The 144,179-nt window shown below is 36.9% G+C and overlaps 2 protein-coding genes and 2 long non-coding RNA genes across 5 annotated transcripts; 2 read left to right on the plus strand and 2 right to left on the minus strand.

Annotated features, from left to right (window-relative positions):
• Positions 1-30,283: 30,283 nt before the first annotated feature.
• On the plus strand, positions 30,284-60,528 carry LOC135087398 (uncharacterized). Of its 2 annotated transcripts, XR_010260794.1 has the most exons (4): positions 30,284-30,426; positions 30,511-30,683; positions 30,765-30,863; positions 60,338-60,528. It is a non-coding gene; the product is annotated as an uncharacterized LOC135087398 (long non-coding RNA). The 2 variants fall into 2 exon arrangements; XR_010260793.1 differs by lacking the exon at positions 60,338-60,528 and having other exon boundaries at positions 30,765-31,934.
• LOC135087400 (uncharacterized) lies at positions 44,630-46,414 on the minus strand. The gene is made up of 2 exons (XM_063982165.1): positions 46,282-46,414; positions 44,630-45,998 (listed from the first exon to the last, which is right to left on the minus strand). The coding sequence occupies exons 1-2, from the start codon at positions 46,412-46,414 to the stop codon at positions 45,073-45,075; spliced, it is 1,059 nt and encodes a 352-aa protein (XP_063838235.1). The 3' UTR covers positions 44,630-45,072.
• A 12,183-nt stretch (positions 60,529-72,711) lies between the features above and the next one.
• LOC135087397 (uncharacterized) lies at positions 72,712-73,253 on the minus strand. The gene is made up of 2 exons (XR_010260792.1): positions 73,092-73,253; positions 72,712-72,830 (listed from the first exon to the last, which is right to left on the minus strand). It is a non-coding gene; the product is annotated as an uncharacterized LOC135087397 (long non-coding RNA).
• A 38,073-nt stretch (positions 73,254-111,326) lies between these two features.
• Positions 111,327-112,232, plus strand: LOC135087395 (uncharacterized). The gene has a single exon (XM_063982162.1). The coding sequence runs from the start codon at positions 111,327-111,329 to the stop codon at positions 112,230-112,232; it is 906 nt and encodes a 301-aa protein (XP_063838232.1).
• The last annotated feature ends 31,947 nt before the right edge of the window (positions 112,233-144,179 follow it).

Genomic DNA, 144,179 nt, shown 5'->3' on the forward strand with positions numbered 1-144,179 from the left:
GCTAAGGTCGCTCAGAATGCCTCTCATCCACTTTTGAAAAAACTTGAGCTTCTCTCGTCTTCCAACATTTCATCTTCTTCTCAAAAGACACCTTGCATTTTGCTAAGCTTTCAAAAATTTAGTCGTCTTCCATGTCCCATTACAAAAACCCCTGTTTTCCCTCTCTTCTCCAATAGCTTTGAATCGTTAATATTCCAACCGCCTGTTATTTTAAATTTCGGTATTTCTAAAGATTCCCCTGCCGCACCCCAAGAATTCAGAATTATTTTATCCGAACACTGGCAAGGCTGGCTCACGATGTACACAGATGCGTCCAAGCTCGCTGATGACGGCTGTGTCGGCGCCGCAGTGTGGATACCTGTGTACAAAATCGCTCTTAGTTACAAATGTCCCCCAGTGACATCGGTTTTTACCGGTGAAGCAGTGGCAATTTTAGAAGCAATTCTTTATGTCAGATCCCACTCATTAAATAATGTTTTAATTTTTTCGGACTCCCTAAGTTGTCTCCAATCGATTCTGGCCAATACTTTTAAGTCTAAAGTTAAATTTCCAACCGTCTTAAAAATAAGAGAAGCTCTCTTTGATTGCCGTTCGAAGGGTATAAATATCGTTTTAGCTTGGATCCCTAGTCACAGAGGAATTCCAGGAAACGAATCTGTTGACTCATGCGCAAAACATGCTATATCCTCTGGCTCCCTAGAGCACTACTCACTATTCTCTCATGATGCTGCATCCCTCTCCCTAGCCCATCTTTATAAATCGTGGAGAACTCATTGGGACAATTCAAAAAGGATGGTTGGCAAATATTATGCTGACATTCAAAACGATATTCCCCCTAGACCCTGGTTTTTTAAACACAAATACTTACCAAAAAGTTCCGTATCAATTATATGTCGGTTGCGAATTGGTCATGCGTGTACTCCGGTTCACCTCGCGAAGATGCACATAAAGGATAGTTCCTTATGCGAATGTGGCTTAGACGAAGGCACAACTAATCACATTTTCTTCAATTGTCCAAACGTAGGTTCCTCCTTATTTGATTTCCTTCCTGAAAGCGTCCCTCGCCCTACTAATATTAAATGTTTATTAAATTCTATGGACCCACCGCTTTTGAAACTATTGTCAAAATTTATTCAATCCCGCAAAATTCGTTTGTAGGTAACCGAAATTTTTTTTCCTCTCACTATCTCATCCCACCTACCCCCTTCCTTACATTTTAATCTCTATCGGCCGAATACTGAAACGCCATTTAAATATTTGACGGCTTCTCAAATAGTTAAGCAGCTCCTAAACTTACATTTCGCATACTCAAAACAATATCTGAGCAGTTCTCAATTTTTAAGCACCTCTCAAATTAAGTTGCACTCAAACGCCACTCAAATGAATTTTCGCATACTGAAACGCCATTCAACGCTAAGCATTACTCAAACAACTGTCAAATCGTCTTAAGTAGCTGTTAAATTTGAGAGTGCTTGCGCCGTATCTTAAATCCTATTCTTATACCTAAATCGACCTAAATAGTGGTAAATAATGTGTGTCATCGTTATCATTTCTTTCGAGGCTCGAGGAAATACCTAGATCTAATCGCAGGAACGCAATAAAGCTGAACGCTATTGAAAAATATTACTATAATGACATGCAATTCCGAGCGAGGTTCCGCATCTCTAAAGAAACGGTGTTGTTTCTGGATTCATAATTTAGAAGCTCTTTGAAACCCCTCACCAAACGCCATACAACCAGTGGACCAAATACTTATTATAACCCTACTGTTCTACGCAACGTTCTATGAACGTGTACTAGGTGATATCTTCCACATCGAACAGCCAATTGTGCATCGTACAAGTGCACAAAGTAACAACCAAAATAGCTGCTATGAAATCGCTTTACATAAACATGCCTATTTCTGAGGAATATGGGGACATCGCATAGCAGCATTTCCAAGAGTTGTTGATTTGTCAATTTGATGATTGCTCTGTCAACAATGATAAATGTCAATTGTGGTTACGTTTCGGTCCACGATCGCCAACTTAATAGATTTCAACAATAAAAAGTATCACCTTTAAAATTACTTTTTAATTAAATAAAAATGCAAACATTAATTTTTTTATATGATAAAACGAGATTTATATGTAATAGAAACTAAAAATAAACTGTTCTATGTTAAGTTGATTGAGTACATTTCCATAAAAGACAATACATAACCAAACGATGCTGCGTGTAATGGATAAAAAACGTAAAGTTATCATTTGTGTAAATGAAAACATACTTTTTTTGGTAAATGTTGCCATTATGTAAACATTTGAGAGCTGCTTAGCTGATCACGGCTTCAAATCCGTTGAGTGGCGTTTGAGAATACCATTTAAAATTGAAGGATACTTAAATTTAGGAGCCCGTCAGCTGAGTGACAGATTTGAGTAGTGTTTCAGTATTCGGCCGTGAGTTATGTATCTATTTGTGGTGTCTCAATTTGTGTTGTCTTTTTTGTTTTAGGTACACAAATAATTTTGCTTATTATTAGAAACGTTAAATATTTTTGTTTTTTGTAAACCCTGTTACTTTGTCAAAACTGTTTACGTGACATTGGCGAAATCATGGTTCTCAAAACCAAGCCGTTGCCATAATAAAAGAAGAAGAAGAAGTAAATATTTTAAACTGCCCTCATATTATTGTCATTGTTACACTATAATGGCGTTACCTCGACAGTTCGACACACAGTATTCGTATTCGTACTTGACATGTTACTCATATAAAAATGTCGCTCAATCCGTGTTTATCTATTTTAGTTGAAATAGAACGCTAAACGAAAATCTTATATTTCATCATAACTATCAGGATTATAATAGCCAAATGTATGTATCAAAAAATTTCTGGACTTTACCAAAAAAAATAACAGAGAAAGTAAAGTCAAAAATTGTATTCAAGAATCAACAATATTTCATTCAATGTTGACCAATATTTTGTATACCTGCACAGACAGACATTTACATTTAGGTAGGTACTCGTACACACAATTAAAAACTGTTTAGAAGCTCACTTAGACACACTAATATCGACAGCCTAACTTTTAAACCGCGATGTCCCTTTGAGCAAACTTTACAGGAGGAAATAATTGTTTATTTTTCATAGTTATGGTACTAATTGAAGTATAATGATGTACTAATTGGCGACCACGAGCCGGAAGACGTAGCGTGGGCAGGCCTCCCACTAAGTGGACCGACGATCTGGTGAAGGTCGCGGGAGGTGCCTGGATGCGAGCGGCGCAGGACCGGTCTTTGTGGAAATCCTTGGGGGAGGCCTTTGTCCGGCAGTGGACGTCTTTCGGCTGAAACGAACGAACGAACGAACGATGTAGGTACTAATTGAAATATAATCATTATATTTCAATAATTTAATTTTGTTTTAGTTTGAAAATTATGCTGACGAGAATTATTATTATTCTGTATAATATGATTTTTTTAAAAATTCTGTTTTGAAACACAAAATAAGCATCGCAATGTTTTTCGATCTGCATAAATTAAAATCGAGTCAACATTCCCGTAGGCAGTTATGTTAGAATTGGCAGCGCTTTGCATCTGTATTCTGAGCGCTCTTTGATATCGGGCAGAAGCGCGGGCGCCCGGCGGGAGGCACGTTGTCTCGCTCTAATGCTCAAGGTCGTACGGCCATGTAATCGCCTTAAACTAAAAAAAAAATACACAATGGTTCTCAGGTGTAATAAATGTAAAAAAGTTATACAGAGCAGAGATTATTTGAGATGCAAAATCTGCGAAAAACACTATCATTTGGATTGCACAACCTTAACTGAACGAAGATTTTATATTATGACACCGGAAAATAAAAAGAACTATAAGTGCTACTCTTGTATACCAAACTTAAAGGATAATCAACAACTGAATCAAAGCAATGTCACACAGCGAAATAAACATCGGCCAAATGTTTCTATACATAACTCATTTGAGTCGCTATCAGAAGATGACAGGGTGCCCTCTCAGACGCATAACATTTTTCATCATAATTTAGTTTGGCATAACAGTATTTGCATAAAGTTTTTTCGCATAAACTTTGATATGCATAGTTTTCTAAATGCATAATGGTTTCTTAGGCATAATAATAACTTTCTCTAATTTTCAATACCATAATTTAAATAATCATAAATGTAAAGAACATAATTTTTATATACATAAAGTTTGTTTTTAATAAAATACTATAAACATAATGTAATTATTTATAACATTTAAAGTCATAAATATTGTCTATAAGAGCAACCAACATTGAAGAGTAAATAAATATGTATTTGTGATGTTGCAAACGATCCTCCTTCCACCTTTATACTCTTTCGGCCTATAGATTTGCAAAAACTAAACTCTCTGTATCATTGTCATTTTTGTTCTTAATTTTTGACCTGTCTCTTAGAAAACTTAACGTTCGTGAAAATACATTCTGTTTGATCTCGAATCCCTCTTATCTATTATAATGCACATATTATACAGTCCACATTTCTTTTACAACATTAAGCTTGCCTGGTCTGAAATTATGTTGATCCCGACTGGCCGTGGTCTCTTCCACGTGGTACTAGTCTGCCCTATACTAGAGTGTAATTTAAAAGCCGGAGGCGCGGAGGGAGTGCGGTCCTCGCTCGCTGTAACATATATCCGGCATGGCATGCCGGGTATATGTTACGCCAGAGCGGAAGGACCGCACTTCCCGCAGCGCCGGAGATAAGGCAATCCTAATGCTTGCTTGCATCCTTGCTTGCATGCATGCTTCCTTGCTGCTTGCTTGCATGCTTGCTTGCTGCTTGCTTGCATGCTTGCGTGCTTGCTGCTTGATTGCATGCTTGCTGCTTGCTTGCAGGCTTGCTTGTTTGCATCCTTGCTTGCATGCATGCTTACATGCTACCTTGCAGCTTGCTTGCATGCTTGCATGCTTGCTGTTTGATTGCATGCTTGCTGGCATGCTTGTTTGCATACTTGCTTGTCTATTTATATTTGTTAACTTATATTTTATATGTATAACATTTTTATATTTCATATTTGTTAAAATTATGGTATTTTGTATATTATGAATGGTAATATTTATGGCATTGGTTTAGATGCCAATAAATATTATGCCTAGAAATCGTTATTAAAAAAACAAGAATACAGAAAAAATATATACTAAAATATTATTATAATAAAAGTGGTTATGGCAAAAAAATATATGCCTTATGATTTATTCTGTATGAACGTTATGCGAAATGATGAGTATGCCAAAAAACTTTATGCACTCTTAAATTATAACAATATTTTTTATGCAACCGAATATGGACCCGTTGTCTCCCAACAGGTTTATTATTTCTGCATTTGCTATTTCCAACTTTTCCTCCAAGATTTTCTTTTAGTTCTTCATTTTCATGATTGTCATTTTGATGCAATTCGATTAGACTTCTATTGAGAGTTCCCGCAGGAGTCAATGTCAGTGAAGAGCTTGTCATGTCATCTTGGCAAATGCAGAAATAATAAACCTGTTGGGAGACAACAAAGCCTTGAAAAAGAAAATTGACGAATATGAGCTCCAAATAAAAAAGCTAACACACATCTGTAAAACGACTCCATCAAAAAATCTACAAATAAAAAACCTAGAGAAAATATGGACGAGCCATCCACACAATGCGACAAACACGAGAAACCCACTTCACTGACACCCTCGCGCACAAAATCGCAAGCAGCCAGCGCAACAACCAGCGCAGCCACAGGAACAAAAATAAACCACATGAAACCGATTTCACCCATCACCACAACAGATGGCGCAAAAAGCAGCAGTCAAGAGGTTACCAAACATCTTTATATCATCGGGGACGAACAAGTAAGAGGATTGGCATCGCAAATTATTAAAGCAAGAAGAAACAAATTGGAAAACTCATACAATACTATTGCCCAAATTATGACTGAGGCAACGAGTACAGAAATATTGGAATATTGTAATTTATTAAGTAAAAAAAATACTAAAAATGATTTTGTTATTTTGAGTATTGGAACTCATGATAAAGACATTAATAGATTGCACTCGAACATTTGTATAATATTGCATACATTGAAAAATGCCCAAGTAATAATTGTACCTGTCAACTCAAATCGTTATTTAAATGAGAAAACTTTAAACTATAACTTACATATGTGGCCAAAAAATTTTAAAAACTGTACTTACATCGTTTTTAAACCAAGCCATGGTTTAAGTTTTACTAACTATTTACAGTATATTACATTTAAGATAAATATATGCATCGATTTTGCTGACTATGATAAACGATTTTTATTTTTTGAAGTTATTAAAAGGCACTTAAAAATATCTAAAAATATAGATAACAAAAAAAAGGTATGCACGCCATTAAAAAAAGGAACAATACCTTATTATTTTCCAAAAATATGAAAGGATCAATCAATTAATCTAAACACACCTACAAAAGCAAGTGATTCATTTTTTCGAGTCTAAGTACTTTACAATCATGCACCAAAATATACATGGTTTGTTGTCAAAAAAGGAACTACTGGAACTTACTCTATTAGGTATAAGACGAAAAAATAGCAATCAAAATCAAAAATCAAAATCAAAATTTTTCAAAATCAAAATCAAAATTATCTTTATTTGTTTAGACTAATTAAATTAGTTCTTGCAAATCGTCAAATGCTCTTAAGGAGCCTATACATGTCTCATTCTTTTTTTGCCCTACCAGCGCTTCGAGACAAACATTTGGCAAGTGCTGAGAAGAAGCGCCGCAACAAACTCAGTCACCACTGTCTGCCGGTTTAAAAATATAAAAAATATAAAAAAGTAGGAAGTTACATACATTCAGAAGCAAGTTACTTACCACGCGCTCCCGTTGATAGAAGGTGGCCTTTAAGACGCCCATCTAGCACGAGACCGCGTGGCAGTTTTGAATATATTTCTTTAGTGCCGTGCTAATTTCTAGGTTAATTGTTGCGTTTTGATACATATATTTTATGTCAGGTATATCTTTCCTTGACCAGTCCCCGAAGGCATCGCCTGTTCACAGACATGACGTGTGTCAACCAGCCATCGCTTCACTCGACCATATTATAGGGAATGTAACGACCCGCCTCACACGCCACTACCCCAGAGACATTTTAGTGAGCATGACAAGTCTAAGATATCCTTCTGGCTAAGTGCCAGATATAAAACTATTTAGGAGACAAGGCAAGAAAACTCTAGAGAGAAAAGCAAGGCACCATAACAAAACCGTGTGGTAGTTTTAAATAAATTGTATATACTTATATTTAGTGCCGTGCCACTGTCTAAGTTGATTGTTAATTAATTGTTATGTTAAAAAATTTAAGGTAGGTATATTGTAACGGTTAGCGTTACCGCTGACCTTTATCTTAGATCTAAATTCTAATTTATTTACTATTATCTACCTAAATAAATAAACTTAAATAATAATATATCTAAATCTACGTAAACTACCTAACTAAATAACTTAATTAAATAAATTAAATAATTCATATTGTTCTACACTAATAAAATAAATAAAATAATAAATCTACAAGCAAACCCGCGCGAAACAAGTCGTTCGAGAATTCTTTTGTTCTCTGTCGAGCGGGCGGACTGTTTTTTTATGCATGCGCAAGCGACGCGCCTACGGCCGCGATGCTCCCGCCGCGTCTCCTAGTCCGAGCCAGAGCGTTATTGAGCACGGACGTATCGCTGTCCGTCACCGCCGGACCCGCGATGTACGTAACCTTATAAAACTACAAATATGTAATCGCGTATTGGTGAACCCCGCTACCGGGTGAGTGTTGCAAAAGTATTTTTAATGCCTAGATTTTATACTTGTGCTAAATGTAAGTACCTAGCCGCCATTTTGTTCTTCAGGTGTGCAATCCATGTGCTCAGTGTATCTGGACGATGTCATTTCGTAATTTTAACTGTTGCTTCAATTGTTACTCGTAATATTTTACATCTTATTACATATTAAAATATTAAATGAATCGATTTTACGAAATGACATCGACACGTCATGACCTTACCATGACCTTGGTCGTACTGTAAAGACACTTTCTAAAATCTATTTAATTTACTAAATTGAACTAATCTAATCTTATTCTACTGTTCTAATTATTCTAAATTATTGCCTACCTATATTGTTCTAAAATTAATTGCCTACATAGATGATATGCTAAATTATTTTCTACCTACATAATTTCATATTTTTGCCTACTTCACTGCAATCACTTTCACTGCACCTATTATAATTCTGTTTGACTGCCACATCATTACATCACCATTTATTACTAAAATCATTCCATCTGCTTCGCTAGTATTTTGATGTCGCAGTCAAACGGTTGAGCTGGCAACTGCTTAAATATGCCGTTTGATTCGCAGGGTTCATCTCCACCTTCATCTTCTTCTACCTACTACACCATGCATGGTCACCGCTGCCGAAACTACCATCTGGCTCTTCAACCCGGCAGAGCTGCCTACCGTGTCGGACGGCCCGTGCGCACACTCTAAGTGGCCCTACACCACAGTGCGTACGGCCCTAACCGTCTGGCGCGTCGGCGACTCTGCGGGATTACCACCAGCGAAGAACCAACCCACATCACCATCAATGCTAGCGAGGACAGTGGTTTGAATATACTACCACCGGTGACGAATCTCGTGCAATACGATAGTTTGCTCGTAACCCACTCCCTAAGAGTTCTCACTTCTTTAAATCTAAATAAATTACTTGTTAACCTAAACTATCTTTTATTTCTCTAAACAACTAATCTAAATTCTATTATGTCACCTGGCTCAAAAGCAACCAACCGTGACAATATCTTGTCTTGACCAGTCCCCGAAGGCAGCGCCTGTTCACAGACATGACGTGTGAACCAGCCATCGCTTCACTCGACCATATTGTAGGGAATGTAGCGACCCGCCTCACACGCCACTACCCCAAAGACATTTTAGTGAGCATGACAAGTCCAAGATACCCCTCTGACTAAGTGTCAGATATAAAACTATTTAGTAGACAAGGTATGAAAAGTATTATATTATCTGTGGTATGAAAACTCCAGACAGAAAAGCAAGGCACCATAATATAATAGAAAGAGATGGCAATTAATGTATCTATACAATTAATTAGGTACATTGTGAGAGCCTGAGAGACTTATTTCCAAGGTAATTTATCATTAAGCAGCTCATGTAACCCCGATATACTATGTTTCACAGAAACATTTGTAAAAACGGGTGATGAAAAAATATACATTTAAATGCTTATGATTTAGCTACTTTTTTCTCGAGACCAAGTAAAAGGGGGGGTTTATTTGTTGAACAAAGATACCCCTTCCCAGCGGTTTCCATAGTAATCGGAATAGGTTGTGTGATTCTTTCAGGCAGTGCATTTTCGCATGTCGCGGGCGCTATGGAAACCGCTGGGAAGGGGTATCTTTGTTCAACAATTACGTCGAAACTAATAGACGTAGACTAATAAATTTACATTCGTTTTGTAGAATAGCTCAAATACTAATAATACAATGCAAATAAAACATACCTTAACGACCCGGTTTTTCTTGTGTTGGAAAATAACTTAAAAAGAAGTGAAAAAAGTCATGTTTTTTTCTAATTAAATCCATTTTTACTCCCTTAAAATGTATGAAACTTGTATCTGTTTTCTACTTCTGCTAATAGATAATTTTATGGGACAATATTATTTGATCCTCTAAAAACTAATTGATCTTTTTTGTATGTGCACTTTTAAAAATAAATGATGTATTTTATTATATTTTATCTTTATATTAATTATTGGGTCTATATTAGTTGATCTACGGATAAATTATGAATGATCTTCATTTAAGGTAACATAATATTTATGTTTAACATACTCTTTTAATATTTCGTTAACAAAAATAATATTTGATCCTCTTTTTTAGTTATTGATCTTTAATTTTGTTAATTTGATGATTTTTATATCAAGTTTGCCTTTTAATATTGATCATCTAATAAATACATTTCGATCTATGTATAACTTAACTTTAAAATATATTTCATCTAACTAAAAATATTATTGGTTAATATTTTTAATTAAAAAATATCTTTTAATTTACGCGGTACTTTGTGGTTGAGTGACAATCGTCCGTCATTGGTTACTAAGTTGGCCAAGGGCTTAGCGGCCAATAAGCAAGCAGAATGGTACATTGCCATGTTTGTTTAAATTACAAGCTTTGTTAGTTTGGGACTAGAGGCGCTATGTAAAATAATTTTTTACTTCTGAACCCGACATCATAATTTTTACCTCTTTACTTTTTTTCAAATCGCAAGGTTGATTTTCTCTTAGTATACCGATCTCGACCGTGATCAGTGACCATAAAGTCATCTGTCAACGGGTCGATTAGACAGGATAAAAGCACTAAACGATATTTGTTTACTTTTAGTGCGACATCGGGTCGTAAGGACCTGATAAGTTTGTTTTCCAAATATTTACTGTGTTTGACGAAACAATTGCAAAACAATATTTATCTTTCGTACTACTGAAAAGACCGAATATATCCATCCCGCACCAACGCATCCAGCACCTAAGGTCAATTCGACCCGATAACGCAGTGTGAACGTGTTAAGTATGCTTTTTTAAGGCATGTATTTAAATGATCTTTTTAAATTAGCAAAAACGGCAATTAAAAAAATCTAAATGGTCATCTATTTTAATGATTGATCCTCTTTCTTTGAGACATAAAATAAATGATCTCGATCGATATTTTAATCTTTTTTGTACTACGCAAAAAATTATTGAGATGTAAAAATTATATCTGATCGTAACTTGTTGGTCCTCAAAAATAAGAGAAATGAGCACCAAATATTCAATACTAGTGACATCTCGCTCGCTCAGTCCTTTGTTGCTCTATTCCGCTAGGGAGGTAATAAGCCTGGTCTGCGAGCACGTAGAATTTTGTCCAATGACCCCAAGCTACCCATCCTTATCGCTCGCGCGTAATTATGTTGCTGTCGCGCTGATGCTATCAATTAAAAGAAGATTTTTTTTCTTTTATTAATAAGCAATGGAACAATACGTAAGCATAATTGCATAAAAAAGGAAAATAATTTCGTTTAAATAAAACCGACTAAAAATTAAACTGCGAAAAAGTATACACTAAAAGTAGAAAAATAATTTTACGTTATCTCCAATATTGTCGAAGTTATCGCTGGAAAACTTAACAAAGTATCGTATACTTTTTATTTAAAATTAATCAGTAATCGGAATAAGTGAATACTTAAAGAAATATCGATTAAATTTACAGATTATTGTCTATGACTCACAAGTTACAGCACTGATGTGTCAGAGACAAGTCATAGACAATATGGAGATAACACATGATTTTAAACGTCAAGTCAATTTGAGAAGTCTCACAAATTTTCATCGTCCACGTATTTTGCTAAAATAATTTGTTTCAAAGATTGATTTCAAACTTGTATAAACGTGAAAATAAAGTTGGTTTCATGGGCTTGTTAAATAATGTGTATGATATTATGAACACGTAAGTGATTATGGTGTAATTGTGTATGAAAGTGTTTGTTTACATCTCTGCTGGATTCTAAAAAATCAAGGTATAGCTAGGTTAGTCGCGATTCAGTCGTACTAAGGAAATGTTCTCCGATATTTTGGATAATGCGTCGTTACGTGCAATAAAACAAGTGAAACGAAGAACTACAGGAACAATGGAGTCATTTACTACATGTAAGTATTGCAAATCCATTGGTATTTTGCTTATAAATAAAAAAAACTAAACATTTTTACGAACGAATTCAGTGGCGTAACAGTAACTGCGATATCGAAATCAATGGTGATAAAAATTCTAACACGCTTGTACATTGACGATTTAGTTAGCAACCACTTTATGTCATGCTCAACTACTGCGCAATGTATTTAATTTCTTCCGATATCCACTGTCGTAGGAAAATACACAGTACGGCCGCATGTGCCGGTCGTAACATAGTGCCGTGCTCGTGTTCTAATGCGGTTTCCTATTATCGATAAATAGAAGTAAATTATAATTTTCTATTTTGTAATTTTAAATAAAAAAATGATGTGTTACTTGCGATTATAAGATTTTACAAAAAAAATAATAACAGTAGAAGTAATTAGTAACTGTCAACTATGTAATTACTATAAGAGCTAGTTGAAAGCCTAATATAGGCATTATTTTTGATAAACATATGCGGTACGCAGATCGCCATAATTAAAAAATAAATGCGTGATAGTAGTTAATAATAACGTACATATTTTTTTTTTTTTTTTGTGATAATGATTCCTGCAATCAGTCGCCAGACTATAATCAGATATGTTGAGTGTCATTTTATTGTTAAAGAGCAGCTGGCCTATGCCTAAGCTGTCTTCTTAAATTACGTGGTTTCTTTTTAGCCTTTTAACCACGTTGTCATTCTCCAGTAATCCGTAGGCGAGTGGATTGGGGTGATGAGTAAGACGTTCGATGTGCAGTTTCTTGTAGCGCTCTATTTCTGTGGCCACGGTTTCAATGTTCAAGTACTCGTGTATTTCACAATTCCTCGTGAACCACGGGTCATTCGCAATATTCCTCAATATGTTGTTCTGCACCCTTTGCAGGCACGCGACATTACTCTTGCTGGCAACTCCCCACAACTGGATACCATATGTCCATATTGGCTTCAGGATGGAATTGTATATCAGAAGTTTATTGTCCAGGGAGAGAACCGAATTCCTGCCCATCATCCAATATAGATTTCTGAATTTGTGGTTAATTTGGTCTCTTTCATTTTTATGTGGTCCTTCCAAGTCAGCCGTCTATCCAAATGAAAGCCGAGGTATTTTACACAGTTGGTCTGAGGCAGAACATTCCTTCCCAGGCAGACGGGGGGACAGTCTCCTCTCCTCAGGGTGAAGGTTATGTGGTTGGATTTCTGCGCACTGGCTTGTATACGCCATTTATGAAGCCAATCCGACGTAGCATTCAGCAGTCTCTGAAGCTTTTCACTCGCTGATATAGGGTCTTTGTCTGCAGCCAAGAAGGCAATATCGTCAGCATATGTAGCAACCGTGACATCATCTGAAGTCAGCAGGTCTGATGTATAAATATTATATAAGACCGGTCCAAGCACCGACCCTTGGGGAACACCGGCGTTAATGGGATACAGGGAAGATCTGGCCTCTCCTAGCTTGACCTGGAATAGTCTGTCAGAGAGGTAAGATTCCAGGATGTGAAACACTGAGTGTGGTAATCTTTCCTTGATCTTGCAGAGCAATCCCTTGTGCCACACTCGATCAAAAGCCTGTTGTACATCTAGAAACGCAGCGGAGCAATATTTTTTACTTTCAAAGCTTTGCCTTGCAGAATTGTATACACGATGAACCTGTTCGATGGTCGAATGTGCCTTTCGGAAGCCAAACTGGTGCCCAGGGACAATATCAAACTCGCTAGAAAAATACCGAGTCTTTTCAGAAATATCCTCTCCCATAGCTTTGAGAGAACTGGGGTTAAGCTTATGGGTCGGTATGACGAGCATTCATGTGGCGGCTTGCCGTCCTTATGTATCACTAGCTTTCCGCCCGCGGCTTCGCCCGCGTGGAATTTTGTCTGTCACAGAAAAACTTTATCGCGCGCATCCCTGTTTCAAAAACCAGGATAAAAACTATCCTATGTTCTTTCCCGGGACTCAAACTATCTCTATGCCAAATTTCATCAAAATCGGTTGCGAGGTTTAAGCGGGAAAGCGTAACAGACAGACAGACAGACAGACAGACAGACAGAGTTACTTTCGCATTTATAATATTAATAGTTGGGATTGTGATACTTTTTTAAATAATTTGATTTGTATAAATTATTTTTTTGTCTATATCAAATAATCTTCAAATTATTTTGTTTATGGTACTTATTTTTATTAAATTGTAGTCAAAGGATGGAAACTATTTAAAGGCACTTGATGTTCAAAGATTTATTTTTTATTAAAAAAGCATACTTAACACGTTCACATTGCGTTATCGGGTCGAATTGACCTTAGGTGCTGGATGCGTTGGTGCGGGATGGATATATTCGGTCTTTTCAGTAGTACGAAAGATACACATTTTTTTGCAATTGTTTCGTCAAACACAGTAGGTAAATATTTGGAAAAAAAACTTATCAGGTCCTTACGACCCGATGTCGCACTAAAAGTAAACAAATATCGTTTAGTGCTTTTATCGTGTCTAATCGACCCGTTGACAGATGACTTTATGGTCACTGATCACGGTCGAGATCGGTATACTAAGAGAAAATCAACCTTGCGATTTGAAAAAAAAATAAAGAGGTAAAAATTATGATGTCGGGTTCAGGGATGACAGAAGTAAGAAATTATTTTACATAGCGCCTCTAGTCCCAAACTAAGCAAAGCTTGTAATTTAAACAAACATGGCAATGTACCATTCTGCTTGCTTATTGGCCGCTAAGCCCTTGGCCAACTCAGTAACCAATGACGGACGATTGTCACTCAACCACAAAGTACCGCGTAAATTAAAAGATATTTTTTAATTAAAAATATTAACCAATAATATTTTTAGTTAGATCAAATATATTTTAAAGTTAAGTTATACATAGATCGAAATGTATTTATTAGGTGATCAATATTAAAAGGCAAACTTGATATAAAAATCATCAAATTAACAAAATTAAAGATCAAAAACTAAAAAAGAGGATCAAATATTATTTTTGTTTACCAAATATTAAAAGAGTATGTTAAACATAAATATTATAATACCTTAAATGAAGATCATTCATAATTTATCCGTAGATCAACTAATATAGACCCAATAATTAATTTAAAGATAAAATATAATAAAATACATCATTTATTTTTAAAAGTGCACATACAAAAAAGATCAATTAGTTTTTAGAGGATCAAATAATATTGTCCCCTTTTTTAATAAAGAATAAATCTTTGAACATCAAGTGCCTTTAAATAGTTTCCATCCTTTGACTACAACTTAATAAAAATAAGTACCATAACATAATTATTTTGAAGATTATTTGATATAGACAAAAAATAATTTATACAAATCGAATTATTTAAAAAAGTATCACAATATTGAATATTTGGTGCTCATTTCTTTTATTTTTGAGGACCAACAAGTAACGATCAGATATAATTTTTACATTTCAATTTTTTTTTGCGTAGTTTAAAAGAGGTTAAAATATCGATCGATTTCATTTATTTTATGTCTCAAAGAAAGAGGATCAATCATTAAAATAGATGACCATTTAGATTTTTTTATTTGCCGTTTTTGCTAATTTAAAAAGATCATTTAAATACATGCCTAATTTTATTGGCTATCGCATGATATAAAATTTTTGCTTATTAGTGTTAAGCTACCCACGCTTTCACTTGTTTTTGAAGGAAGAGGTGAAAACTAAAAATTAAAAACTTAAATCCTCGTAATTTTGCGAGAAATGGGTCAAGCCCCAAATTTGAAGTATTTTCATCGATAAAATTGTCCATAGATTACGCCCTTAAAGTTTGATCACTACAAACCCGGACACACTGTATAAATATGTGCGAAACCAATCAAACTTCTACAAGGTTACTTGACATTCTAAAAAAAATACAATTTGAAATTACACATTACAGTACCTACCAGAGGAAATTCTTGTCTCGATCTCATAATTAGTAACATCCATCATGCGTCGGGATCGATACTGCCACTATGGCTATCAGATCATGACACTGCACAGGTGTTGAAATTCCAGGTAGATTATAAAAATGAAAGTCCAAAAATTATTTACACATACAATCGATGTTACTCAGATGAAAATATTGTGAAGTTTGGGCAACATTTAGGCAGTTTATCATTCTCAGATGTCTATAAACACAATAACTTAAATGAAGCATTTGATGAATTTTATGACATATTTTGTCTGCTCTATGAGCAATGCTTCCCAATAATTAGGATAAAACGGACGACTTCTAAAAAACTAACATGGATAACGAAAGGGTTACAAAAAAGTTGTAAAACCAAGCGCACACTTCGCTATAAATATTGTTGAAATAGTTAATCGCAAAGATCTACTACTAGCGCCCTCTATTATGTGCTCATGCAATGTATAATTATTAAAAAATAATTCTGTCACTTTTCTCTTGTCACTGCAAATTGTTGTTTCATTCTATTTTTCCTAAATCCAAATTAACTGATATTAGGGCAGTAATATCATAAAAATAAGCAAATCTCCCATTTTGATCCGTTAACCATCAACAACGAACCATTAAACCAAGTAAAATCTGAGAAATATCTGGGTCTTACGCTTGACAACCGCCTCACCTGGAAACCTCACATCGAAAAAACTCGTTCTAAATTAACATCCCTTATGTCTATTCTCCGTGGCAACGTTCGCTGCTTCCCCATGTCTGTTCGGTACACTATATACAACTCCTTAGTGAAACCCCACCTGGATTATTTGATCGAAGTTTACGGTAGCGCTCCCAAAACGAACTTGAAAAAACTACAAACATCGCAAAACAAAATTATAAAACTACTGTTCCAATTTCCCTACTTAACACCAACAACAGAAGTCTATAGGAAAACCGGCTTAATGTCAATAGCTCAAATGTATAAATTTAATACATGTTTACTTGTACACAAAATATTAAGAAAAACTATTCACACACAACTATCATTTATAACAAAATCACAATCACAAAAGCGTTCCTTAAGAAGACCTTACGATATTCAATTACCGTCACCCAGAACCAATTATGGCAAGAAAAATATAATGTACGAGGGGGCACAACTATTTAACGGGCTGCCAAATGATATAAAAAATACGCAATCTTTTTTCTCGTTTAAAAAGAAATTAAAGCACTACATTACAAAACACTTTTTAGAATTCTCGTGAAAAAAAAAAAAAAAAAAAAATCAATCTGGTTCATTGTACGAGCACATTCATTCATTCACATTCTCGCGTTTTTATTACTTGTAATGTAGGAAAAAAAAAAAAAAAAAAAACCGGTCACATAGCAACTGTGATAGCAACTGTTGAGCGTTACGTAATGGAAGCCAAGCAGGTTGCTGGTTTTGTAGTTGCAGTGTGGGTAGGTTAAGAATAAAACTACACTTGAATTTGAAAAAATATAGCATTTGAGCGGTTTGTTATTATTTTATTTTAACTTCATTATTTTCTGTACCTAGTTTCATTTAATACATAAATGAAACGAGCTTGTCTGTTGCGTGCACTTGCTGCTTATTTATTATAAAGTGTATTCTGTATTTTTCTTATAAGTGAATATAATTGTATTCTTTTAGAAAAATAAATATCTAAAACCATTAAACCATATTATAAATAATAGGAACATTCAACAGGTTATGGGCCATTATTGTTCCTCAGATAATAAAATTAGTGTCTTACCGAAACAGTTCCGTGATTCAGTTGGATAAAGTTTACCGAACGTCAACAGCGCAACCGCGCCGCGTAGGATTTCTATTTTTTCAGCTTTTTCAGCACAATCAAAAATCATGGCCTCACAAATTTCTATTGGAACTATCGAAAAGCTGGTGGGCCGAGAAAATTACCCTACGTGGAAATTTGCAATAAAAAACTACTTGGAACATGAGGACCTATGGGAAACAATAGAACCGGGTGCCGACTATAAATATGACAGTAAGAAGGATGTAAGAGCCAGGTCCAAAATAATCCTTTTGATAGACCCTATCAACTATGTCCATGTGCAGGAGGCAACTACAGCGAAGCAGGTATGGTCAAAATTAGAGAAAGTGTTTGATGACTCCGGGCTAAGTAGGAAAGTGGGTTTGTTGCGAGATTTAATATCAACAAATTTGGAGAACAGCTCTGGTATTGAGGATTACATAAATAAAATCATGTCAACTGCTCATAAGCTCAGAAATATAAATTTTGTAGTAGGAGACGAGTGGCTCGGTACATTGCTACTCGCTGGCCTCCCCGATGTCTACAAACCGATGATCATGGCTATTGAGAGTTCAGGTGTGTCAATTACTGCTGATTTCGTAAAGACAAAGCTGTTACAGGATGTAAAATTATCAGATTCTCCAGCCTACTATATTAAGTCAAATAAATCACAAAATATGTCAAAGTCCCATAAAGATTCACCAGATAACTACCAAAAGAGAGGCCCACGTTGTTATAATTGTAATAAATATGGTCATATTAGTAAAAACTGCTACTTTCAAAAGAAGAAGAATCAGACTAATAATTCAAAAAACATATATTATGCGGCTTTTTCTGTTGCAGAGTCCTTGGATAAAACTAGATGGTACATCGACTCGGGAGCATCGCAGCATATGTGTAGAGAGAGATAATGGATGTATGATGTGTCTCCTACAACAGTAAGCAGTATAAAGGTAGCAGATAACAAAACCGTGGCAGTAGAAGGGTGTGGTAGTGTGAATTTGCAGATAAGGGACTCCAAAGGCAGACCTCAAACAATTCAAGTAAGAAATGTGCTGTACGTACCTTCCTTGACAACCAATCTTCTCTCTGTAAGTCAGATGACAAAAAATGGATGTGAAGTTATATTTGAGAAAAAATATTGCAGAATTTACCAAAATAAGAGATTGATTTTGTCAGCTTTACAACAGAACAATATGTATATGTTGAAAGATATTTCAGAAACATCTGCATTATTGTCAACAGTAAATGAGAATGATATTAATTTGTGGCATCAGAGGATGGGCCATCTCAACTTCACTGACTTACAGAAAATGGGAACCTGTACTGAAGGAGTAGAATTTGATAAAAAAGATTCTCAGATTTGCACAACATGTATTGAAGGTAAAATGACTAGACTGCCTTTTAAGAATATTGGTACTAGAGCATGTGAACCTCTCCAATTAATCCACACTGACCTTTGTGGCCCGATGGAGACCAGCTCTTTAGGAGGTGCCAAGTACTATGTCTCCTTTATAGAGGACTATAGTAGAAAAGTATATGTCTATTTTATGAAAAACAAATCTGATACATTAGAAAAGTTTAAGCAATTCAAGAACTTAGTAGAAAATGAGACTGACAAAAGAATAAAAGTATTAAGATCAGACAACGGCAAAGAATATATAAACAAAGAATTTGAATTGTTTTTAGAGAAATTTGGCATTCAACATCAGACCACCAATCCGTACACTCCGGAACAGAACGGATTAGCGGAGCGAATGAATCGCACGCTTGTAGAAAGAGCTAAATGTTTGATCCTGAATTCCAGATTGGAGAAATCATTTTGGGCGGAAGCAGTGTCTACAGCTGCTTACTCAATAAAACGATCACCAACCAAGGCCCTGGACTACATGACGCCATATGAAAAGTGGTCTGGTAAGAAGCCAAACATTAGTAATTTGAGAATTTTTGGATGTGATGCCATGGTACATGTGCCTAAAGAAAAAAGGCAAAAATGGGATTCCAAGGCTATCAGAATGCTGTTTGTTGGCTATTGTGAGTACACAAAAGGATACAGATTTTATGACAATGATAAGAAACAAATATATAAAAGTAGAGATGCAATATTTCTGGAGAATAAAATTAAAAACAACAGCATAATTGTGCCACTATCTGATTTGCAGCAAAATGAATCTGATGACTTATCTGGAAAGGAGACTCACAGCGAGCCTTCAACTGATACACCTGACACTCCGATTTCAAGGACCATAATTCATAATGAGAAGACAAAAATGGGGGAGGCTTCTAATGACGATGAGAGCTATCACACTGATGATGCTGATGATGAGTACACACCAGAGAAAAGAATAAGTGATGTGATACCTTCGAAAATGACATTGAGACCTCGAAATAAACAAAATACCTACTTCTGTGAAGACTTGAACGAGCCAAAAGAAGCAACAGCTTTTTTGACTAAAGAACCTGACACTATGGAAGAAGCTCTTTCAGGCCTGAATGCAAACGAGTGGAAAGATGCCATGAATGATGAATTCGAGTCGCTCCTGCAGAACAACACATGGACATTGGTTACTCTACCAGAAGGTAAAAGAGCTATTCCCTGTAAATGGGTCTACAAAATAAAAACTGATGCTAATGGTGAAATTGTGCGCTACAAAGCAAGATTGGTCATCAAAGGATTTATCCAAAAGAAAGGAATTGATTATAATGAGATATTTGCTCCTGTGGTTCGACACACTTCGATCAGATACTTATTAGCATTGGCTGTCAAGAACAATTTATTTATAGAACAAATTGATGCAAAAACCGCCTTCCTGCAAGTTGACATTGACACGGAAATATATATGCTTCAACCACCATCTTTCGAATATGGAGAAGAAGTCTGCAGATTGAATAAATCCATTTATGGGCTGAAGCAGGCACGCAGACAATGGAATCTGAAACTTACATCTGTGTTAAAAGAACTGGGGTTGAAAAGTACATCTGTGGACCCGTGTTATATCATAAAACTCAAAATGGAAATATTCTATACAGTGTGTCCGGGCATGTAGTGATCAAACTTTAAGAGCGTAATCTATGGACAATTTTATCGATGAAAATACTTCAAAGTTGGGGGGCCTGACCCATTTCTCGAAAAATTACATCGATTAAAGTTTTTAATTTTTAGTTTACACCTCTTCTTTAAAAAACAAGTGAAAACGTGGGTAGCTTAACATTAATAGGCAAATATTTTATATCATGCGATAGCCAATGAAATTATCTATTAGTAGAAGAAGAAAGCAGACACAAGTTTCATACATTTTATGGGAGTAAGAATGGATTTAATTAGAAAAATACATTACATTTTTCACTTCTTTTTCAGTTATTTTCCAACACAAGAAAAACCAGGTCGTTAAGGTATGTTTTATTTGCATTGTATTATTAGTATTTGAGCTATTCTACAAAAAGAATGTAAATTTATTAGTCTACGTCTATTAGTTTCGCCGTAATTGTTGAATAAAGATACCCCTTCCCAGCGGTTTCCATAGCGCACGCGACATGCGAAAATGCACTGCCTAAAAGAATCACACAACCTATTCCTATTACTATGGAAACCGCTGGGAAGGAGTATCTTTGTTCAACAATTACGTCGAAACTAATAGACGTAGACTAATAAATCCGTACCGCGCGGGAATAACTTGACATCTCGACCTGCACTTTTTTTTTTTTATTAGCTTAAACGTTTCCTCTACCTTATACCCTTCTGGTATAAAAAACTCAACTCGAAATACCCAAAAATACTTGAAATACAGCTCTTGTTCATAAGTAAATATCTCTAATTTAGGCAATAAATATTTGACATAACGATATATCCAATTAATATTATTCGTACAAACATTTATATTTCGATTTATCAATGTATGTCAGAACATGTATTTGTTAATATCTCGACTTATACATTTATGGATTTTCGTTTTTAATTTGACAAAAACAGTTATCAAGTTATGATCCCCTCTGAGTACTAAACATATCCATGATATGTGGAGTTGTCTAGTTATGCACACTGTCAAGAGTTTGGATATTTGGAGTTATCCAGCTATTACATTCGTATAATCATATTTTTATATGTGTCATTAGCAGTTTTTAAAATATAACATTGTCAGGATTTCGAGTGTCTTTAAATATTTTTTACTTAGCAACCCCTGAAAATATATTTTTAATATATTTAAGCGTTAATTATTACTTTTATTACTATTTTCAATAGTTTAAAACTAAATTAACGTTTAAATAGCAAGTTGAAAGTAGAAGGATAAGTTTAGTCAATAGGTAGGTACTATCTACTAATGTTTTTTCATAACAGACTAAGATTTCGTTTGACAACCGAATATAAGTAAAAAATCTAATAATAATAAACTTTTAGGTCAACTTTAAGTTCCGGATATTTTTTATAGTCTATTGACATCAATGACATTAATTAGGAATAATGATGAGGTAAAGAAGTTTTAATATCTTTGTAATATTAATATAATATAGAAAAAATGCATTCAAAATCACTAATAATTAATAACAGCATGGAAATAAAAAAATATAGATAAAATCTTACTAATTGGTATTCAAAATATTTAGGTATCACACTTAATAATTATAAACATACATTTATATTTTAGTTTATTTCATTTTTTTTAATTTCAATAGTATGGCTCAATTTGCAATAATTATGGTCTCCTCTCTAGGCACAGTTTGCTTTTTAATATTATTTACAACGTCTGTATTTAAAAAAATGTCGTGATAATGTGGACGCAAATTGGCTATCACAAAGGGTAAGCTACATTTGGAGCGTGTATTAGCGTCCAGGAAAAGGCCTAAGTACTGAAAAAAATCTTTGTGTTCGATAAGTCATGCAAATAACGTTTTAAATAATATACAACATGCATTGTTTTGTATGTTTTAATATCTTAGACCCAGTTAGACCAGACCGCGATCACTTCTGACGCAAAGTGGAAATTTCATTGTAGTAAATTCGCATCCACCTTATTTTAAGTGTCATTTAATAAAGTACAATCACCGATATCATTATCCGTATTGTATGGTTCATGGTTAAGGCTTAGAGACTGCGGTAAATCCCAAACTAGACCTAAATATATTAAAAACTTACCTTGAAACGCGCACCTGCTCACGTGGGATTTATTTTTGGCAAAAAACGGTAGCATGCTATAAGATTTTTTAATGTGGGTTTACCTGTCATACATTCAGGGAATCATAGCAATAGCTTACGTTCTAGAGTGATCCATCATTTGGACGTGAACTGGACGGTGGACGCGAAAGGGCGTGTCGACCTTACGCAAAAATATATCCAGTTAATTTTAATTATTTTAAGCCTAATGGTAAGCCTAAAATAATTAAAATTAATTGTGCTTGTTATGAAGCATGGATTTTGTTCTTTTATTTGTCTTTTTTTTAAATTTTAAGTAAACGTACAATTATCTGATCAAAAGCAATCATAATCTGCGATTATATTTGATTTTTCTAATAAATTTGTTACTATTTCATTGCAAAAGTGATAAAAATATGTTCTATTTTATTGTTTTGTTTTTTTACTTAAACTTCATTCAAAATAATTAACTTAAATCCAATTTTTACACCTTAAATGTTTGTTTTTCTTTGGTGAATAACTTGACAAGTCGTCGGTACACAACTTGACAAGTCTTTTTTTTAATAGATTAAGAAGATAATTTAATCAAATTCTTACGCCAATCGAAAGATACGCATCAAATTAGCTTATTTCAATCATAAAAATATCAATTATCATTAATTCCGATTTACCAGAGAACTCTAAACTTTAAAATCGCTCCCCTGAAAAGTACGCAAAAATGACATGTCAAGTTATTCCCGCGCGGTACGGAAATTTACATTCGTTTTGTAGAATAGCTCAAATACTAAAAATACAATGCAAATAAAACATATCTTAACGACCTGGTTTTTCTTGTGTTGGAAAATAACTGAAAAAGAAGTGAAAAAAGTAATGTATTTTTCTAATTAAATCCATTCTTACTCCCATAAAATGTATGAAACTTGTGTCTGCTTTCTTCTTCTACTAATAGATAATTTTATTGGCTATCGCATGATATAAAATATTTGCCTATTAATGTTAAGCTACCCACGCTTTCACTTGTTTTTTAAAGAAGAGATGTAAACTAAAAATTAATAACTTAAATCGATGTAATTTTTCGAGAAATGGGTCAGGCCCCCCAACTTTGAAGTATTTTCATCGATAAAATTGTCCATAGATTACGCCCTTAAAGTTTGATCACTACATGCCCGGACACACTGTATAGAATATTTCCATTTTGAGTTTTATGATAGACAGGGTGTTTCTTGTAAGGTGTCAAGCCGAAGGCAGGTGATAGGTGAGGACTAGACCTATCGATTTCACCCCCATGTATGTTCTACGATTTTTCATAGTTTAGAAGTTATCGTTAATTTTGTGATTTTTTCAAATTGTATGACCCAGTAGGTTTTAAATTTTTTTATCTTTTTTTTGGGTCGACTTTTCTCAGATTTCTTTTTTTTTGACAGATTCCCTATTAATTGCAGATTTTTGAAAAAAATGATCAACTTCCTATCTTTGATGCAAGATACAAAATTTTTGCTAGAAACATAAAAAAATATGCTTTTAGCGGAACATCCGAAACTTAGAGAATTGCAAACATTAGTTAGTCCTAAGAAAGTCAAAAACATGTAACGGAATCTCCGACTTACCACTTTAGTGGAGCGATTACAGAAAATAATGGCCTATTAAGTACATGTTTTTTTGTGTTATTATGAAAGTTCAGAAAACTGCGCAGTTTTTAAAATTATTTTGGACCTATGGAATTTCTTTTTTTTTTCAAACCTTTAAGTTGAAAATTTTAGAATGTTCCGCTAAAAACATATTTTTTATGTTTCTAGCAAAAATTTTGTATCTTGCATCAAAGATAGGAAGTTGATTATTTTTTTAAAAAATCTGCAATTAATAGGGAATCTGTCAAAAAAAGAAATCTGAGAAAAGTCGACCCAAAAAAAAGATAAAAAAATTTAAAGCCTACTGGGTCATACAATTTGAAAAAATCACAAAATTAACGATAACTTCTAAACTATGAAAAATCGTAGAACATACATGGGGGTGAAATCGATAGGTCTAGTCCTCACCTATCACCTGCCTTCGGCTTGACACCTTACAAGAAACACCCTGTCTATCATAAAACTCAAAATGGAAATATTCTATACAGTGTGTCCGGGCATGTAGTGATCAAACTTTAAGGGCGTAATCTATGGACAATTTTATCGATGAAAATACTTCAAAGTTGGGGGGCCTGACCCATTTCTCGAAAAATTACATCGATTTAAGTTTTTAATTTTTAGTTTACATCTCTTCTTTAAAAACAAGTGAAAGCGTGGGTAGCTTAACATTAATAGGCAAATATTTTATATCATGCGATAGCCAATAAAATTATCTATTAGTAGAAGAAGAAAGCAGACACAAGTTTCATACATTTTATGGGAGTAAGAATGGATTTAATTAGAAAAATACATTACTTTTTTCACTTCTTTTTCAGTTATTTTCCAACACAAGAAAAACCAGGTCGTTAAGATATGTTTTATTTGCATTGTATTTTTAGTATTTGAGCTATTCTACAAAACGAATGTAAATTTATTAGTCTACGTCTATTAGTTTCGACGTAATTGTTGAACAAAGATACTCCTTCCCAGCGGTTTCCATAGTAATAGGAATAGGTTGTGTGATTCTTTTAGGCAGTGCATTTTCGCATGTCGCGTGCGCTATGGAAACCGCTGGGAAGGGGTATCTTTATTCAACAATTACGGCGAAACTAATAGACGTAGACTAATAAATTTACATTCTTTTTGTAGAATAGCTCAAATACTAATAATACAATGCAAATAAAACATACCTTAACGACCTGGTTTTTCTTGTGTTGGAAAATAACTGAAAAAGAAGTGAAAAATGTAATGTATTTTTCTAATTAAATCCATTCTTACTCCCATAAAATGTATGAAACTTGTGTCTGCTTTCTTCTTCTACTAATAGATAATTTCATTGGCTATCGCATGATATAAAATATTTGCCTATTAATGTTAAGCTACCCACGTTTTCACTTGTTTTTTAAAGAAGAGGTGTAAACTAAAAATTAAAAACTTTAATCGATGTAATTTTTCGAGAAATGGGTCAGGCCCCCCAACTTTGAAGTATTTTCATCGATAAAATTGTCCATAGATTACGCTCTTAAAGTTTGATCACTACATGCCCGGACACACTGTATAGAATATTTCCATTTTGAGTTTTATGATATAACACGGGTCCACAGATGTACTTTTCAACCCCAGTTCTTTTAACACAGATGTAAGTTTCAGATTCCATTGTCTGCGTGCCTGCTTCAGCCCATAAATGGATTTATTCAATCTGCAGACTTCTTCTCCATATTCGAAAGATGGTGGTTGAAGCATATATATTTCCGTGTCAATGTCAACTTGCAGGAAGGCGGTTTTTGCATCAATTTGTTCTATAAATAAATTGTTCTTGACAGCCAATGCTAATAAGTATCTGATCGAAGTGTGTCGAACCACAGGAGCAAATATCTCATTATAATCAATTCCTTTCTTTTGGATAAATCCTTTGATGACCAATCTTGCTTTGTAGCGCACAATTTCACCATTAGCATCAGTTTTTATTTTGTAGACCCATTTACAGGGAATAGCTCTTTTACCTTCTGGTAGAGTAACCAATGTCCATGTGTTGTTCTGCAGGAGCGACTCGAATTCATCATTCATGGCATCTTTCCACTCGTTTGCATTCAGGCCTGAAAGAGCTTCTTCCATAGTGTCAGGTTCTTTAGTCAAAAAAGCTGTTGCTTCTTTTGGCTCGTTCAAGTCTTCACAGAAGTAGGTATTTTGTTTATTTCGAGGTCTCAATGTCATTTTCGAAGGTATCACATCACTTATTCTTTTCTCTGGTGTGTACTCATCATCAGCATCATCAGTGTGATAGCTCTCATCGTCATTAGAAGCCTCCCCCATTTTTGTCTTCTCATTATGAATTATGGTCCTTGAAATCGGAGTGTCAGGTGTATCAGTTGAAGGCTCGCTGTGAGTCTCCTTTCCAGATAAGTCATCAGATTCATTTTGCTGCAAATCAGATAGTGGCACAATTATGCTGTTGTTTTTAATTTTATTCTCCAGAAATATTGCATCTCTACTTTTATATATTTGTTTCTTATCATTGTCATAAAATCTGTATCCTTTTGTGTACTCACAATAGCCAACAAACAGCATTCTGATAGCCTTGGAATCCCATTTTTGCCTTTTTTCTTTAGGCACATGTACCATGGCATCACATCCAAAAATTCTCAAATTACTAATGTTTGGCTTCTTACCAGACCACTTTTCATATGGCGTCATGTAGTCCAGGGCCTTGGTTGGTGATCGTTTTATTGAGTAAGCAGCTGTAGACACTGCTTCCGCCCAAAATGATTTCTCCAATCTGGAATTCAGGATCAAACATTTAGCTCTTTCTACAAGCGTGCGATTCATTCGCTCCGCTAATCCGTTCTGTTCCGGAGTGTACGGATTGGTGGTCTGATGTTGAATGCCAAATTTCTCTAAAAACAATTCAAATTCTTTGTTTATATATTCTTTGCCGTTGTCTGATCTTAATACTTTTATTCTTTTGTCAGTCTCATTTTCTACTAAGTTCTTGAATTGCTTAAACTTTTCTAATGTATCAGATTTGTTTTTCATAAAATAGACATATACTTTTCTACTATAGTCCTCTATAAAGGAGACATAGTACTTGGCACCTCCTAAAGAGCTGGTCTCCATCGGGCCACAAAGGTCAGTGTGGATTAATTGGAGAGGTTCACATGCTCTAGTACCAATATTCTTAAAAGGCAGTCTAGTCATTTTACCTTCAATACATGTTGTGCAAATCTGAGAATCTTTTTTATCAAATTCTACTCCTTCAGTACAGGTTCCCATTTTCTGTAAGTCAGTGAAGTTGAGATGGCCCATCCTCTGATGCCACAAATTAATATCATTCTCATTTACTGTTGACAATAATGCAGATGTTTCTGAAATATCTTTCAACATATACATATTGTTCTGTTGTAAAGCTGACAAAATCAATCTCTTATTTTGGTAAATTCTGCAATATTTTTTCTCAAATATAACTTCACATCCATTTTTTGTCATCTGACTTACAGAGAGAAGATTGGTTGTCAAGGAAGGTACGTACAGCACATTTCTTACTTGAATTGTTTGAGGTCTGCCTTTGGAGTCCCTTATCTGCAAATTCACACTACCACACCCTTCTACTGCCACGGTTTTGTTATCTGCTACCTTTATACTGCTTACTGTTGTAGGAGACACATCATACATCCATTATCTCTCTCTACACATATGCTGCGATGCTCCCGAGTCGATGTACCATCTAGTTTTATCCAAGGACTCTGCAACAGAAAAAGCCGCATAATATATGTTTTTTGAATTATTAGTCTGATTCTTCTTCTTTTGAAAGTAGCAGTTTTTACTAATATGACCATATTTATTACAATTATAACAACGTGGGCCTCTCTTTTGGTAGTTATCTGGTGAATCTTTATGGGACTTTGACATATTTTGTGATTTATTTGACTTAATATAGTAGGCTGGAGAATCTGATAATTTTACATCCTGTAACAGCTTTGTCTTTACGAAATCAGCAGTAATTGACACACCTGAACTCTCAATAGCCATGATCATCGGTTTGTAGACATCGGGGAGGCCAGCGAGTAGCAATGTACCGAGCCACTCGTCTCCTACTACAAAATTTATATTTCTGAGCTTATGAGCAGTTGACATGATTTTATTTATGTAATCCTCAATACCAGAGCTGTTCTCCAAATTTGTTGATATTAAATCTCGCAACAAACCCACTTTCCTACTTAGCCCGGAGTCATCAAACACTTTCTCTAATTTTGACCATACCTGCTTCGCTGTAGTTGCCTCCTGCACATGGACATAGTTGATAGGGTCTATCAAAAGGATTATTTTGGACCTGGCTCTTACATCCTTCTTACTGTCATATTTATAGTCGGCACCCGGTTCTATTGTTTCCCATAGGTCCTCATGTTCCAAGTAGTTTTTTATTGCAAATTTCCACGTAGGGTAATTTTCTCGGCCCACCAGCTTTTCGATAGTTCCAATAGAAATTTGTGAGGCCATGATTTTTGATTGTGCTGAAAAAGCTGAAAAAATAGAAATCCTACGCGGCGCGGTTGCGCTGTTGACGTTCGGTAAACTTTATCCAACTGAATCACGGAACTGTTTCGGTAAGACACTAATTTTATTATCTGAGGAACAATAATGGCCCATAACCTGTTGAATGTTCCTATTATTTATAATATTACTGCCCTAATATCAGTTAATTTGGATTTAGGAAAAATAGAATGAAACAACAATTTGCAGTGACAAGAGAAAAGTGACAGAATTATTTTTTAATAATTATACATTGCATGAGCACATAATAGAGGGCGCTAGTAGTAGATCTTTGCGATTAACTATTTCAACAGGTAGTCTACTATATAAAAATAAGTCGGGTTTTCCTCCCTGACGCTATAACTCCAGAACGCACGAACTGATTTCCACGGTTTTGCATTCGTTGGAAAGGTCTCGGGCTCCGTGAGGTTTATAGCAAAGAAAATTCGGGAAATGGGGGTAAAACAGGATCCACGCGTACGAAGTCGCGGGCGGCCGCTAGTAAGTTTATAATTATTAAAAAAATATTTTATGTCATGTAAGCAAAATTTTAATATTTTATGTAACTTCAAATTTATCATTTAGGCAATTTTTCCTTTATCTGTACTATATAACGTTGCTTCGTGCCGAATTTCAAGATTGTGAGTTCACGGGAAGTACCTTGTAGGTTTTGATTCCCTAGCGTGTGACGGAAATTCGCCTAAGGTGTCGGTATAAACTGCTGTATCTTTTGATCGCGTTAACTTAGAATTGATTTTTTCACTGCTTAAAAGGACAATAGACCTAGGTGTTTGGTATAAATTTGAAAGAAAGAAAAGAAAAATTATTTATTTGACAACTTAAAAAAAAAAAAAACAAAGGGCAATATAAAAATACAATTATGAAAAAAAAAAGTACAAAGACAATGAAGAGAAAAAAGAAATGTTGCCAAAAAGGTTACCCACTCAGTATCATCTTGACAGTTGACATTTTACTGCCAAGTGCCAAGACACTGGTTTTCAGTGGGTACCTTGTACGCAGGGGCAAAAAGATTGTAATAAATAAAATAAAAAAATATAAACTCAAATCAATTAAAATTAAAAATTCACATTAAAATAAAATTACAATAACAATTACAATAAAATTAACGAAAAACAATACAATTACTAATTTTAAAATAAACATGTCAAGAAAAAAAAAATTAAAATTCACAATAAAATAAAAATTATAATAAGAATAAAAATTAACATGTCAAAAATAAATTAAAAATTCAAGTAAACATGTCAAAAATAAATTAAAAATTCACATTAAAAAATTAATTAAATATGAACGCGGCCAAAAAGTCAGGTGACGGACCCTGAAAGAAGAAAAAAAAAAGTAACAAGAAAAAGTCACCTGTACCTCTAGTAGGAAAAACTTTCGAGTTCGTTTCGTTGCGTATTCAAAGTGTCATCGAAAAATTTTGTATGAAAAATTAAACAGCGCCCCCTATATTATAGCCGCCCTAGGGGGCGCTGTTTAATTTTTCATACAAAATTTTTCGATGACACTTTGAATACGCAACGAAACGAACTCGAAAGTTTTTCCTACTAGAGGTACTGACCTGACGTTCACGTTTTGTTCACGTTTGTTTGCCACGTAAATCAGCCAAGCACGCACAGACAGAATATTTTCACTTTCACAATGTACCTATAATAAATATGTGTTTATGTCTACTGTGTTAAAAATAAATAAATACAGACAGACGGATGGATGAACTCCAACACCCAGAAGCCGTGAACTAAAGGTAAGTGACTTGTTGGTTTAGTGTCAACAATCCCGCAAGCACAGTGGTAACAAATATTTTACCTAGATATTTGCCTATTTGCAGGGCACTCATCAGGGAAAAAGACAAAAAATCTCAATGTCATGGCAGTTCCTCGCAGCCACAAAAATCGTTCGAGCATCCCAGAGCCGAATCCAAAAGGGGAACCAAGATGAGCAGCGTTCTCAATGCCGGAACGGCACCTCAATACCCGCATATACGACGTGCATACTCTGATGGTACGTCTATCAATAAGTTTCATTTTGCCTAGACAGTAAGTATTTCTTTACCTGTATTTTGAAAGAGTGTTTTACTTTCAGAGCACGCAGCGGCGGGGGCAGGTCGTTCCAACATCGAGATGCCGCAAATCTAAACGAGCCTCGAAATGCCGCCGTGCGATGCCTCGGCGTTAGGAAGACGTGAGTAATCACTCTTCTCTCATGCTCATTTCGGCTTGGGGCCTGGACTAGCTTGTCAAAGAGATACATCGGCCGTCCTGTGTTAACAACGCCAAACAACAGTGTCGCTAAGTGCAACCTTCTACGGGCCTCCATCTTCAACAGATTGCCAGTAATTAGAAATGGTGTTACATGAGCTCGAGGTGGGATGTGGAAGCAGAAACGGGCACATGCATTCTGCACTCGTTGCAACAATTTTGCTGAACTTGCCAATAGACATGGCCCACGGTGTCGCAATAGTTCAGCTTAGACAAGACAAGTGCCTCACAAAGGTTTATCCTTAGTTTTTCACACAAATATGGTCTTATTCTGTACAGGAGCTTCAACCTATAGAAACAATTCCTTGCACACTCAGTTATATGTTTTTCGAATTTGAGATGACTGTCAAGCACCATACCCAAGTTCCTAGCATTCTCAACCCTCTCTATTGACTCCCCGTTTAAGGTGACACATAAACCGTTGATCTTAGCTATGTTTTTAGGTGTCCCTATTAGCATGAGCTTAGACTTTTTTGGATTTACGGTAAGGCAGTTGTCAGAGCACCAGGTAGATACGCTAAGTAAGTCCTTGTTTATCAAAGCCATAGCTCCGCCCTGATCACAAGCAAAAAATGAAAGGTACAACTGTAAGTCATCAGCATACAAGTGATAACGACATTGTGCAATATGTCCTATGATATCAGCACTGTACAAAATGTAGAGGATCGGCCCCAAGATCGAGCCTTGTGGGACCCCACGATTCACTGGTAGAGATTGTGAACGAAGTTTTTTACCGTTGCTCAGCCTCAGCTCCACATACTGACTCCGTCCATGCAGATAACTGTGGAACCATTTGATAGCGCTTTGTTCAAGACCATAGAATCTGAGTTTCGACAGCAGCAGCGACGTGTTAATTGAGTCGAATGCTCGTGAGAAGTCAAGGAGAAGCAACGCAGATGTAGTGTGTACGCATCCTTTCCCCATATTAGGCAAACCACTAGTATATAAGCTTAGGATAATCTTCATTCTTACGAATAAACCTACAGTGCGCACATCTAACTGTTTTATTGTGTCTCCCGATCGTCACACATTACATGGCGACCCTGCCAGTGCTGCCCACGGACAGCGCTGCGTAATCAATAATAAAAACTATGTAAATTCGTGAATTCAAAATACGTGAATTTGAATACGGACCCAAATTTAAATAAAATAAAGACAATTTCAACATAAATTATATGAAGTGAAAATTTTTGGTGAACTGTGAAGATCAAATTTTGGATGGCGTAAGGTAAAAGAAATGCAGCCGCGTTAAACCTATAAAGGAAGAAATTTTAAAACTGTGTTGGGCGTAGCTGCTGGGTGACGATGGTGCTGGAGGACATTGGCTGACGTGTGAGGATATTTAGCTGCCGGGAGATGCAGAAGGTGCGTGATGATGGATTGGCGCCGGGTTGTGAAGATGACAAGTTGGAAGTTTGGAACACGTACACGTGACCAATATGTTTAACCTTTTATTATTTTAATTAATATTCTTAACTTCGTATAAGTGGCCACTATACATAATTATTGAAAATCATTTATCTTTGCTGTGTGTTTTTGTTTATTACCAATGTGTGTTACCAGTGATAACTTATGGCTCGGAAACGTGGCCTCTCACTATAGGCCTTATACAGAAGCTCAAAGTTGCACAGCGTGCTATGGAGAGGGCTATGCTTGGTGTTTCTTTGCGAGATCGAATCAGAAATGAGGAGATCCGTAAACGAACCAAAGTCGCTGACATAGCCCGACGGATTAGCAAGCTGAAGTGGCAATGGGCAGGGCACATAGTACGCAGAACTGACGGCCGATGGGGCAGAAAGGTTCTGGAATGGAGGCCGCGTACCGGAAAACGCAGCGTGGGACGTCCACCTACAAGGTGGACCGACGACATCGTAAAGGTAGCAGGGAAGCGCTGGACGCAGACCGCTGCCAATCGATCAACATGGAAAGCATTGGGGGAGGCCTATGTTCAGCAGTGGACGTCCTATGGCTGAAATGATGATGATGATGATGATTTATCTTTGTAATTAAGGTCATATAAAAGTGTAATAACATTTTTTGACGTATACAGTGTGTCCGGGCTTGTAGTGATCAAACTTTAAGGGCAAAATCTAGGGACAATTTTATCGATAAAAATACTTCAAATTTGGGGCCTGACCCATTTCTCGAAAAATTACATCGATTTAAGTTTTTAATTTTTAATTTACACCTCTTCTTTAAAAAACAAGTGAAAGCGTGGGTAGCTTAACATTAATAGGCAAATGTTTTATATCATGCGATAGCCAATAAAATTATCTATTAGAGGAAGAAGAAAGCAGACACAAGTTTCATACATTTTATGGAAGTAAGAATGGATTTAATTAGAAAAATACATTACTTTTTTCACTTCTTTTTAAGTTATTTTCCAACACAAGAAAAACCGGGTCGTTAAGGTATGTTTTATTTGCATTGTATTATTAGTATTTGAGCTATTCTACAAAACGAATGTAAATTTATTAGTCTACGTCTATTAGTTTCGACGTAATTGTTGAACAAAGATACCCCTTCCCAGCGGTTTCCATAGCGCACGCGACATGCGAAAATGCACTGCCTGAAAGAATCACACAACCTATTCCGATTACTATGGAAACCGCTGGGAAGGGGTATCTTTGTTCAACAATTACGTAGAAACTAATAGACGTAGACTAATAAATTTACATTCGTTTTGTAGAATAGCTCAAATACTAATAATACAATGCAAATAAAACATACCTTAACGACCTGGTTTTTCTTGTGTTGGAAAATAACTGAAAAAGAAGTGAAAAAAGAAATGTATTTTTCTAATTCAATCCATTCTTACTCCTATAAAATGTATGAAATTTGTGTCTGTTTTCTTCTTCTACTAATAGATAATTTTATTGGCTATCGCATGATATAAAATATTTGCTTATTAATGTTAAGCTACCCACGCTTTCACTTGTTTTTTAAAGAAGAGGTGTAAACTAAAAATTAAAAATTTTAATTGATGTAATTTTTCGAGAAATGGGTCAAGTCCCAAATTTGAAGTATTTTCATCGATAAAATTGTTCATAGATTACGCCTTTAAAGTTTGATCACTACATGCCCGGACACACTGTATACTTATTCATAATAACGTAGACGAATCATTTTTAATTAAATTAATATTGCAGTAAATATTGTCATACATAATACGTGGAGATTTTCTATTGACATTTTAAAACATCGTTTATAATTTTATGGAAAATACCTAATGGAAATTTTGCAATTTATTTTCATAATTATGTGACATCTTTTACATACATACAAGGCTTGGTAACACAATTTTATTACATTTACCTTGATAATAATTTATGTATAAAAATATTCTGTTATTTTAAAAAGTGTACAATTTTGAATATAAAGAAAATTTCAACTTTACATTGCTGGTAATTAAAACTTTTAAAAAATTCATCGGTACTTAATCATACTTCATGCAGTCGATAAAGGTAAGTTGTATTAATAACTTTAACTAATAATTTAATTACGAAACATTTCTTAAAATGTACTACATTATCATATTAATTATTGAATCATGCCGATTTATTCTGCGAATCTAATAATTAATTTAAATTTTATTTCTTTGATCATTTTCACGTAACTGAAACATTTTAACAACAATCATAAGAATAGTTCAATAAAATTTAAATAAATAAATTATTCACTACATCGCATAATCTAATTGTTGAAAAATTTAAAAATGATATAAGTAATAACTCTTAGTAACTTCTTTGATTATTATTTTTTAAATGGTCAATATTTTTATTTCATTTGGATGTGGTTACCCATAAACATAATTATTTTTTGTCACTGAATGTAGCGCAGATAATTATAATACATGATCAAACGAACTTCCAAGTGAAGTTCGATCAGTATTATATGAGTCACTTTATTCGAAGATATAGTTCTAAATATTATATGTATTTTAGAATACATATGTCAGTATAACACGTAGTCCTTTTATTGCTTGAGCAACCATTCGCACACTTTTCAGATTTAACGGTATTCGATGTATCGATTAGAAAATAAAATCAATTTCTACACTGGTATCCCTAGCGCCCCGCTCCCTGCATCGCGCCATCTTTACTTCATTCTTCAGAGTTTCTCCGGATTTGGCAAAACTTAGATGGGCAGGGAATCGGGTGGGACCCTTTTCTATATCTTCGAATAAAGTGACTCATATAATACTGATCGAACTTCACTTGGAAGTTCGTTTGATCATGTATTATTATTTCGTCACTTTATTCGAAGATATAGTTCTAAATATTATATGTATTTTAGAATACATATGTCAGTATAACACGTAGATGTTTAGAGATAAGTTTTGCCGAGTAGCAAAATATTATTAAAGATAATAATTTTGTGTATACCTTATACCGACCCCAAAGAGTTTAAATAAAATAATGTAATATGACAATAATAATTTTATTATGATTATTGTAAATAATTTTATATGTATTAACAATTCATATTAATGCTAAATTAATATTCGTATCTTGACTAATTCGAAACAAACCAAAAAGGCAATAGTACACACCTAGTTCATTTTTATTATGAGAACGGAACAACTAAGGGGACTGATCTTGTAAACAAACCGATCTAGCAAAAATTTCATTGTTTACTAGTGGTCTATCATAGAACCTAGCAAATGTCTCCGATGTTGATGTCCAACCCGCCGTTTTCCGTATCACGTCGAGTGAGACGCCCGCGCTTTTGGCCGCAGATGTGGCGGCATGCCGCGTGCTATGCGCGTTAAATATCGCCACATCTACTCCACTCGCCGCTAGGACTTGTTTCACCCATCGCGCGATCGTCTGACTCGTCGCTGGTCGGTACGGTGGTTTGAATGTCAGCAACAAATTATCGTTAGCGTTAGTTCTTACTTGTTCCGTTCTAGATAAATAATCTTTGATAGCAGTTGCTGGACATAAATCCTCGTTTTCACGAAAAAAAGGAAGAATCAACAATGGCTGTGCTCGTCCTGCGCGAGAAGTTTTAATTATGTCAGAAATAAATATTTTAATATCATTGTTACCGATTTTTATATTTTTTATTTTGATCAAAGAAAATTGAAAGGGATCTTGCTGGAATGAGACTCCTTGTAGTTTCACACACTTTATTACACTTTTACAAAGTTCTTTACACTTTGACTTCTCGTCGCACACTGACGAACGCTCGTGCTACCCGGCCCTTTTATCATGTCCGTTAGAGTGGGGCGAGTGGAGTGGGTGTTCCCCACCAATCGCATAGTCGGAAGCAGGTGCGTTAGTCAGTATAATTACTTATAATTTAAAAACAAATTAGAAAAAATATTAAGAAATAGTAATAATTGAAATAAATTCATGTGAATTAATCATACATTTACTGATTTTCTAACAGTCGGCCTTTCCTGACATATTTCCCGTCTCGGGAAATTATACGTACATACATTGTACAGTATTAAATAATCTTCATCGTATAACTACACTTATAAATAAATTTGTTGAAACCTCTACACAATATAAACAGTATGAAATCATCTAGGTACATAATAATATTATTTTAATATTATTGATTTTATTGTTGAGGCCTCTACATATCCACAACAAAATATATACAATTTTAAATCATCTGCGTCATAATAATATTATAGATTAATTTTGTTGAGGTCTCTACATATCCACAACAAAATATAAACAATATTAAATCATCTGCATATAATAAATCTGCATCATAGTAATATTATAGCTTTTATTGTTGAGGCCTCTACATATCCACAACAATAAGATAATTACAATTTGCTATTAACTATTCTTTATTGAAGCCCCTTCATGTCTTCAATACTATTTAACTGAGACCCCTTCATGTTCTCAGTCAAACAACACATAATCATAGGTTTACTGAAACCCCTTCATGTTTTCAGTCAAACCCTCATCACTTTTATGATAAAGATAAAAATCACTTATTAGAATACTTATATAAGAATATCATCATTCGTGTATTGTATGTAGATATTCAATATGATAATATATAAAACAAAATAATGTATCTAAGCTTTAATCATTTTCATAAAGTCGTAAATAATAGATCACTATTAATAATATGCTAAAATATTTGTTACATGTTTTGCAGCAGATCAAACGGTGAGACTTATTCACTGTCATCATTATTAGACGATTCAGATTGTGAATCTGCCCTATTAAATACCATCCATGGATGAATTTTGTCAACAGAGAATATGCCACTAAATTTTCTATTTCCTTTACGGGACAATGGTGTGTCTTCTACGACATACCTGTCGTTGTCTAAAATTTTAGTGATACGATACGGCCCTCTGATTTTTGGAAGTAGCTTCCTACTTTTTCCTACCGATGGGACTTCTCTCTCTACCCTAACGAGTTCTCCTAATTTGAAAGTAACGTTTTTCCTAGACTTATCGAATCGTTCCTTTTGTTTTTCTTGATTAACTATTATTGTATCTGTTATTTCTTTTCTAGTTTCTTCTAAGGGTGGTGTAAAATTGACAGATTCATCTACGACATTAAGTTGAAGCAGTGAATCTGGAGTGCCAACCAAATTTATGCCAAAAAGAGCCTGAGCTGGACTCTTCCCTGTCCCTTTGTTTAATGTATTATTAAGACCCCATTGGATTTCAGAGACACACTCATCCCAAGTGTTATCGGGCTTACTGTGGTTCATTGCCGTTAATGCGGATAAAACGGTTCTATTATAGCGCTCCACTTGGCCATTGGCACGTGGAGTAGCCACCGCATTCATAATGTGTTTGATGCCAAGGGAGCTAACATAATTTTGAAAAGTTTTAGACGTGAAAGAGGTTCCTCTATCGGAAATCAGGCGCTTGGGTACACTAAATGTATGAAAATAGTGTTTTATGGCTTTAATGGAATGACTGGACTTGGTACTCTTAACTGGGACAAGAACAATGAATTTGGTGAATGCATCGATAATTAATAAAAGATACGAATTATTCTTTTTGCTGCGGACAAATGGCCCTAAGTGGTCTATATGTAAGGTGTGAAATGGTTGGTCGACCTTTTCAATTGGGTGTAATAATCCTGCCTTTTTACCAGCCGGAATCTTAGCATGTGCGCATTCCAAACACGATTGAACATATTTTTTTATAAAACGTCTCATTTTAGGAAACCAATAATTACTCTTTATCTTTTCATATGTCTTGTCAAACCCAAAATGCCCTATTTCATCATGATTAGATTTCATTACTTGCCACCTTACTCCTTTTGGTACAACCCAGCGATCTCCATTTTCAGTTTTTCGGTATAATAAGCCCCTTTTAACGATAAACCCATTTTTAATTTCAGTTATGTTGTCGCTTTCTTTATCATTTAAAATATGAACTATTCTTTGCAGTTCGGGATCGCTTTGTTGTACTGTAGCTACCCAATCTGTATCAATTTGTCGAACTTGGAATTCATCAATCGTGTTTGAAATTGGATTCCGGCTGAGTGCATCTACGTGGGTCATAGATGTCCCCGGCTTATAAACGATATTTATATCAAACTCCTGTATTATGTTCCACCACCTCGCGACCCTAGGCAATGTATCTCTTTTTTCAAAGGTGGACCGTAATGAGTTACAGTCAGTAACCACGGTGAAGGGAATACCTAATAAGTATACCCTAAATCTTTTCAGGGAGTCTACAACAGCTAAGGTCTCTAAATCGTAAGATGTAAATTTAGCCTCCTCGGGAGATGTTTGACGACTATAGTATGCTACCGCATTAAAAGGTGAATCTTTATCACGTCTCTGCATTAAAATTCCAGCTATACCTACTTTTGAAGCATCAGTATGTAATTGCGTCTCATAATCTGGATTGTAAAACGATAATATAGGGCGTTCAACAAGCTTACTCTTTAGAGTATTAAAAGCATTTTCCTCCACTTTCTCCCATTTCCATTTTGTGTCCTTCTTTAGAAGCTGTGTTAAGGGCCTTGCAATGATGGAAAAGTCTTTTATAAAACGACGGAAGAAACTAGCTAAGCCAATAAATTGACGGACCTTATGTTGGTCTGTAGGTCTAGGAAAATTATCTACCGCTTCTATCTTCTTTTTCCCGGGCTTTATCCCATTTTCATTAACCTCAAACCCCAGATAATCAATGGATTGTTTAAGGAAATTGCATTTGGATAAATTTAAAGTTAAACCAGAGGTTCGAAATAGGTCCAAGATGTTTTTAAGAATTTGGAGACCCTCTTCCACGGTTTTTGACGGTATGATGACGTCATCCATATACGCAAACGCATCCTTGAATCTTGCGTTTCCCAGTATATTATTGATGGTTTTTTGAAAAACAGACGGCGCATTAACGAGTCCAAACGGCATCCGATTGAACTCGTAATGACCGTCCGGAGTTATGAAAGCTGTTAAATGCTTAGATGCATTTTCCATGGGGATCTGATAATAACCAGACGCAAGATCCAAGGATGTGTAGTATCTATGACCAGATAGATTGTCTAGTTGATCGTCTATTCGTGGAAGGGGGTAATGTTCCTTAATAGTTTTTTTATTCAATGCTCTAAAATCCACGCAAAGCCGATAGTCACCAGTTTTCTTACGAATAAGAATAATTGGTGACGCATAGTTCGATGAAGATTGTTGTATAATACCGGAATCTTCCATCTCTTGGACCATATTTCGCACCACTTCGCGTTCGGTATTAGATAAACGATAGGGCCTATAGACAACGGGAGAGGTGTCGTTGAGATTGATTTCCATTTCAGCACCACTGACGCATCCTAATTCCCTAACCGAAAATGCAAAACAGTCTCTGTATTCATTAAGCATATTTATAAGTTGTTCCTTGTACTCTGGCTCAATACTATCATCAATATGCATCATAGTAGAATCAATACGCGAAATCTCAGGTTTATTTTGAATATTATGTTCGACTCTGTTTACATCTAATATCTCTAGCTCATTTAAAGGCAATGCTCGAACTATCAAAGTATCTTTAACTAATTCAAACTCTGAAGGTGCAAGGCCTTTAATTATGATTTTGCCTTGTCCTTTGTTCAGTCTTATTACACTTTGAATTGATTGATATTGCCTTTGATGATGTTGACATAAGCCAGGTTCAATAAATAAATCTCCAGTGTATTCAGGTTTAGAGTAAACATCAACTTCTGTATATTTATTAATATAAACAGGATTTGATACGTACAGTTCAATCGTTTTTAATGAATCTGACGTAATTTTAAGTTTGTTTTTAGTTTTGTAAACTACTACATGATCTTGCTCTGTAAACGTTTGTCCGAGAAGAATTGGGACGCGCAGCAACTTATCGGGTACGATAAGTGCTTCCACTGTGGCTTTAGCTGAATCGACTTCAATCTCAACCTCACATCTCCCCAAACAATTTACAACACTATCACCAAACCCTCTTAAAATGGGCAAATCAGATACTGACCAAGAATCAACTAAGGTTTTAGCAATGGACTCCTGTATCATGGTACATTGACTTCCAAAATCTATAAAAGAGTTTAGATTCTGACCATTTACCGAGGCTAATTTAAAATATTTAGAATCATTATCTTGCTCTTTAGATATGCGTAAAACCGTGTTACTTTTTTGTGTTCCACTTTTATTTGGGCAGTCGTTAGTTAAATGACCAACTCTGTGACATGTGTCACACCGCTTGATTGGCTGCTCACATCTATAGTAAGGGTGTCCTTCTACACCACAATTATAGCATTTGGTAGGCTTAGAGTTACTAACATTTTTAACAAATTTCTGACGTTTTGGTTCAGAGTTGCTTGGTTGTAAAGGTGTGATTGACTTATCTGTTCTTTTAGGTACTCTAACATTTCTAAGATAAACAAGTAATTTATCTGGTTCCGTGAATTGAGCTGCTTCAGCGCTAGTTCTCACGGATCTGTCATCTATACCGAACAGTATACAATCAGTTGCATTCTTTCCAGAGATTTTACAGCGATTTAATAGAACCATCTTTTCATAAAAATATTCTTCTAATGATTCGCCAAACCTGGCTTTACAAGCAAGCATCTCTGTCAACAATTGAGCATAATTCTCGTCACTTGGAAAGGCCAATTTTAATTTATTTTGCCATTCAGACCAGGAAAACAATAAACTAGGCAAGCCTTGATACCATTTCTGCGCTAAACCAGTTAATTTAGGTAACGCGTAATGAATGGTTTGTCTTTCTGTCCAATTATAAATTTGGGCACATTCGTTAACCTTACTGATCCACATATCAACTGTTTGGTTTCGTTTTGAAGGATCGAATTCTGGAATTACATTTAGTGATGGATATCTTTCACTACCGCTATCTGTTTTCATAGTTTGTATCAGGTCTTTGAATGCATTAACTAAAACGTTAGAATCAGAAGTACTAGGACAAGGTGCACTCACTGTGGTAGGCTGTGGAGCAGCTGCGCCTGGTTCTTGTTCGCGGTTGTCCTTCGGCTCCGGGGCGCCCGGCTGGTCCACCTCGCTGGTGCTGTCGCGGCGACTTCTCCGTGAAGAACCTTTCGAGCGATGTCTGCGTCGGTGTCGTTTTCTATGATGACGCCCTCTGGAGTCATCACGCCGATGAACGCGACGTGATTTGCGCACAGGAGACTCGAACTCGCTATCAGGCGAGTCATTGCTGCTTACTGGGCTGCGGTGACGCTGCTGTGACCGTGAATCCCGTACAGAAGATTCAGGTTCATTCGTCAAAGGGCTGCCCGATTTTCTTTTGCGTCTTCGTTTGTCCATGATTCCCTGGAAGACATAAAAATAAAAAAAAGTATGTGTTCTTGATCTAGGTATCTTAATTGCACATATTTAACGAATATACGACAAGCTATGTATTTAATTAACGTCATGTAGGTATTTAAACAACTTTGTTAAATTAAAAGAAATAAATTTATTTGTAGTAGATGCGGATGACAACACATCGAACAAAACACAGTGGCGTCTCAACTCATTGTAATATGAACTATTTTGCAATAAAAATAGTAAAGATGTGCTGTCGACTTTTCATAAATATTGTGTAATGAATGAAGAATGCATGCATAAATATTAATTAAATATTGAAGGAAGAGTTTAAAAAAAGTACGAATTATTATAATAGTACATACAACACAGTACGGAATCATTATTTTCAAGATTTATATAAAAAAATAACAGTTTTAATTTTATTGGTCAGTAAAAAAAAGTTATTATGTAGGTATAAAATTAATAATGTGTTAAATATTTATATTTCATAAAATTAGGACAATTTAGTCGTTAGAATGTCATTAAACATGCATTATTTTTCATTACAATAAGTTATAAATTATGTTTAATCGTAATAATGTATATTATAAGTAAAATAAAAAAAAAGAGAAAATAAAGACCGTAATAAAATAATTAAAACAATAAAAGTCTGCACTTACGTACCTTTTTGGGCGTTATGTTCTTACATTGAGTGTGATAATAACACGATCTCAATGTTATCCCGCTTTCTGAACTGAAAGGGATCTTGCTGGAATGAGACTCCTTGTAGTTTCACACACTTTATTACACTTTTACAAAGTTCTTTACACTTTGACTTCTCGTCGCACACTGACGAACGCTCGTGCTACCCGGCCCTTTTATCATGTCCGTTAGAGTGGGGCGAGTGGAGTGGGTGTTCCCCACCAATCGCATAGTCGGAAGCAGGTGCGTTAGTCAGTATAATTACTTATAATTTAAAAACAAATTAGAAAAAATATTAAGAAATAGTAATAATTGAAATAAATTCATGTGAATTAATCATACATTTACTGATTTTCTAACAAAATGTTTGTGCTCTATGCGCTGTACACAGTGCTAAAAGAATAGTGACTTTTTTTGTCAATTTTTCAATGGAAATCTCACTATGGGGCTTCCAATGCGCTATATGATTAAGCACAATTTGGGGGTCCCATGTGCCTACATATTTGGGATGAGTTGGCCGAAGCTTGTAAACTCCTTTAAAAAATCTCGTAATTAATTTATAATTTCCAATATCACAATTTAGTAATAAACCTAATGCAGCTCTGTGGCTGTTAAGGGAACCGTATGCCGCACCCTGATTATAAAGGTTTGTAAGGAATGACAAAATCACTGATTCGGAACAAGTGTTGTATGGATCTAAATCTAAACCTATGCAAAATGGCCACCATAATTTATATGTGCAGCTATACTGTACAACAGTATTTTGAGCTAGCGAAGATAACATTATTTCTAATGCTTCCTCCGGGGTTCCTTTTCTTAGAAAAGACTCCCGGAGAGCCTCGCGACACCCAGGGTAAGTTTGAGCTGTTGCCTTCTCCTGCAAAAGAAATTTACTATGTGGTCATTTGCCTCGAAATAAATAATTTCTGATTTACACATGTCCCTTAAGAATGGGAACCATGGTTGAGAGGGCCAAAAGGGGAAAACAAGTATGCCTTCTGCTCTGTCCGTCCTAATCTTTTGAAGGCACTTTGGTATTAGGGTAAATGGGGGGAAGGCGTAAAAAAAGTAAGGATGCCAATCTAGGGTAAATGCATCCACCTTAAATGAATCTGGGTCCCGCATCCAAGATATATACTTTTCACACTTGGCATTGGCGCGAGAAGCGAAAAGATCTATGTCAGGTTTTCCTAGATTATTAATAATTTTCTGAAACATTGCACTGGAAATTTCTAATTCTGTATCCACATTTTTGTTACGCGATTCTTGATCTGCTTCTATATTGTCTTTTGTATTAATATATGATGCATACAGCCATATTTTTCGCTTCTCGCACCACTGCCAGATATCTCTGGTAATTTCATTTAAATGGGGGAATTGAATTCCTCCCATTCGATTTATGTAACTGATAGCTGTGACATTGTCACAACGTAACAAAATAACGCATTCGCACATTTCTCGGGCAAATGTTTTCAATGCAAGGAATGCTGCCTTGAGTTCCAAATAATTTATGTGAAATTTCAGCTCGTCTACCTTCCATTTACCCCCTGTCCGAGTGTCATTACAAAAGACTCCCCAACCCTGCCTAGATGCATCAGAAAATATTTCTAATACAAATGTAGGTTTTTCCAATTGATTTTTATAAGTAAAAATATTGTTGGCCCACCAAGTAAGATCTGGCAATATTTCAGCCGTGGGTGTAAATTTTGCACCGTAGTTATTATGGTTTTTGAGTAACGCTAAATGTTTCTCCCTTTCCAGTAATTTAGTATACATCCAGCTATAGTTAACAGCTGGACATGCTGCTATCAGCACTCCAATCAACTGTGCAAATTCTTGGATGGAACATCGAGGTAGGGTCAGGAATTTTTGGACGAGAGTAAAAATATGTTTTTGCTTTTCGCTGGGTAAACTGAGGGACATTTCAATAGAGTCAAAAACAAAGCCTAAATATTTACATTTGTTAACGGGATTAAGATGACTTTTGTCATAATTAATGACAAACCCTAAGCATTCTAGAAGTTTTCGGGTCTCTGTTACGTTGTTTAGGCACTCCTGATAACCGGAACCAATGCACAAGATGTCATCTAGGTATATAACCGATTTAAAACCTCGATTTCTAAGATAACCTACAACCACTTTCATAATTTTTGTGAAAGTTCTAGGTGCGGCAGAGAGACCATAAGGCATTGCATTAAACTCGTATGTAATAGTCTGCATGTTATTATTCTCGAATTGGAATCTTAAGTACTTTTTATGCTTGGGATTAATCGGAACTAATAAATATGATTCCTTCAGGTCTATTGTGGCCATGAAACAACCATGTGAAATTAAAAGAGAAACCGTCCTATAATCTTCCATTTTAAAATGTGTTTTTTGTATGGATTTGTTCAACGATTTTAAATTCAAAATAAATCGACTATCTCCATTAGGTTTCGGAGCTAGGAAAATGTCCGATAAATATTGATTTCGAGATGGTTTACATTCAGTAATGGCCCCAAGATGGAGTAATTTTTGAATAGCTTTAGACATCTCAGTCTTTTCTTTCGGTAGCCAGTTACGATGCCTGTCCGCCACCATATTTACCTTTTTACAAAATGGTATTGGGTAACCATCTCGAATCCAATTTAAGAAAAGTCTATTGTCAGTTATATTACACCAACAACTATAGAAATATTGCAATCTACCGGCGTGTACCTCTATGTCCGAGGGCCTGCACGGGGAGGTTTGTTCCAAACTCTCGATGGGTTGAAGCTGGTCTGTTGCGTCGCAGGTTTCTGATTCGTGTAAGGTTTCCTGGAACCTCCGCGCCCCCCCCTGTTCGGCGTCGAGCGAGAGGGGCCTCTCCAGTTTCCCTGAGGCCTTGTCGTACGTAAAGCCGATGTAGCTGGATTCGTCTTGTTGTCCGGTTTCTTAATTTGGGATCCTTGCTTTTCGATGGCTTTTGAAGCTTTGATTTTTTCTGGCAAGCCAGCACCAAAAAGCAGCTCGTCACGTTCAGTATCCTGAATCAAGTTTAGGAAGGACTTTTCTAAGCCTTGTGTTAAAGACTTTGTTCGCGTTTTCGTTTCTGAAGCATGTAGATCTGATAAGACCCGACAAGCGTCTGATAAACATTTAATAGCTTGTATCTTATTGTCACTCGTGAGCAAAAGTGTCATAGCTCTATTGATCGCCGTTAGGCCTACACCCAATTGTTGTTGAGAACATTCGATCTTTTTGTCTCGTGTACGAGCGAATTCAGAAACTGCAGCAGCGATTTCTGGATTAAGAAGAGGAGCTCGAAACAGCTTGCAATTTTTTGGTATAGCATATTCCTTAACTAGCTTCTCTTTTTGTTCCTTATCAGGCAATCCTTTGCGCAGGATTGGAGCCCATCTCTGCGCTAAATCTGGGTGTATGTCCTCTCCGTAGGTAACTTCTTCCGGGAGAAGTTCCCCTAAAGCTATGAGCACGTCAGGGTCTAACGAGGGCAAAGTCGTGTCTAATATCGAAGTCTCTGGATCATTATTCGACTGATCATTATCCATCAAGTTCAACCCCTGATCTGACGTAGACGCCTCAAGATCATTATTCGACCGAGCAGTTGTTTCACTGTCTGCAATATTCTCGTTTATAGCGACACCTAAAATAGACGTTTTTGGTAAGTATTTGCAAAATAAAAAATAAAAATAAAATGGCTGAGACAGTGAGTTGTTTTGTCATGGCAGGTTGACTCACGGTCAACTCTAGTTAACTGATACCCTTTGGTTAACTCACGGTTAACTCTTGGGCCAAATTCGCTTTTGGTTGACTCACGGTCAACTCTAAGCTTCACTATTTGAATAAAATAACTTGTGATATGATTTGTAAAACATTATAAAATAATATCGACAAAAGTGGGTAGTGATGAAAACTTTTATGCTTACCCAAGTTTTCTTCGCTGTCCGATGAATCCGAATAAACAATAACACGTTTACGACGTTTGCTTTCTTTACTTTTAAGTTTTTTAATCTTTTTGGTATAATACGCAATTTGTTCTTCTGCACTACTTTTAGACATGATTGCTAATAGGAATAGGTACGTATATTAAGTGAGCGGTGTTCCGTTGCGCGCACAATAAAAGAATGAAGTAAAGATGGCGCGATGCAGGGAGCGGGGCGCTAGGGATACCAGTGTAGAAATTGATTTTATTTTCTAATCGATACATCGAATACCGTTAAATCTGAAAAGTGTGCGAATGGTTGCTCAAGCAATAAAAGGACTACGTGTTATACTGACATATGTATTCTAAAATACATATAATATTTAGAACTATATCTTCGAATAAAGTGACGAAATAATAATGTGAGCTTATTAAAAAGTCGAAACTTGATCTGATAGCGATCATAACGTCTATTTATTTTAACAGCAGAATAAAAATTTATTGTTTAGTAACAACTTATAACCTTCAAAAATATTTACGCTTAATCATAACTTTCCATTTTTTTTTTAAATTGATACGATTTAGTAACATTGAACAAATACCTATACACAATGTTTCTAAATTAACCTTAAATTAAGTTTGTTTTTTTTTTCTCACAAGATATCAAATTTTCCAATTTTCATTACAACATTTTAATGTCGTAATTCTATTTTTATCGATTTAAATTAAACATAACTTTTGAATAACAGGTTGAATGGTTGATAATGCCATACGACATTAAGTTCGCTTTTTTGTACTGTATTTCTGTATGCAAAACTTTTAAATTAATTAACAGAATTGGCTGAGATAATATTCTATTTTTAAACTAGTTTTGTTGAATATTAATGACATTTTTTATATTACATTTTAAATTATTATTCTATTAATATCAGATTTTTCTACACTTTGAGTAGTCATAGAATTTCAAGTAGTTCAGTATTTAATAAAAATGACTTGTTTCTTCATTGCATAATATTTTGAAACATTGTTTGTTATATAATTTTCTGTATCAGTTTCCAAGATTTTATAAAAATAACTTTTCTTAGTTTACGTTGATTTTGAAAGTAGAGCCAATGAAATATTCAATCTTTTTTTTTCTCCATTGCAAAGAAATCATTGGTAATAATCACGTAAGTATTCAAGTAAATCTTAATTGTATTTTCTATTACTATAAATATTAAATTCAATATAATTAAATGACATTATTAAGTTATATGCCCTACATAACATAATAACTTTTAAAACTGGTAAGTACTTAGTAGGTGATGCATTGCTGCATTCCATTCCCACATACATCGACACGTGTTAACGCATCAGCATTATTTTTCTACCGAGACCTACGACGCGACGTATCTAGAACGAAACTTGAAACGAATAATAACATTGATAAGTATTGCAACAAGCAATTCTGCGAATTATCACTTTATGATCCCACAATAGACTATCTGTATTTGATATTACTTTATGAGATAGATGCGTTATGTTTATTTTTTCGTATTTAATAGTGTTACATTATCTTTATGATTAATAATTGAAATAATGGCATTGATTAGGAGATTAATATTGTAGTGGTAAATATTACGATGATTTTGACGTACATAGAATGACGATACAGGTGTATTAAATATCTTTTGTGCCGACTGAGTGCATTAGTTACACCTACAAATATTGAATATAGAAAAATAAAGGAGGTTGTGAATGCGATTGAAAAATAGGTTGCAGTATGACTGACTAGACTGAATTTGAGAAGCAGGGAATACTTTAGTAGAAATGTTTTGTTATGAAATTGGACTGATCACCCAAGGTTAAACAACATCATTGATATTAAAGGATTTATTTTGATAGTAGTAAAGAATGTGATAGCAAGTTAGAAGTGTATAGAATAATGAATGAGAAATTAAAGAAATTATTTTGACAAAGGTGATAGAAGTATGTAAAGACATGAAAGAAGTATGAGGTATAAAACGGTGTCGAATCCTTCAGTTTTGATCACGGTGCAACCTAAACGAGATTTCTCTGTGAAAACGGTTGGAGATTAATAAAAATCTTAAAAGAGGACCCGTTAGTAAAATAGTAAAATAATAAATTATTAATAAAGATAAATAAATGGTACAAGGTACAGTGTAGGGTACAGATCCTTCATTTGATCATGGTGCAGACGAGCTTCTCTCCGTGAAAATAGTTGGAGATCAAAATAAATAAATAAAGATCTTAAAACATGTCCCTATAAAATATAAGACTATGCATAGCAAATGACTAAATGTCTAATAAAATATAATTAAAAGTCGACTATAAATAAAAATAAAAAAAAACTGTACCAAATATTATGATAGTTTATAGAAATAAAGGGGCCGGCCCAGTGAAAATATTGTCTAATGAATATTGACAAAATGATAATACATAATAGGTACCTAATGAAGACTTATTTATAAGCTACGAGTCAAATGACCGTGCTAAAAATTATCTTATAAGACAATGACTATGACTAAACTTATGAGTATGAGTATAACGGATATCTGATAAGGATAAGGCTTATTGAGGCAAGATTTTAAGTGTGAAATCTTATGAGTAACTGTGATGCTAATCAATATGAATATGAAGTAGCTAATATCATAAAGAAGAGTATTAGGTAAATTAATTTTTATTAAAAAAAATAAAACCGACTCCAAAAAACATACACTAAAAAGTAGAAAAATAATTACTAGGTAATTACTTATTTATTAATTCGTCCTAATAAATAAGTAATTACCTAGTAATTATTTTTCTACTTTTTAGTGTATGTTTTTTGGAGTCGGTTTTATTTTTTTTAATAAAAATTAACTTATTTCTTGCTTTTTAGTTAACTTATTGTACCACGTATTACCACTGAAGGTAGGCAGTACATTGAGACTATATTCTTCATGTCAAGTGTAAAATAATATTCCCTACAAAATACAGGTTACCATATCGGCAACCTAAAAAGACCTTAAACCGTCAGCCCACCTTAAAAACATGAAAAAATACAACTGTTGGTCTATTTGTACCTATAATATTTAAAGAATTATCCTCCAACTCCTAAGCGTTAAGGAGTTGTACGTACCATGACCAGTTCATCATGATGAGATGATGACTATCTAATGCTAACACTTGAATAACTTTAGAAACTATACTTATCTATAAAATTAAAAGAATTACCCTCCAACTCCTAAACATTAAGGAGTTTTACCTTCTATCATCAGCTCATCAATATGATATGATGATTTCCAGGAGCAAATACTTGAACAACTTAAGAAAACGTTTGAAAAACGATATACGTGCCTATAAAATTTGGGGGTTGCCCTCGATTTCCCTAGGATCCCATCATCAGATCGATTCGATTTGGTGACAATGGGACCACCTCAGAAGTGTACCCTATCAAACAAAAAAAGAATTTTGAAAATCGGTCCACAATTGACGGAGTAATCGGTGAACATACATAGAAAAAAAAAAAACATACATACAGTCGAACATATAACCTCCTCCTTTTTTGAAGTCGGTTAATTAATTATTACAAGAGAACTACTATAATCCGGGCGTTTTCAAGGCGAGAGTGAATAGGCACTTACAGGGCAGATATGTACCATCCTAGACTGCATCTCACTTAACACCAGGTGCGATTGCGGTCAAATACCTGCCTTGTCTAGCATAAAAAAAAAAAAAAAAAAAAAATTAAAAAGGAATGTTTCTGCCATTTCATTCACTTAGTTTTTTTTAAATATCTATAAAATCAAACACTACTTAAACTATTTAAAATGTCTTTATCAATTTAGTAGTAAAGTATTCTTACAACAAAATAATTATAGCTCCCAATGTATAGGATATTTTTACAATTTACATGAAAAATGGGGTCATAAAACTTAAAAAATCATAACTATATTTTTATGATTCTATAAATTTTTAAAGTACCAATTACATTGTTACTAACTTTTGTAAAAATGAAATGATTCGTCTTCGTCTTATTTAGTTAAGCATAGTGATTAACAATATTCTTTATAATAAAATAATGGTTTGTGTAGCCTAATAAAGTAAAAATATTGTAAATTATGGTATTCAAAATTATCCCCTCAAGCGATCTGCCGCGGGAAGGCGCTACTGCGTGAAGTGCCCCCCACTTCCCGCGGGAAAAAAAAAAAAAAATCCCGTTGCGCATTTTCCCTAAAATAGCTTATCATTATTACCGTTACATACTATCGAGTCACATTTTTGGAATCTGGATAAAATTACCCGTCTTTTGGTGTAACTTTTAAGGCTAACAAATATATATTTTAGGTACAACACTTACTTGAAAAAAAAGATTCGTCATTTTTGTCACTTTTTGTGATTGCACTTGATTCACCTTCAAAATTAGAAGCAATGTTATATATTAACACTTATTTCCAAAGTTAATCACATTATACACGTTTTTTATAAAGAAAAACACACTTCCAAAGCATCTAAACGATAAAAAACATCCATCTTTTTCACTACCCAGACGGGCACCGCGGATCGCGTCATCTTCAAACACAGACTGAGAAAAATTTGGTTGAAAAGCAACCATAGTGCCTAGAAAATATTGCTATCACATTCATACTTAAGCATTATTACTTTCGTGCGAAAGAAACAGAACTATATTTTTTAAATGACAGGGTCCCGAACTTGGACAAGTGATTTGCGGCGGGAGCCGCCGCAGATCACTTTAGAGCTTCGTGATTTACGTCTCCCCCCGCCGAAGATCGCTTGAATGACTGTTCAGTTAATGAATGATAACCTAATTGTTCATGTGAAATGATTTCTTATTTTACTGTGAATTTCAATGTTTATTTGTATTTAATTATTAATTTGATTTAAATTACATAAATGTGCAATTCAATATAAGATTTGGTTTATCAGTTAATAACGACATTATTCTATATTATTAAAATAACCAATGTAAAATTTTTGGCAAGGTATATTTAGAAAAAGTTATAATTTTTTCCAACCATTTAAAATGTAATTGTTATGTAACATTAATTTGGAATTAAAGTTATATCATTTTATCATACATATCATTTTAGTGTAATTTTTTAAAGTGAAAATTTATACAAAATCACTTAGTAATGCAATAATGTACTAACCTTTTTATATTGTATACTTTATACAGTCTCTACAATAATTATTTTAATTGTAATTTTCAACTTGATTAGTTTACTATTTTATTGTGAATTTAGTTCAAGTTACTGCTGGTTTTATTTTTTTGGCTGACATTGTGATGAAATTATTTAGAAATCTGTTAAAATCTCGATGTAACAAAACAGTAACCTAATAATGTTCAAAATCAATATTTTAAATATACCATTCTACTCCAACAATGTAAAATTCAAAGTTTATCATTTCTAAAAATCATGATGTTCAATTGAGACAGCTTTCTATTACATCTATAGAGTATTTTATCTATTTTATTTGCATTTTAAAATTTAATGAATTGAGCTAATTTGAAAATGTATTTTATCAATATAATTTCAATCATATTAATGAAATATTAGTATTGTGTCTATAAACATACATATTTGGAATTTACAAAATTTAATTTGGTTTCAATTATAATATAAAATAAAAATTAGTATTGTATTGTATAACTTTTTTTAATCAAATCATAAAAAAAAACTATCATTTTTTTTCTCAAAAAAAAAAGGGGGGAGGTGTAGTGTGTACGCATCCTTTCCCCATATTAGGCAAACCACTAGTATATAAGCTTAGGATAATCTTCATTCTTACGAATAAACCTACAGTGCGCACATCTAACTGTTTTATTGTGTCTCCCGATCGTCACACATTACACAGACACCATTCCACGGTCCTGAGCTGCAAGAAGGTTGTCCACAACATCGGCCAGAGCAGCCGCAGTGCTATGCCCCCTACGAAAACCTGACTGTAACTCTGGAAGTATATTATGCCTCTCCAAGTAAGTGGTTAACTGCTTGCATACAATTTTTTCCAATACCTTGGAGAGGCATGGAAGGATACTGACAGGACGAAGGTCTTGGAGTGAAGCCGGTCGGTTGGTCTTGGGCAAAGGTGTCACCGCTGCTACCTTCCAGTCATCAGGAAACACTCCCTGCTGCAGTGAGCAATTGATAATAGTGGTCAAGGTCTCGAGCGACTGTGGCAGAGTGAGCAGTAAGACATCCAGTGCCAGGCCATCACATCCCTGTGCATTAGATTTCAATCCTCTAATAACCTCCAGTACCTCTTTGCTAGTTACCGCATGAAGTGCAAAAGTAGCTGAAGCATCGTGCCTGTTATGCTCATAAAAAGATAAGGCTGAAATTGACACTTTGTTTGAGCCTGGTATATTCAGAAAATGCTGGTTTATAGCATTGGGGTCATTAAACTCAGGTGGCAGCTCACTAGTCTTCCCATTGTTAGGGAGTACAGTATTCTTAAGATTCCTCCATAATCTCTTAGAATTGCCTATATTACTATTTATATACTTTTCAAAATAACATTTTTTCTCCTGTTCCAAGGCCTCCAGTACCATCCCTCTCATTTGTCTGTAACAGTCCTTTAGAGTAGATGTTTTGAGTTTTTTGTATTTATTGTGGTAGTTGTCCCTAATACGCATCATGGCTCTGACAGTGTCCGTTACCCACGGATGGGGAGGGTTTTTAAACTTTTTTGTCACTACTGGGGCATGTAAATCCATCAACCCTATAATACACGTTGTAAAAGCTCTTACTGGTTCGTTAACTTCGTTGATTTCATTAAAATTTCCCCACCGTATGGCACATAGATCTGCGTTCAGCCGGTCCATGAGAATGTTCTTGAGCGGTCTATATGTTACCCATCTAGGACTAGGTTTATCCACTTTAATTTTGACCTCTGCTAGTATCATAGCATGCCCTCCTCGATCCGGCGAGTGCCTCACCGTCAGCTTGGGAACCCTAACATCAGTACACAACACATCTATTAAAGTGGCACTATGGTCAGTAAAGTGAGTGGGGTCCTCAACCTTAAATTTAAACTCTCGATGAATTGCATGAAGGCCCCATAGCCGCGACTGCTTTTATCAAGGAGATTGATATTAAAGTCTCCCATCACTATTATGCCGTCAGAGTGTGAGAAAGAGGTGACTGAGTCTGTGATAGCCTCTAGGAACATATTTATGTCTTGCCAGGGTGGTCTGTATGCAGTTCCAACGATTATATTTTGACCGTGTGCGTGAACTTTTAGCCACATCTGCTCGACATGTGGGATAGATGTAGGAAATTCCAATTGTTTGGCATTTAAACCCTTACGTATGTAAAAACCTACCCCCCCTCCCCGATCCCCCCGAACTTGAATATGTCTCGGAATATGTCTCAAACGATAACCTGAAAGTTTAGGCGCCCTATCCTCCTCTCCCAATCGCAACCAGGTCTCATTTATGGCCATAATGTCTGGAGCGATTTCCACCATCGCAGCGGTAAATTCGTCATGTCCTGTACAGAGAGACCCTGCATTATATAGACCTAACAATAGATTTTTTAGCCTAAGGCCTGTGAATCGGGTAATGTAAATAAACGACAATAGCGGGATGACAAAGTGTGATTCATAATTATTGATAATAATATCATGTAAATATTGTAATAAATAATATAGATAATTAGATTAGAACATAAATTAACGATTATATAATTAGAGATCTAAATATATAAAAGGAGAAACTGACTGACTGACTGACAGATCAACGCACAGCCTAAACGGCTAAACGTAGGCACTTGAAATTTGGAAGGGACGTAGTTTAGGTACCGTAGAGGTGCACTAAGAAAGGAATTCCCGAAATTCCCACGGGAACGGGAATTAGCGGAAAAATCCTTTTGTATGAACAATCTAAACCGCTTAAGTTAGATGCTTGAAATTTGGTGTGCAGGTACCTTAGTAAACTTAAAGCTTAGGTACAACAGGATATCGTAAAATTCCCACGGGAACGGGAGTTACCGGGAAAAAACATATGTATGAAAAAATCTAAACTGTGTAAGATAGACGCTTGAAATTTGGCATGCAGGTACCTTAGTAAATTAAAGCTTAGGTACAACAGGATATCGTAAAATTCCCACGGGAACGGGAGTTAGCGGGAAAAAACATATGTATGAAAAAATCTAAACTGCGTAAGATAGACGCTTGAAATTTGGCATGCAGGTACCTTAGTAAACTTAAAGCTTAGTTAAATAAAAATGAATTGATGTTCGTTAGTCTGATTATAACTCGAGAACGACTGGGCCGATTGAGCTGATTTTGGTTTTAAAATGTTTGTCGTAGTCCAGGTCTAAACGATGAGTAAATACGCGCGCGATATTGTTTTTCTGTGACAGACAAAATTCCACGCGGGCGAAGCCGCGGGCGGAAAGCTAGTATTATTATAAATTAAATAAGTTACAGAAATAAAATTAGTTTGAAATAAGTAATACAATAGAATACAATTGTCAAATAGTTCAAACATTCCATGCAACATAGTGAGTTTAGGTAGCAAACGGCATACTATCTCATACCCAAAAAACTACTATCTCAAATCTCGAACTTGGTCCGCTGACACGCGCGGTGCGTGCTCTCGGTTATTTAAGTGAAATCCTGGTTAAAAGTGTGAACTTAAATCTGAAACTTATATTGATAGGAAGTGCTAAAAGTGCCTAACACACTGTGGTATTTGCAACTTTAAAGACCTAGAATCCAGGAAGATACGACAGTGTTTAGTGATAAAATTTTTGTTGGCTGCCTAAGTCGAGTCGGCCCGTGACCGCGCGCTATACCTGTTACTGTCGCGCGCAGGCGCTGCACCGTATCACTATCTCACTCACATTCCTGTTTGCCGGCGTGACTGCGCGTCCGTGAGTTGTAAACAAACCACACGTACTGAGAAAGATGAATAACGTTTGCGTTGCGTGTAAACAGACCATAACCACCAATAGGTCTGTCAGATGTGCCGTATGTAAAAGTTATTACCACCAGATATGTGTTAGTGCAGCCGTTATAGGCGACTGTAATAAACAAACGGACATTTGGCAGTGTCCTACATGCCGCTCAAGGCCTCAGCAAGCGGACAGCACTCCTGGTCGTGACTCACCGATAGAAAACGTAAATACACAATCCCGCGCACACAAACGCGTAGCCTCGGGATCACCGAAAACTGACGAGCTTGACAGCACTGTGACTCTCGCGGATTTAATTCAAGAAATTCGCTACATTCGCTCTGACATGGCCGACATTAAGCTATCACTGAAACTATTGAATGAGGGAGTGGATAAATGCAATACTCGCTTAGATAGCTATGAAAGGCGGATTGAGGCCTTGGAGCAGTGCACTGTTAACACAGACTCCCTCCATGACACAATTCTACACCTAAGGGATCAGTTGAACCAACAATCCCAAACAGCCTTGCGTAACGAGTTAGAAATAATCGGTATCGAGGAAGCCACCAACGAAAACCTCCAACACACAGTAATGGTTGCAGCTGCTAAGCTTGGAGTTCAACTAACCAATGAAGACATCGATTGGACGGCTCGCGCGGGCCCAAGAAGAACAATGAAATCGGGTGCTGAAGCCAAACTACCAAGACCTGTTGTTGTAAGGCTGACACGTAGAGGAAAACGTGACGAAATCATAAAGGCTTTCAAATCTAGACGTAGTTTATCATCCTCAGATTTGGAAATTCAGGGTCCCACTCGCAAGGTTTATGTGAATGAACATTTGACTAAAGAAAATCGCTTACTATACCGGGAGGCGAGGACCCGAGCTAAAGACAAAGGCTTTCGATTTTGCTGGACAAACGCTGGGCGCATCTACATCCGGAAAGAAGAAGGAAAACCACCGTCGCTTATCAGATCCCAAAAAGATTTGGACTTTTTTCTCGGTGAACCACCCCTATAGATCAAAGCTGCTTGGACTGCAGTACATGGGTGTGATTGCAATGATTTTCGTGTTACTTGTTATTTTTACTGTTGCTTGCGATAGAAAATGTACCACTGACTTTTGTTGCTACTGTCTTTTGTTAGCCTTATTGTGTCATAAGTGCATCAACCTTAACAAGCCATTATTAAAACTAAATTATCGACTGTATCAGAACGTTTACTGTGGTCGTTATCGGTTAAACCGCTTTTACTGTTTCTTTATGTCAACAGATAATAATTTTCTCCTGATAGCACACTTGAAATACACTCAGTTACACTCACCACTTATGATGACACTAATCAACTCAACCAACGTCTCAACCCTGCGAGATCTATACTATATTAATCTATTGTTCCTTGACACTTCAAATGAGAATAACACATTTAATCACACTAATGAAGCAACTTACCATCCTAGTACTAGCGCGGCAATACCTTCAATTACTAAAACTATGTTTTCTATTTTCTCAACAAATATAATTAATGTTCTGGATGGATACGGTTGAGTTATCGCATGAAATAGACGAAACAGTGAGTCTGACTTGCCGCACATGTAACCAACCAGAGCAATGTAAGAGGTTGCTTCTGGATTTCAACTTTAGGGTAATGACTTTTAACATAAGGAGTTTACGTAAGAACGCTCTTGATCTTGTAACATTCTTACAGCGTCTGGACTGCTGCCTCGATGTCATAGTTCTCACTGAATGTTGGTTGAATGAGCACTCAATGATCTATCAGCTTCCAGGTTATAAGAGCTTCAATACTTCTAAAGTAATTAACAGATCGGGCGGAGTGGTGGTGTACGTGAAGGAATGTTGGGCTGCGACAGTCTCCGAGCCAGATTTTGATGATGCAAACTGCTTAATAATTAAATTAAAAAACCATATTACAATGCTAGGCATATACCGCTCACCATCATTTGGTTGCACTGATAGGTTTTATAATTCATTAGACGTCACTCTCAACAGTCTGGAAAAGAAAGTGCCAGTCATAGTGATGGGTGATATGAACATTGATTTGCTGGATTTGACTCCCTGCGCCACACATACAGCATACCAATGTTTAATGGCGGAACACGGCCTCCTTCCGGCTATCAATGCCCCAACTAGAGGGAAAGCGTGCTTAGATCACGCCTTTGTTAGATCATCTAGAACATCAGTGCTTGGGATAATCTGCCGGTCTTCAATCACAGATCACGACATTGTACTCTTGGGTCTCAACAATATAAAAAAAGAGACTACTGTCAGGAATAGAGTGAAGCTCAAAATAGATTACTCTAAGATTGTCGAAGAGGTTGAACTTCTAGACTGGGCTCAGGTCACCTCCAGCAACGAGATCGACGAGGCTGTATCACAATTTCACAATCTGATCACGGACATAGTTCGCAGACATACTCAGGAGGTCAAAGTAAGCCGCACAAAATTCAACATAAAGCCGTGGGTAACTCCGGGCCTAATCCGATGCATAAAGCACCGGGACTCTTTGCACTCGCAGGTAAGACTGTTTCCTGATAACGATCAACTTAAGAAAACGTACACCCGATACAGAAACTTTTGTTCTCGGATTCTGCACAAACGGAAAACCGATTACGAGAGGCGTGAGCTAGAAAATAACAAAAAAAATCCCAAGGCACTTTGGAGAGTGATCAAAGACATCTGCCAAATACCGACACAAGATAGCGAAAACCAAGAACTGTTAAAATCTAAAGAAAATGCAAAGTTATCAATGGACTGCTGCAATGAACATTTTGTATCTGTGGGCAAAAAACTGGCAGACAAAATACTCAAAAGGCTCTGTAAAACTGAAGATAATCTCTGCCAGAGCGTGAGTCTTCGAGGCGGGCCAGCAGATTCTCTGTTCCTGTATCCAGCCAACGAAGAGGAAATAAGCGACCTAATCTTAAACCTTGATAACTATAAGGCACCGGGTGCGGACGGACTGCAACCTGTATTACTAAAACAAATTAGGAAACATATTCTAAAGCCGCTAACATACATTTGCAACCTAAGCATGGAGTCTGGACGTTTCCCGAGTGATTGGAAAACGGCAGTTGTAATACCCATCCACAAGAATGGCCTAAAGGAAATACCCGATAATTACAGACCAATCTCTTTACTGCCGATTACTTCAAAAATACTTGAAAAAATTGTGAACAGCCGCTTGGTAAAGTTTATTGAAAAGCACCACCTGCTTTCGGACCAGCAGTTTGGGTTTAGACATGGCAGATCCACTGAACAGGCTACTGAGTTGCTTACTGACATTGTCTCTTCCAATCTTGATAAGGGCCTTCGGTCACTTGCTGTGTTCCTAGACTTAGCCAAGGCATTTGACACAGTCTCGATACCGATACTACTAAAAAAACTACAATGTCTTGGTGTAAGGGGTACTCCACTTGCCTGGTTCGTCAGCTACTTAACAGGCAGACAGCAATTCGGCAGGGTTGGGGGAGGCAGTGTCAGCCAACACTTGCCGGTCAACTTCGGTGTTCCTCAGGGTAGCGTCCTGGGCCCAACATTGTTCACCCTATACATAAACGATGTCCTGGAACTTTGCATACCGCAATCCAACGCCATTTGTTATGCTGATGATACTGTCCTTATTTTCCACGGGAAGGACTGGAATGACACCATGGGGGCTGCTGAGACTGGGATGAGCATCCTGTCCAACTGGCTCGACAACAACCTCCTGACTCTTAACGTCAAAAAAACCAACTTTATTATGTTCCAAATTAACCGCGTTAATATCCCGGACAATACATCGATGAAGATCCATAGCATTGATTGCCATGCTTCTATGTCACCTACGAATGACTGCAACTGCAGTAGGATTGACAGAGTAGAGTCTGCTAGGTACCTTGGCATAATTATTGATCAACAATTGAAGTTCAAAGAACAGATTGCGCTGCTCTCTAAAAGGACACGAAAGTATATATACTTGATGAAACTACTACGAAGTTGCGCACCTATGGACATTAGTAGAATGGTATATGTATCACTCTGCCAATCTCTGTTGCAGTACTGTGTTGGCATTTGGGGTTGTGCTGCTAAGACCATCATGATCGAACTTGAGCGGGCTCAGAGGGCTGTTCTGAAGGTGTTACTTGGCAAACCACGAAGATTCCCCACAGACGAGCTATATGTAGAGGCCAAAGTCCTTAGCGTCCGGCAACTTTATGTCCTGGGAGCACTTACGAATGCGTATAAAAGCAAGTCCATTCACCTGTATAAGAGCAGGAATAATACTTACCGTTTACCCACTCCCATGATCAGAACTACTTTTGGACGTCGTTTTAGTCGATTTCTCCATGCACACATATTTAATAAAGTTAGCAAAATCATCACAATACCCGAAACGCTATTCGAAGCCAAAATTAAGTTCAAGAGATGGATAGGTGAATTAACTTACTCAGAAACCGAAAATCTTTTAATTAATTAGAACTTTTTAGGAACCACAGACTAAAAAAAAACAAACACATAAACACACAATATGCTGGTGTTCTAATGTTACGCACTGTTTTATTTTATTTATTTTTGGTTTATTCTTTCCCTTTTCCTTTTTTTTTTTTTTTGTTTATATAGACTGTTTCACTACACTTAGGTATAGCTGAACTGTACCGCGCTGTGCCAGTCACTTTAATTTTGCAAACTGCACTGTTTGGGCCACCAAGATACAGGCTATGCCTAGTTTGGGGCCCACTGTTATTGATATACATCTTGCTCTTTTTTCTTACTGTTATTGTTAACACATCTTGCCTTTATTATTTTGTAATGCAAAATGTAACCTGTGCCTATTTAAATAAATACTTTTTTCATTTTCATTTTCATTTTCACCCTTGTACATAGTTAAAACCCTCAGTGTAATCAATGTATTTCAATGGAAACATATAATAATATAATGAATTGCAATGATGTTTGTCAATAATTCGGACAGTTAACAAATACATTTGGCGTCTATACATAATTTCAACAATAAATACTATATCTATTACACAGGAGATTGCATTTATAATTTTCAATACCAAGATATAAGATTCAAATACAGGTATAAAATTTAACATTAATAAATTATTTAAACTCATCATGCTGACACTGTTTTGACCTTTTTTGTTGTACTTAATTGCAGGTCTCGGTTAGTCATATTGTAGATGACTCAAACACCCTCCCAAGATCACCCAGCGAGCGGATTTGAAATACCTGCGCTCCGTCACTCTTGCGCGCAAATATGCGCCCTCGCCTCGTCCAGGAGTACCTCCACTGCAGCCTGCGGCACTCCTCGCGCACCCGGTGGAATAGCTGACGGTTGGAGCGCGTCAGGCGCTCGTTGATAAAGACACGCGCGCCGCCCTCGCCGGCCAGCCCGCGGCGCACGCGCGCGGCGCGCAGCAGCTCGTCGCGCAGGTGGCGCCGCGCCAGCCGCACTACCACGCGGCGCGCGCGCCCGCCCGCCTCGGCCGGCGGCGCGCCCACGCGCTCCGCGAACACCACGTCCCGCTCGTCCAGCGCCACGCCCAGGCGCCCGGCGAGCACGGCGACGCTGTGGAGGACGTTCTCCCCCTTCTCCTCCGGGAGGTGGCCGATCTCCAAGTCGGCGACGAGCGCCTCCTGGTCCCGCTCGTTGAGTTCCAACTTGAGCTCCGATATCGTTCGCTCCATCTGCGCGAGCGTCTCCGACCCGGGCGCCGAGCTGATCGTCGCCTGACGGGACTCCACCGCCTCGAGTCTCCGCTCGATGTCGCCCAGGCGCTCGTCGTGAGCGCCGACCCTGCGCTCGCACAACGAGACCCTGCCGATCAGTGTGTCGATCTGGGCCCGCACGGATCTGAACTCGTCGCGCATCTCCTCGCGAAGTTGCCTGATCTCCAAGAAGAGCGCCTGCACATCCGTCACCTCCATAGTGATGTTCAGAGCAGTAGCGTTCGGATTCTCCTGACCGTCCCGCTCTAACATAGAGGCGTCGAGACTAGTGGGGCTCATGGTGGCGGCCCCCCTCCGCATCGTAACACCGTCTGCAGCAGCGCGGACCGGCGTCTCAGTGTTGTTCCTCTTGGGCTGCTTACTGACGCATGTGACGCACCTCCACGCATCCCTACGCTCACCAACCAATGTGCCGTGGAAGCGCCTTTCAGTAACGCCGGCACACTTCAGGTCGAAGAATTCCTTGCAGAGGTGGCACGCTAGCCACCTTCTGCTATCTTCAATTGGCTCGAAACATCCACCACAGATTTTTCTATTTTGAAGCGACAATGTCTTGAGAGGTGAAGATAAAAAGAAAAAAAAAAACAAAAAAAAAAAAACTTGAGGGATTCGAACCGTGTTGTATTGGGTTAGACCGGCAACGTGAGCCGATGCGCCAAAGTCGCTTGAGAGTCTAGAACGAAATATACAGTCGTGCTCGAGACTACTGTGGACGCAAGTGTTATTTGTGTCGGGTATACCACATTCGGATTGTTTTACGTCCACCAACACAGATTGTCACTACAAGCCGATGTCTCACTTTTCGCAAATGTATTTACAAATAACACTCACTGCAGCATTGTTTTTTACGAACCGAATACACTGATTAGAGTTCCATAACTTTACAATTAAAATGGTGTATAGTATGTTTGATTTTGATTACTATTTTCACTACTATTTATCAAATATTGCGCAGACGCGTCTTTGTATAGTCTACTAGGTAAAGCGCCACCTAGCGTAATTTCAATTTGATACCTTTATTCGTTCGTGAGAAATAAGGTAGTAAATTTAATTTTATTAAAATACTAGTAGCCGCCCGCGACTTCGTACGCGTGGATCCCGTTTTACCCCCTTCATCTATCTTACGCGGTTTAGATTTTTTCATACAAATGTTTTTTCTCGCTAACTCCCGTTCCCGTGGAAATTTTGCAATATCCTGTTGTAACTAAGCTTTAAGTTTACTAAGGTACCTGCATGCCAAATTTCAAGCGTCTAACTTAAGCGGTTTAGATTTTTCATACAAAAGGATTTTCCCGCTATTTCCCGTTCCCGTGGGAATTTCGGAAATTCCTTGTTGTAACTAAGCTTGAAGTTTATTAAGGTACGTACATGCCAAATTTCAAGCGTCTAACTTAAGCGGTTTAGATTTTTCATACAAAAGGATTTTCCCGCGAATTCCCGATCCCGTGGGAATTTCGGGAATTCCTTGTTGTAACTAAGCTTTAAGTTTACTAAGGTACCTACATACCAAATTTCAAGCGTCTAACTTAAGTGGTTTAGATTTTTCATACAAAAGAATTTTTCCGCTAATTCCTGTTCCCGTGGGAATTCCTAAGTATCCTATAACCTGCCCAGGAGTATGAAGAATAATTGTACCAAGTTTCGTTAAAATCCGTCGAGTAGTTTTTGTTTCTATAAGGAACATACAGACGGACAGACAGACAGACAAAAATTTTACTGATTGCATTTTTGGCATCAGTATCGATCACTAATCACCCCCTGATAGTTATTTTGAAAATATATTTCATGTACAGAATTGACCTCTCTACAGATTTATTATAAGTATAGATTTGTATTATATTATACAGTGTGTCCGGGCATGTAGTGATCAAACTTTAAGGGCGAAATCTAGGGACAATTTTATCGATAAAAATACTTCAAATATGGGGCTTGACCCATTTATAGCAAAATTACAAGGATTTAAGTTTTTAATTTTTAGTTTTCACCTCTTCCTTCAAAAACAAGTGAAAGCGAGGGTAGCTTAACATTAATAAACAAATATTTTATATCATGCGATAGCCAATAAAATTATCTATTAGTAGAAGTAAGATAGCAGTTAGATGTAAGATAGCCAGTTCCTCCGTGGTTGAGGATTTCGGGTGAAGCTCGCTTCCACCTTCAAAAAAAAATCAAAAATCAAAAAATATTTATTCAGTTTAGACCACAAGTGGCACTTATGAACGTCAATAGAAAATAATAAAAAAAGAAAAGGTAGCCCTTATGGGGCACTTTACATGTCTCCTTATCTTTTGGGCCCTACCAGCGCTTCGAGACAAACATATGGCAAGTGCTGAGAAGAAACGCCGGAACAAACTCAGTCACCACTGTCTGCCGGTTTAAAAATATAAAAAAGTAGGAAGTTACATACATTCAGAAGCAAGTTACTTACCACGCGCTCCCGTTGATAGAAGGTGGCCTTTAAGACGCCCATCTAGCACGAGACCGCGTGGCAGTTTTGAATATATTTCTTTAGTGCCGTGCTAATTTCTAGGTTAATTGTTGCGTTTTGATACATATATTTTATGTCAGGTATATCTTTCCTTGACCAGTCCCCGAAGGCAGCGCCTGTTCACAGACATGACGTGTGAACCAGCCATCGCTTCACTCGACCATATTATAGGGAGTGTAACGACCCGCCTCACACGCCACTACCCCAGAGACATTTTAGTGAGCATGACAAGTCTAAGATATCCTTCTGGCTAAGTGCCAGATATAAAACTATTTAGGAGACAAGGCAAGAAAACTCTAGAGAGAAAAGCAAGGCACCATAACAAAACCGTGTGGTAGTTTTAAATAAATTGTATATACTTATATTTAGTGCCGTGCCACTGTCTAAGTTGATTGTTAATTAATTGTTATGTTAAAAAATTTAAGGTAGGTATATCTTGTCTTGACCAGTCCCCGAAGGCAGCGCCTGTTCACAGACATGACGTGTGAACCAGCCATCGCTTCACTCGACCATATTGTAGGGAATGTAGCGACCCGCCTCACACGCCACTACCCCAAATAGGGTACACTTCTGAGGTGGTCCCATTGTCACCAAGTCAGGATCTGATGATGGGATCCTAGGGAAATCGAGGGCAACCCCCAAATTTTATAGGCACGTATATCGTTTTTCAAACGTTTTCTTAAGTTGTTCAAGTATTTGCTCCTGGAAATCATCATATCATATTGATGAGCTGATGATAGAAGGTAAAACTCCTTAATGTTTAGGAGTTGGAGGGTAATTCTTTTAATTTTATAGATTAGTATAGTTTCTAAAGTTATTCAAGTGTTAGCATTAGATAGTCATCATCTCATCATGATGAACTGGTCATGGTACGTACAACTCCTTAACGCTTAGGAGTTGGAGGATAACTCTTTAAATATTATAGGTACAAATAGACCAACAGTTGTATTTTTTCATGTTTTTAAGGTGGGCTGACGGTTTAAGGTCTTTTTAGGTTGCCGATATGGTAACCTGTATTTTGTAGGGAATATTATTTTACACTTGACATGAAGAATATAGTCTCAATGTACTGCCTACCTTCAGTGGTAATACGTGGTACAATAAGTTAACTAAAAAGCAAGAAATAAGTTAATTTTTGTTAAAAAAAATAAAACCGACTCCAAAAAACATACACTAAAAAGTAGAAAAATAATTACTAGGTAATTACTTATTTATTAGGACGAATTAATATTTATGTATACCATTATTGATACTTTTGGAGTCGGTGCAGGCAAACTTCACACGTTTCATAATCTTGGCACCGACTCCAGAAGTATCAATAATGGTATACATAAATATTAATTCGTCCTAATAAATAAGTAATTACCTAGTAATTATTTTTCTACTTTTTAGTGTATGTTTTTTGTTTCACTTCTTTTTCAGTTATTTTCCAACACAAGAAAAACCAGGTCGTTAAGGTATGTTTTATTTGCATTGTATTATAAGTATTTGAGCTATTCTACAAAACGAATGTAAATTTATTAGTCTACGTTTATTAGTTTCGAAGCTATTGTTGACCAAAGATACCCCTTCCCAGCGGTTCCATAGCGCCATTACATGCGAAAATGCACCGCCTGAAAGAATCGCACAACCTACTTCGACTACATGACTAGCCGTGCTATGGAACCGGCTGGGAAGGGGTATCTTTGTTCAACAATTACGTCGAAACTAATAGACGTAGACTAATAAATTTACATTTGTTTTGTAGAATAGCTCAAATACTAATAATACAATGCAAACAAAACATACCTTAACGACCTGGTTTTTCTTGTGTTGGAAAATAACTGAAAAAGAAGTGAAAAAAGTCATGCATTTTTCTAATTAAATCCATTCTTACTCCCATAAAATGTACGGAACTTGTGTCTGTTTTCTACTTCTACAATAGATAATTTTATTGGCTATCGCATGATATAAAATATTTGCTTATTAATGTTAAGCTACCCTCGCTTTCACTTGTTTTTGAAGGAAGAGGTGAAAACTAAAAATTAAAAACTTAAATCCTTGTAATTTTGCGATAAATGGGTCAAACCCCAAATTTGAAGTATTTTTATCGATAAAATTGTCCCTAGATTTCGCCCTTAAAGTTTGATCACTACATGCCCGGACACATTGTATAACTAAAAAAATCCGGCCAAGTGCGAGTCGGACTCGCACACCGAGGGTTCCGCCGTACAAACGTAGCGGTTTACAATTTATGACGTATTAAATTAAATTACTTACTAGACATCGTTCAAACCAATTGCATGGTAATGCGTAATGCACATCAATTATATTTTTTTTAGTTTTAATATTATCTTATTTTGGAACTTATAGAATACTTTGGAAGTGACTCTCGCGCAAGCCGTTCAGTTTAGAACAATCATAGTTATGGTAATTTCGTGAGAGTCAACATAGCTAATATTTTTTATTTTATAAAATAACTAAAATAGTAGGCCAGTACCTTGTAAAAGTTATTTTATTAAAGTTATTTATTTACAACATTTTATAGTCATCGTTTTAGAGCGTTTTGAATTTTTGCGTTGATTTAGAATTTTTCACAGTTTAGAGGCAATTAGATTTAAGAAGTGTTTGATATGAATTTCAACTTAAAGGCGATAGGTGAGGCAAAACTGCAAAAAAGACCTCACTTCGAATCCCTACTCCTCCTAAATGGATGATCCAAACAAGAAAAAAAAATATGTATGAGATGTATGATATCTTATACTAAAAAATTGTTGTTCGTTTTTTTTGTTACAACTATTAGTTTTGACAGAAAAAAATCTTAACTTTCTTCTAATTTCACCAAATAAATTTCCTACTACTCATAATAGCCTACCAGTTACATACTAGTAGTAAACTTACTTATTGTAAATCCTTTAAATATAACAATGTAATTATGTATACAATATTTAGTTTAACACACAAGATAGTATACACTCATAGTGTAGAAACAAATCAAACTATGTTTTTAATAATTAAAGTTAAACAAATACATAATTAACATTTTAACTTTTACAGTTTAGGCAGTAATTATAAAATTACATTTATCAGTTCTTAAGTTAATTATTTTGCTCAATAGGCAATGGGACAATTTTTGTAATAGGTCGAGAATACAAACCAGTTTTAGTTTTTACAACAACAGCTCGAATATGATTATCTTTACCTTTATATAATTCAACTACACGACCCAATGGCCAAGACATTGGTGGCTGATTATCATCCTTTAACAAAACAATAGTATTTAACTTTAAATCTGGGTTTTCTTTGTACCATTTATACCTCATTTGTAATGTATTTAAATAGTCAGTTTTCCAACGCTTCCAGAAGGTTTGCCGTAGCTTACATATTTGTTGATATACATATGTGCCATGTTGGGGGACCGTATGAATGAGACACGGGTTGAAGTTAGTCTCTGCTATATGTCTGTTTATTAACACGAACTGCGTGACTATTTATACGATATAGATTAAAGGTAAATGACGTCACAGCATCAGCACTATACGTGATAAATGTGCTGACACTGTGAACGTGATCAAGATAAGATATGAAGAGATTTAGTATTGTGCATACCGGCACAGTACTCCCCCCCTTTAAATAAGACATAAAAAAATAATGCGCTAATTACAATAACATACATAAATTATCTACGTTAGTACAGGTTCAATGTTAAATCTCTACATACTTACATACAAGAAATAAAAATAATGTGCTAATTACATAATACAAATTACAATAACTATCTACGTTATACAAATCATGTGGTGAAAAATTGTGAAATGTTTATAAAGATGAGATTATAACAAAACATAACCACTGGCTTCTTCCTTATCTGGCGTTTTCACAGTCGTAGGTTGCCCTCGCGCAAGCTCGGCTTTACGCGATGGGTGCGCTGTAGTCACAGCGTTCATGCCTTGTGTCCTTGCACATTTCATAAGCGTTATCGGCTTCTGAAGACCAAAGGATAGGCGAATTATCATTCTTGAAATATTCAAAGTATTCAACTTCGATACGCGGCTGCGTAATTTTCTCAATTCCTTAACTGTGTTTCAATTCATCGATTGCTTTGATTTCTGCTCTGTTGGGCGATTCCTTGGCTCGTTATCGGATAACCTAAGAAATTATTCGCTCTGGAGGGACTCACATTTTTCTAAATGATTGAATTCCCAAGTTAAGAGTCAGCGTTTTCTCACCGTAAGTGTTTATCTTTGAACCATTCGTGGTATATAACATATTGCTCATTTAGCATTGTTGCTTATCACTTTTACATTGCTCCCGTAACGATTAAAAAACCTCATACCACTTTTTCAGTCGGTAAAAATAAGGCGGTTAGACGGGTAGATAGCACAGAAGCCGTGCTGGCTGTGCGATTTTTAGTTTCCTTGGTTCGTTTGTTTCCAATCACATGATTTTTCACATTTTTCTGCATACGTTGATACATATTATAATAACAAAATCTTCTTACTTGACTAGGCGACCTTGGCCTGTAACTGCTGCGTCGCTCACGGTCATTCTTCATGGCACAATTATTATTTCAATTGCACATGCTTTAGTTGAGTTAGCACATTTTCTATTGTTTAGTCTTGAATTTTGCTGATGTTGTAGTTGACTGTTGAACTGCTGAGACTTCATTATTTTTGCATTCTCTAATATTTTATTAGCGATTTGATTCTTTTGAAGTTCCAAGACTGATTCCAGCTACACAGACGAGGTTGGTCTTTTTAGAAATCGGGAATACGGATGTGACAGGGGTACTGGCAGCGACTTCTCGTAGTGTTGTGTTGCACGACTTGCACGGAGTTGACATGATGACGATGATTGATGTTGAAGTGACGTCACGGATTTGCTCTGCTCAATCGGGGTAGCCAATTTGATTCCATGTCAGATGAAAGCTGGCGGTGGCTGATGCTGAAGATGGTGGTGGGTGATGGAGGTTACGTCTCACATCACGTTGGCTTGGTACGTTTATCTTCGTCGTCACAAATTTGTGTCAACTTCGTCGGGATCGTCGTCGGCTCCGTCGGCTTCGTCTGCTTCTTCGACTTCGTTGGGGTCGGCAATTTGTGTCAACTTCATCGGCTTTGTAGGCTACGTTGTAATTTGTGCCATCTTTGTCCGGTTCATCTTCTTCTTCGTCACCTTCTTCGTCGGGGTCACCAATTTGTGCCATGTTGGGGGACCGTATGAATGAGACACGGGTTGAAGTTAGTCTCTGCTATATGTCTGTTTATTAACACGAACTGCGTGACTATTTATACGATATAGATTAAAGGTAAATGACGTCACAGCATCAGCACTATACGTGATAAATGTGCTGACACTGTGAACGTGATCAAGATAAGATATGAAGAGATTTAGTATTGTGCATACCGGCACACATACAATCTATTATCATGATATTCTGCAAAATCACCCTCTGGAAACGAAGTCAGACTGCTCCCAATTAAAAAATGAGCTGGCGTGAGACACTGCTCATCACCATCCAAGTCTCTCAATGGAGTTATTGGTCGACTGTTTACAATAGCTTCAATTTGAGTTAAGAGAGTATACAAATGTTCATAACAAAGTACAGTGTGTCCTAACACTCTCTTTAAATGATGCTTTACAAGTTTTACAGAGCTTTCCCATAACCCGCCCCAATGAGCTGAATGAGGAATTATAAACCGCCATTCAATACCTTCTGAAATTACATAATTTGAAACTTGTTCAAAATCGTTCTTAAACATGTTGAATAACTCATGAAGCTCATTTTTGCCCCATGAAAAGTAGTACCATTATCACTGAATATTTTAGCACATTTACCTCGTCTAGAAATGAATCTACGCAATGCATTTAGAAATTCCTTAGTAGTGAGATTCGACACTAGTTCGATATGAATAGCTTTAGTACTCAAGCACACAAAAAGGCAAATATAACCTTTAGTTATAATAGGTTTCCTTATACGAGCAACTTTGACAGACAGCGGTCCAGCAAAATCTATGCCTGTGAACAGAAAGGGTCGAGAAGGAGTAATACGACATTTGGGTAGGTCAGCCATTATTTGTGAAGCAGTTTCTGCCTTAAACCTGTAACAACGTACACACTTGTGTATGAAATGACGCACAGAATTTCGAGCGTTTAGCGGCCACACAAATCTTCGTAAACTGGACAAAGTCGTCTGCGTTCCAGCATGCAACAACCTCTCATGCTCATACCTAATCAACAAGTCAGTGACATGACAACGTGCTGGCAGTAGCAATGGAAATTTTTGATCAACAGGGATATCAGCATAACGTAAGCGACCACCCACGCGCAACATTCCTTCGCCATCTGAAAATATGTTTAAAAACTTCAAAGACTTAGAACCAGAACCAAGTTCCGAGGAAACATTACCATTAGCATTTTTTTGAAAATGAGCATGCTGCACGCATTTGATGATACAACTTGATGCTTGATTAAGCTCCTTACTTGTGAGAAATTCAGTGATTTTAGATTTAGCATTTTTCATATTGTTAATAAATCGACGTACATAAGCCATGACTCTAACCAATCGACTCCAAGACGAATATCTGTCGAATAATTCAAGAAAATCGTTTTTAGTCTCTTCAAAGGTAGGTAGTGCTACACTTGGCATGTCATTACAAGTGTCAACACCCACTGAGTCATCCTGAGAAAACACTTGAGGTGAATGAAGCCAAGGTGAGTCACTTTGAAAAAGCCAGTTAGGTCCATTAAACCATAATTTGCAATTGGAAAGATCCTGTGGTTCCAAACCACGTGAAGCCATGTCAGCAGGGTTCTCTGAAGACTTTACATGAAACCAATTGTCTTTAGGAGACAAATTTTGTATTTGGCCAACTCTATTCGATACAAAAACATCTCGTCTAGCGGGATCACTCTGTATCCAACACAGGGTAATCATGGAGTCAGTCCAATAGAATGAGTTCTCAGAACTAATATTTAAAGTCTTGGAAACAGTGCTCATAAGCTTAGCAAGCAACAGTGCAGCGCAAAGTTCTAACTTAGGCAGAGTGACAGGTTTGAGAGGAGCAACTCTTGTCTTCGCACATACTAAGTGGACTGTAGTTTTTTCAGGACAACTGCAGCGGATGTACACGACGCAGCCATACGCCTTCGTGGAGCTATCTGCGAAGCCATGAAGCTCAACCCTCTCTGCGTCAGTATTAACCATGAGACGAGGCACTGAAATGACATTCAAGCATTCAAGATTGGCACAAAAAAATTTCCATTTAGATAAAATAGCGTCAGGCACCTCAGAATCCCAGTCAACGTTTGCCTTCCAGATATCTTGCATTATCAACTTAGCATAGACTGTAACTGGAGCAATAAAACCCAAGGGATCATAGACCTTAGCAATATCAGACAAAATATTTCTTTTGGTATGACTAGTGGAAGTATATTTAGGTACCTCGACCTGAAATTTATCTAAGTTTGGCTCCCACTTCAAACCTAGCGTTTTAATACAAGAACCTTCTTTATTGTCAAAGGAAAAATGACATTTTTCAAGTTTTTCAGGAGGAAATTGCGACATTAACATTGAGCTATTAGAGTACCATTTGTGCAATTCAAACCTTCCTTTAGCTAACAACTCTTGCAACTCATTTATGGTATTTAATGCAGAAGAAAGATCATTCTCGCCATGCAAAATGTCATCAACGAAGGTACTTTGAAGTAATGCCTTAGAAGCAGATGGAAAATTATCACCTTCATCCTCAACCAATTTCACCAATGTCTGTGTAGCAAGGTAACTGGCTGATGCTGTTCCATATGTAACAGTATCCAGCTGAAGACACTGTATATCATGCGATGGATCATCTCTCCACAGGATGCGCTGAAGTGCTTGATACTGAGGTTTCACTCGAATTTGCCTGTACATTTTAGTTATATCAGACACAAAAACATAAACATAGGTACGAAATCTCAGAAGTATGGTAAACATGTCAGGTTGAACAACAGGACCCACAAGAAGTACATCATTTAAGCTCAAGCCCGTAGAAGTGGGTTGAGAACCATTGAATACAATCCTAAGCTTGGTAGTAGAGGAACTTTCCTTCAAGACAGCATGATGAGGCATGTAATATTCAATTTCATCACTTTTGTGTGGATTTATATGAACAAAGTGAGCATGGCCAAGTTTAAGAAATTCCTCAATAAATGCTTTATAGGCCTTAAAAAAGTCAGAATTATTTTGGAATTTTTTCTCCAATGACATAAGACAACGAAAAGCAACATTGTAAGAATTACCTAGTTTTGGTAGAAGTTCTTTGTTTATTGGCAAATCGACATGATACCTTCCTTCTTCATCCCTGGACACAGAATCAAGGTAGCTCTGTTTGCACCTTTTCTCCTGAAATGACAACATATTATCATTAGGCATTTCTTCTAATTGCCAAAATTTTTTAATGTCGTTATGTAGGACAGACAAATGACATTGGCTTTTTAAACCCGAAACATGTTGACCTACCACAGACAATTCACCACAAAATACCCAACCAAATTCAGTATTTATTAATGTGGGCATATTTGGACCTAGATCGATCTTGCCTTCTCGAAGACATTTTGCAAAACATGAAACACCAAGAATCATATCAATGTCCTTAGACACATTGAAATTAGGGTCAGCTAAATGCAAATGCATGAGAGACGGCAGTGCCTCTTTAGACACATTGACCATTGGTAAAGGATCAGTAATAATATCTAACACACCGAATTCTGAACAATATTTAAAATCAGAACAGTTAGAATAAACTGATAGTGCAACTTTATGCTTTATTTTACAAGTATGACCTCCCACCCCGGCCACAGTTTGACTAGCATCTTCAAAATTAACACAGTCCAATTTATTAGCAAACGCAGAACTAATATAATTCTTTTGGCTACCTATGTCCAAAAGCACAGTGCAGTCATATCGCTTAAAATCACTGTCACACACATTCACTAATGCAGTGGGCAGAAGGGACACTTGACATACAGAGGTACTGTTTTGTGTAACTATTGAAGATGTCATTACAACATTACTCGGGGAATTGATGTGAGAATCATTTGAAGTAGAGCTACGGGCAGAAGTCTCATTACATGTCTGCGAATCAAGATGTAATAAGTGATGATGCTTTTGTAAACACTTTTTACAGACAATATTGGATGTGCAATTGCTAGTACAATGTTTATCTGATAAACAAACAACACACAAATTAGTTTTGTTAACAAATGTCAGTCTGTCATTGGGACTCAATTTAATGAATTTAAAACACTTGTAAGTTGAGTGATTTTTGTTGCAATACAAACAAGAAAATAACTTACCATTTGCACTTCTGCCGCTGCCAACAGTCACATGACTAGTGCTCTTTGCCGGAGGCACGACCTTTGTAGTGCTCACTGCTTCATCACGGCATAGCATATCTAATGCTTGGCAGCGCTGCTGTATAAAGTTAAGAAATTGTTGCAAACTAGGGAAATCACTGGAATCTCTTTGCAATTCAAAATCACGCAAAGAACTGTAATCAATTTTTGTTGACAAAATATGTATGAGAATAATATCTTGCAAGTTTGAAATATTCAGTGATAATAGTGAGTTATAATACTGCATAAAATCATTTGTTAATTGCCTTAGTGTATAAGATTTACCATTGACTTTATGTAAAGACAAAATGTGTTGCAAATGATAATTAGCTATAAGAACCTTATTGTCATATCTTGATGTAATCGCAGACCATGCCTTCACGTAGTTTTCGTTCGTACATTCCAAAGTCGTAACCAAAGAGGCAGCTTCGCCGACCAAACACGACTTCAAGTAATAGAACTTCTGCACGGGACTTAAATCTTCATTTCCGTGTACCATAGTGACGTATAAATCTTTGAACGACAGCCAGTCTCCATAACTTCCACTGAACTTGGGCAACGATATCTTGGGAAGATTCGGTTTATGCTGGTGCTCTTGCGTCGATCCGGAGTCACTCGCCGATGAGTTACAATGATGCTTCAGCGCCTCACGACGTTCACGAATGTCAGTTAGTATTCTTTGACACCTTGATTCGATTTTCGATCCCTCAGCGGTCTCTGAAGTATCCATCGATTCCAAATTGAGATTGACGTCCTCCAATCTCGTAAAAAGACTGCTAATTCGTTCGGCGGCAACATCCAACATGGCGGTGGATTTTACGGTAGAAATGTCCCCCAGCTCATTTTCCACAAGTGATATGCGGCCTTTGATATATCTTCTCACATTTATCAATTTTTGCTTGTCTTGATGAGCAAAATCACTGCTGGTATCCTCGCCGGTTAGGGGCATTTTGAAAGCACGCAATAAGTGGTATGCAATGCGTTAGCGTCACCCCGGGCCGGCCGCACACACCACGAAAAAAAAAATTGCTCCAAGTACAGATTCTCAGTACAGACTCCTGCATCCAGCTCTGAAGGACCATGAACAGAGTGATGCGGCAGGTACAAAAGACACTTAACTTCAGTGATATTCTATTTATTGAGAAGATAATTTACAACCATGTGCACACTAGGGTGGTCCTTATTCCTACGAAAAAAAATTTTTTTCTTATATTTTGCGGGGCACCACGTAATTTGAATATATACCATATGAAAGTCTTTCATTATTATTTTTTTAATTTTTAAAAGACATTTAGGGGTCGCTACCAAGGTTTGAATTTTAAGTAAAAACACGAAATCTTTATTTGTTAGATTCATTTATTTTTAGCCGAAGCCAAGTAAAAATATTACAAAATTATTGTTGTTGCTATGAACTAAGATATTATGTACAATGTACATATTTGAATCAATTATTTTTAAGATATAAGAGTTTACTTGTTAGTATCTCGACGCGTCGGTACCATGGTCGGTACAGAAGACGGGTTGAGGGGAGAAGGGGACAAGAAGCGATTGTCTATTCTATCTATGCGATGTTCATTTGCACCTAAAATGTGATATAAACACTTAAATAAAACATTTATGAAACCATGATTTAAGATCTTCAAAGCTTTTTGTAAATATTTTGACAGCTGGTAGCGACCTCTAAATCTTAACCAAAAAAAAAAACAAAAAAAGCTAATTTCATATTTAGAGGTATATAATCGAATGAGAAAGTGCCCCGGGGAGAATTCAAAAGTCGAAAAATAAGGACCACCCTAGTGCACACACTTGAATGGTAGGAAAAAGAGGCCATAGAGCATACAACGCTTCTGGGTTGCCAGATATCGTTATTACATTTTTACCACTTATAATAAAATATGTTATTTACAAATTATTTACAATCGTAGTAAGAGTTAGCTAATTTATTAGGTTAATATTTATAAGTTGATGTATTCATAAATAAGTATTAATAATTATCATGCTATTGTTTCATATGTATTGACGACTTAAAGTATTGACGAATATTTAAAATAAAATTAATTGATTTGAAAAATCTGTAAAATGTTTATATACTTATGTAATAAATAAATAAATTAATTAAGTCATTCATAAACGGTTTTTTTATTTACTTCATTCAGAATTTCAGATCAAAACGCGTGCGCCTTACGTATTTGGGTCAACACCCACAAATTGCAAACCATGCAGTTTCGTAATGCGCTTTACTAAGTATATTAATTATTTCATATTTGCTTCACCGTTGTTTGGATTGACACGTTTAAACTTGAACTCTCTGGTAAGTGCATATTTAAAAATGTTAATACAATTAACTATTTTAAAACTGTTTAAATTTGTTTACTTGTACTCTCTTACTTGTGTATTTCTTTCCTTCTTGATTTCTGTACGGTTTGCAGTAGTGTTTTCATTATTATTATTTAAAATTTGGTTAAATTCTCAGATTTTTTTTCCAATGACTGTATTAATTGTACTTACTCTTTTGTGTATTACATTCCTTCTTGTTTTCTGTGCGGTGTGCATTATAGTGTTTGTTATTATTATTTTTTAAATAGTATCTCTTTTGTTACAGATAATGGCTGAATCGCAAGAAATCATATTTTCACAGTACGCTCAAGATCCTCTGGATAATTTTACTCAACAATATGAGGAAATGTTTAGTAAAATGCCGGCCAAAGTGAAGGTTGAAAAGAAAAACCGACAAAAACCTTTGAAGAAGAATGGTGTTTCGTCAAAATCATTTGTGATAACTAAAGAGCAGAGAGGGACAAAACTAATCCAAATTAAAATATTGGATTTGGCAGTGGATCAGTCGTCGAGGACGGTCTCAAACGGAGCCGACGGTGAAGAAGACGACAGTACGGTGCTCAGTGCTCAATACGTGGTGCATGATCCTGTGGATGAAATAATGGACCTCACGGAAACCTTAGTTAAGACCATTTCCAAAAGATTGTGCGGTGAATTGTATTAGTGTTTTTTTATTTAATTTTAAGACTGTTAATTATAATCTGTTATAAATAAAACTAATTGTATCTTGTACGTATTTCTATTATTTACCTAATTAGAATCAGTTGAATTTACATATGCTTGATTTAAATATTAAAGTTGGAAAATAGATGAGAAACAGAGTTAATTGTCTAAATTATTTTATATTTAAAAGGTAAAAATAAATGTGATTAATTAAATTGTCAGTACACAGTTATTTCTAATTTAATAACTGCAGTCAGTGTTATAATATTTTATTTTTATTGCATTATAGATTATATTCAGTTTAAAAAAACAACCTTTTAATTTAAATAATTTTATTAAAATTCCGATATAGTTTATAATAAATCAGTTTATTGAAATTTCATTACAACTTATTAAACATTTGATATCCATTTAGAGAACACTATTGTGTTTTTATACAATATTATACATGATGTAATTTAAATAATTTAAACTGCTACATTTTTTTCAACACACCATTTCTTTATACACATTACATTTTTTAATGCACAATATTTCTTGTGAGTAAAACAGTTAAATAATGTGGGATTATCTAAACAATAAAGTTTATAAAGAGTATTTAAATTTGGAGCGCCTAAACAAGTTACGTCTAAAACGTCATTCTGATTACATAAATTTTGCACCCATTTAATCTTTTCTTCTCCTTTTACTAAAATACATCTACCTTTTAAATAAGGTACGATAAGTCTTTGAAATTCTCTATAGTCAATATATCCTTCATTCCACCGATAGCCTCTGTTTTTCTCGATCCAGCAAACTTGCTTTTTCTCTTCAGCAGTTAATGAAGAGAACGGGTATGGAGGCTTAATCAAAAATATGTGAGTATGCTCTTGAGTAGCTATAGCAAATTCTTTTATGACAAATTCATTTCTGCTATTTTTAAATCCTTGCAGATCTACGATTATATTCATGATATTTTCTTAACGATATTACTCAAAGGTTTGTACTCGAATATACAATCGTTTAGAATCAAGCAATAAGCAGCTGTCTGATCTGGTATTTCTTGGTCTGTTTCAATTTCAACTCTTACGTCGATGGAACCTTTTAAAGTTTCGTGTTGTCTTGAACAGTCGATAACAAATAAGGGAGCTACGTCTCTGAATTCTTTCAAGCTCAACAACGGCTCTGACCGGCGTCCGTGATACGACTGTTGAAATCTCGAATACTGTTCGTATAATAAAGCAAATTTATCTTCTGAAAAACTAACATTTAGTCCTTCATACGGATAATATGATGAATTTAAAAATACTCTTACATCTCGTACGTGACAATGATCAAACTCAGCCATTGACAACACAGCACTATGTTTGCGATTGGTTTGTAAGGCAATTACAACAAATCGTGGTTTTTCTATTTGCGATGAAGTTTTTATAGACCAAGTATGTTTACGTGTTTTAGGCAGTAATGGGTATTCATACAGATCCCAATTACGAAACACTAATGGAATAGCTCGATCTTTCTCCAAGTGTTTCAATAGGTTAATCCTTTCACGGTCTGAAACTTTGATGTGTGGAACACGCCAAATAATTTTATTGATTATAATGTCATCTACAACTTCACCTGCATTTAACGTGACCGCATTAAGGTTAGTATTACTTCTCAGTAACACTAACTCGTGTTTACAGTTAATGATAAATTTTTCATAATCCTCTGCAAATCCTAATATCCTATTATTAATGGTATAGATGCAGAAAATGCTCCACCACTATCATTGTTTGTTCCTGCGGTTGACCAGCCCCAAACTCGACCACATTTTTATAAATTTTCATTTAAGGATAGGTAAGATTTCATTGTTGTAGTAATACCTGCATTCTTAATTTTGTCTATTTCCACTCCATTTAGTTCATATCTTATGTCTTGGAAGAGAAATAAGGCTGGATTATTAACGAAGTGTACATTTGATACTTTTTCTTTGGTGGTGCTGTTATACACAATTACTTTTCCTTCGATATATAAACTACTCAGAGAAGGTAGCACGTACAGGTCTTGTTGGTTGATAGGTATTCGTATTTCATCATTCTTGTTGAAACTTGTCACGTATGGTTTGTACGAATGATACTCGAAACTTTCAATGGTGTTATCGTATGATGTTTGTTGAGATATATTTAAAATGTTCATTTTATTAAACCAATTAATTTGAGAAATTCTTTATTGGTCTTGGTTAGCTTCTTTTTTAGCTGAAGCGGTCTGTCTTTGTGGAAGGTTCTTTTAGAACTGATTGGAGTATGCAATGTAGATGAATGTTTATTGAAATTAATCATTTTTTTCTGAAATGTAAATACAGCTGTACTTCTTCACCCCGTAAGTTTATCTCTTTGTTTTCAGCGTCTAACAGCCTGATATTGATGGCACTTATAGATTTTTGGTTGACAGGAAAATAAATTAAGTTTTTAGGTATTTCAATTATTCGATACCCAGGTGGTACATTAGGCACGAATTCATAAATTATATGGCTTGCTTTCCCGTTCACAAATGAACCACTGACTACATCGCATTCAATCCGCACAATGGTTGTTGATAGAATGCTCACAGGATACTTTGATTCAGTACTTATATTAGCATTTATTGTTTCCATTCCAAAACCTAAAATTTTACCAATTGATCCACTTTTATTGAAATGAACGTCTTTAGAACAATAAATATTTGTTTTCAATGTGTTATTATTGCAAGTAAGTTTTAATGTAGTTTTCTTGATGTTATTTTTTAAATAATCACAATTAATATCCTGAAGCTCGTAAGACCCTTCAGGAATTTCGATGATGTCATTTTCACCATAGTAAAACTTGTTATTTCTTTCATCTATGTTGGGAATTGAATTGAAGGTTGAAAAATATAAAAGACCACATTCGTAGTCCTCTCGAAGCTCCAAAGTCGGAGAATAATTTGTTGTTAGGGAGGCTCCTGTCGCTGTTATAGACACAGTGAAAGACATTATTATACTGACACTTTTATTAATAATTTTCATTATATAAATGTTTTTTCCAATATTTCCTTAAAAAAATTATACACAAATGACCACAGTTTATTGTACCAAAGGCTTGATGTCGTACATTATTATAGCTTATAGGTAAGTTGCGAAAATATTTAACTAATTCCAACGGTGGTTTCAAATTACCAAAACTGTCATAATATTCAACGTAATCATTTTGCTTTACAAAGGCTACCCAATGTGTACCAGGATTTTTGTTACTATCCAAATTCATGATTGCACATTCTATCTTCTTAGGTTTCACAGGTAGTGTATCTCTCATGAATACACCACGAAAGAATGGAATATCACTGGCATGTTCTAATATATCCAGGTTAGTGAGCGCACGTCTAGGTAGCCGCTTCATTAGTTTTTTGATGGATTGAGATATAAACCTGCTCCTTTTTTATGAGGTTTTATATACAGTCCTTTTCCAAGGGCCACCGCTTCCATCATTCTGTTGTGTCTTTCTGATTCTAGTAGACTCTTTTGCGCGGCTTTAGAATCATTAACAGCTTTTGCTATACCAGCTGCTCCTCCAGCAAGAGAACCCAAAGCTGATAACCCCGCAAATATAGGAATAAGAGGTAAAAGTCCTCCACATTTTGGAAGAGGAATACATCGAGGTAATCGTATTCCTTTTTTGTTACTGAAAAGTTTTTTTGCGGCTGCATAAGCAAATTTTATAGCAGAGTGATTATCTGTAGATTTAAGTTTTTTCAATTCTAATTTTATTTTCTTTATCCCTTTCTTAAATGATGTTATGCCTCGACCTGCTCTGATTTTTGCTTTCATCGCATTTTTAACAATCCATGATGCAATTTTTTCTCCCTTTCCAACATCTTTTGATTTTAGCCTTTTCTTAGCCATATTTAACAATTCTAAGTCAGCCTTATGTCGAGTACCAGAGTCTTTATTCAAATAAGCAATATCGTGGTGCATACAAGCCTCATCCAATTTGTTAATCCCTCGGTCGCCTTGAAGTAATCGTTTCTGAAGTTTAGTTCCAGGTCCACAAAATTGATACCCAGGTTAATGTAACTCGAACGGTAAATGATCTATCAATGAATTAATTATACCACTGCCTTCCTTCATTGATTATCATAAAGTGAGTTATAAGGAAATTTATGTGTTATTTATAGGTATACCTACACCACACATTCACTCTTGTCAACCCAACTGTTTTCCTTATCACTTAAGCCCAACCATTTAACAAAAAGTTTGTTTCCTTTCTTTTTTATAACTTTCTCGATAAGATAAAGGTCAGGCAGTTTAGTTTTTTGTAATTCATATCCGTAAAAAGAACCAAGAATAATCTGATTGTGTTTATCTTCAATTTGATACGTTTGAGGATTTGTTTGTTTGATTTTTATGATACGAAAAATTTCGGTAGACCAATTAGGTGTATAACCCTTATAAAAATCTCCTTTGAATTTACTTATACGAACAAAGTCACCAACTTGAAAATTTGATCGTTTACGCGTTTGTGGCTTTTGGCTTTTAATAATATTAGATCTAACAACCATCTCATTGGAATCATTAATATTTATAGGTTTGAATTTTGTAACCCGATGCGAAGTGTTATTGTACTGCTGTACAACTGCATCTAAATTATTTTTAAACCATTGATAATGACCGCATAAACTAAATACTTTGTAGAGATGAGATTTTATCGTTCTTATTACTCGTTCCACAATTGCAGCCTTTTTAATTGAGTATGTTGAATAATGATTTATGTTATAACTTTTTGTTAACTGTTTAAAATAATCGTTATAAAACTCTGTACCTAGATCGGTTTGCAAATGTCTAGGCTTTCGTGTTGATTCAATTAATATACTATGCATTGCAGTCGTAACACTTTGTTTGGATTTGGACTTTAACGGTCTAACCCATACATATTTTGAAAAAGCATCAATTACAACTAAAACATATTTATATCCTTTATTAAATGATGAGTATTTCTGAAAATCCATAAGGTCCGCTTGCCATAAATCATCTATCCCTTTAATAATCGTATGTCGACGGATGAAATTCCTTCTTGCTGCTTTGTGTAGCTCGTTGACTATATCTTGTTTACTCATTTTTGATAGATTTTGCTGCAATCATCCGATCGATTTCTTCTTTTGTGTAATAAAATGTAGTTAAATTATTAGTAGTTAATTTTTCCAAATTATTAAGATACTTTTTGATATTACTTTGAATGGTTTTCAATTCATTTTTTAAATCTTGAACACATTTCGCACCCTTCCTGGAATAAGTACGCAAGTGAAAAATGCCAACTTTTCAGGAGCGTAAAAAAACTGTCCTAAAAATGTATTACCATTATTAAAAATATGTGTTATACATCAAAAGATAGCTTAAAATGTCTGTGAGGGGCCTATGTATTTATATTTAAAATACACTTAATAGGTTTTGAGAAAAACTTAAAAAAGAGCGTTGCGTACTTATTCCGCGAAACATAACACTTGTTGTTGTAATTATGAATATTGCATTGTTGACATGTAAAGGAATACATGCTGTTTGGTATTATTGCAGATAACCACTTATTGGCGTTCAGATTTAGTCGTGCATTCAACGTGTAAGTGTAGTTTACGTAGTTTTTCCTCGAACTATTCGTATTGAAATAAATTCGTAAAAAGGATAACGTACTTTTACCTTGTGAAAAATTACATTACTTATGGTAGTATTTAAAATTATAGCTTTATTCAAAATCAAAAAGTTACAATATTTTTGCATAACTATATTATAATTTTCGGAAATTGCATTTTTAGGGAGAGACGAGCTATCAAAAGGACTAATGCCCGTTTTCACCATCAATCTCTAATTTGTAAGTGACCTCTATGGTGATACATAACAGGAATTTTGTTTTTATAGGGGTCACTTAAAAATTTGGGATTAATGGTGAAAACGGGCATAAAACTCATTTATTTTTGCAAGTAGGCTTTTATAAAGCACTTTTATAGTTTTACACTCCCCAGTATTAACCCAACCACTGCTTCAGGACATTTTTTTTTACGGAAGCGGTAGATAGATATTTTGTAAAGTTACCATTTAAAACAGAAAATCCACAATCACCATTTGCAGACACCAAACCAAGGAATGAACTGCCGTTTGCAGTATTTGCGGACCAATACGACCTAAAACCTTTAAGAGCAGACTAATACTTTAAAGACAATCAACGCACCTGTAAGTCACCGAGGAGCGGGTGTCTATGGGCGGCGGGTAAACACTTACCATCAGGTGATTCGTCTGCTCGTTTGCCTCCTTTCCCTTAAAAAACCCAGAAACATAACCACTCACAGGTCCGTTCAATTAGAAAGGAAGTTACAGAAATCACTAGAACTGAAAAAAGATTAACGAACACACAGATTTTTTTTAATAAAAGAACCTACCTGAAAAAAAAAAAGAAACAAGACTGACAGTATACTTACCTCATCATGCGGTCGTCTGGAATAATACGGAGACAACTCGCGCACGATTATATTTGATGCTTCGTGTTAAGGTTCGATTTATATTTCACTGAATATATAATATAAGAAAGAAATATAAGCTAGTGCTAAAGTAGTTTTATGAACCTTGATGGAACAGTCCAAGCATTGGGTATTGAATGGAATTTGAGCACAGATTTCAATACAATGTGAATATACCACAAATTGCAAAACCAACCATGAAACGTAACATTTTATCTGATACATCTGATCAAACTTTTTGATCCCCTTGGCTGGAGCTTAGCGTCGTTAAGTACAGTCATGGCTAAGATTCTAATGGAAATAGAATAGAAAGTATTTATTTGTTTCAAAAAAAAACTTTGGCTGATAAAAAACTAGTAAGGATGGAAAGATAAGTAACTCATTAGAAAAAGATTGGATTAAGATACGGCAGGATTTGATTCACATTGACAAAATACAGATATAGGTTGGTATACTATCTATAGATAGAGAGAAAAAATACATCATCATCATTTCAGCCACAGGACGTCCACTGCTGAACATAGGCCTCCCCCAATGACTCACACATCGCGCGGTTGGAAGCACATAGTACACAGAACTGACGGCCGATGGGGCAGGCAAGGATATGGAGCGGACACCACGTACCGGAAAACGCAGCGTTAGGACATCGATCCACAAGGTGGTCCGACGACCTGATAAAGGTAGCGGGAAGGCGTTGGATGCAGGCCGAGTAAAAATACAATACGATTAATTTAGCGATGCCTCTGTGAGTGCAATAAACTGCAGCCGTTCACTATCAACTAGATGAAGGATTTAAAACGAAATTAATTGTTAAAAACTCAAGTGCTCTCTTAAAAGTATTTTTTTTACCACGTCTTGAGCTATGTGGTGCTTTGAGTAAACTGGATGAAGCAAATGAGAAGAAGTAATGTGAAGAATACCAACCTCACAGATGTTCGAACACTGAAATCTATTGTTGCAAACCGCGTCGTGGAGAAAGTCGAAAACGTTTATAATAATTAATACTATAATTCATAAGAAAGCTGATACAGCTCCACATTTTGGATTATCAAGGCGAAACCATTGGCGAGAAAATACGTGCACAGATGTTTCAATTGTGCTAATTTGAATGCTACTGCCAAAGTACAAATAATGGTAGATTTACCAGAACAGCAAGTATCTCAATCTAGACAATTCATGAACAAGGGAGACGATTTTGAAGGACCCTTTTAAATTTTGATGTCCAAGGGAACAAAACTATAGAAGCCTATAATATAGTGATATTTATTGTCTGCATGACTACAAAAGCTACCCACATTGAACTCGTTGGTGACATCACTTCCAAATCCTATAAGGTTCACACTCGATCAACCGGCGTGCAGCGATGGCGAACAATGCATTTAGGTCTGGTCGCCATCGCTGCACGCCAGCTGATCGCGCTGTGATCGCGTTGGTTTGGCCGAACCCTTAGTCTAATCGTCATCACTGCACGCCGGCTGATCGCTTGAGATTGCGTTGGTTTGGGTGAACCTATAAAGAAAGAAAGAACAGTTTTTATTTGGTCCAAAACTTATAGGTGCTTTTATACGCTTTGTTGAAGAGTGGCCGGACCTGTGAAGCAACCAGGATAGGAACTTTGTCTGAGCCAGGAGTTTCATAAGGCCTGGAAATAAATGCAATTTACTGGACAAATAGCGTCAACACTAGGATAGGCACTACATTCCAGTGGCAAGTACAATCTGTGGAGGTCTGCGGAAGGTTGGCGTCCGGTCGATCAAGTACCACCTGAAAAGAATACAGTCAGTATTCGCTCATCGTACATACGAAAAGATGGCAACAGTTTTGTATCAGTTTCTTCCATTTTTAAACGTCTGACCATTACGAGTATGTCCTTTTGATTACAATAATCCTTAAAATACATATAAACTTGTGTCATTCTATAATTGGGGACACACCGATTGTTGCTTACTGCTCCAAAAGACGTATAGATACATACCTTGTCACGCTGGCAATACACGCATAAGCTAATAAATGAACTCATGCGGCTCTGGAAAGATGAAAATTTATCACGATAACTACGATAACGATTCACTGAAGAGAGAGACAGAATTTAAAATGGATCTTGTACTCATAAAGACCGATAATTACCACGTGGTAAGTAATCATTGGGACGAATTTTTGATAAACACACAGGATCTGATAGTCTTATAAGGGTACTAGCTTTCCGCCCGCGGCTTCGCCCGCGTGGAATTTTGTCTGTCACAGAAAAACTTTATCGCGCGCGTCCCTGTTTCAAAAACCGGGATAAAAACTATCCTATGTTCTTTCCCGGGACTCAAACTATCTCTATGCCAAATTTCATCAAAATCGGTTGCGAGGTTTAAGCGGGAAAGCGTAACAGACAGACAGACAGACAGAGTTACTTTCGCATTTATAATATTAGTTGGGATTTAGTGCAAAAAGTAGTGGATTGGATACTTAAATGACTGAAACTAAGTCAATTTGTGCTTTGTTAATGACTTAATTACATCTAAATAAATGTATCAATATCGGTAAAAAATACAACATCGCCGAAAGTTTCGCAAGATATTAGCAACTAGACTTGCACAAAGATATCTACGTAGAAAATAACGTATCAATTGTTATATATTATACCTAATGCGAATAAAAGCTTCGTGGAAGAAATAGGCATCTAGACTTGCACAAAATTACCAGCATAATGTGCACAAAAGTTTCGTGGAAAAACTACGCAACTGAACTTGCACCACGATACCCACCAAATAATATCCTAAAATAAGTATGCAACAATAGATACGCGAAAATGTTTTTTAAAGTCTTCGTGGAAGATGTATGTAAATATTAATATGCTATTATTCATACGGAACTTTATTAAACAATTAAATGCAAATATATTTACTTCGTTTTTGTTATGGAGATTTAGATATTTTAATGTTGCAATATTTTACATATTTGTACATAATTTCTTCATTTTTAAGAGAAAAAAAATGAAAAAAATTGACAATATGTATTACCTCCTTCTTGATTTTTTAGTGCAATAAAAAAAATATCGCACAAGTGGACTTGCATACTTCTTCCAGGGGGGGTGCGATTTATCCACATACTCTTTATTTACTGCCTCGTCATCTTTTTCCGGAGTTGGTAATCCATTTAATCTCGATGACTTTAAATCAAAGTTTCCTGCATCTGACCTTACTAATGTGTCATCAGTAATGTTAGTAAACTCTGATAGTCGTAAACGCTTATGAACGTGATGACCAAATTTATCTATATTCATTGCCGTCTGGTCGGCTTCTGTAGTATGATGGTACTGCCAAACCCTCCTGTTGGAAGCTTTATATATTTTATGTCTTTTATGATACCAGCTTCATGCAATTCTTCTATTATTGCATAAATTTCATTTTGTACTCCAGTGTTACCAGCTGCCCATGATCCAAATAGTAATTTTAACCTTTCCACTAATTCATTTGGATCATCCCAATAAACCAAATCAGTATCCTTCTTAACTTCTTTCAAAATATCGATGCCTTCACCTCGTGGGAGACTTTCTACACTACTCGTGTGACTTCTAGAGAACTTAAACAAAGGTTTGATCACGTTCATATATTTAAATCCTTTGTTACTGTTTATTGGTTTTGATGGATCGCAGTTACGTTTGTGTGCATTGGTATCTATAAGTAGTAATCTATAATTTTGTAAATCCTCATTTGTAATAATTTTTAAATCTGGGGTCTTTTTGTACAATAATTCTTTTAAGCCAGGAGTTTTTTTTAGGCTACGGTATCCAATTTTCAAAATGCGGTCATCATCATAAACACGCGTGTTGCCGAGCATCAATTTTCCCTTTACATTTCTAATACCATAAGGTACATCGCTCATCACTTCAGATGACACCGACCATGATAAAGAATCGTTATTGATACTTGGTGAAGATTGAAGAGATTTAAATGAGTTTTCATGGACATCGTTATCCACCGAGGGCGATGTAGTCAGGGTTTTGTTAGATGTTTTGCAATCATCTATATTATCTAAATTGTCTTCATCATCATCATCATCAGGTTCTTCATAATCTTGAGCAGAAGTATTCGATGCTTCACTTTCACTGTATTTAGTTCTTTTAACTTCGGTATTTAAGTTTTTCTCCAATTCATCATTTTTAAGATGTTTATTACCAGTTTGGTTTGTTAACAGTTTCAGTGGGTTAACGATAGGTTTAAATATCGTGTCCAACGCCATATCATTTGAATTTTTTACATCTTTAATCATTTCAACCTTTCTTTTTACAGCTGCTGCAGATTTTACTATTTGTTCCTTAAGGTTTCGTTCCATTATTAAGATTTCCACTCTGGTTGACTTCTCTAATGAAACTGAATGGTTAGTAACTTAACATCTATACTTATAAAAAGTTTAATCCAATACTATGAATGTATCAAACTTCATTCGATAACAGCCTTTGTTTCGTTCACAATCCTTATTGATAACCACATAACTGTAAGGTTTACTCCATACAGTTGAACACATTTCACGAAACTGTGACCATGACATGTCAGACCCAACATGTTCATCATAAACGTGTCTTAGATTTATATTAGGGCACTATTTAAGTTGTGAGCCTCGACAACATAACGTGTTGTTATACGACATCTGATACTTTTAATGAAAAGTTTGACATTTTTGACTACAACCTTATTCAAAACTTTTTATCATTTGAGCACGTTTTGTATTATTAACATTTAATTGAAAATTATCTTGACTACAAAAACATGGAATTGACTTGAGGAAATTTTCGCGCGAAGATTTATTATGACTTTCGACGTGGTTAATCAATACAAAACTGAAGCGGTCAGCTAAATTTCACTCCTGGTGATAAAGATCTATCCTTTACCATTGTAAAACGCTAGTTTAAGAAGTATAATATTGTATGTCATTGGCTCACTAGTGAACTTTGCGAAAGTCGTCCAAAATGACTAATAGTGGCGGAAAACATTGATGTTGTCAGAAAAATGGAAGAAAAACCTCGTCATGTGATATATCGTAGGATTGAGATAATCCTAGGCATTAATTCCACTAGCAGTAATAAAATATTGTGTGACCATATTATGGTTAATACGTTTTTTTTTCGCTGGATGTCACAAAATTTTTCAAACGCTCAATAGGACGCTTGTGTCGTTTAGTCCTTGGAAATGTTTGATAAATACATTTAAAAAGCTTTAAAAGCCGTTTTTAAAATTGTGACAGTTGACGAATTAAGGATCTATGCATAATGATCCTGAAAATAAACAGCTATCGACTATGGAGGTGTTTTAAGATGAACCAATTCCAACAAAAGTCCCATGCGCTCGGAACACTTTGAAATTTACGGTCGCCTATTTTTCCGAAATATCCGATTATATAACAGAAAGATCACTAGAGAAATTTAGAATGGTTAATTCTTAATAAGGTGCCTCAAGCTGAGTGGAAAAAATGCTATGAAAAGTGTTTCGGACACATTAAAAAGTACATAAATCATGAAAGACAATACCAATAAACGCAATCAATATCATTTTAATAATAAACTACTTTGTTTTCATAGTTAGGCTCACAACTTAAATAGTGTCCCACGTATCATCTTGCTTAAACAATATAATAAGATTAGCATTGTCCCTTACGAGTTGCTTAGGTATTTTAGTATAAGTTTGATTCATATAAAAACAATCAATGTTTTTATGCCGACCCATAGCGAAATAATCACGTATATTGTTTTGGTTTTCACAAGCAACATCGTCAAATATGATAATTGAGTCAGGCAACGCTTCGTGAGGACTTAAAATTTCACTATTATGATTATACTTGTTATAAGATGTGCCTGCAACCTTCTCCAATACTTTTTCTAAAAATACGTACTTAGGTTGGTATAAAGACTTTGAGTACACATAGAGGTTACGAAAACGCGGTCCATCCTTATGTAACAATAAACTGATAACCAAATTAGTCTTCCCACAGTTTGATGGACCACACACAATACAGCGTATAGTATTTGGCAGTAAATTCCCGTGACGCTTAGCCTCGTTCGATGCTACAGGACAGATGCATTCTAATTTAAGTGTTTCCTTTTGTTTCAGAAATTTCATAGCAGAATTTTTAACTTGACTGTCGTGATCGGTGGATTTTAAGGAACTGATGACAATATACTCACGCCGATGGTTTAAAGATGTAGTTCGAAAAATGATCATAGTATTATGTACCGTACATTATTTATACTGAAAGCATGGTGTGCCTACGTACGTTCACGTTATTGAGCGATCTTTCGGATGATATTATGTATTTCTCCATTGCTAACCATCGAATGTGAGATATTGGGCATTCTAACGAACGAGTGAGGTCACCTCTGTGACCGAACGAATGTGAGTTAGAATGCCCAATATCTCACTACTAATATAAACATTAATTTTACTTCACCGTGTCTATTTTCCGACACTACACCTTTTAAAACTGTTTGTCCAATTTTAAATTATCGCAACACTGAAGTTTATTAATAGGTACTTTAGAGATGGTACGATTATACAAACACCACTAGATTAAAGTTTACCAATCGTAAATACAATAAATGCTTCTTAAAATTAAGTTTTTATTTATTTTACTTTGCTTATACAACCCTGACGCTTGAGCTGTGAGGTAGATCAATTCTGAACACAAAAAAATTGCGCTCTTGTGAGCGTAGTAGTAAGGTGCGATTTCGAATGCACCATGTGCGTTGGATATTTTGCATTATTATTATTACCGTTAAAATGTCGGCATCTGATCCTACACAAAGGAGTGCAATTTCTGTTGCTACTATTATGTATTCTGTGTAGATACGTAAACATGGTTTACTGTTACGGGAGGGCATGTGGAAACGCATCTGAAGTCGCATCGGTAAGTACCTAGCTCTAAACTTAAAGGACATTCCTTTTTAATGTAGGAAGTGAATAATCTGATAATTTTGTGTAGAAAATACTCCCGCCGTCGCGGTAGGTAGTGGCGGAAAGCGCTCCAATACACTCACACACACATAGGAAACAGCAAACTAATTTAAAACGAACTTTAACTTTAGTTAGTCAAAGAAAAATACCTATTTACACTTAGCTGAACCATTTAAGAACCTAGTAAGGGACATGTTTTCAGATTTTCGTTTTTTATCATAAAGCTACATTATATTAAGGTACCTACCGAATACAAAGACAGAAATTGCGATCAAACAACTAGAAGCCTAAAAGGCAAGGTACTCCAAACCTAGTAACCTCACCACAAACCCAATTTGACCATTTTAAAAAACCAGTAAGTAACATAAACCATTTCGAAACCTAGTAAGTGCATGAACATACTAGGTTTTATAATGGTCAATGTGTCTTACTGGGAAATGAAAATACGTGTCCACCCACCTCCCGACCATCACAAACCTAGTATCACTGGCAACACACACTGGTCAAAGACTTTTGTCTTGAGACACTGCGGTATTTCGGACGTGATAATATCGCGAAGCTTCCCGAACGCTGTGCAGCCGAGTTGGATTCGACGATTGACCTCTTTCTCGAAGTTGGACCTACCTAACTGGACTGTTTGTCCCAGGTATACATAATTGTCAACAACTTCGAGTATAGTGTCTCCAACCTTCAGAGGAGTGGGTACAACACGGGCATTTGACATGATTTTTGTCTTGTCCATGTTCATTTTAAGACCCACTTGTTGAGAGGCTCTACTGAGGCCATCGAGCATTGTGCTTAGATCCTCCACGGTCTCAGCCATGACTACGATATCTTCCTCGAAACGAAGGTGGGTGATATACTCGCCGTTGATATTTATGCCGAATCTGCTCCAGTCCAGAAGCTTGAAAACATCTTCCAGGGGTTTTGGAGTTGGCTGGGCGCTGGGTGGAGCGTAGACTTCATCAGTCGAAGCCTCTCGAGCTTGGGTCTGATATTCAATGTGCCTCTTACCATTCGGTGATCACTTCCTGTTTTGACCGAGTTGATCACAGAGACATCAATTTTTCTTTTTCATCAATCAACAGACTTTTTCGTCGACAAGATGAAGTCGATCTCATTTTTTATAGCGCCATTGGGATGCAGCCATGTCCACTTTCGCTGTTTTGGACGCTAACCTAGACCCAAAAAAAGGATGAGATAGTTAAAAAACTTGTTCCTTTGATATCAGAATCAAGAAGAAGTTTCTGGTAAATTTGCCTATCAATGATAGATCATCAGATCTTTAGGTCAGCAAGTTACTCGTACTTCTGGGAATTAATTCGTAATAATTATGTACCTATTTCTTTTGATTAAAAGTTATTTTTTTTAATAAAATTATCGTTGTTTCCTTTACACCAAACTTATAATAAGTTTGAAATGGACCCAATCCCCAATAACCATTTTAAAACCTAGGAAGTACGCTCATACCAGGTTTTGACTCTGGTTTTTACGAAGTAAAAAAAAAAAGAAAACCATTTGAGTGTTAGTAAGGGCCATAAAACTTGCTATTTAAAAGTTAATTTATTTATTTATTGTAAAATATACAGGGTGTTGATTTTAATACTCGCCAAATTTATTTAGGTGATATATTATGACTTACATAAACGCATTATCCACCAAAAAATAAATTACAAACGAAAGTGGAATTTCTAGCGAATATTTTCCGTGCAACATCAACTGTACTATGGCTCGCAATAATGCAATACGTTTACTGTTGGTAAATGAAAACGCAATCGATTAGTTTCTTAAGGTTGGCTTTATTGTTTACTTTAACGTTTCATGTTGGCAGCACTTTTTTCTCTCTCTAGCCATCTTTCTTCCTGTAGTTGAAGTCTCGAATATAATACGTTTGTTAATATTTCCGTGTTTCAATGGTTTTCCCCGAAATATCAACATGGTAGCAGAGCGTAGTTGATGGAAACCATTGAAAAATAACAAAATAAGGAAATTCCGAACACGGCGTATTCTGATACGTTTTTTCACCGCCGTACATCAATTGTTTTTTCAACGTAACGGTCTGCTCGGTGCTGAATTCACAATAATCACGAAGAAAATGTCCAATCCGGGCCACAATCCGTTTCATATAGACAGACTTGTCGGAAGAGACAATTATGCGAGTTGGAAATTCGCAGTGGAAGCATATTTTCGTCTTGAAGATTTGTGGAGTTGTGTTGAAGGAACCAATACTGACGCCAAGAGGGAAATCAAGGCGAAATCGAAGCTTATTTTACTGCTAGATCCTATCAATTACGTACATGTACAGAGTGCAACTACATGTAAAGAAGTCTGGGACAGTTTGCAGCAGGCTTTCGATGACAGTGGATTATACAGAAAAGTCGCCTTGCTGAGAGACCTCATCACAACTACATTGGACAGTTCTCGTAATGTGGATGATTATGTGAATAAGATAATTTCGACTGCACACAAGCTCAGGAACATAAAATTCGACATTAATGATGAATGGCTTGGAACGCTGATGCTGGCTGGCCTACCTGAAGCTTATAAGCCAATGATCATGGGATTGGAGAGCTCCGGGATCACGATCAGCGCAGATTCCATCAAGACAAAACTCCTGCAGGAAGTTCAATGCTCAGATAGCACAGCATTCTTCACAAGGAAGACAGCCGTTCACAGGAATGACAGCACAGGAAAGATGTACACACAAAAAGGACCCCGTTGCTACAACTGTAACAAGCATGGTCATTTTGCCAGGAACTGCCGTGCTCCGAAGAAGAAGATTACTGAAAAGGTTGATGAAAATAAAGGCTTTGTTGCAGCATTTTCAGCATGTTCACAGACTATGAATCCGGACCTGTGGTATGTGGACTCAGGTGCCTCAATGCACATGACCAACAAACGAGAATGGATGTATGATGTCACAAGTCCACCGATACCCACCATAACTGTGGCCAGTAACACACCGCTACCTGTAGAAAGTATGGGAAAGGTCAATTTATTTATAAATGGTAATGAACAAAGTAAGATTCAGGTAAGGGATGTCCTTTACATACCTAAACTTGCTGCAAATCTCCTTTCAGTAAGTGTCATGGTAAACAATGGTTGTAAAGTAAATTTTAGTAAAGAAGGTTGTGATATTTATGATAAAAACGATAATCTCATCTGCTCAGCCACACTAGTGAATAAATTGTAACAGTTGAACACTCACAGAGAGGTATTTCCTAACTTATGTTCAGATAATTTAAATGATGTTGTCCTATGGCACAGGCGCATGGGACACCTGAATTTTTCAGATCTCAACAAGTTACCGGAGTGTGCAGAGGGAGTAGATGCATTTCCCAACAAGAGTAAAGCTTCACTGACATGTACCACCTGCCTCGAAGGTAAACAATGCAGATTGCCTTTCAACAACATCGGCTCCAGAGCTTCACGCCCGCTGCAACTTATCCATACTGACTTGTGTGGACCGATGGAACATACATCACTGGGAGGTATGAAGTATTTCATTACCTTTATAGATGATTACACTAGAAAGGTTCATGTTTATTTTTTGACTAACAAATTGAATATATTGGAAGTTTTTAAGGATTATAAAAGTAAAGTTGAGAATGAACTTGATTCCAAAATTAAATCTGTTCGATCAGATAATGGTAAGGAGTACTGTGGCAAAGAATTTGACAGTTTTCTGAGTAAACATGGGATTGAACAACAAACAAGTGCACCATACTCACCCCAGCAGAACGGGCTAGCTGAAAGAATGAATAGGACATTAGTAGAAAGAGCTAGGTGTATGTTGTTCGATGCTCATTTGTCAAAGGAATTTTGGGCAGAAGCACTAGCAACTGCGGCCTATGTAGTCAATAGATCACCTATTAAATCACTTGATGGCAAAACCCCAATAGAAATGTGGTCAGGCAAGAAACCTAATTTATATAATTTGAGAATTTTTGGTTCAGAAGCAATGGTTCAAATGCCCAAATAAAAGCGTAGAAAGTGGGATTCTAAGTCTAGAAAGTACTTATTTGTTGGCTATTGTGAATCTAGTAAGGCATACCGGCTACTTGATCCTGACACTAATAAAGTTATCAAAAGCAGAGATGTGATATTTTTAGAAAATGTTCAAAGACTTGAGAATAATGTGTACTTACCTTGCTCACCACTAGTCACCACACAACGCCTCCTGGTTGTGGCACGGGCACCCATCGAGCTACGCGGATCGCTCGCTTATCATGTTGGATAGTCTACTGAAGGATACGTAAAGTTGGTAGTGTAAATAGGTATTTTTCTTTGACTAACTAAAGTTAAAGTTCGTTTTAAATTAGTTTGCTGTTTCCTATGTGTGTGTGAGTGTATTGGAGCGCTTTCCGCCACTACCTACCGCGACGGCGGGAATATTTTCTACACAAAATTATCAGATTATTCACTTCCTACATTAAAAAGGAATGTCCTTTAAGTTTAGAGCTAGGTACTTACCGATGCGACTTCAGATGCGTTTCCACGTGCCCTCCCGTAACAGTAAACCATGTTTACGTATCTACTCACGAGCACTGTACGTATGGTTAGGCATATTCCTAACACTCACTCACTATTACCACACTCACTATCACACGTTCACACACTAACTACTCAAAACCGCACGAGAAAACAATCAAAAATCGCAAATTTGCAATTAGAAAAGCACATTCGATGACCGAAGATCTTTGTTAACTAAAGATCCGTCCTATCATAATTAATGCTCTTATAGCAAGCTTCCAAAATACTCAAATGCAAATGATTTGTAGTAGCTCAATCGTTATTATTAAAACGACTAGCTGTGCCCGCGACTTCGTCCGCGTGGAATAATGACTTTGGGTAGGCACTTTTAATAATTTAGTCTAATTATTTTACAAATAGCTTTTGCCCGCGACTTCGTCCGTGGAGAAGTCGAAAACGTTCTCATACGATTATTTTTAAATGTTTTAACGTTATTATCTAAATGTTTGAATACTTTTAAAATATAAAAATCAGGTTAAATAAACATGAAAATATTTTTTTCTTATATTTTATGAATATGCAGCTCGGCCTTTGATCCGGTGAAAGTTACTCGGTGGTATTATTTTTTTACAACGAAATCGAAAACTACACCTACCGCAGTATTATTGGTAAACTTTTTTTTATATTTTCCTTCGGGTGCTAGAATCACCAAGCTTCCAGCATGCCACTGGCCGTGGGAGAAGGAGCTTTTCCTCAAGACTACTCCCACTACCTCAAGGGCCTACGCCAAAACTCTCGCGCGAAAATGAGTTTATGTATACAGCGCAAGCAGGTGCCCGCGGCATGACTTTCATGCATTACTATGCATTGTTGGGCGAGCGCACGCAGCGGGCACCCACTCCGAGGTTAAGTGGAGGCCCCTAGAGTATGGTAGTCGTTAACATGACGTCATGATTGTAAAAAAATGCACTAATGAGTAATTAATATCAACTTTGAAGCAAATCACCACTAAAATAACTTTCTACCCCTTTTTAACATAGTTAGGGGGTGCATTTCACTAAAATACGAAACACGTCTTCCATTAATTCTGTTATAGAATGCTTATGCAAAATTTTAAGTAGATTGGACGAAGGAATCTCGTTATTTCATACAAACTTTGCCCCTCCTTTTTACCTCCTTAGGGATAGAATTTTGGAAAATTCTTTCTTATCAGATGCTTACGTCATACAAAGAACACACCGTCCAAGTTTCAGGTCTTTACGATCAGCGGTTTAGGCTGTGCATTGATCCATCAGTAGCGCGCGTAGTACTTGATCATTATTTTGCTGCGATGTGATTTTAAAACTGCGATATCTCCTAAGATATTTATTGAAATCGAATGGTGTAAAGGGCAAGAATGTTTAAAATTAAATACTTGTGGTGAATAATTTATTTATTTGGATAAGGATTAATATCATGTTTATAAAAACACCTTCGCAAATAATGCATTATTTTAAAACAGATTTTTTTTGCATAAAAATGGTTACTATGAGCCAACCTTAAAAGATAGACATATGCTACCGCGGACTTTTTTAAAGAACTTTTAAAGGGGAACAATCCTGTCATACATGATTTTTGCGAAACTTTAACCGTTTATGCAGCGTCAGCTCTCAAAAGGAAAAAATTCACTGATTTGAAATATTCTTGATTGGTGCTCCGCTCCTATTGGTCTTAGCGTGATGATAAATAGCCTAAAGCCTTCAGGAACTAACGGGCTATCCAACACAAAATGAATTTTTCAAATCGGTCCAGTAGTTCCTGAGATTAGCGCGTTCAACCAAACAAACAAACAAACAAACAAACTCTTCAGCTTTATAACCCTTTCAGACCCGGCGTCCACAATTGTAGACATAAAATATAAATCAAAATTACAAACTTAACTCTGTACATTTGAAACTTAAAACGGTTGTCTTCATTTGTTCACATAATAAACTACCTAATTCAGTACTTCTAACGCCATCTCTCGAGGTATAATAGCACTACTTGACAAGTTTCAACCAGTGCCCGAGCGTGATTTGAACTGTGCAGGTAAGCTCTTTATTTTATTTCGAAAAAATATGAAATAGTAACAGATATCATCTGTAAAAAATACTAGCGTGTACTTATTATTACAAGGGACACATAGCACATACAACTTGTATATTTTGTTTCGTCTTTGTATTACTAATCTCGAGTTTTAGATTTGTACTCAAATGATCCCATCCGGCGGCAACTGAGCATTTTGAAATTGTTCAAAGTGATAACGGTTTTATTATAAATTCCTTTTTTTTCAACTTTTTCATTCTTCAGCAATACATTAATGTTAGAAATAATATAATATATTATTATTCATGTTTATGTATGAAATAATTATGTAATTTTTTTTTATTTCCAGATAATATACTGTCAAAATGTTCTCACGAGAGGCCTTGAGAGCACTTGAAGACGGAAATCTTTCTGATTTTGTGCTATCTTCAGATGACGAAGAGAGATATGGAGAAGCCATTGATCGAGAGCCGCGGTCAGCTAGAATTGGTGCTGATGTTATAAATCCAAACCAGAGAGAGTTATTCCCACCTGACTCTGATGAAGATAATGGGCCTAACGACCTCTATGATGGTGCGCCCTACCTGGAAGCAGAAGACCCTATCTATTCCAGTGAACGAATAACGGATCAATCCGAAATCTCTACTATAAACGAGGCTACTTTACAGAATCTGACGCCAAAACTCAGAATTGGATGGAGACATAGAGCCTTGCAAAATACTATACCACAAGTTTGGATTCCACCAATATCTGTTGAGCCGCAAGTAGGAGCTCCAGTAGATTATTATTACAGGTACATCCCCAAACGATTATTTTGCAATATGGCTGAAATGACAAACTTATATGCTGCACAATCACACAGGCATAGATTCAAACCGACTTCTCAAGAAGAATTAGAAATTTTATTTGGACTACATCTGGCAACAGGTATATTTAGTTATCCTTGTTTGAAAATGTTCTGGGAAGCCAACATTAGCATACCGTTATTCACAAACAATATGTCAAGAGACCGTTTTTTTGAGTTACGTAACAATTTGCATCTCGTTGACAATACTGAAATACCAACAGATAACAAAGATGTCTTTTTCAAAGTACGGCCAATTTATGATGCTGTCAGAAGTCGATGCCTAGAGTTACCACTTGAACAACAACTTTGCGTTGATGAACAGATTGTCCCTTTTACCGGAAAACATATTGCGAAACAATATATAAAAGGGAAGCCTTGCCCATGGGGCCTTAAAATATTCTTTTTATGTGGAAAACATGGCCAAGCGTATGATTTTATACTGTACCAAACTTCTTCTCCGGAACTTGATACCATTATTACAAAGAAAATTGGATACGGAGCTTCAGTTGTTGTTCATCTTTTACAGAGAATCGGTGATAGGCAGGGTCATGAGCTTTACTTTGATAATTATTTTTCATCTTATCACCTACTGCAAATATTGAAACAGAAAGGCATTATGGCCACATGTACAGCTCGAATCAACAGATTTGCTAAACCATCATTTATCAGTGATAAAGAAATGAATAAGAAGCCGAGGGGCTTTGCTCAGGAAGTATCCAGCAAAGACGGAGATGTAACTATGGTAAAGTGGTTAGATAATAAGATAACGCACTTAGCTTCCAATTTTGTTGGTATAGGTGAAAAAGACATAGTAAAGAGATGGTGCAAAAAAGAGAAGAAATATATTGAAGTTGAGCGGCCTGAAGTGGTAAAACGGTATAATCATGCTATGGGCGGAGTAGATCTGTTAGACCAACTTATGAGCTATTACAGAACGTTTATAAAGTCAAAAAAATGGACTCTGCGCATGATATTTCATGCATCTGATCTGGCAGTAGTTCAGGCGTATCGAGAGTACCAAATTGATAATGACTTATTGGGCATACCAAAGAAAAAACAACTTACATTGTTGCACTTTCGTCGTCGGTTGGCTGAAAGTTTGGTACTACAAAATAAAATTTCTGTGGCCAAAAGAGGACGACCAACAGGCAGTAGCCCGGTACCACTGATTGTACCACGAAGGCCAGGGGAGATTCGTCCTGCTAATGAAGTAGCTCGGGATGGTGTTGGGCATTTTCCGGCTCATGACGATAAATTAGGCTCAAGATGTAAAATGGTTGGGTGTAAAGGAAAATCCCGTGTGCAATGCATTAAATGTAAAGTTCACTTATGCCTCACCAAAGATAAAAATTGTTTCCTAGCATTCCACACATGAAGATAAGATTTTAGTTCCTTTTGTTTTATTTACTGTGATTTATAGTGCCAATGATTATTTATATCATAAAGAAGAGATTTAATTTTGTTAATTACATAAAAAGTATGTTTTCTTATAAAAAATAATTATAATAAAGAGTTCCTTATAAGTACATTATATTATTTCAATAACACTGTTAATCCTTTAAGATTTTTTCACGTGGGACGGATGGCCACATTTGTAGACATAAAAAGAAAATGCATTTTCTCGAAAAGTATAACACTAGGATTTTTTTCATGATTTTATTCTTACATACCTTACTATACTTTAGTTGCATGAATTTAACCAAATTGATTGGATGAAAAAAAATAATTCAGTTCTGAAAGGGATAATATTATAAGTATAGACAGGCCTGGCTCACTCCGCGCGGTACATCCGATAATTACCTACAGCGAAGCGCCCCGCCGCACGGTGATCAATAATGAGATATTAGGTGGATAATATTCAAATTTGACATTGTGAGGGTAGTCAAAACAAATCATTGCGATGTGATTGGGGGTACTTACCTCATATTATTGTTTAATATGAACAGTTGAAGGTAAGTCATTACTGAGATATCAGCTAGTGAAATCAGTGCTTTCGCTAATTGTACTGATTTGTTCTATTTACTTCCCGTTTTCGCGCACAGTTATCTGTTTGTTGTGACTTATACAGTGTATTATTACGTATTAATAAATATGGTGCACATTAATGAAGGTATGTACTTCATTTTCTATAACACTTCGTAACTGTTAATTGTTATAGTAATTTAGAAAAAATATTCAAAACTTAGCTTAAAATTTAGCCTATTTTATTTTATTTTAAAGCCCGTATTTTACAAGGAACATATTAGAACATGGACATTTTTGTACTGGTAGATAGCTGGAAGTCTGTATTATGGTATTCAATAAAAAAATTTACCCCAAACTACCCCTGCCTGAACAAACTTTTCATTTTTGCAGGAAACGGTAGTACAGTAAAAAATTCAGATTTATTTAATTACTTCAAAAAACACCCTCCAATTAAACCTACAACGAAGCAATCCAAAGATATGTTATTGAACTATGTCTATGAGGTGATTGGAGTATCAGATGTGACAATACAAGAGCGAAATGATTTACGAAATTCAATACATAGCTTTTGTTTGTCAGCTTCTAGAAATTGGATTAAAATCGGCAAAGATGTTTCCAAATTTGAAAAAAAATACGAGAATTGGTTGTGTAAATGCATAATAACATCTGGAGATAATATTGAACAGCCTTCAACTTCGGGGTCTGTAGGTAGAGGACGCCCGAAAAAGGCTTTCATGGATTTGGGTGACAGAACTAAGCGTAGAAGATTAAAAGACGAAGTATCATCCAGAAGTGAAGAAGAGTTGTGCTTAGCAGCCGAGATGAAACTTCATTCAGTCGGAAAACGTAGGGCTGCTTCAGCACTTCATAACATTTCATCATCTCCTGAATGTACTGTGAAGTCACGAGGCAGTCTACAGAATGATATTTCATATTCGGAAAAAGAAGCACTAGCACTTTTTACCCAATTGAAGTTAACTCGTCTTCAATATATTGAACTAAGGGCATCAGCTATACGAAAAAATTTGCCGAATTTGTATCCACCGTACTATAAACTTTTAGAAGAGAAGGCTAAGTGTTATCCACAGAACATACAAATTACAGACATATCGGCAGAAGTTCCACTACAAAATTTATTAGACCATACAGTGTCACGTATCGCTGAAAACCAAAAAGAAGTGCTTTTATCTCTTAGCAATCATAGTGACTTAAACCTGGAAATTATCTATAAATGGGGCGCGGATGGCAGTGGTAGTCAAAAAAATTATAAGCAGAAGTTTAAAAAAGAGGACTCGGATGATTCGAACGTTTTTATTACTTCGTTAGTTCCTCTACGCTTACACTACACACAGGAAAACAATGATGTAATCATTTGGCAAAATCCACGTACCAATTCCACAAGGTTTTGTAGGCCAATTAAGTTGCAATTCGCGAAAGAGACACCAGAAGTAATTAATTCTGAGTTTGCTAATATGGATAGACAAATTGCTGATTTAACACCTACTAAGATAGAATTGTGTGATCGTACTTTTATTGTCAAACATAATTTGCTGAAAACTATGATTGATGGAAAGATCTGCAATGCTTTATCATCAAATAAGTCAACACAGAGGTGCTACATTTGTAAAGCTACTACGTCTGAATTTAATAAAATTCTAGATTTAGAACCAAGATCTTACGATCCTCAAACACTGGACTTTGGTATATCACCATTACACGCATCTATTCGATTTTTCGAGTGCCTTTTGCACATATCTTACAAACTGCCTGTGAAGTCGTGGCAAGTTCGGGGTGCTGAAAATAAGAAAATTGTTGCCAACAGAAAGAAAAATATACAGAAACAATTTAGGGAGAAACTTGGTTTGCTGGTTGATGTACCGAAACAGGGCTTCGGCAACACCAATGACGGCAACACTGCCAGGAGGTTTTTTGCCAATCCTGACATTGCACACGAGATCACAGGCATTGATCGTGACTTGATTATAAGATTTGGAATTATTCTGAAAAGTTTAAGCTGTCCCTATAAAATAAATAGTGCTCTGTTTAATGAATACGCAAGAGATACGGCAAAGCTATATGTTAGTTTGTACGGATGGTACTGCATGCCTCCCACAGTCCATAAAGTTTTAATTCATGGCAAAGATATTATTGATCATTTCTTGTTGCCTATTGGACAATTAGGGGAAGACGCACAGGAATGTCGTCATAAAGATGTAAAATATTATAGAGAACACAATACCCGACAAATGTCACGTAAGCAGACTAATGAAGATTTATTCAAAATTTTATTGGTGTCGTCTGATCCTCAGATATCAATTTTGCGCCCTTTACCCCAAAAGCAGAAGGGTATTTTTCCTGCAGAAGTCATCAAATTATTAGAACAACCTTATTTTGACACAAACGAGGAAGAATTATAATGTTCAGTACATATTTTTTTGTTTTTTAGATTATAGTCTCAAATACATAATATTAATAAAGAAATAATTATTTACATATTGATATTTTCAATAACATTATTACATAATTGTAATTTCAGATTAAAATATTTTTGTCATCCTAAATTCTGATTATTGATCACTGTGCGCCGGCGGGTATTATATCAGTCGAGTGTCACGCGCGCGCCCGTCAGGACGCTGGCGTGCGTTGTAGTACCTAATTCTATAATCGAAGTATTATTTAAAAATGGACATAAAGAGAAAGAAATATTGTGCGGCGTTCGGGTGTTTAAATTCGAAAATAAATCTACCGGATTTATCTTTTTTTCGCTTCTCAAAGATGCTGAAAGGTATGTTGGCCATGTAGGTAATCAATAATTCTTAGGATAGTATAGGAACCTAACCTACCATGACTACTGCTCAGAATGCGTTCGTTCGTTTCAGCCAAATGACGTCCACTGCTGGACAAAGGCCTCTCCCAAGGTTTTCCATAATTAATGCGTACTTACCTACATACCTACCTCATTACAAATAAGTAGATTAATTATTTTTTCACTAGACAGCAACCCTAACAGCGTAAGAAGAGTTCAGAGGCACGCGATAGAAAGAGACAAAACTTGTAGGTGAATAAAATTGTAGGTACGTAGTGCTGTGCGAGCTGAATTCCACTGTATCGCGTCGTAGCAAGACTCGCATTTATTTAAATCGTCTTGCGGAGTAATCCTTCTGTACCTGTACTATTACTTATTCTGTGGTATAGATAAGAATATCAATACATTTTGATAGTTATTTCGTGTAAGTAATAAAATTAAGTTCATTTAAAATAATCACGAACATGATGATGAATTATTTTATGTAAGTTATGAAGAATGGAAGTTTAACCTGAACCTAACTAACAGCCTAACAGTCGTTCAGGGAATTTAAATTAAACGCCGATAGAAATTAAATTACGTTATTATTTTAAAATAAATTTTTACAGAGATAGAACACGGTAACGGTAGTAAGAAAACATTTATCAAGCAGAGAGGAAGAGAAAAGTTGATGTTACAAGGCAAGAAATAAAGAAATAGCGATTGAGTACTAGGAATTCTAAATACGAGCTAGATTTCGCGGAGCGTGCGCGCAGCCTCTCGACGTGGGAAGCAAAATCGGACTGATGAATGGAGAAAATCGATGATCCACGATTGAGCGCCGATGACGCCCGAAACACGAAGATGAGCGAAGTATGTATTGTATCAGTGCGAGCCCGATATCCGCCGCACGGATATCGGGCTTTTGTTATTATTGTATTTAAATGAAAGAAGTGCTAAATGATAGAAATTTTGTTTAGATACTGAAATCAATCGAGTTTAAAAACAAAATCTTGTCTTATCTCCTATCGAAAATGAAGGAACAAGAGTTTGCCAGTGTGTTATTTCTAGGTGTTCAGTTTGCGGTAAGTTAAGTTTTATTTTATAACTAGCGGCCGCCCACGACTTCGTACGCGTGGATCCCGTTTTACCCCCTTCATCTATCTTACGCGGTTTAGATTTTTTCATACAAATGTTTTTTCCCGCTAACTCCCGTTCCCGTGGGAATTTTGCAATATCCTGTTGTAACTAAGCTTTAAGTTTACTAAGGTACCTGCATGCCAAATTTCAAGCGTCTAACTTAAGCGGTTTAGATTTTTCATACAAAAGGATTTTCCCGCTAATTCCCGTTCCGGTGGGAATTTTGCAATATCCTGTTGTAACTAAGCTTTAAGTTTACTAAGGTACCTGCATGCCAAATTTCAAGCGTCTAATTTAAGCGGTTTAGATTTTTCATACAAAAGGATTTTCCCGCTAATTCCTGTTCCCGTGGGAATTCCTAAGTATACTATAACCTGCCCAGGAGTATGAAGAATAATTGTACCAAGTTTCGTTAAAATCCGTCCAGTAGTTTTTGTTTCTATAAGGAACATACAGACGGACAGACGGACAGACAGACAGACAAACAGACAAAAATTTTACTGATTGCATTTTTGGCATCAGTATCGATCACTAATCACCCCCTGATAGTTATTTTGAAAATATATTTCATGTACAGAATTGACTTCTCTACAGATTTATTATAAGTATAGATAATTACTATCGTAAAGACGTAAAAGTTATTAAGGTAGAGAGCTAGAAATGTAAGGAATAACGAACCTGTATGAAAGAGCATTATTGTCATCTGTTTACAGTACTTTTGAATGATAAGTAGGTACAAGCTTATCACACACATAAAAGCATGGTTTAATTTTTTTTTAAATGTAGGTTCTGTAAAAATTTTTATTTTGCGGAAGGAAGCAAATTCGTGTAAAAGGTTTTTTTATTAAAGACCTACTTAATTAATTAGTTTTTTAGAACAAAAAATAAACTCGTAACGTGATAAGGTGTAAGTAACTAATTTACTCATAACATTTTTAGGGTAGATTTGGATTAAGCTCCGTCCAGTAGTCGTCGTTGAACTCACAGCTGATTGTGGCTGATAGTTGACTGACTAATGGGCGAGCGCGGGTAGTGGGGCGCGGGACGGGGGGCGCAGCGTTTGCCCGGGTCACCGGGTGAGCGCCGCGCGCCGTTTGCGTTGGGGGACTATTCTGCACTGTAGTGGTCGAAATGGAAATCGTAAATATTTAAAATATAATAAAAAAAAATTGAAATCAGTTTTTTTGCTGATTCGTGATCAGAATAAGCTACTTAATCAACTCCCTAAATATGGCGGGTACCTATTGAAATCAACACCCTGTATAGTTAAATTATTAAGCTTCAAAATAAACATCAATAAGTTTTCAAAAGTTTGAGTATACCAGTAGGGTAAACGAAAATGTGTTTTTTCGCGCTCCTGTAAAATTTACTCCGCTGCACATACTAGGTTCTTAAATGGTTCAGCCACTACCTACTTTACGTGGCTTCCTTCCGTAGACTATCCAACATGATAAGCGAGCGATCCGCGTAGTTCGATGGGTGCCACAGTGTAAACGTATTGCATTATTGCGAGCCATAGTACAGTTGATGTTGCACGGAAAATATTCGCTAAAAATTCCACTTTCGTTTGTAATTTTTTTTTTTGGTGGATAATGCGTTTATGTAAGTCATAATAGATCACCTAAATAAATATGGCGAGTATTGAAATCAACACCCTGTACAATAGGCTAGATGACAAAATTTCAATTATTTGTCCGTCAGACAGATATAATTAGAAAATATTAGACTCATATTTTTTATTTTCTTTTATAATTAAATAATAACAGTGCTACATCGAGTTGAATTATTGTAGTATAGTATGTAAGTAATTATAAGAATATTTTAATATCATAGTTTAGTGTCCACCGCATGAGCGTATCTAGGTCGATGACATACGCGACCTCAGCGTGTGACGTAGTTTAAGTTAGAATATAATATTTTGTAATGCACTTTTGAATCTAATTATTACACGACTATCATCAAGACAACATCTTTTATTTATCTACACGATCCCGTTACTACATGGCGACCCATACCAGTTTGGAGCCTTTGGACGTCTGAAACCACCACAAATAAACACAGAAAATAAAATAAAACCAAGCAAAGAAGAAAACCACCATAAAAAGCACCATTGAAAGAAAAGCAAGACCAAATCACACAACAAAAGACGAAGTTATTATAAAAGAAGACAGAAGCGTACGGGAGCAAGGATGGAGTCCAGGGTATAGCCCGGCCCAGTTCCAGAGGTGTCCAGGGATATCCCGGCCCAAGAAGAGTTCGCGAAATAGAAAAATGAAGTCGGAGTCCAGAATGCAAGCCGGACTACTCGTCGCAGTTGCAGCAGTCGTCATCATCTTTTTTATTTAAAAACTAACTTGCTTTAATATTAAGTATTTTTAGTAGTGCTATATAAGGTGTCATTTTTTGTACTGATCAAATTTTACCAACACATCTAAAAACATCATACAAATAAGACCCAAGTGTTTTTAAAAAAAAATTCAGGCTAGTTTTTGTTTTTACTTTTCCTAACAAAAAAAAATATTATTTCTGCAACCATCCTGTCTTTACTCACTGCCTCTCTCTCTTTCTGATTTCAATGTTTCCGCACTCTTTACTCATTTCATTCATACGTTCATTGACCGCCGCGGCTGCGCATCGCCCAGCGCTTACGACCCGAAATTATCAATTACGACGTGTTACGTAACTTACCGACGACTTACACAAATTCTACGAGTGAAATGAAAATGAAAATAAACGGGGGGGTCATAGTTACTACTTCGCTTCGCTCTAATGGTATGGCAGGTATTATGATTAAACAAAATTCATTGTAGGTAGTTTACTGTTTTCATATCAAATTATGACTTTCCATCACACTTTTTCAGGCTTTGGACTGGCAAGTTATAACAAATAATTAGTGTTTTCTCATAATTTTCAAGTATTGAATTATTAAGTAAATAATTTAGTTAAACATTAAAATAAACTAATTATTTGCATTAACTTGGCGTGTTTAAAAGTCATTTCATTGTTATTTACAGTTCCTATTTACAAGTTTACAGTTGTTATTTACAAGTTCACTTATTTACACTGCTGTACACACCCTATTCCCTATTTACACTGAACACAATTATTTACATTAAATGCTGGACGTGACGTCCTTGTTCACGTACACATTGTCTTGCACGAGCGAGGCCATGCCTGCGGACTGTCAACAGCACTTCATGTTCACTCCGCATTGTGTCAAATGCACTTATTATGCGCTCACGTAATTCACTTACACTGCCAATTGTATGACCGTCATTGCCATACACCAGGTCTTTGGCCCTACCCCACACGTGGAAGTCCATGGGCGTCAAGTCAGGGGACCGCGGCGGCCAGCGAATAACGCTACCGCGACCGATCCACCGCCCTTGAAACGCCTCGTGTAAATAGGCGCGCACCCGCAGGCTGAAGTGTGCAGGAGCACCGTCTTGCTGAAAGTACAGGTAACGGCGGCTCCCGACAGGCACGTCCAACAACAGCCCAGGAAGGTCATGCTGAAGGAACTGCAGGTACGTATCCGCATTTAGGCGTTCCAAAAAAACGGGCCCCAACAAGTGACCGTTCAACAACCCTCCCCACACATTTAAACTAAATCTGTGTTGGAAGTGGTCCGGTCGAATCACGCGCGGGTTGTACTCGCACCAATAATGTGCATTATGTATGTTAAAAAGTCCCTCACGCGCGAACGTGCACTCGTCCGTCCACAGAATATTCTTTGTGGCGTTTCGAAGTAGCCAGCGGCAGAACTCCATCCTTGGCGCGAAGTCCTGCGGTAACAACTCCTGCACCCGCGTAAAATGGTAAGGATGGAGCCCTTCGCTGCGTAGAAACCGCCACACGTACTGTCGGCTTACGCCAAACACACGGGCTGCGTCTGCGGTGCTCGCCAATGGATGTTCATGAAAGAAGTTTAAAACTTCATCCTCGAAGCGCGCTGGAAGTCGTGGCCTCCCCGCTTCGGGATGAGGGCGGAAGCTGCCACTCTCCCTGAAGCGCTGAACTGCGCCAAGTATGGTGCGAATATGGACATCGCGCCCATGCCTTTCGGCGTAAAGCGCCCTCGCGCGCTGTAGTACTTGTCCAGCGTCGCGGTAACAATCATACATGTCCAGGTACTCCTGGGCTGAGTATCGATACGGCATTTTTTGCGCGCATAAAATAGACACAGACACTGCAAAAAATGACTGCGAACTGAAAAAACGTCGCTCCCGTAGTCCCTCCCATTGGGGCGGAGTAAGAGTGAAAGAGAAAGAAAAGAGAAAAAAGAGAAGAGTGGGGATGGCTCTCGCCTCTGCCGGCACGTGTAAGCGGCATTGAAAAAGCATCGCGGTCTGTTTGTCGGATTCTTTGATAATACCGACACAACCGTTTACAAACGCCGCCTAGGTTTTACCATAGTAAATACAAATGAGTAGGTCATCTTCATACGTATGCGGCGCGCACGCACACTCTGACAAAATTCGGGGCAACTCGTTCGTTCGTTCGTTTCAGCCAAATGACGTCCACTGCTGGACAAAGGCATCCCCCAAGGTTTTCCACAATGAACGGTCCTGCGCTGCCCGCATCCAGGCTCTTCCCGCGACCTTTACCAGATCGTCGGTCCACCTAGTAGGAGGTAAGCCCCCTGTCGGGGCAACTCACCGCTAATCAATCAACGCTACGTATTGGCGCGCTTACATACAAACCGCGCTCGGGCGTTTCTATGAAGATGACCTACTCATTTGTATTTACTCTGGTATTGCTCACACGCCGGTCCCGGCGGGCGCGGGGTGAAGAGGGCGATCGAGGGGTGGGGCGAGGGAGCGGGGACGGCTCTCGCCTGCGCTGGCACGTGACAAGCGGCGCGGCAAAGCAATGAGGCCTATTTGTCGGCTTCTTTCATAATACCGACACTACTGTTTACAAACGCCGCCGCGGCATTGCTCACGCGCCGGCCCCAGTCAGCGCGGGGTGAATTGGGCGACCGAGGGGCGGGACGAGGGAGCGGGGACGGCTCTCGCCTGCGCCGGCACGTGTACAAGCGGCACGGCAAAGCATTGCGGCTTTCTTTGATAATACCGACTTTTCTACGGCAAAAATGCCCGGCGGCATGTGTTGATCGGCAAAAGCCGGCGGGATTTGCCGCCGGCACTGTGTATAGGACATTTATGTTATTACGGTGCTGTGAGAATCAAAATCTAAATACCTAATTAAGCGTATTTGATTAATGTAATAGTGGGAGACTTTCCCAACGTACCGAAGCGAAGCTTCTGCGTAAAACTAAAAAAAATAAAAAACAGATAGAAACTAAAATTTACTATCTACGATTTCGTAATGCCTGTGCAATTTAATTAGCGTAATAATAAAAATGAATAGCCTACCTATCTAATCTAGTACTGATTCGCTTCGCTTTAGTAGAAACGTACCATAATATCGAATAAGAGTAGGTAGGTACTAGGTATTGTGAATAAAACTCGCTGATAAATTGATCTGATTTTATTTATTTAAATTATGATACCTATTTCATGTCATTTTTTCAAGCTGTAGGCTGACAAGATAATTAATAGTAGAAGTTAGGTATTAAGTAAAAATGTAAGGAAATAAGCTAATTTGAACAAGATTTAGCTTATTTACAAATTTTACTTATTCACATTTTACCTATTTATGAATGTTGTTATTTAAAGTTCCTACACTTGTTGTTCATTAGACACCACGTCGGTGTATTCACACAAATCGCGCACTAAACAAGCACTTATCTGTCCAAATCACATTGTATCCGCAATAATATCCATCGATAGAACTCGGTCGTGGCCCTCTGGCAACAAGCCTTTAGCGCTCGTAACTAGGTAACGCCAGCACAGCTGTGCCGGTGATTGAAATCCAGCGCTTCGTCCTCGAAGCGCACGGGATCTCGTCAAGTCAGGATTCGGCTGGTCCCTGCTGCGCTCCCTGAAGCGCTGCGCGGCTCCAAACAAGCATATGTAAAGGTTTTCAACTCGTCAATGTTTCTCGTCGGACAATTATTGTGTCCGAAACATAATTTCACCTGCGTTGTGTTATCAGATGGCCATTCATCTACTTCTGTGATGAGTACCTCCTACACATTACTTAGACGGACTGCAATGAGTTGTGTTGTTGCGCTGATCCCGCTCACTGCGGGGCGAGGGGAGCGCGGGCATCAGAGCAGGGCAGAGATATGTCCGTCCGGCTCGCGCGCAGCACGTATCAATGAAAAAATGGTCGTTGCCCTCGGCCGGCTACTACGATCGTGCGTAAACGAGTATTCACCGCGCTCAAAGGATGATTTATTTTTAATTTTTTTTTAAACGTTCTTTGTCGTTTTTCTCGAAAACTAGCCTGAATTTTTTTTTAAAACTTTTAGGACTTAATTGTATGATTTTATTAGATGTGTTGGTAAAATTTGATCAGTACAAAAAATAACACCTTATATAATTTCTCATATTGATATAGGTATAGATAACTTAAAGCCAATTAGTTTAACAATAATATTTTTATTAGTTATTAGTTTACAACAATTAGTTAATCATGGGTACTACAAACACTAAAGAGGACACTATAATCGCTCAAACAGCGTCAGGTGATGCACAAGCAACCCAAAAAATTTCTCAGGGGCTTAGTACATCAGAAATTTTATTGGTTACTATCGTTTTAATTTTGTTAGGTTGTATCTGCTACTATATTGTAAAGAAATATAGGAAAAACAACATTAAGACACTCAGACGAGAATTGAATGCCATAGCTCTTCAAGCTGCATCCAACAAAGACCTTCAGTCTATTGTGTAGACTAATTTTGAATATGTTATGGAACCTGTTACAAAATTAACAGAATTAAATAACAAACTTCTTTCAACATGGGAATATATTCGTAAATTAGGACCAGAAAGAAGACAGACCGATCTAGGAATTAGAAAATTTAGGGAAGCTCATTTAGAATACGAGAAATTGGACTGTATTTTACAAGCTTTATTATTATTACAAGCTTTATATTGACTTCACTTGTTAGTATGTGTGGGACAAATCTTGCAACTGAATTTAAGACCAGTTCTCCTCAACCGATTGAGCTGAAATTTGGTATACTTATGTAAGTACGATGACAATGCAATATTATGGTACCATTGAGCTGGTCTGATGATGGAGTCGGGAGGTGGCCATAGGAACTCCTAAACAAAACGGCGGAAACTCATCGAGTTTGGGTTCGTTGGATTTGTCTTTTTGAGCACTTTAGTGTTAGATAATGTCCAGGGTCCTGAGATTAAGATATAACTAAAAAGTGTAAAATAAAATTATAATAAAAATAAACTTTTATTATAATTTTTGTCTCACTTGAAAGGTTGTATTGAGAACTCAGAAGTAAGCACCAGCGACTTAACAAAAATTAACAACTAAGTCAGTCAAATTCATAGCTTATATAATAAAATTATAACCTTATCGTATCCAAGTTCAATTAACTTAGAAAAAACTTCCAAAATGGCAACTGAAAAATTTTACTTAAAAACGGCCATTTCCTTGTTACCCGTGATGACGGGACAAGAACACGTCTGCAAGAGTTTAATCGATGGTATTGAGTTATTTATATAGTAGTATGATTGCGACTGATACGCACCCACAACTTATTAATTTTGTCCTTAAGACTAGAATCTCATCAAGCGCGAAGTTAAGGCTAAAAACCACGTATGATAGCGTAGATAGTTTATTGTCTGACCTAAATAAATATATCTTGCCTAAAAAGTCACCAGTTGCTATGCAATCGAAATTGCAAATTTGCAAACAAGGCAATCGTTCTATTGAGGCTTTCGGGTCAGAGTTGGAAGACCTTTTTGTTAATTTGACATTAAGCCAATCGGATGGTGACAGTACAAAGTACGATATTTTGCGCCCTATTAACGAGAAGTTCGCTATAAAGCGTTTTGCCGATGGGTTATCAGACCCACGTCTCAGCACTATCATTGCATCTCGCCAATTTGACTCACTTTACTCACGACATGACATTCGTTTACACGCGTAAACGAATGTCATGTCGTTTACGCGACCATCCCCGCAACGTTCGAATTTTCCAAGGGATAACTATTATTTAAAAAATAATTACAATCGTAATAATAATCGCGGCAATTACTCTAGGCCATATTACTCATCGTGGCATAATCAAAATAACACGAGACCGACACCGACGCGGTCAGAAGGTAACCAAAGTCACGTGAATAGGGGTCGCGGCGGGCGCGGCCAATATCGCGGTAAACGGGGTTTCCACCATGTTCAACATGCGACCGTTGACCACGACCACGAAGAGATAGTAGAAGACACACCGGCCACTGGTGAGAAGGGTGACTTATTAGATGAGTTTTTTCGTACCTAAGGTTCAGGATAAAAGTTTTTATATTCTTAATTATAATAATAGTAGCACGGTAACATTTAGTGTTAACGATAGAAATATCAATTTATTAGTCGGCAGTGGTGCCAGTCTATGTGTGTTAAAATATGAATGGTTGAAAGGTGACCCATGTTTTGAAAATAAATTACATTTTGATAGAATTACGATAAAAGGTGTCAGCGGAAAATTAGAATCAATAGGTTATGTTTATTTAGATTTATCATATAATGGGGTAGTTTTTAAGGAAAAGTTTTACGTATTTAATAATTTATCTTGCTCTACTAATGGAATTTTAGGAGGCAATTTTCTAAAGCGTTATTCGGCTATAATAAATTATAAACTTGTGGGGGTGTCAGGTTACATGTACGCGGCGTGCGGCGGGCAGTCGCACGGGGAACGAATATTGTATCGGGCGTGTGTGCCTAATATATTGGGACAAAAACATAAGTGACTTTTATTTGATTGTGCAATCCTAAACTGGTGACCCCGACAAAGTGAACATGTTCGACTCACCGCCACCATCCCGGGCTGCGTCAGCTAGCAGGCCACCAGTGCAGCCTGCTAACCCGACGACACCAGCGAGCGTGAAGGAGGAGCGGACAGAACCGGTGGATATGAGTTTGGCGACCATAAGTGTATCTTCAAAATTACCGAATTTTTGGGTTGATATGCCGCGGCTATGGTTCGCCCAATTTGAAGCGGTAATGGCCCCTCAGAAGCAGGGAGAGGAATCCAAATTTAATTTGGTGATTTCAAAATTGGGACGGGATTCCATTCAGCAGGTGAGCGACTTACTGATGACACCACCGACCTCAAATAAGTATACGGTCTTGAAAGAAAGATTGCTGCAAGTGTATGAGGAAAGCGCAGAACGCCAATTCCAGAAGTTGGTCTCGGAGCTAGAGTTAGGTGCGCAAAAGCCGACGCAACTGCTGCGCAGGATGAAGGATCTAGGCCGTACAACACAGGTTTCCGATCAAACCCTAAAAAGTCTGTGGCTATCGAGGATGCCGGCCGCAGTCAGAGCAGTCATCACAGTGTGCCAAGATCAGTCGTTAGATAGTTTAGCCAATATCGCTGACAAAGTAGTTGAAAACAGCGGAAATTTCGAGATCGCAGCAGTGTCGGATACACCAGCACAGACGAACGCGTCGAACACGTTGTCAGAGTTGGCCAGTCAGGTGAATAAGCTAGTGCTGGAAGTGGCAGCGCTGCGCAGTGAGGTGCAAGGTCGCGGGCGTTCGAGAAGCCGAAACGGAGGACAAGATGGGAGCAGGGCTAGTTCGCGTAGGAGGAGGACACCGGGAGATCCTGATTGGCTGTGCAGATTCCATTACCGGTACAGATGGAACGCGAGAAGCTGTGAGCAACCGTGCGCCTGGCGAGAGGAAAATGCGGAAAACTGAGTGCGGTACGTTCGGAATCGGTGGACGAATGTACTCAGAATCAGGTACCTATCTAAAAATCATCGGTTATTAATTCAGGATAATTTAACTAGGCTAACTTTTTTAGTTGACGCCGGGGCCAATATATCGGTAATTCCAAAAAAATGTTTAAAAAAAGGTTTTACTGAGTCTTGCGATTTTAAATTGACATACGGCATCTGTAATTTAGAAATGGCCTTCGGACTAAGACGGGTTTTTAAATGGCCATTTATTGTGTGTGATGTTAAACAACCAATTATAGGTGCAGATTTTTTACGGAATTTTAAATTGAGTGTAGATTTGTATCATAGGGTGGAGTTGCTCAAATTGTACCGGTTCGTAAATTGTACCACTTCAAAATCTACCAAACCGTAATGTTTAGTTTTAAATTGACAACACTAAAATCTAAGGCTACCAATATGACGCAATCGCTGCCATTTTGGATTCGATGTCACAACAGAGTGAAGTGTAGTAAATAAAAATAATTATTACGGCGACCTGATCTTATTTTATGGTTGTTTACCTAAGGATTTCTTGTGGCAACGATAAGTACACTTCAACTGTTATATATGTTTTTGGAAAGTAGTCGTATTAGTGTACTTTTCAGAGAATATAGTTTTGATATTTAGCATTTTGAAGTTATGGCACCTGCTCACATAAAAATAAAACTTAGGGTTGCCTTATTTGTACCAGGTAGGGTACGCTTAATATGTGCCGGTACAATTTAGGTGTATGGTGGTTCTTCAACTCGATTGTTAACTATATTGAAATGTTTTCAGATGTCTGGAAGGGATAAAAAATATTATAAATGGACGCAAGATGACTTAGAAAAAGCCTTAGATTGTTTCGAAAAGAAATCCATGGCAATTAACGAGTGTTCACGTATTTTCAACGTACCTAAACCCACCTTAAAGAGACATTTATTGAATTCAAACAAATATGCAAAAAACCTAACCATTTCCAAGGGCAGGCCAACTGTTAAGATTTTATTAAGACTGATTAAGATTCAAGTAGAATAAGTGTTCAGTCCTTGTAAAAATATTGGCGGGTATTCTCACATTTGCTTCGCCAACTTTATTTTCCTACCATCGTCCAATGGTCGGAGCAAGCCCCACTTGCCCGGCGACGCTCATCGCGCACACCCGTGTGTCGCGCACGCTTAGCGAGTCTACGAGTGACGTTCACTCCCTGAAAAGACCGTGTCTTTTGCTATAATTCGCGTGTAGCCGTGCTCCGCGTACCATCATTATCATCAGCATCAGCTCCGAGCATACTCTGGCAGTGCTCCACCGCCCAGAACGCCGTGCGTCTGCAGGTTGGCTTCCGTCCGTGGCGAGGGTCGATTTTAAGGTTGGTGAAGCTCAGATTACCTGTCTCTGTGTTGCGAGGACTGATCTACCTTTCATCAATTTTCTATTATAAAAAACCTATACAGTCCACTTTCAAATCAAATTCCCTGAACCAGCGTAATAAACGCAATTTTCAGTGCGACATACGCACAATAAGAGAACGCTTTAATAGTTTTATATAAAAGTTCTATTACATTGTGTTTTGTTGTTGATTACATTATTTTAATTAGTTACATTATTAATATTTAACTCGTTAAAAATAATATTTTTATAAAGATATATTAGTAAGACTGATTTCAGTGTATAAAGGGCACTTGAACCTCATTTCGGTCATGAAGTACAATTTAGGATACCTATGGTACAATTAAGGAAACCGGTTTCCTAAATTGTACTTTTTCAGACTTTTTAAAAATCTTTAATTATCGTTTTTAATATTACATTTTCTCATTTTCTTGTAATAAAAAATGAACACCAATAGAACAACCTTTTGATTTCTAGGATGATTGTTGTCTAGGGATGTTGAATTTTTACAGAAATCATATCCCTAATGCCGCACGGATACAACACGGAACAAAAAAAAAGGATAAGAGTAAATTACAGTGGACAGAGGAAGCATGCGTAGCATTTGAAAAATGTAAAGAAAATTTGAAAAAGGCTGCAACCTTATCGCACCCTAATGTAGATGCACCCTTAGCGTTGATGACGGACGCCTCCGACAGTAGTATAGGCGCGGTGCTACAGCAAAAAGAAAATAACACGTGGAGGCCTCTCGGTTACTACTCTAAGAGACTTACGGAAGCACAAAAAAAGTACTGTACTTATGATAAAGAATTATTGGCAATTTATTCAAGTATAGCTTATTTTAGAGATATTATAGAGGGAAAGAATTTTACCGTTTTCACCGATCATAAACCATTAACGTATGCGTTTAGTAAAAAGTTAGGAACTTCAAGTAAAGAGTTACCGAGAAGGACACGCCAGTTATTGTTTATCAGCGAATTTACGAGCGATATACAATACATACACGGTAACGATAACGTGGTCGCTGACGCGCTATCTAGAGTAGAAACAATATCATGTCCGACCTCAATGCAATACGAAGAAATTGCTCGCGCCCAGGCGTCAGACGCTGAGCTTGCGAATTTGTTGAGCGCGGGTGTCAATAACAACGTACGAATGAAGCGTGTGAACGTAAGTTTAAATGACCTAGATAATAATATGTTGTATTGTGAAGTATCTACTGAAAATATTAGGCCATATATTCCGAGTCAATTTAGAAAATATATATTTGAACAGTTTCACAATTTGTCACACCCAGGGGTAAGGACTACACGAGCATTATTGAGTAAAAAAGTATTTTGGCCAGGGATGAACAAAGACGTAGGGCTATGGGTAAAAACATGTATTAAATGTCAAAAAAGTAAGGTAACGCGTCACACGGTGTCTAGGCTCAGTAGCTTTGAAGAAGGCGACCGTTTCGAACATGTACATGTAGACTTAATAGGACCGTTACCAGTGACAGAGCAAGGCTATCGGTATTGCGTGACAATGGTAGATCGGCGTACCCGATGGCCCGAGATATGCCCAGTAGTGGACATGACCGCAGAAACAGTCGCGAGGGCAGTATACGAATGCTGGGTATGTAGGTTTGGATGCCCGAGTAAACTAACCACGGACCAGGGCCGACAGTTCGAGAGCGAATTGTTTACTAATTTAATGAAGTTGTTAGGGATCCACAAAACACGAACGACACCGTACCACCCACAGTGTAACGGCAAAGTGGAGAGGTGGCATCGGTCTTTAAAAACGGCATTAATAGCAAGGTTAAACGATAATAGTGCATGGCTAGTAGAATTACCAGGCCGAAAGATAGAAATTTAGATAACAAAAAAAATATGTTTGTACATGCTGATTTAAGCTCAAGCGGAAGGAAGCGGAAGACAAGTAAAACAGCCAGTAAGATTTCGCGATTTTGTAAATAATTAATAGTCATGTGTCTGTGTAAGCAAGAATAGTTAAGATGGCAATTTCAATAACAAAAGTAAGACGCATCGCGACACGTAAAGTACGTGTCAATGGGTTTTATAGTCACAATAAATGTATAGTATATAAGTTGATATATTTAGAGTAAGGACATTTTAGTATCTATGGAGATTTAATTAAGCAAAGTCGAGTATCAATTGTTAAAATTATTATAAATTAAAATTATGGGTACAACTTATTTAATCAAGAAGAAGGAAGAAGAAGTAGTCATAGCACAGAATGGGGCTAACCAAGCCTCAACGTCACACACGGAGCGCAAGGTAGAAGTAATGGGCATCGTGGTTACTGTATTCGGAGTCATCATTGGTCTGGCACTAGTGTTTGCTTTGTTATAAAGTTTGCGTGAACCAGACGAAGCGACTACTAAGAAATGAGATAAACGCGGCTCGTAACAAAAGTGCAGTGAATATCATTCCAACGGTGACTCATAGAGCTTCAGAGTATGCGAGTAATATTTAGATTAAGATCTATGTATTATTTGTGTGAGTATGCAAAACGTTGTTGTTACCTACTAATTCGTCAGTTATTCGTAAGACATACGACCTCAGATCATAGAAGGGAATAGATGTGAAACGGGGGCGTGGCGCGTGTCTCCGCGATATGCCCAGAAACGAACATCGGCCGCGTAGCTAGGTTAGTCGCGATTCAGTCGTACTAAGGAAATGTTCTCCGATATTTTAGATAATGCGTCGTTACGTGCAATAAAAACAAGTGAAACGAAGAACTACAGGAACAATGGAGTCATTTACTACATGTAAGTATTGCAAATCCATTGGTATTTTGCTTATAAATAAAAAAAACTAAACATTTTTACAAACGAATTCAGTGCCGTAACAGTTACTGCGATATCGAAATCTGTGGTGATAAAAATTCTAACACACTTGTACATTGACGATTTAGTTAGCAACCACTTTATGTCATGCTCAACTACTGCGCAATGTATTTAATTTCTTCCGATATCCACTGTCGAGTGAAAATACACAGTACGGCCGCATGTGCCGGTCGTAACATAGTGCGTGCTCGTGTTCTAACGCGGTTTCCTATTATCGATAAATAGAAGTAAATTATAATTTTCTATTTTGTAATTTTAAATAAAAAAATGATGTGTTACTTGCGATTATAAGATTTTACAAAAAAAATAATAACAGTAGAAGTAATTAGTAACTGTCAACTATGTAATTACTATAAGAGCTAGTTGAAAGCCTAATAACCTGTTTGACATTGTCTGATTAATCCGTCTCGGCCACAGATCTCGACCAGAAGGGCGCGCAACCCTCATCACGCATTGGTTCCCGCTGAAAACCAGCTTCTCGGCATGACGTTTGTGTCATGTCGCGATTTTTGCTGAGCGGGCGCCTATTCAGCATATGTTTTTATTTATTGTTTGTTATGTTTTTATGTTTTTTTTATGTACTTACTCTTGCTTTGTATACCTTAAATTATAATTATGCTGAATAAAGACATTCTTATTCTTATTCTTATTCTTAATATAGGCATTACTTTTAATAAACATATGCGGTACGCAGATCGCCATAATTAAAAAGTAAATGCGTGATAGTAGTTAATAATAACGTATAATAATAAAAAGGTTGAACCAGTTTCGAGCCTTGCCCCTAGCGATTTAAAGTATCGATATCTTGTCGACTCCATTTTATCATTGTTCTCTCACTAGCGTTTTCAAAGTGTGCGTCACGTCACGCGGCCATTGATTGGCCATAAGGCACGCCTTCTGGCCAATCACAGCACTTTTAAGCCGGTTGCACATGTTGTCGTAGACTCTCAGTCGCTTTGTTTTTACACAGTTGAATGTGTGTGTGGGAGCTGTGGTGGGGGAAATGTGGGGACACTGGTTCTCGTTGTAGTTACGCGCGACTTCATATCTATTCTCTTTCTATGATCTGAGCATACGACCTATGTAATTCAAGAAATCTCGAAATTGTTAACCATAAATTTAGATAATATGTATGTAACATAGTATTATATTTACTTTAATTTTTTAAGAAGGGGGTGTATGTGGGGGTGTCAGGTTACATGTACGCGGCGTGCGGCGGGCAGTCGCACGGGGAACGAATATTGTATCGGGCGTGTGTGCCTAATATATTGGGACAAAAACATAAGTGACTTTTATTTGATTGTGCAATCCTAAAAACTTAATAATTTGCAAGTGACGAATGACTCACAAACGGTTTGTGTAAACATTAACTGTAAAGGTCGGTACACACATACGATACCACAGCGATGCGAAGTAATTAAATACATACCGACCTCAATCAATGATGATTGTGTTATTTTATCTAGCGAAATACAAAGCGGTATTTTTATAGCTGGATTAATTGCAAACATCATTGCAATTGGATTAACATCTTTTATTTATCTAAACGATCCCGTTACTACATTATTACTCAAAAGTGACGTCACGTGACATTTCAACTCAATATAATACTGTAATTATAATATATAATCTATCGAAACTAGTCAGACCATCACCCACAGAGCGTCATACGCTGCGATAACCGCAGATCAGAGTCGGAGACAGATGACGGATAGGAGCTCTCTACACTCTATCGTCATCACGTCCTGAGATAAAGCAGAAAACAGCGAGCAGGTCCTTAAACAGGCTGTTAACGCGAAAGACGGCTGGGTGACCGTGGAGAGGGTCAGGAAGGTAAAAGATAAAAAGTGATAATAGGATGCAGGACTATAGAGGAACAGAATAAGGTTCAGGAGCGATTGAAAGGAGTAGGAGATCGACTGCTTGTTGAGGAGATGAAGAACCAGGACCCGATGCTGGCCCTCAAGGATGTACTCTCGTACAACAGCAATGATGACATCATAGCTGCCCTGAGGAACCAGAACGGAGGGATTTTTCATGGCCTCAACAAGGAGCATGACAGGGTAGAGTTTTAATTTAGAAGAAAGGTAAGGAACACGCTCATGAGCCATGTTGTCCTTAAGGTGTCACCGCAAGTATACAACAGAATGCTGGACATTGGCACGGTCCATATCGATATGCAGAGAGTCAAAGTAGAAGATTCTATTAGGTATTATCTGGCCCACCGAAAATCTGGTCCGCGGATCAGTTAATAACTTTTTAAAATACTAGTCTTCATCTCGTCCGAAGGTATATTTAAGCACGGGCCAGATAATACCTGTAAAATCACTAGGGTATAACTCGCCCAATCTATAGTGAGATTTAACAATCTGTTCTTAGTTAAAGGATTCGTGATAAATTGTTAGTTAAATAGCCGAATTCAAATTTGAAGCCCTTAAAATTTTAAACTATGTAATGACTTAGGCCCAGTTTTTTTATCATAGTTAAAACAACTAATTGTTAAATTTTGCTACTAATAGTTAAATATTAATAAAATGTAAACAAATAGTTAAAAATGTACTAAAATTCAAGCTTACAATTGTTCGAAAAACATTTTTTTTCTGATATTTACCCATTTGTCATTATTTTGACATCTGTCTTTAACTATTGGTTATTTTAACTATGAATAAAAAAACTGGGCCTTGGTGCATCTAAAAAGTGAAAAAAAAAGGTATGTTCACGGTAATTTTTTTATGCTATTGAAAAATTTTAAACAAGCATCATTTTTTATGTTTCAAGTGTTTCTTTAAGATTTTAATGGAAGTTCTTGATAAACTGTTCGGTGACCGGTGCCCGACCCGTTAGGTCGTAGTAATATGATCAATTTTATCGACAAATTCACACTGTAATAAAACATTTTCATTTTCAGTATTTCGCGCATCACTTGCAGATGGACGTGCCATCTGTTATTATTGTTTAATAATTATTACAATGCAGACAACAAAATCTGTGTCAAAATAAAACTGTGCCGGCGCATGCACTGTCATGCACTTATGTGACACACTTACCAAGTGCAGTGTTGTTCATTGAATTTTAATTAAAAATGGAAAGTCCCTTTAATCGAAGTACAATGACCAGCCGAAGCCCACCTCCACCACAGAGAAGACCAACTGAAGAAGATTTTACTCCCGCAACATCAATAATTGAAGTTGTATCGACCGAAGAAATCCAGAAATGGATATCCTCCATTGAAAAATGTCTTAACGACATATGCTATACATCAGGAGAAGGTAAACTGAACACAGAACAGAAGCTGAGAATCAGCAACACAAGCAGAAACGTGTTGGGCGGTGTCTCTCAATTGGCTGTGCAATATCAGTCACTAAAACAGAAATATATCTCAGCCCAATCAATGATCAAGACCTTAATCGATCAAAAGGAGTCATCTACTATACTAGGAGATCAGATCGAGGACCTAAAAGTATGTATTCGCTCTACCCCAAAGGTTGAACAACCGAATGTATAGATCTTTTGCCGACGTGGTGAGAACAAGTAAGAGCTTTATAGTAAGACCACCAAGCACCAGTAATATTGCTATTTACCCAGCTAGCAAAGATAAGACCAGTGAAGAGACTAAGAAACTTATTCAGACCATCATCAAGCCGGAAGAGTTAAAACTGCATATCCGAGGGATGAGAAAAACCAGAGGTGGGGGCATTATAATCAGCGCCGAAGGCAAAGATGACCTTGAAAAATTGAAAAAATCAGAACTGTTGAAAACATCAGGTCTCAACGTTGAAGAGACCATAAAACGAAGGGTCAAAGTGATTTTGTTAGGAGTACCCACCAACACATCTGAGAAGGATGTTTTTAAATGTCTCTACGAGCAAAATATCTTGGGAAAATATCAACACATTGACCGCAATAAGTTCTTAAGTTCTATAAAACTAAGCCACAAAACTGGCAAAAAAGACGGGCCCTACTGCAACTATGTGCTAGAACTTACTTCAGAACTGCGAAAAATACTCATAGACCAGGAGAGAGCATAGGTACATTAATTGGACCTCCTGCCCAGTTATTACAGATTATACACTTGTTACAAGGTAATACAAGTGCCATCAATATGGTCACTCAGCAAAATTCTGCAGAGAAACTGAATCCACTTGTGGGCACTGTGGCTGCGCTGGACACACAACCAAGGAATGCTCAAAATTACTAGCACCTTCGACCTGTGCCACGTGCCGACGCTTCAATAAACCAAGCCAGCACAATACGGGATCAGAGAGCTGCCCTGCAAGGAAAATGGCTGAAGCAAGATACATGGCTCAAAATCACCAAGGTTGCGAATTTCAAAATCGGTTTTATGACAAAAAAAATTGCAAGCTATAATGATGACTATTAGTTTATACTGTTGCTTAATTTGTATATTTTTAAACCTTGACAGGGCAGCGCACAGAATTCTTTATTTTTTTAGTATTATTGCTTAGTAGTAAATATCTTGCAGAAAACCATCAATTCGGGAACGTTTTCCTAAGTTTCATAAAATCCGCAAAAACCAAACAAAGCGCATAATTTGAGCTTTGTTTAAAAACATGGGTATATTATGTTTCTATATTGAATAAGCAATAATGAAATCAATACATTAAAAATTTTCTACCAGCAAAATACATAAAAAAAATAAAGAAGTTGCTATTATTCCGCATACAGTTTAAGAAATTTCATAATATTTAAAACTCTTTTAATCGAATTAACGTAATATGTACAGAACAAAAGGTCTGTAATGTAATAAATATATAAATAATATTGAAATACCTCCATTAATGCGTATTTTATTGAAATATTGTAACGTTCCCGGAAATGATCAACCGTTCCCGGAATGACAAAAATGTTCTCGAAATGATGATATTGATATAATTAGGTAGAAATAAGGTAATATTTAAATTATAAACAACGATTTAAATAACTAAGTTATTTATTTATATTGCCATATTGTTCACAGTTAAGAAAAACTACTCTTACTATTAATAAATTCTTATTATAATTCAGTGTTAACATCTTCATAAATCAGTCTAGTTAAACTTCTATACTCATATATTATCTTTTATAAGTTTTAATCAGTTCTTACAATTTCAGTCTTTTGACCTTAAATCAGTCTTCTTCAGTAAACTTTTACACATAATACAAAAAATATATAAGAAACGAAAGAAAATCTATACTTATAATAAATCTGTAGAGAGGTAAATTCTGTACATGAAATATATTTTCAAAATAACTATCAGGGGGTGTTTAGTGATCGATACTGATGCCAAAAATGCAATCAGTAAAATTTTTGTCTGTCTGTCTGTCTGTCTGTCTGTCTGTCTGTCTGTATGTATGTTCCTTATAGAAACAAAAACTACTCGACGGATTTTAACTAAACTTGGTACAATTATTTTTCATACTCCTGGGCAGGTTATAGTATACTTAGGAATTCCCACCGGAACGGGAATTAGCGGGAAAATCCTTTTATATGAAAAATCTAAACCGCTTAAGTTAGACGCTTGAAATTTAGCATGCAGGTACCTTAGTAAACTTAAAGCTTAGTTACAACAGGATATTGCAAAATTCCCACCGGAACGGGAGTTAGCGGGAAAAAACATTTGTATGAAAAAATCTAAACCGCGTAAGATAGATGAAGGGGGTAAAACGGGATCCACGCGTACGAAGTCGCGGGCGGCCGCTAGTCAACAATAAATTCTGTCACGAACAACAAGTTAACTAAAAAAATATTAAAAATACAAAACAAAACTTATTATTTTTCGCAAACATCAATATCATTGTCAAAATAATAATATTCTTGACTTTTTTCTTTTTTCAGCGTTGGTGTTGGAATAATACTGATTATTTGCTCAAAATCAATATAATATGATTTATCCTTAGGTTCCAGCTTAAATTTTCTAATATTGTTACGCACAGATCTCAAAAAGGTTACTAAGATTTCTCCATCATCATCATCGACACATGTCTGGCAGGTAGCAACATATCTGAAGCAAACATTCCACTTCTCAGTAGGAACTTTAACAAGCAAGAATGTTCCAGGAGATACGAGATTTGGATGTATATTTTCTTTGCCATAAGACGTATTTGCTTCAACATCAATCTGTTTAACTTTTATCTGCTGAATACGAGATATTGTCTCTAAATCTTCATTGTCCGAGGAAGATGAACAGTATACAGATTTATAAATGCTTACTCTATTTTTAAATCTCAAATCGATATCTGTGATCATGGGCTCTTCGTCAACAGGAGCTTCAATTGCAGGCATAAAAACTTCCTCAGGTTCAACTGCACTCATATTACAAAGGCTTGAAAGCTTCGATAGTTTTAGCTCTTTATGAAAATGTTCGTATCGATATAATTGTATTAAAACGTCTAGTCCTTTTTGCCAGTACACTTTTGTGATGTCCATTATACCTGGAATAGCATCCAGAGACTTTGGAACGCGGTTTTTTTCCTCAATCACGTCGTCGTCTGGGATTACTTTTACTTCGATAGCAGAATTTTTGAACAAATCGGCGAATTCTGAGGCTGTTCTAACATCATTACCCATCAAGACATGTCTGTCAGCTGTTCTTTTGAGGTATCCTCCTACACCATCCATAGGGCCTTTACCATGACCAGCCTCGCTAAAAGTCCAAGTTGATTTTGTTACTTGTTGAAAATCATTAATCAATGTTTGTATCCAAAGAGTTATATTTGTTCGGTTCCGGTATTGCGATGTTGGTCCGTCAGAGTAAATATGAACTGTGTCAATTTGTTTGTTTTCCAAAATTGTTGTTAATATTGGCTTCATATGAGCCCATATGGCATGTGCTTGGTGATCTAAATTATCATTTACTGTAGCAAAAGATTTTGATTTTAAATCACTGTTACCGATTCGCAAATAATATACGCCTGTGTGAATAAATAAGTGGTTCTTAGCAAAATGTGTCGACTGTATTTCATTTGCGTACTTCGTAGTATAGTTTTCTGAAAAGTCTATCTGTATCATCACCTCGTTTTCACCTAAATTGTCTTTTAGTTCTTTTTTCAATCTGTTGTAACTATAAATGCCATACAAGTGTTTCTTCATAGCCGGAATATCTTCAAATAAAGCAATTTTCAATTCTTTGACTGTACTCGAAATCAGGATTTTTTTTGTTATTTTAAAATTCTTTTTTATATCTTTTACAATTTTATCTTCTTGAACGGACTTCCACGTGAAATATGTCAAAGAATCTCTATTATCTTCTGATTCGAACTCAGGAATTTTGCATTTTTCACATAAACTATTCATGCAGTCATGAGACTTAACATCACAAGTGTATTGTTCAATAAACTCTTCTATAGACGCGTGTTTAAGCTCTTTTGCATATTTCAGTTTATTGAACTTTTCTTCAAAATTTGCATGCTTGACACACAAGCATGTTTCTCTATCCCTTGATTTTGGGGCTACGACCCAAAATGGTTTTGCTCTCAGCAGCGTTGCGTATGATAACACAATTCCAGTTTCTTTTACAAATCTTGACACCAGGGTTTTAACTGAGTTTAAAAGCACGCGTCTTTGTTTTTTGATACCATTATGTTTCACAGAGTCTCTCTTAGATGGGCACATTCGACTTACATCATCTTGTTCGAAGAAATCAGTGACTTTTTGTTGAACTTCTTGCTTTAAAACAATTTTGCGAACTTTGGTATCAGACTTTAAAATTGATGTATAGTTTATTTTCTTCGGTCTAGTTGGTAAAATCTTCTTGGCCATATGCAGCATTTTGTATTTTCGCAAAGTGCTTCCACTGATACATTTATGAAAGGCTTCTCTCTCTTTTGAATTCTTTGGTAAAAAATCAGCCTTTTCTTGCAACTGTTTAGTCAATACTTGGCTAAATATAAGTTGTTTGCGTACTTCAGGAGGTACAGTAATATCTTTAATTAAAGCATCAACTTTTTTGATGGGACTTGGAACAGTTTTTGTTTTTGCATCGCTTCTTACTAGTATTTTCTTTAGAGATGCAATTTTCCGCTTCATTTCAATTATAATTTTATCCTGTTTTTTTATTTTTCGGTATGCTTTGGCCCTATCTTTTCGAACGATTTTTCTACCTACTTGTCTTCTCTCTGGAGGTACTGCGGCTAAATCGTCATCTGATTGTGGTGGCGTATTACTCACTAGATTTGCTAAACTTTTTTTCTTTTCTCTGTATGTTTTTGATGCTTTTTTCCAATCTTTCCTCTGCTTTCGCTTCTCTCGTTCGGTCATATCAGTAATTTTCTTCACTTTTTTCTCTGCCTTTTTTTTCTATAATATTCTCTGTCCTTAGCCCGCTTAATTTCTTTCTGCTCTTCAGTCATCTTATCCAAAAACTTTCTTTTTCTAGCATTCGCTTTTTCCCTTTGGCGCAAATAAGCTGCACTATCCTTTTTAAGCTTTTTTTGAGATTTTTTTTTATTTTTTTCTTTTTCAGGAGTTTCCATTTTGCTGTTATTATAAAGAAACAATTTTTTCAAAAAATTTATTAAAAATTGTAAATGATTCGCCCTTACAAATAATAATCATCATTCCGAGAACGCAACAGTCATTTCGGGAACGTGCCATCATGTCCGGGAACGTTTCCGAAATGACCGTTCACGAAATGACGATTTCAAATAAGCGCGCGCTTTAATTAGACGGTAGCCATCTTAAATGCGATCTGGGTTTGTCAATAGGAAAATATTTGAGGTTACTTTGTTATTTCGTGTCGTAAAAAATAATTTCATCAGTAATTAAATGTAATAATTACGTTTACGAAATGACGGATTATTGATGTACGCTCTACGAATAATGAATTGAAAGGTACTTACCATTTAGATTTATTTTATTTGACGATAAATACTCTGACAGCCCGCTTTGTTATTGTTTTCTTCCTCGACTGACGTTAGACACCGAATGGCTGCGTTCACTTAAAATAATTTTTGATCGATTATCGATACGTTCACTGAAATGACTTGTGCGGTATGGTACAAACTATATTGGACATTTTTATAGTTAAAAATAAATAATCTTTTAGTATCCTTTCTAAAACTAAATTTTGTATAAAAATACGGTGTATTAAGTAATGACATGTGTAAATTACCTTAATTTTTTACATAAATTTTTGGACTTGTTGCTGAAGATTGTACATTAGGACGCGTTCCCGAAATGATTATCCATGCATGTATATTGATTTTATTTAAAATTTGCTTTATTAATTAGTTATATTGTTTGATGTACACATAGAAAAAGTTAGTTGAAGTAAGTTATTTTTTTTTTCTCAAATAAGTCAAGATTTAACACATTAAATTGCTAGCAAAGCCAATTCTGCACCTTGGTGATTTTGAGCCACATGAGCTCAATTGATTATGAGGGCGCATAGGGCGCCGCAAAGGACAGTTTACTTAACGCAGCCCAAAGATGTGCAATTAGACTCTTAGGAATATTTAGTTATGTGACTCGCGATCGTGTTATTTGTTTACACACAGAAACTATGTTAATTGTAATAATTACTTATTTTAAGAGTAGGTCAATGTAAAAATAATGCTTATTAAGTAAGTAGTTAAGTATAGCAGTAAATGTAACCTACTTATTTTGCGTTTGATAATCTTATTCTTTTTTTTTTTATTCTAATATTATATAGTCAGCACTTTTTATACATATACCTAAGATACAGGCAATAAATTTTGCTTAGTTTAGGTATCATTATCATAACACTAAATCTAATTCTGAAAATCTCCATGAACCTTACTCCGACTGACTTCCTAGATAATATTTTAAACTATTATGTTGTGTTACATTTTTTACTATAAAAAAAAATAGATATTGTTGCAATAAATCCCGTGAAGTGATGACTTCCTAGAGATTGACAAGATTATACGTAACCTAAAGAATAATTCAGCTCCTGGCATTGATCATATCTCCGCTACTATCTTAAAAAAATCACATTACATCCTATGCTCTATGATAGCCCACCTATGCAATTTGAGTATTTCGACCGGAATATTCCCTACGGTCTTCAAAAAAGCGGTAGTTATTCCGATATACAAAGGCGGTGACAAAGAAACCAGTTCAAACTATCGCCCTATATCACTGCTGAGCACGGTTAGCAAGGTAATTGAGAAGGTGGTAAATCAGAGACTCACAAGCTATCTTGAAAGCAATCACCTACTGGCCAATAACCAATTCGGATTCCGAAAAAATAAAAGTACGGAAGATGCCGTAGCTACCCTCTCGGCAAAGATAACGAAACACCTGGATAAAAAAGACCGATGTGTTGGAATATTTCTTGATCTAAGGAATGCTTTTGATACTGTGTCTATTCCAATACTCCTGACAAGAATGGAGAACCTAGGTATCAGAGAAATTGTTTTGGAGTGGTTTGAGAGCTATCTGTTGGAGAAGACCCAAGTGGTCAAAATCGGTGACACATACAGCGATGTCTATTACAATAGCTACGGATACGATTCCACAAGGCAGTACGTTGGGTCCTACCCTCTTTCTCATATATGCTAACGAACTTTACAAGATCAAACTGGAAAATGGATGCTCACTAGCTTTTGCCGATGATACAGTCCTCATATTTAGAAGCAATTGTTGGACAGAAGTTAAAAGATATGCGGAAATTGGAATCAAGAGAGTCACGAAATGGTTAGATGACAATTTATTGTCATTGAATATAGCAAAAACAAAATTCATCTGCTTTAATATCAGCCACAAATCTAATCCACCCGCGCAATACAAAATAAAGGCCCACGAACAACTGTGCTTTAATGACAATAACTGTAGCTGCGACTCTCTGGAACAAACCAACACCCACAAATACCTCGGTATCATCATAGACCAACATTTATCTTGGCACCCATATATTGTGTCCCTCAGTAAAAGGGTTCGAAAACTCCTTCCAGTCTTTCGGAATCTTCGCGAGGCAGCTGACAGGGACTTGATCCGAAAAGTATATTTTGCTCTCTGTCAAAGTATACTCAGCTACTGCATTCCGGTCTGGGGCGGAGCTGCTACATCTCATCTGTTAGAGATAGAAAGAGCACAACGAGCTATTATCAAGGTAATGCTACGCAAAAAACGCAGATTTCCTACGGAGCTACTATACCAAGAGACTGAGTTACTGACGGTACGACAACTATATGTATACAGTGTGTCCGGGCATGTAGTGATCAAACTTTAAGGGCGTAATCTATGGACAATTTTATCGATGAAAATACTTCAAATTTGGGGCTTGACCCATTTCTGGCAAAAGACAATGCCGGAAATTGGCGTCTTTTTTTTTTTCGCGCGGCCATCGACCAAACCTTGTTTAATAAACCAAACTTACTATGACATGTATACCCCTAAACTCAGTCTGAACTGAGTTGCGAGCATTAGAAGTTTGATGATTTTACATACTAGATTTTCTTTTTGCCCGCAAGTTTTGTAAGAAATTGCAGTTCAGACTGAGTTTAGAGGTATACATGCCATAGTAAGTTTGGTTTATTACACTATTTTGTAATCAAAAAACAAAGTTTGGTCGATGGCCGCGCGAAAAAAAAAAAGACGCCACCTTCCATACAAAATCTGGCATTGCCATTTACAAGGATTTATGTTTTTAATTTTAGGTTTTCACTGGAAACCGCTGGGAAGGGGTATCTTTGTTCAACAATTACGTCGAAACTAATAGACGTAGACTAATAAATTTACATTAGTTTTGTAGAATAGCTCAAATACTAATAATACAATGCAAATAAAACATACCTTAACGACCTGGTTTTTCTTGTGATGGAAAATAACTGAAAAATAAGTGAAAAAAGTAATGTTTTTTTCTAATTAAATCCATTCTTACTCTCTTAAAATGTATGAAACTTGTATCTGTTTTCTACTTCAACTAATAGATAATTTTATTGGCTATAGCATGATATAAAATTTTTGCTTATTAGTGTTAAGCTACCCACGCTATCACTTTTTTTTGAAGGAAGAGGTGAAAACTTAAAATTCAAAACTTAAATCCTTGTAATTTTGCGAGAAATGGGTCAAGCCCTAAATTTGAAGTATTTTCATCGATAAAATTGTCCATAGATTACGCCCTTCAAGTTTGATCACTACATGCCCGGACACACTGTATAACACAATCTTGAGACAACATAAACTTATTAACCCAGCCAAATTACCCCCCGATAAATGCCGTGTTAAAATCCCCACCCCCACTTCAGCTACTAGTTTTGCGCAAAAGCAACTAAACTACAGGGGACCTTATCTTTATAACATGTTTAATAAATACGAGTCTATCTACACCAAAAATAGAAGATCACTAAAAACTGTAATCTCAAATAAACTAAAATGTCTTAACTATAATAGCACCGAAAACTTTTTAAGGGTAAGAGAATGAAAAAAAAAAAATAAAAAAAATAAACAGGTACCCATTATTATTTTCGAATAACTTTATTTTATATTTTTGCTGCTGTATGCTTTGTCAGCTAGAGGGCGCCACATTAGATTTTGTGAAAACCCATTATAGCCTATAACCAGCGGACAATTAAGACGCTTCTAATGATATGTCATTTGTCGAATTCTGATAAGTAGTTTAGAAGTTACGAGGGAACAGATGAACATACATACCTACATGCATACATACATACATACATACATACATACATACATACAAAAATAGCATGTCAAAATCATAACCCTCCTTTTGCTTTGCCGTAGTCGGGTAAAAATCGCTGTCGCTTAGGCCATATCCCACACCACATGTCGCGCGCTCACAATCATGCTCACACGCACGTCACTAAAAACATCGTGTTGAATTTCTCGCACCCGTAGTAACGAGCGCATCACTGGACACCTACCGTCTCCTTCGCACAATCACCCGCGCACGATAGGACACTCACACTAATGCACTACGCATTATCTCTGCACTACACACACACTGCGCTGCACTGAGGACTACTACCGAAATAGTTTTAAATTATTAAAATTGTGTACGTACCCACATAATAAATGTAAATCAGTAACTTTTATGAGGTGGAGGGCTGACTACTTGAGATACAGGTGATTACCTAATTCAGGTGTCAGCCCACCATAGTCAATATTTTACTGTAAACTAGCATTTTGGAATGAACCTTGTTTGTATACGGTTATGGTGAGAAATAAACGATATTATTATTATTAATTACTTTCGCACACTAACCTTAATTTTATTGAAACCAAACTTGTATGTGTTTAGGCTAAGTTTTTATACAGTAATAAATTTATTCTTATTCTTATTTATTCTTATTTTATCCCTACTTTTAAAAATTGCAGTTTTTTGGTTTCTGTGTCTGGGTGTATTAATAAATTTAGCAATATCTTCCGATTACAGCCTATAAGCATAAAAGTGAATTCTTTCGACAGCTAAAAGAATAGGCAATAATTGACATCAAAAAGTTTACCAAAAACTCCCATTGAATAGATTTCAACACTTGAAACATAAAAATGATGCTTTTTTTAAATTTTTCAATGGTATAAAAAGTAGACCGTGAACAGAACATACCTTTTTTTTCCACTTTTTAGATGCACTAAGTCATTACTTAGTTTAAAATTTTAAGGGCTTGAAATTTGAATTTGGCTATTTAACTAACAATTTATCACGAATCCTTTAACTAAGAACAGATTGTTAAATCTCACTATACAAGGTTATTTTTAGTATATACCAAATCTTAAAACTATTTGTTCAGAATCAGTAATAGAATCCACCGCAATATTTTTTATATCATGTTACATTTTGACTAAATAATATTTACAAATCCATAATTTACGGACACCTTACTAAAATGTTCTGCGCGTATGGAAAATGTTGTCAAAGCTTAACAAACATTGCGTTGTCAACAACGAAAGTGCCGCGCGCTGTACGATGTCTACACTCGCGTGCGGATAATGGGACAACAAATAAAGCTTGGAACTTCGTGAGTTTTTAAGGTATCATTTTAATTTTTTTTATACTGATTCTAAAGATTAAAATAGGTACGTGACACGTGTTTCGGCTTTCGTATATACAAAAAATAACCTTGTAGATTGGGCGAGTTATACCCTAGTGATTTTACAGGTATTATCAGGTCCGTGCTTAAATATACCTTCGGACGAGATGAAGACTAGTATTTTAAAAAGTCCGCGGACCAGATTTTCGGTGGGCCAGATAATACCTAAGAAACTAAAAGGACTATACAAGTATTAAAAAATAAAAAAGTACAGGTTTTGACAATATACCAATGAAGATAATTAAATCAAGCATTGACGCTATAATTGAACCATTAACCATTAAGGTTAGGTTAGCAGAAAAATTGGAAAAGGAAAATACATCTTACAAAAAACAAGTCAATGCCTTAGAAAACAAGATAGAAATGCTGGAGAGAAACTCGCATACAACTAGTATTGAAATACGTAATGTTCCGAAGACAAACCACGAAAACAAAGACTCACTGATCTCCATTGTGGGGGACTTAGCATCGGCGGTCAGCGTCCAAACGTCCCCAGCACCGGAGGAAATCAGAGATGTCTACCGTACGAAATCTTCAGCGATAATTGTGGACTTCACTACTACCACAAGAAGAGATGCTTTTATTACTAAAACAAAAACGTTTAACAAAGACATGTAGGCAGGACCCTTGCACAATGCTTACCTATCGGAGTACCTAACTGTGAAGACAAAGCACATATTTTTTCTGGCACGAGGACTCCTCAAACGTAACAAGATTGATGCGTGCTGGACGTCCTACAGTAAAGTCTACATCCGCGAAGCTGAAGGATTGCATTCCATTAATTCGCATCGACAACGCCGAAGACTTACATAAATACGGACTATAAACTGAATATTATTTTGTGGTTTCTTATATTTGCTGTAATATTCTTTAAAACATTTAACTTGACATTTCCAATTGTAAATCACTATTTAACAACGATTGTTAGATGCACTAAAACACTAATCGATACATTCATCCCACATATCCATACTCGACACTCACACACATTATACTCTCTGCAAAAAAATTTAACATACCTATCTACAGGGTGGAAACGATAAGTGATCTCACTCGATTATTTCTAAACCATACAAGATATCGAAAAACTGGTTCCTGATCCTGAAAGTGCTTTACGAGCTCTTTCAAACGGCACCAATAACAGGTTACAGAATAAACTGGATCTATCCGAAAATTCAATGTTTCCGGCTTCCATACATTTAGTACTACCACAGTCATGGCACTCATCTCTTGATACTTGATACAACACTTTATAGCAAGTAAAGCCTAAAACTAATTTTTTCCTTGAATAATTTTAAATAAAAATGCAATTTACGAGTTTTTTTTAGGTTCATTATTTAATTTAAAAAAATTACACTTAATATTGTGTGGTTGGCATACATTTAGTATGGAAGCTGGAAACATTGAATTTTCAGATACTTCCAGTTTATTCTCTAACCTGTTATTGGTACCGTTTGAAAGAGTTCGTAAAGCACTTTCAGCGTCAGTAACCAGTTTTTCGATATCTTGTATGGTTTAGAAATTATCGAGTGAGATCACTTATCGTTTCCACCCTGTATACGTAACGCAAACCCCTATTCATAATACCTACTAAAGCCTGGTCCGTGAGCACGTAGAATTTTGTCCAATGACCCCAAGCTACCCATCCTTATCGCTCGCGCGTAATTATATTGCTGTCGCGACTGTGCGACGGGCGCCCGCAGTGAGTGTGCGAGCGCGACAGCAACATAATTACGCGCGAGCGATAAGGATGGGTAGCTTGGGGTCATTGGACAAAATTCTACGTGCTCACGGACCAGGCTTTATACACAGTAAATACACATTACCATTTCATAATCAAACTGCACATAGAATAACAATACTATATCTAAAGTTAAACCTTACATACACAAATTATCTTATTACATACCCATTTATAATAAAACATTTCACTACAGCTAACAGATGTGATTGAAATAGGAAATTATTATTATTATGGTAGTATAGGTTAATATATTATTTACTTAACATTCTCTAAAGAAGCACTCACATTCACGCACACACACACACACACACACACACACACACACACACACACATTTCTTGTATTTCTTGTAATTCTGATACGAGTAAGTTAATATTAAAGTGTAAAATTAAAGCTTACTAGCTTTCCGGCTTCGCCCGCGTGGAATTTTGTCTGTCACAGAAAAACAATATCGCGCGCGTATTTACTCACCGTTTAGACCTGGACTACGACAAACATTTTAAAACCAAAATCAGCTCAATCGGCCCAGTCGTTCTCGAGTTATAATCAGACTAACGAACATCAATTCATTTTTATTTATATAGATAGACTAGCTTTCCGCCCGCGGCTTCGCCCGCGTGGAATTTTGTCTGTCACAGAAAAACAATATCGCGCGCGTATTTACTCACCGTTTAGACCTGGACTACGACAAACATTTTAAAACCAAAATCAGCTCAATCGGCCCAGTCGTTCTCGAGTTATAATCAGACTAACGAACATCAATTCATTTTTATTTATATAGATAGATAGATGATAGCTAGCGGCCGCCCGCGACTTCGTACGCGTGGATCCCGTTTTACCCCCTTCATCTATCTTCAGCGGTTAACTCCCCTTCCCGTAGGAATTTTGCAATATCCTGTTGTAACTAAGCTTTAAGTTTACTAAGGTACCTGCATGCCACATTTCAAGCGTCTATCTTACGCAGTTTAGATTTTTTCATGCATATGTTTTTTCCCGCTAACTCCCGTTCCCGTGGGAATTTTACGATATCCTGTTGTACCTAAGCTTTAAGTTTACTAAGGTACCTGCACACCAAATTTCAAGCATCTAACTTAAGCGGTTTAGATTTTTCATACAAAAGGATTTTTCCGCTAATTCCCGTTCCCGTGGGAATTTCGGGAATTCCTTTCTTAGTGCACCTCTACGGTACCTAAACTACGTCCCTTCCAAATTTCAAGTGCCTACGTTTAGCCGTTTAGGCTGTGCGTTGATCTGTCAGTCAGTCAGTCAGTTTCTCCTTTTATATATTTAGAAGATTAGTGACCTGAGGTGGTGGGAGCCTGATGACCTGTAATACAGGTATACTAAATACCTAGCATAGGCATCAGACTCACACAAGAATGAACATCAAACGTATCTTACATCTTACATTCACTATGTAATTCTGTTCGATTTTTTGTGTGAGTAAAATAAAGATTTATTTATTTATTATTTACTACAGCTAACAGATGTGATTGCTCATTGCTGACATCATTGTTGTACTTTATAAACACTGCTCCTTATGTTTGCGTTACTGAACAGCTACATTTGTGATAATGAATTTAACTCTGATAATCAGTACCTACCTGTTATACTGTGATTCATGAGTACAGCTGCTCTTTTTATTTCTAAATGAATGCCCCTACCGTTATATCAAATGCACCGCTGGTATCCTTAAGGCGATAGGTGAGGCAAAACTGCAAAATAGACCTCTCTTTGAATCCCTACTCCTCCTAAATGGATGATCCAAACAAGAAAAAAAAATATGTGTGAGATGTATAATATCTTTAACTAAAAAATTTGACGTAGTTATGCTACAACGTTCCAACCCACAAGGTGGTCAAAATTGAGTTCTCGAGCCCAAGCTAGGTATTTTGGGTCATCTTATCTAGTGCTGAAGACACTGACTCTCTTACGACAATAATTAATGAAATAATTAAGCGGTCCCAATGATAAAACGATCCAAAAGATCTTAACCTTTAACTACTGACGTGGGGGCCTCTCAGGCCCTGAAAAAGTCAAATTGTTGAATTTCTCCTCTCCCACGTGCACGCACGACACACGCGAATCTTTTAGTACCTTCGAGTTTCATTGCGCCGAGGCTGTCAACAACTGTGCACGTGATTGCACGCGCAATTTCAGTAGGTAAATTAATTTTAAAGTTTCTTGTGGGCCTCTCAGGCCCCCACCTCAGTATTGGCGTAACTTTTTCTGTCTATAGTTTTCATTTAGTTGTCATCTTTTCTTGAAATAATTTGAAAAAATCTATAATATGGAGCCCATAGTACGTCGTCCGAGAGAAAGCGGTATCTCGGAAGTAAAAATAACCAGCATTTAACGAAAAATAGAAGAACAGTAGTTTTTGGCACATATGTTAGGAAATGATATGCCTGTTCCTGTCTATCAAGATTTAAACGATGAAACCAAGTCCCATACATGTCTTTTGAAGATTCAAATGAAATCTACATTTTAAAAACGTGTATGGCTTCCTTCACTGAGCAAAGCAAGTTTATCCAGACTGTGTTTAATTCGCACAATTTGGTGTGTGTAATTCTTTTCCCCCTTTTTCATATTAGGATTACTGATATCATTAGCTAAAAAGACTATTGAAAATTAAGATTCTAAGTTGATTTGTTAAATTTATGAATATTTTTCATGATAACTTTGTGAATCATGATTTCATGAGATTTTTGCCAAAAAATGCTACATGTTTTCTAAATATTGAAATAATACGTACTTATTAACAAATAATTTACATAAAATTCGTTTTATTGTATTTAAATATAACCACTATTAATAATTATTAAACATAAAACCCTAAAAAGATTATATATTTTTAAATATAAGCACACATATGTACGGGCCTCTCAGGCCCCCACGTCAGTGTTTACGTGAAATTAAATCCACCTCAGTAGCTAAAGGTTAAAATGTGACATTCCATTTGGAACGTTATGTTTTAATTCGTTTTGGACTGAATACAATGAAAATAATGATCCAATTATTTTGGAACATTTTACAAATAACTAATTTTAAATGTTAAAAAGTGACATTCCATTTGGATCGTATGCTTTTAATTCGTTTTGGACTGAATAAAATAAAAATAATGTTCCAATGTACTTGGAACGTTTTTAAAAGGGCTTTTTGTTTGAAAGTGGCTATAACTTAATTTGCAAAAACGTTCCAATGTGTGAAAATTGTTATAATATTATTTTGGTAGTTAATATAAATACTTTTTTTTTCTCAAATATAAGTATAACAATATTTTAGAAAAAATAAGTATAACAATGAAACAATATTATTTTAAAAATTAAAAATATTTATACAGGGTGTTGATTTCAATACTCGCCATATTTATTTAGGTGATATATTATGACTTACATAAACGCATTATCCACCAAAAAATAAATTACAAACGAAAGTGGAATTTTTAGCGAATATTTTCCGTGCAACATCAACTGTACTATGGCTCGCAATAATGCAATACGTTTACTGTGGCACGGGCACCCATCGAGCTACGCGGATCGCTCGCTTATCGTGTTGGATAGTCTACTGAAGGATACGTAAAGTTGGTAGTGTAAATAGGTATTTTTCTTTGACTAACTAAAGTTAAAGTTCGTTTTAAATTAGTTTGCTGTTTCCTATGTGTGTGTGAGTGTATTGGAGCGCTTTCCGCCACTACCTACCGCGACGGCGGGAGTAGGTATTTTCTACACAAAAGTACCAGATTATTCACTTCCTACATTAAAAAGGAATGTCCTTTTAGAGCTAGAGCTAGGTAGCGTCTTTCCATTCTATACATAGCCAGAACGCAAGGGTGTGAAACTAATCGAGTATAGTTTGGATATGACTTTTTTTACTAAGCTCCTCCAAACTATACACGACCAGTACGCATACGCTGCGTACTGCTCGCGTATACTTTGTAGTGACTTAGGTCAATTATCTTCCTCCAAAATATACATCGCCAGTACGCATACGGACTAATCTTGTATGTATTGTAATAAGTGCGTGATTACAATTTATACGCGAGTAGTTGCATGCTAGTCATTTTGACTTATTGACCTCTCTTTCTATTACATACTAGCTTTCCGCCCGCGGCTTCGCTCGCGTGGAATTTTGTCTATTACAGAAAAACAATATCGCGCGCGTATTTGCTCACCGTTTAGACCTACCCTGGACTACGACAAACATTTTAAAACCAAAATCAGCTCAATCGGCCCAGCCGTTCTCGAGTTTTAATCAGACTAACGAACATCAATTCATTTTTATTTATATAGATAGATTAATTCATATCTGCGTGTCTACTTTAAACATTGAATCATCTTTCGACACGTGTCATTGTTTTGATAAAGGATTTTTTGGTGATTCTTATTCTGCCATGGAAAAGATATTTGTTTTGGGGCTGATATTTCACCAATTGTAGGTATGGAAATATGTCAAAATGATTTTGTTCTTGAGATAAAAGTTAATAAATAAAATAAATAATAAATAAATATCCTTAGACATTTTACACTGCGCTTCTAGTCCCAAACTAAGCAAAGCTTGTACTATGGGTACTAGACAACGGATATAAACATAATTAAATACTTTTTTTTGTAAATACATACTTATTATACATAGAAAACACCCAGTCCAATACAAACAAATATGTTCATGCACACAAATGTTTGTACTGTGCGGGAATCGAACCCGCTACCACTTCGAACCACTACACCAAACGGCCGACAATACAAACCTAGCATTTAAAGTCTCGCATAATATTGTATTTAATGCGCGTTGAACTTTCTTCTCTCACTCTCTCTCATATTAATTAAATTGTTATTTAATTTGAAATCTACCTAATCAATTTAATTTCAAAAACCACTTACAATAGTGTTAAAAATCTAGATTTATTATAGATTCAGTAAAATAATAATATTTTATGTAATAATATCAAATAAATGTAATTTTAAATATAGTTCCATATTTTACTGAATTTTACTAAATCAATATCAACTAAACACACTCTAGTCAAGTGTAAGTGGTGTAGTAGAAACTAATCGAGTATAGTTTGGAGATGACTTTTTTTACTAAGCTCCTCCAAACTATACACGATCAGTACGCAAAATTCGTGTATAGTTTGGAGTCACAGATTTACAAACAGTCACTCCGAAATATACACGAGCAGTTTCCTATGGGTGCGTTCTGGCCATGTATAGAACGGAAAGACGCAGCTAGGTACTTGCCGATGCGACTTCAGATGCGTTTCCACGTGCCCTCCCGTAACAGTAAACCATGTTTACGTATCTACTCACGAGCACTGTACGTATGGTTAGGCATATTCCTAACACTCACTCACTATTACCACACTCACTATCACACGTTCACACACTAACTACTCAAAACCGCACGAGAAAACAATCAAAAATCGCAAATTTGCAATTACAAAAGCACATTCGATGACCGAAGATCTTTGTTAACTAAAGATCAGTCCTATCATAATTAATGCTCTTATAGCAAACTTCCAAAATACTCAAATGCAAATGATTTGTAGTAGCTCAATCGTTATTATTAAAACGATAAGAATATCAATACATTTTGATAGTTATTCAGGGAATTTAAATTAAACGCCGATAGAAATTAAATTACGTTATTATTTTAAAATAAATTTTTACAGAGATAGAACACGGTAACGGTACTGGTAGTAAGAAGTTTATGTACTAGAAAACATTTATCAAGCAGAGAGGAAGAGAAAAGTTGATGTTACAAGGCAAGAAATAAAGAAATAGCGATTGAGTACTAGGAATTCTAAATACGAGCTAGATTTCGCGGAGCGTGCGCGCAGCCTCTCGACGTGGGAAGCAAAATCGGACTGATGAATGGAGAAAATCGATAATCCACGATTGAGCGCCGATGACGCCCGAAACACGAAGATGAGCGAAGTATGTATTCCGTGCGGCGGTATTATTGTATTTAAATGAAAGAAGTGCTAAATGATAGAAATTTTGTTTAGATACTGAAATCAATCGAGTTTAAAAACAAAATCTTGTCTTATCTCCTATCGAAAGTGAAGGAACAAGAGTTTGCCAGTGTGTTACTTCTAGGTGTTCAGTTTGCGGTAAGTTAAGTTTTATTTTAATAATTACTATCGTAAAGACGTAAAAGTTATTAAGGTAGAGAGCTAGAAATGTAAGGAATAACGAACCTGTATGAAAGAGCATTATTGTCATCTGTTTACTTTACAGTACTTTTGAATGATAAGTAACTTGGTACAAGCTTATCACACACATAAAAGCATAGTTTAATTTAAAAAAAAAATGTAGGTTCTGTAAAAATTTTTATTTTGCGGAAGGAAGCAAATTCGTGTAAAAGGTTTTTTTATTAAAGACCTACATACTTAATTAATTAGTTTTTAGAACAAAAAATAAACTCGTAACGTGATAAGATGTAAGTAACTAATTTACTCATTACATTTTTAGGGTAGATTTGGATTAAGCTCCGTCCAGTAGTCGTCTTTGAACTCACAGCTGATTGTGGCTGATAGTTGACTGACTCATGGGCGAGCGCGGGTAGTGGGGCGCGGGACGGGGGGCGCAGCGTTTGCCCGGGTCACCGGGTGAGCGCCGCGCGCCGTTTGCGTTGGGGGACTATTCTGCACTGTAGTGGTCGATTATGGAATTCGTAGATATTTAAAATATAATTTAAAAAAAAATTGAAGTCAGTTTTTTTGCTGATTCGTGATCAGAATAAGCTACTTAATCAACTCCCTAAATATGGCGGGTATTGAAATCAACACCCTGTATGTATAATCAATCATAGATAATAAATATTAATTATCGTTTGATAGAATGTTTACGTCCTAATTTACAATGGCACACTTTTCAAATAGAATTTATTTTGGCAAAATTTCATTCTGCATATTATATTAAAGTGGGGTCCCGTTGCAGTTGGCATCTTGTTGGTGAATGGGTGGCACTGCTCAGTTTACTCTTGTTTTTTTTTCTTCTTCCATTATTATGTGCCACTGTCATGAGTCTATGTAATTGCCTGTATTTGTGTGATGTCCACTGTAATAAATGTATCTTTCTTTCTAGCAATTATGTTTTCAGTTACATTACACTTAGTACAATTAGTTTTCCGCAACATTCCTGGACAGGATATACTAAATAAACGCCATGAAATCGATATTATGCAGAATATTTTTAATATTGCAGAAATTCTGCCATCTGCATAGTATGCCAAGTGGAATGGTACCAAATAATCGTGGTACTAAATAAAAGTTATTCTAATCGATATTATGCAGAATATTTTAAATATTTCAAACTTAATTCTGCCATCTGCATAGTATGCCAAGTGGAGTGGTACCAAATAATCGTGCTACTAATTAAACGTTATGCTAATCGATATTATTCAGAATGAAATTTTGCCAAAAGAAATTCTGCTAGCTTAAAAGTACCTATGCCATTGTAAATCTAAATATGTAAAAGAAGAAACTGACTGTCTGACTGACATATAAACGCACAGCCTAAACGGCTAAACGTAGGCACTTGAAATTTGGAAGGGACGTAGCTTAGGTACTGTTAGCGACGTCAAGAATAGTCAAGATTAATGTTGGCAGCATCATGTCAAATAGTTCAAATTAACTAATTAATCTGTTTCGTAATTAAGAAAATGAACATGAAATTTTCGCCAAAAAGGCAATACCGTAGCGAAAACCATCAGGCTCTCTCGCTTACTCACTCGGTAGGCCTCTTTCTTGCATTGTCTGATCTCTCACTTCCACAAAATAGCTTCTCTTTCACACTTTTCTGGAAAATCTGGAATGTTCAGGAAAAAATAGAGAAGAAACGAGACGGAAATATCGGACCTCTCGCTTCGAACATTCTAGAGCGTGAGATAGCAATATGTTTTGTCCTTGTCTTGCACGGATGGTCCGTTGCGCGAGGCAATACCGTAAAGAGAGCCGTTTTAGGTTTTTTGTCAATAACTTCGCCAATTTTGGGAATTTTGAGATGAAACTTTTTGTATAATGTAGATAATTTAATTACGCATCTGTATAAAATAAGAAACCATTGTAAAACTACCTGCCAGTTGGAGAAAATTAGCAAAATCTGTGGATTTCCCGAAGACAGGGATAGCAATAGCGTGTGAAAGCGGGACGGAGATAGCCGCTCCCCATAAATACGGAATGAACCGCTCCAGCTGGCATGTGTTGTTTTGTTCAGTTCAGAGAACAAGTGCTCCAAGCAACAAGTGATCTGAAGAAGCAAGAACTGAGAAAAGGAAGCGAATAATAAACGCGAGAAGTCTCAGCAAGTGAAATAGTGGTTTTATTCCTGCAAGTAGCACCTACTACGCCTGACATAGTAAGGGCAAGCTCTCAACGGCAGTCATCATCGTCCGGTCAGCGCTCTCGAACACACACAAACGCATACAGTCCACTGCAGTCCACCACATTTTCCTGGTCCTTCGAGCCGGATCACCACATTTTCCTGGTCCTTCGAGTAGCCGGATTACGGGAATAGCGAAGATGCCTGTCACCAGGTCGGAGAAGCTACGAGGTGCCGCCGCCGCGGCTAACGCCGCCGCCGCAGGGAGAATTACGTCGCCGCCGGTTCATGGAGGAAGTACTCCGACGGAAACCACGGATACTTCATCAACGCTGACCCCGTATCCCGCCGGGGGCGCGTCCTCACCGCGCATCGCCAGGGACCACGCCGCGCCGGCTGTTAGCACCCGGGTTATGGGAGAGCCCGGCGTGCATTTGGGAAGAGGGGAACCAGCACCGCGCTCCTACACAGAGGAGATAACCGCCGACGTCACGAAGCCACACGAAGCACTAAGGGCCCGTATCGCGGAAGCAGAGAAGAGACGTGCCGCCGCCGCCGCCGCCGCCGCCGCCGCCGCCGCCGCCTCCACGCCCACCGCGGCCAATGTCGCCGCCGCCTCCGCCGCCGCCGCGACTCCCGCGACTACGGTGACCACCGTGCCGACTGTTGAAGGACAGTACGCGCCACCCACGCCGCAAGTGCATGAACAAACGCCGCGACTGTCACGAGTGAATCAAGACACGCGCTCCGTCCGCTCGTCAAGAAGAAGGGCAGAAATAGAGGCCAAATTAAGAGTGGCCCGCCAGGAACTGGAAGTTGCCAAAGCGGAATTGGAGTTGGCCCAATTGGATTCCGACATGGAAGAGGATCCAGAAGAAGTGCAGTACAGGCAAATGCAGGTCGAAAATTGGTTGGACCACTCGAACACCATCGCCGAGAGGGTCCCGCCGGAACTACAACCAATACCGCCGCCGCCGCCCGCCGCGCCGCTGCCGCCGCCGCCACAAGTCCTACCGCTGCCGCCGCCACCGCCGCCGCAAGTGTTGCCGCCGCCGCCGCCGCAGCCGCTACCTACGGAAGGGAGAACAGACATTCAAGAGTTAGCCATGGCCATCACCAAGCTGTCACAGAGGGCAGAGGGTGGCCTCACAAGACAACTGGTCGACCTCCCAAGTTTCAATGGCGCATGTGAAGAATGGCTCGCGTTCAGAAGGTCATATGAAGACACCGCGCGCTCCTTCACGCCGGCACAAAATTTGGCGCGACTACGAAGGTGTCTCCAGGGGCACGCGAGGGAGGCAGTCAAGAGCCTCCTGTTCACCGCCGAGGACCCGGAAGAGCTGATGAAGAGCCTGGAGGTCCGGTTCGGCAGACCTGGAGCCATAGCCCTGGCGGAGTTAAAGAAGATGGAAAGGCTGCCAAGGGTCAACGAGTCATCAGGGGAGATCTGCATGTTTGCCAGCCGAGTCCGCAATGCCGTGGCCACCATCAGGGCACTCGGCAAGACAGAATATTTGTGCGCACCAGGGGCCGTGGAGTGTCTAATAGAGAAGATGCCGCCGACCATGAAATCTCGGTGGCTGATGTACCAACGCGAGCGCCGGGCAGAGGGAAAACCAGCGCTCGAACTCATGTATGACTTCATGGAAGTTGAAGCAGATATTAACAGTGATTACGCTCCCCCGGAAGTGTCCTGGGACCAGAAGAGAAATATGTTCAAGAGGCCGGTTCACCATGTCCAACAAACAGAAGGACGCCGTGAAGAACCGAAGACTGACGCGAAGAAGTGCCCAGAGTGCCGTGAGGACCACTGGTTGTACGAATGTAAGAAATATAAGGAAGCCAGTGTTGAAGATAAGTGGGAAATGGTGAAAAAGGCAAGAATGTGCTTCAAATGCCTGCGCTTCAAGCATTCAAGGAACACGTGTCGGGCACAACCATGCAAGAAGTGCATGAGGTGGCATCACATCAGTCTTCACTCAGAGAAGCCCGCCGAAGGAGTTGTGTCGTCAGTGCACACCACGAGCTGCGGAAAGGCCTACTTGAAGATGACGCCGGTGAACCTCTACGGGCCCAAAGGGACAGCAAAAGTGCTCGCGCTCCTGGACGAAGGGTCCACCGTCACGCTGCTGGACTCATCAGTGGCAAAGAAGATTGGGGCGCAAGGAAAGCCGGAAGCCATCACCATCGAGATGGTCGGGGGGAACGGTATGCAGAAGAGCAACTCCCAGAAAATCAACATGAAGATCAAGGGGGTCCATTGCAGAAATAAGCTCAACATGGAAGCAAGAACTATCGACAACTTGAAGCTGGCGAAACAAGGGGTCGAAGAAAGAATGCTTCAAAAGTGTAAACACTTACAGAAGATCAAGGACAAGCTGGTCTACGACAAGGAAGAACCACAACTACTGATCGGGCAAGATAACTGGGGGCTCATAGTCACACGGAGACTACGCAAAGGGAAGGCCTCCGAACCAGTTGCCTCCTTGACCAGCTTGGGATGGGTCTTACACGGATGCGACGCCGGAGGAAGTGTCCCTGTCAAGTTCGTGCACCACAGCAGGTTGATGGAAGATGAAACAGAAGCCCTGGTCCGCCGGCACTTCGAGATAGAGTCGCTCGGGGTGCAAGCACGTCGGCCAAGTAATGACGCCGACAAAAGGGCACTCGACGTCCTAGAGAAGACCACGAAGAGGCTACCAAATGGACGGTTCGAGTCTGGACTGCTGTGGAAAAATGAAAGGGAAACTCTACCGAACAACTACCATCAGGCACACCAGCGTCTCATCAACATGGAGAAGAAATTGAACAAAGACCCAGCACTGAAGACTTCATATGAAGAACTCACCGGAGAAGAAAAGAATCCCCAAGTTGTTGCCACATTGAAGGTCATACCACAAGTCACTCCGGACCCGAAGAGATTCTCCGACTGGACTCGACTGCTACGCAGTACAGCGCGCATATTCCAGTTCATCGACCTGCTAAGAAAAAGAGTAGCGGAAAAAAGAAGTGTCCACATCGTCAGGCACCGAAGATGGAAGAAAACACCGAGTCACGTCCCCCGGGAGAAGAAAGAAGAAAAGGTCTTCTTAACGCTGGAAGATAAGTTCATACATAGGGCAGAAGAGGAGCTTATCAAGAGGAGCCAGCAGGAGAGCTTCTCCAAAGAACTTTGCTGCCTCGAAAAAGGGAGGCCATTGGAGAACTCGAGCCGACTAAAGAAGATTGACATATACCTGGATGGCCGCGGAATCCTAAAACTGAGGACGCGCACCAGGAAGATTGGTTCGGGAGAAGGACGAACCAACCCGATCATACTGGACGGGAAAAGTCAAATCTGCCGGCTCATCATAGGGTTCTATCACAAACGGTTCTACCATGGCAACTCCGCAACGATAATCAACGAAATAAGGCAGAAGTTCTGGGTACTCGGCTTGCGCAGCACCACAAGATGGATCACACATGGGTGTCAATGGTGCAGAGTCCACAAGAGAGAGCCTCAAATACCACCCACCGGAGACTTGCCGGCCGAACGATTGCAGCATCATCAACCACCCTTCACCTGCACGGCAGTGGATTACTTCGGCCCGATGCAAGTCACGATCGGGAGGAGAGCTGAAAAGA

Source organism: Ostrinia nubilalis (assembly GCF_963855985.1).
Source record: "Ostrinia nubilalis chromosome W unlocalized genomic scaffold, ilOstNubi1.1 SUPER_W_unloc_3, whole genome shotgun sequence".
NCBI lineage: Eukaryota > Metazoa > Arthropoda > Insecta > Lepidoptera > Crambidae > Ostrinia > Ostrinia nubilalis.

Coding starts and splice junctions, on each gene's coding strand:
- LOC135087400 (XM_063982165.1), bottom strand. CDS start 46,414: ATGTCTAAAAGTAGTGCAGAAGAACAAATTGCGTATTATACCAAAAAG. Junction 45,999..46,281: donor GGACAGCGAAGAAAACTTGG/GTAAGCATAAAA, acceptor CGTCTATTTTAG/GTGTCGCTATAAACGAGAAT.
- LOC135087395 (XM_063982162.1), top strand. CDS start 111,327: ATGTTCGACTCACCGCCACCATCCCGGGCTGCGTCAGCTAGCAGGCCA.